This window comes from Mastigoproctus giganteus, chromosome 2 (assembly GCF_048544385.1).
Source record: "Mastigoproctus giganteus isolate SK-2022 chromosome 2, ASM4854438v1, whole genome shotgun sequence".
Classification (NCBI taxonomy): domain Eukaryota; kingdom Metazoa; phylum Arthropoda; class Arachnida; order Uropygi; family Thelyphonidae; genus Mastigoproctus; species Mastigoproctus giganteus.
The window spans coordinates 220683743-220797922 of record NC_143576.1 but is presented as its reverse complement, the minus strand read 5'-3'; the positions used below and the strand labels follow the sequence as shown (position 1 = coordinate 220797922).

Genomic DNA, 114180 nt, shown 5'->3' with positions numbered 1-114180 from the left:
GGATAACTCAGGAATTTTGATTGGTGCAGCATAAGCCTCAGGCTTCCTTGTTCCATAGAGATAATAATAATAATAATAATAATAATAATAATAATAATTATTATTATTATTATTATTATTATTATTATTATTATTATTATTATTATTATTATTATAACAATAACTTATATAGTCGCATACTTCCTTTGCTTCAACCCACAGAGAAGTAAGATATGTTACGACTCTGTGCTTCAACCCTGAGTGTTTTTGAATGATTTTCACAGTACATTGAATTCCTGATTTTTAGAATGGCATTCTTAAAGTTTCCTATATACTGTATTTATGTATTTTAATTGTCTCAATTTCTCGAGATTACATTTGATTATAAATAACTTCCACGTGAGGCACATTATCTGATGGAAAAGTTCTAACCAGAACCCGAATTTTTCTTTACTCAAGATGTGCAAAATTCCAGTTGCTTCTGAAATTGTCTTATCTGCGTTTGTTGTCGCTTGTAGCTCCTCCGTGCACTTTTTTAAGGATTCAAAATTTTCATAAACGCTGTTCACGGTGCATATATGGAAGTTCCATCTTGTAGGGGAAGGTCGGGCAACACGGCTGTCCATATGGTTTCTGAGAACAGAGAGACGTTGTGGTGATCTCGAGTAAAATGTTGGCATCGACATGAGGTTCGAAAAGAATATTCTTGAATATCGGGTTCTACTTGCTGCATTTCTCATCATCAGATTCAGTTGGTGTGCATAGCAGTGAACAAAATGTGCATTTTTGGACACTTCTTTTATTTTAGCCTGAACTCCCCCTTTCTTGTTTGTTTGTTTGTTATTTGGATTTTAGGAGCATTAGCAACTAAAATCCATAAGGCCATATTGCTCCGGGATATGCGGTGGTCATTCCCTGATCTTTTCGCATCCTCCGTATTTGGTGGTGACGGGCTCGAACCCCGGTCTAATCAAGAAGCGTGTGCTACGCACTGCTGCTCCTTCCCACCTGGCTACGGAGGCGCCCCCCTTTCTTGCCTTTCATCACAATTGAACCATCTGAGCAACCAGTTTTTCAGTATTTCCTTTGAATCTATGGTGTGTTGCAGCCTTCTTTTTTAATCGCATTTTTTTCTTGGAGAGATAATTGTGAAAAACTAAGTTGCTGAAAATTATTCACTGTGACGCGATTTACTTCATTTGATAGAATCAAATTTCACAAAATCGTGTGTCGCAGAAATAATGTTTTACTTATACATAAAATAAAAAAAATAATAATAATATAACTTCAACTTACCAAGTTCAAGCTCAATTCGCAATTAAGCTGTAATCACATAATTACACTGTTGAATATTGAGTATTGACTTAACATTGATTGATATTATTTACACTGATAAAGTTACTTAATGGGAATTCAGATGAATAATGTTAGATGAATAACGACCCACCTAACGAGGCAATGTTAGGTGGGTCGGAAAACTGCTAGATTGGGGGGATACAAGGACTAATAGATTAACAGTAGCCACTGGCAGAGGTGAAAGTGATTCTTGCACTGCTTCTATTGGAATGAGCCGCAGCCTGGAAAATAAGATGCAGGATATTTCAGAGACTGCTGGGAATCATTGGGGTACAAGTAAACACATGGGTTGTGTTAGGGTAGCTAAGAAAAAGAACAGGTGCATGTATACTTGTGTGTACACCAATGCTAGGAGTTTAGTAAATAAATTTGATGAATTTGAGGTATTGCTCAAAACATCAAAGGCAGATATTGTGGGGATTTCAGAGACGTGGTGTCACACAGATATAAGAAATGCAGAACTGGAATTTGGGGAGTACAATGTCTACAGAAAGGATAGACAGGATAGGAAGGGAGGAGGGGTTATGCTATTAGTTAAAAAACACATAAAATCCAAGGAAGTGAAGCCAGTCGACATCGCTGGACAGTGCAGTGTCGAGTCAGTTTGGTGTGACATAAGCATTGGGAGATCAAAATTGAGAGTAGGAGTGTGCTATAGGCCTAATGACTCTGATGAGTATAATAAGAAACTGTTCGGAGAAATAGAGTGGGCCAGTAAATCAGAGAGTCTTATAATGGGGGATTTTAATTTCCCAGATATTGACTGGAATTTGGGGGCTGGTCACTCACACAGTAGCAAGGCTTTTGTGGATTTATTGGATGATTGTTTTCTACATCAGCATGTTCGGGAGGCAAGTAGAGGGAGTAATACTCTTGATTTGATTATCAGTAGTGATTCTTCATGCATTAAGAATCTGCAGATAAATGAACCACTTGGTGGCAGTGATCACAGTGTGCTGAAGTGGGAGTTACTCAAAGAGGTAACTACCATTAGGGGTAAAGGGAAGGGGTATTGCTTTCGTAAAGGCGACTACAATGGACTGAGACAGTATTTAAATTCTATACAGTGGGATCAACTGATGATATTGCCAACAGCAAATTCAAAATGGGAAGCATTCAAAGAACTTATCGTGGAAGCTACTAGGCTTTACATACCAACTAAGAAATATTGTTCAAGGTTTAGGCCTAAATGGTTGTCAGATGAACTAATGAGGCATATGGCAGAGAAGAAAAATGCATGGGATACATACAAATTAACACGTGACACGGACGCCTATGATAGATACAAGTTGATCTGTAACCAAGTTACAAAGGAGGTTAGGCAGGCGAAGGCAGATTACGAGAGATCCTTGGCAAGGGATGCGAAGAAAAACAGCAAAGAGTTCTTTACTTATGTAAACTCTAGAAGGAAGGGGATGAATCAGATTGGTCCACTTGAGATCGATGGGTCAACTGTTGATGACCCTGCTCGGGTAGCTAACAAACTAAATGAATATTTTGCATCGACATTCACACATGAGGAGTTATTCAGCGAGGGGAATGCCAGAGGTGTATTCAACTCTAGCAGTAAGCTAGAGAATCTTGTAATAACTGAGAGCAAAGTGGAGGAGAAATTGGTGAAGATAAACACAAGAAAGGCACCTGGGGTGGATGGGATCTATCCAGTTATATTAAAGGAGACAGCAAAGGAGGTAAGCAAACCCTTAGCCATAATTATGAGAGCTTCCTTGGACTCAGGGGAGGTACCCATTGACTGGAGATGTGCAAATGTGACCCCAATTCACAAAGGAGGATCAAAGGCTGACACAAGTAATTATAGACCTGTGAGTTTAACTTCTGTTCCCGGAAAATTAATGGAGGCACTGGTGAAAGAAGCACTGCAGGATCATCTAGACAAGACTTCAGTTATAGCTAGGACACAGCATGGTTTTGTTAAGGGGAAGTCTTGCCTGACCAATTTGATTGGATACTATGATGCAGTCACAAAAGAACTGGATGCAGGGAATAACTTTGATATTATATACTTGGATCTTAGAAAAGCTTTTGATACTGTTGCACATGGAAGACTGCTGCACAAATTGGAGCAGTGTGACATTGGAGGCAAGTTGCTGCTATGGATAAAGGGGTGGTTGAGGGGGAGAAGACAGAGAGTGGTAATCAATGGACACTGCTCATCGTGGACTAATGTTATTAGTGGAGTCCCTCAGGGTTCAGTATTGGGGCCTTTATTGTTTTCTGTATTTATAAATGATATTGATGATGGTATATCAGGCTTAATGTCCAAGTTTGCAGACGATACGAACGTTGGCAGGGTTGTCAAGGACACTACTGACACTATGCTGCTGCAACAGGATTTGGAAAGGTTGAGCAGATGGGCTTCGAGGTGGCAAATGAAGTTTAACATTGACAAATGTAAAGTACTACATATGGGAAACAGCAACCCCAGAGCAATGTATCAACTCTGTGGTACTACACTGACAGTGGTAGAGAATGAAAGGGACCTGGAGGTGGTGGTGCAGGCAGATATGAAGTTCTCTGAGCAGTGCAGACGAGCTGCAAGAGTAGCTCATGGTGTATTGTCAATGATATATAGGAATTTTTCTAGCAGGGATAAGGAGGTGATTATTCCCTTGTATAAGGCAATGGTCAGGCCACACCTAGAGTACTGTATACAGGCCTGGAGGCCTCATTTCAGGAAGGATGTAGAGCTGCTGGAACGAGTACAGAGAAGGGCAACTAGATTGGTGAATGGGACAAAGGGGTTCTCTTACGAAGAAAGGCTTAAGTTTTGCAAATTACAGTGTCTGGAAACTAGGCACCAGCGGGGTGATCTGATAGAGGTGTACAAAGCCTTGAATGGTTTGAGCATGCTCAATGCTGATGGGATTCTTCCTCTAGCTCAGAAAAATCACCTGAGAGGGCATAAATTCAAATTGAGGAAAGACAGATGTAGGATAGATGTGCGGAAATTTGCCTTTAGCCAGCGGGTGGTTGGTGGGTGGAACAGACTTCCATCCCTTGTCGTGGAAGTTGATAGCCTAAATACGTTTAAGGCTCAGCTGGACAGGTATTTCGAACGAACAGAGGGGTGAAGTGGAAGTGGTTATTTTTATTTATTTATGTTACTTTTTTTTTTTTTTTTTTTTTTTTTTTTTTGGCTGATGCTGCATAAGCTTGCTTTCTTGCATCAAATGCCTCTACTAATGCTAATGCTAATAACAAAAAGACACTGACACTGTGGCTACACACCCATCATGTTCAAGGATGAAATCTGCACTGCACGCTTTACAGTGACTTTGACTCATTTCACATATAAAAAAATGTATATTGGCAAGTTGCCAATGGCAACCAGGTACCAAATATTCAAAGGAATGCACAATGTGTCAGTGCCTGGCACACAGTGAGACCTATGGTTAATTAAACTTCCAAGTTGGAAACGATTTCGTGTTTTTATTGAAATGATAAGAGGAAATAGAGATTGTGCATATTTTTTGTGGGTCCTGTTAATAAAAGTATCCATTGCATTGCATTGTTCATCACAAAATTTCATATAACTCTGTTCACTGTATATCTAGATTTAAATAGCTGGGGTGCCCCAGTGCCTATGGACGAGCCGCCCCTGGCCAAGGGTTTGTTAACTTCCTTTACTGCCTCCTTTAATATAACTGGATAGATCCCCTTCACCCCAGTTGCCTTTCTTATGTTTATCTTCAACAGTTTCTCCTCCACTTTCCTCTCAGTTATTACAAAATCATCTAGCTCACTGGCAGAGTTTAATACACCACTGGCATGCCCCTCCCTGAATAACTCCTCATGTGTGAATGTAGATGCAAAATGCTCATTTATTTTGTTAGCTACTGAGCAGGAACATCAATAGTTGAACCATCGATATCAAGTGGACCAATGTGATTCATCCCTTCCCTTCTAGTGTTTACATAAGTAAAGAACTCTTTGCTGTTTTTCTTTGCATCCTTTTCCAATGATTTCTCATAATCTGCCTTTGCCTGCCTAACCTCCTTTGTCACTTGATTATAGACCAGCTTATATCTATCAACATGCTTCCATACCACCCATTAATTTATATGTATCCCATGCATTTTTCTCCTCTGCCATGTCTCATTAGTTCATCTGACATCCATTTAGGACCAAAACTTGAAGAATATTTCTTAGTTGGTATGTAAAGCCTAGAAGCTTCCACGATAAATTCTTTGAATGCTTACCATTTTGAATTCGCCCCCTTCATATAACCCCTCCCCCCTTCTTATACTGTCTATCCTTCCTGTAAACATTGTACTCCCCAAATTCCAGTTCTGCATTCCTTATATCTGTGACACCACGTCTCTTATATTCCAAAAATATCTGTCTTTGATGTTTTGAGCAATACCTGAAATTTATTTGCGAACCTCCTAGCATTGATATATACGCAAGTATACATGAACCTGTTCTTATTCTCAGCTACCGTAACACAACTCATGTGTTTATTTGTACCGCAATGACCCTCAACAGTCTCTGAAATACCCTGCATCTGGTTTTCCAGGCTGCTGCTCATTCCAATAGAAGCAGTGCAAGAATCACTTATCACCTCTGCCAGTGGCTATTGTTAATCTATTAGTCCTTCTATCCCCTCAAGCTATCAGTTTTCCTACCCACATAACACTGATTCGATAACATCAGCAAATATTCTTGCACCCTTTCTATTTAAGTGTATCCCATCCATGTAGTTTCTCCTGTTAACAAGTACAGACCAGGCTGAAAAAAATTCTACCCCTTGCGCCTTGCACAATCCTTCCAGGGCAGAATTGATTGACAAAGCTCTCATCATATACTCCGTCATATCGTGTCTGGGCAGAATTGCAGACACTTTCAAATTCAACCCTAATTCATGGCTTTTTTAAAACAGTGACCTGTACTTGTTAAGTAATTCCACCGGTCTTCTACTCTTAATATCATTAGTGCCAATGTGTACAACAATATCACCTTTTATGCCCTTAAAAGATGGTATCTGCTCTACAACGTCATCAACCTTTGCCCCTGGCAGACATACCCTGGTCCGGTTCCACCTATCCTTTTTACATAGCATGTACCCCATTTCCCTGATAATAGAGCCACCAACAACTACTAGTTCCTGTGGGACCAGTGCATTCTGCCTTGGAGGTTGCCGCTCTGTTGCGTGACGATCAAGTGCAAGCTCTGGCGTTGATTAGGGTAGCTGAGAGCTTGATGGGCCCTCAATTTACATCCTTTGAGGGCATCCACCCTGTCCTTCAAGCTCTCATATAGGGCCATAATAACGCTGAGGTGTCGCCTCATTTCCCCACACTCCTTACATCGCGCACGCACAAAGAAATCAACCTTGGCAATATCATTTCCCATACCTGATGGCTCCACAAACATCAAGCAAGCAGTGCATTTTAAAAGGCTGTGATTCAGAGGGTAACTGCCCCTCAGTTCTCCCCTGAGCCACAGCACTCCCATTAGCTTGAGCCTTTTGCTTTTCTGCTGTGGTCTGAGTCATGATTTCGATTCAATTTCAATAAAATTTCAATTCCAGTACAAAATTATAACCCTAAACTTGTATTCCAACGCAGTTATAAAACTATACATCTGTTTTTTTTTTTTTTTCATTATCGAGTATTATCTACGAGTTCCGATATAGAACTTCCGTATCAAGTTATGTATTAATTAATTATGTTATGTTTGTGAATTCTAAGTTGTTATATTTATTTAGTTAATAAGTACAATTTAATTGACAATGAAGTTTAACAAGATTAATAAATTTTATTGATTTATTCATAATATTATATACTCTACTATACTAAGCTAACGCTACCTAGTTCTGGACATAGAGCAATAAGATACACTTCAATCAGATAAACTCTCAAATGGCTAGTTTCAAAACACTGTAATGTGCAAACTTAAGCCTTTCTTCGTAAGAGCAACCCTTTGTTCAATTCACTAATCTTGTTGCCCTTCTCTGTACTCTTTCCAGCTGCTTGACATCCTTCTAAAAATGAGGTCTCCAGACCTGTACATAGTACTCAAGGTGTGGTTTCACCATTGCCTTATTAGTATTAGTAGAGGCATATGATGCAAGAAAGCAAGCGTATGCAGCATCAGCCAAAAAAAAAAAAAAAAACCCACTTCCACTTCACCCCTCCGTTCGTTCGAAATACCTGTCCAGCTGAGCCTTAAATTTATTTAGGCTATCAACTTCCACGACAAGGGATGGAAATCTGTTCCACCAACCAACAACCGGCTGGCTAAAGGCAAATTTCCGCACGTCTATCCTAAATCTGTCTTTCCTCAATTTGAATTTATGCCTCTCAGGTGATCATTCTGAGCAAGAGGCAAAATCCCATCAGCATTGAGCATGCTCAAACCATTCTTTTTCACCCACTTTTCTTACTATTGAATACACAATGTCAAACTAATAGAGCAAACTTATCTGCGAAAAGATCTAAACCTCCCAAGCACTTTCTAATTCATTTCACAAATATACGTGGTCTCAATTCTAATCTCAACAATGTCCATTTTCACTTCCAGTCTCCTAAACCCTATGTACTTTTTCTGACAGAATCTCAGTTATCGGTTGGTTCAACTACTGCTCATCTCTGATGCCCAAATTATTTGCTGTATGATTCCTTTCGCCTCGAAGGGGATACTTGTGCATATGTGCATTCTGATATTCGCTGTCAGAGACTTGGCAATTTGGAATCTCCTCTCTTTGATTTTCTGTGGCTTAAAATCTCTCTACCTCATTGTGTCAAATTCATCTGTTGTCTCTACCGTTCTCCCAACTCCACTAATCACTTGGACCTCTTTGACTTCCTCTCTTTGCAACTTGTCTTTCTCAAGTCCAACTTTCCTAACAGTGCGGTAATATTCCTTGGTGATTTTGATGTTTACAACTCCAGCTGGCTTCTGTTTTCTAGTCACACCGACCCAGCTGGTTGAGATGCTGAGGCTTTTGCAATTACTAATGAACTTGCACAGATTATTCATTTACCTACAAGAAAACCGGACAATCCTAATTATACAGCCAATTCGCTTGATCTTTTTCTCACAAACAACCCTTCTAAGTACACGGTCGAAGTGAAAGGCCCTTTAGGCACCTCAGATCACAACTTGGTGATTGTCTCTTCTCCAATGGAGCTTTTATCTCATGGCTATTCCCAACCTCATGTTGTTTGGCATTAGAAGAATGCAAAATGGGATGACCTACGAGATTTCTTTTCTTCTTTTCCTTGTTCGGATTACTGTTTCAAAACTTCTGATGTCAACATTTGCTCAGATCGAGTCAGTGAAATTATACTTGTAGGAATGGAATCCTGTATCCCACACTCCACTTTAAAATCTCGTCCTTTATCTTAACCTTGGTGTTCCCATAAATGTACTAAGGCTGTTCAAGAGAAGAATGTTGCATATCGTAATTGGCTTGTTTCTAATTCTTCAGTTTCATTTTCTGCCTACACCAAAGCTCGCAACAATTGTAACGCAGTTATTAATCAGTCCAAACTAGAGTTTGAACAGGCCAAGGGTAGAAAACTTGCTTCTTGCCCTAATGGCAGTCGAGCATTCTGGTCTCTTTCCAAAGCTATTTGCCGCAACTTTTGCTCAACTCTGCTCCCACGTCTGTCCAAACCAGATGGTTCTCTTGTCACTTCAGCCAAGGATAAAGCTGACCTACTAGCATCCTATTTTTCTTCCAACTCATGTATTAATGATCTTGGTAAAACACCTTCCACCATTCCCAACACGCTCCATTGAATGCCTCCTGTGGTCTTCCATCAAAAGGATGTCAGAAGGATTTAGACAAATCTTGATGCTTAGAAAGCTCCAGGTTCCGATGGTATTTCTCCCCTTGTGCTCAAAACCTGTGCTCCTGATCTTACTCCTATTCTTTGCCACCTTTTTTCACTTTCTTGTTCCAAAGGTGTTTTTCCTTCTGCTTGGAAATTTGCTCATATCCAGCCAGTTCCTGAAAAGGGTGACAAATCCCTCTCATCGAATTATCGTCCCATTGCAATTACTTCTACTCTTTCTAAAGTAATGGAGATATCAACTGACCGCCAACTCTTTAACTACCTAGAAACCTCCGACTGTTCAACGATCGCCACTATGAATTCCATCAGTGTCGATCCACTGGTAATATTCTGGCTTATGTTACCCATTTATGGACTAATTCGATGGAAAGGTTCGGTAAAACACAAGTAGTTGCTCTTGACATCTCAAAGGTTTTCGATCGTGTTCGGCCTAAAGATCTACTAAACAATCTTCCATTTTATGGTTTGCCAACTGCTTTTAGTAATTGGTTATCAAGTTTTTTTTTTCTGATCGCTCACTGAGGGTGATGGTAGATGGCTCGCTGTCTTCTAACTTCTCCACTAATGCCAGTGTCCCCCATGGTTCAGTTCTTTCCTCCACTCTTTTCCTCTTGTATATTTATGACCTTCTATTGACTGGAAATCCTATCCACAGTTTTGCCGATGATAACACATTGCATTCTACTTTCCATTTTGAGAAACCTTGCCTTGCTCAATCAGCTTCAATTCTCGAAAATCTGCTACCAATTCCTTAAATGGTGGTCTTCAGGTAATGCTTCAATGGGGCAAAGACAACTTAGTTGATTTCAACCCTTCTAAAACTCAGTCTTGTCTTATATCTCACAAAAAGGATTCTTCTGCTCCTATGCTTATCTTTAGTGACACTCCGATTTCTCGGTAAATTGATATATCTCTTTCGGGGATTACCCTGACTTCTAATCTCTCTTGGTACAAGCACATTACAAATATTGCTTCCTCTGCATCTAAAAAACTTGGTTTTCTCTTTTGCTCTCGGCATTACTTTTCTTCCAAACAGTTGCTCACTCTGTATAAATCGCAAATCCGCCCTGCCATGCAATATTGTTCCCACATCTGGGGTGGTGACCCCAAAAACCTTTCTCAGGCTTCTAGATTCCATTTTCAAGAGGGCAATTAGATTAATTAATGACTCATTTCTAACAGAGTCTTCCCACTCACTGTCTCATAGACATACTGTTTCTACTGCATGCCTCTTCTACAGATATTTCCATGGGCACTGTTCTGTATTGGCTTCTATAATTTCCTCTCTCTCTTTCAAAACAGTCTGAACACGTGCCGCCACCAGCCAACATCCATTTTCTGTTCAACTTCAAACTCACAGAACCAACTTTTCATCTTCCTCATTTATTCATTCAACTGTCGTTTTCTGGAACAACCTTCCTTCGTACGTATTTCCTGAAAATTACAGTCTACAGAAGTTCAAGGCCAATGTCAAAAAGTATCTTCTTTCATCTTTTCAACCTCCAACCCAACCACGGTACCAAGTACTATAGGTTCTAATACCTCTCGTGTTTGGGGTTTACATAAAAAAAAAAAAAAACACTTAAGAATTTCTTCGTAAGAGCAACCCTTTGTTCCATTCACTAATCTTGTTGCCCTTCTCTGTACTCTTTCCAGCTGCTTTATATCCTTCTTAAAATGAGGCCTCCAGACCAGTATATAGCACTCAAGGTGTGGCTGGATCATTGCCTTATACAAGTTGATAATCACCTTCTTATCCCTATGACCTCCTGACACTATGATTATTTTACATGATTTTTTAATTTTAAAAAAATTTATTTTCCATATTTGACTAATTATAAGATTACACACACTTATCCTATGTTTCTAACAGTTTGTTTTTAAGTTAGTATTAGACAAGTGGCACAAAGAAGCCTAGGCTTTTGCTGCTTCAACTAGAAAAAAAACTACAGATGTGTTTCACTTCTCACTAGGTACAGATCCAACTGACTGAACTTTGACTTTCTCCAAGTAGTCACCTTTAACTACTAAAGCAGATAGCTTATTCCAGTAATTAATAACTCACTGGCTGAAAGAAAACACTTCCTGCTATTCACACTGTAGAGTACTATCTCTTTTGCCCACAATTTGAATTTAGAGACCTTAGTTTTAGTATCATTAATAATATTTCATTCATTCCTTCTTTTTACTATACCCTCTCAGAGCCTTATAGACCTCAATCAGATCCCTTCTAAGGTTAGGCAAAATTATAAGTTAGTTCTCTATAGTCCATATATTCAAAGTCTTTCTTCAGTAAAATGCCCACATTTTACTTATTAATTTGCAGACATTCCCCAGTGTCGAACCCTTATCCGAATGTAGCAGCTTTCATGGTAACAAATCCCCCTTGTCACTATTGTCTTAACTCGAGATAACAGTCGCTAACGAAGAGGTCGAGTTCACAGTCCAGGAAAATATGAGCTTCGCTCTCTCGGGGAGAAATTCTTCCACTTGTACCCAGCCCCGAGGCGGAGGGCAGTTACACCCTCCCCCTCCAAGACCAAGCTCCTTCTGACAAAAGTCCAGGTGATAAGGGGTAATATAGTCAATGGAGCAGGACAGAGAACAGACAGAGAATTTTAGGAAATTTTACGGACAGCACAAGACGATACGGAGAGTGAGAGAAGCAGAGTAACAGTTAGAGGCAAGACAACAGAGATAGAGTATTAGCAGAGCCTGGAAGAAGACAGAAAAACACAGAAGTTCCTCGCCAAGTTCCGCACCCCGGAGAACAATTCGTTCCTTTATTCGGTAAGTCACGATGACTCCCTTCTGTTATATATAAACATTACTCCTCAATAACATGATTATTATGCTAGTATTAGTAAGTTACAGAATATCTTAATGCTGCTATCTTAAATAGCGAGACCTTTAGTATTGTCACCCATTATGATTCTCTGACAGCAAATGTAACCAGTTTGTCACATGCCAGTTCGTGCTAGAGATGAGCTATCCACACGAAGAATACATACACTAAGAGCCCATCAATTACCATATTATAAACAATGTTAAAATTAAATCTATTTATATGTAATCGGTCTAAATTGGTATAGCTAGATGATGTATGATTTGCCTGTCACTGCCATTAGAGCTTTATTGTTTATTAATTTTAATTTTTCAATTTAACAATTCAACTTAAACATTAACCACGCTACCTAAGTAAACCATCGCAGATTAATTTCAAGGTGAGTACCGCTTTTTAAGCTTTCGCTATTCCTTTCTAATAATGTTTATTTAATATGATTCAGTATTAAACTATGTTTTGTTTAAAGATCTCTGCCTCAGACCTGTTCTCCATTGACACGATGATCAGAACATAGAATAAAAGAACTTGTATTGCGGCACTTCAAGATCTGACTATAATCGATAAGGCCTTGTAGTGAAAAACACAGCGCTTGTCGGAGCTGCAGGTTCTATTCCCTACGACGGCCAAATAGATCTTTTTGGGCTCGAGACCATTGTCCTACTATAAAAGCCACTAGTCAGTCATGTGAGTATACTGGTGTTACGCTCGGCAATGAGTACACAAGGAAGGAAAACCAGTCCCTCAATACAGCTAATATCATCCAAAGAAGCCCGAACGAACAAGAAACAAACGCCAGTATAACACTTCCTATGGTTACCCTTTCACCAATCCTGCCAAATGTATTACAAACCTTAGTAGTAGTAGTCGTAGCAAATGAGGCACTATTAATGTCTTTTTTTTAAGATGCAATCTTAATATTTGGAAACAGTATTCCAAGTGTGGTCATATAATTAACTCATACATTGAGAAGTTTCTCATACAGTGAGGATAAAAGTATTATCAGAGTGTAGAATTTCTCAATTTTTTTTTAAATTATCATCATTTGATGAATTTATAGGAAATTTCTCTCTCTTCTGTTTCCCCCCATTCCTAATTTACATCAATCTAGTTTTATGTATTTTCCAAGTAATGGGATAAAATTACATTCCACCATGAGTTGTTGGGAATAGCAATGACCTGGACTGGTTCTTGGGGGGAAGGGGAGAGCAGGGCCGTGGATTAAAAAGGGCCCCAGATCCTACAAAAGTGGAACCTTTGATCCAGGCAAGGAGAACTCTTTCTTGCCATATTTTCCCCATTAATTCTCACACCCACATCCCTTGAATTTCAGGACTGGCACTGGTAACAAGTAATTTTACCTTAGCTAAAATTATAGTATATATTAAGCACAATAAAAATCTTAAGCAGTTCATTTTGTACAAAAACATGTGGCAAAAGTTAAAGAAATTATGGAATTACAGTGTCAGTCTAATTTGTTTATTTTTATCCATTTATAATTTCATCTGTTACAAATTTAACATTTAAGAGGTATTCATGCATATTGTATTGATGTTAAGGTGGATATAATTGAACATTGCTCTTATGTTTCCTTTATAAAAACTAAAGAAAAAAAAATGACGTGTGAATTTAAAATACTAATTTTGGATTATCTGCACTTCCTCTTCCAACTAAGCCCATGTAATCAAAAATTTTTCTGTAACTGAATTAAAACTAAAACCAAGTTTGTATAGATTTCTGTACATGGTACAAATATCAGTTCAGCCAAAATAAATAAAGTATAATGATAAGCAATAAGTTTCAAGTATTTAATGCAGTATAAGATATATGACCTTAGAAATAAATTCAGTAAACAGAAGATTATCTTGTCCATCTATAAGCTGGATGGCAAGAAGACTTTCAATTGCCCTAAGCAAATGCTATGATCTTATACTCGCACTCAAACTCTGAATATTCATGGGCTGCCTTGAAGCAGTACTATTAAAGAAATTATACTACTGACAGGCTATTCAGCCAATTGTTTAAAATATGAGAAAAAAGCTATGATTACCTGTTTCAAGACCTACTGGGCCTCTCGTCATGTAGCAGGTGGTCTCATTTAGCAAATATTTCACACCTTCCAAATAATTAAGCCGTTATATGTGAGTTGCCACGTGGCCCTAGAAATAAATTTATTAAATTCATTTTTATATCCTTCTGTATTTGAATACTTGAAGCTTAAATTCATTACACTGCATGGCAATTCACATATAACTGCTTTATTATTTACAAGTCATACTGAGATCAGTAATTCTTGAAATAGGCTGATAGAGTAGCAACTTGTATATTAATATTTGTATATCTAACAAATATACAAAGGACTATCTTGGATTTCTATGTTTAATGGCCAGCAGACTTTTGACTGCCATAAGTATGAAATATGGTCTTATATCCACACAAACTTCATATACCCACACTTAACACAAACTTCATATATCCATGAATCACCTTGAAATGTCTACTTAAAAAAAACAAAAAAAAGAGGTAATTCTGCCATTTGTTTAAATGTTATAAACACAAAACTGCAAATCCCTATTACTCGTAGTTTCTTAAATATCATCTCCCCACTCAACCTTAAAAAAAGAGAAGCACAAGTAACTGTGAAATATAATTTTTAACTAACAGACCCATACAGTACATAAAAAAGTAGCAGATTCTCAAGCTGATAATTACTGGTGATGAAATATGACAAATAACTGTTACATTACAATGTTAAGGGCTCATATTAAATATGCATATAGGAATTCAAGATATATGTATAAAACAGTCTTTAAATGTAAAATATCTCATCAAGTTCAGGGTGATTAAAACAGATATGTCTTCATATAAAGACTTATTCTGTGAAGATTTATTTTCATATGAAAACTAGAAAAGCTTATAATGTTTTTCACATTTTGAATCTTAAAATAGTTTTACATATAAAATGCTTAGAGCACATATACACACAATTTTATTCATACAATCAGAAATCTAAATGAATTTTACAAACCATTATGGATTATAAATAATGGCATTATATAAAATTTATGTAAAAAGAGTGATGCAGATTATCAATCTGCCAAGCCTACAAAAGAAAGTCCAAATATTTTTTTACTTTTTGCAAAAAATATGCAAAGATGGTGAAATTCAAAAATTATATTAAAAAAATATTTTCAATAATTTTTATAGATGTTATATTAAACATTTATAAACAATATTCATATTATCTGTTTCAAGAGCGAGTTCCCAGAATGCATGTGAGCTCATGCAGGTGTACAGGCTTGTGGTGGCGAATTTTCTGAATGTACATGGGTTTAAGTTTCGGAGGTAGTGGACTCTGTGCAGTGGGTTTCTTTGTGAAATTTTGAAGTTTTGTAAAAATGAATGCGCTATACATAAAAATAAAATGGTTTCAATAATAACGTGTTCTTACTTTGATTGTCTAACAGTGCAAAGTGAAATTATCATCAAAAATCAAATCAGAATTAAAAAAAAATAATAAGCATTGTGCCAAAAAATCATGAAACAAATGTAATTACATTCTGATGTAATTCTAATTACATCAGAATGTAATTACATTAGAATTTAATGTTTTTTAATGTTTAGTATTCATAAAAACTCGACTGGAATTATTCAGTTTTGTCTTTTGTGGGCTGAAATTTGATAACCGCCACTAACAAGTGAATTTTTCTTGATTTTTAAAGTTATTTTCTTACTGCCACTATTATAAAGTGCCTTTAATTATATTTTAGGATTTCTAGACTACATACATAAATGAACACTATCTGAAATTCCTTGACATGTACTCTACAGAGCATTAAAAACATTTTATTATACATACATTTTTCATATACACTGTACATGAAAAATGTATATAAGACTTCAGACAGCCCATATATATATAAAATGTATATATACATACATACTCAAGAGAGGATTAAAAAGGTAAATACTTCACTGACAGTTAATTAACAAGATACTAATTATGCAGCACTTTTATTTCCATTTCACTAATAAAATTCTTGTCATTCAAAATTTTATAAGGTAAGAAGAGCAGCTGTTAAAACAGTACAGTATATCTCAAAATATATATATATATATGTTGTTGGCACACTGTTATTAACAAAGTCAGTGTGTTTCCAAAATTTCATCCCTTACTCCTTCATTGCATCTTTGAAATTTATAAATTTAGTAGCTAAAGGGATATGTTGGCAGTTAAGTTCTGGATTTTATTTACAAGAAAAATGAAAACCATAGATAATTATATTAATTATATAATTGTAAAAGACAATAACATTAAAATAATACAAAACTGTAAAAGCTATAGCTAGATACAGCTTTTAAAATGTATGATCAGTGATGGTATAATCAAATGATTAGTAGTTATTAACTATTAATCATTCATTTATATCATTCATTTATATCATTCAAAAGATATAATCAAGTGAAATAATCAAATGAATTTTCAAATGACTTGTCCCCATCACTAAGTATGATATTGGAATCATATGGCTACTTAAATCAAATAAATTTGTTCCTAATATTAGGAATTAATTTATAATATAATAACATTATATCTGTTCATTTTAGAGTACAAAAAAAAAATTTTGCAATCTAAAATGAATCTATTTACTCAGATATAATTTTCCATTTCTTTCAAGAAAAGTTTTTTCTTTGGCTTCACTATTAGAAATTCAAGGACAACTCTTCATTGAATAGGGTATGAATTATCCCTACAAATTTCTGAACTTCAGCTAGTGACTCTTTAATCTATGACATTAGTCTTAACTCACCATGATCAAACTATAGGCTTGAAAGCAGCGTACCACAAGACTGTTCTTTATGGTCTGCAAACACATGAAAGCCTTCGTAATATATATATGAAAATGAATATGACAAAATGATTAAAAATTAAATAAACGTGCTGAGTGAGCTGTTATCTCACTCAGCTTGTTTAAATCTAAATTTGATACACTTGGTACTTTAAATCTTGATACACTTGATACATTTCATTTATATTAAGTTGCACAGTACAGTCAATAGTCACACATGATTCTTAGTGATATGAACAGATGTCAACTTTAATATTTATTTTATTTTATTTATAAGTTAATTTTGAGGCTAGTTCAAGATAAGTTAAATTTCTTGTACTGATAATCAATTACTATATATTAATAAATGAAAAATGTTGATGGTCAAGGCAAACCATTTTTCTAATACTGTATTACCTTTTAAAGCTCTCTAATACATAAACATATTATTATTATTATTACTAGCCATATAGTGCAAGGAAGCCTGAGGCTTATACTGCACCAGCCAAAAAAAATTTCCGAGTTACCCTGGGAGAGAGAGAGAGAGAGAGAGAAGTAGAAGGGAATCACCAAGAAAGAGAAGAATAATGATATTCAGCTCAGGACCCTAGTATGTGACCTAACAGTTATATTCTGAGTAAATCTGTCACCCAAAACAAAACATTTTGAATATAGCATCATTAAATGAAAAATCAGTTTTGCAATTTTCTTCAAATGGACATGGCTGAATTATTCCAATACTTAAAAAAGGTAAAAAATGAAGTTTAAAAAATAATTATACATATATCAATCTCCCAGTTATCCACAATAATGGTGAAGAGTGGAAGTGGATATTATCCAAAATTATTTTAACTTTCACATGTCAGATTTATTTATTTTTTATGTAAGTGCTACGAGTATGCATAAATAACTGTTAAGTATTAAATTTTCAATAGATAAAATTATAAATGAATAAAGTTAGGCTAGTATTAGTAGTGGCAAATGATGAAAGGAAGCATCAGCCAAAAAATAAAGATAGATTAGCTTTGTAATGCCATTAATTCTGTGACTTCTGTCATGTTTTCTCCTAATACTAATTCATAATTCACTCAGAATAGAATTTCTCCATATAATTTGGAAGAAACTATAAAATTAAACCATTGTAAATGGGAAGGTTGGAAAAGCAATCACAAATAATTGTGACAATAAGTGGTTTCATAAACCTTCAATAAATTCCTCAAGTGATTAAAACGAATTGAGAAATTACATACTGACCACCCTCTTATTTTCCATTACTTGGATGGACCATAAAACTTAAAAATATACTGTTCGGAAACATGAAATTGGAATGAGTATGAGAGAGTAACCAAAGCTTAATTCATTTTATAGACAACATACTTTTAATACTTCAATAAATTAAAAAAGAAAATTAAATTTGAACAGTTATGCACAGATAATCTACCCATAGATAATTAGGAGTTTATTAAATATATATACACATTAAAGAATGACTGAAAATCAAAGTGATACTTTTCATTATCTTTATGATCTGAATACCTTTATAATCCCAGATCATAAAGATACTGAAACCTACTTTTGTTTGGGAACAGTATAAATATGATATGGTGAAAACAGTTAAATATGCAAAATATATAAATAAGAAAGGTGCAATGAAGAATTAAAAAAAAATAATCTTAACATAACAGCGCTTTTTTTTTTTTTTATAAAATAATACAACAATCTTGGTCTTCAATTTCAGGAACAGGAGGTAATAGTTCTGGGGGAGGTTCTGGATAATTTCCATTTAAATACACCCTAATAATGTATATCCAGTATTCATCCCTTTCAGAAACATTGAAAGTAAAACTTGCTTCAACACCTTGCTTTGCTTCTCCACCAGTAAAGAGTCGCATTGCTGCTGTTTCACAACTCACAACTTTTGCTCCTAGAAATTTAAAAGAAAAAAAAAAAAAGTTAAAAAAAATTCTGTATTGTTGTTGTCATATTATGGATATAACACACAAAACACTTGAGCATTATAGAAGTTATAAAATAGGAGTTAAAAGACAATGCCGATATTATAAAAGTCCAATAGTTCAGCATCTGATTTACAAGAAACTCTTAATAATCTGGTATCTAAACAGCCGGCAAGCAACATTATTTAGGTTACATGATATTATATATGAATATTTGGAGAATCCCAATAGCATTTCTGTATTCCAATGTTAATTCTGAGCACTGCTCTTAGAATAATAAGGACAGAAATTCAGTCAGCAAAATATTTTTTGAAATCACTTGGAAGAAAAGTTAGCATAAACATTAGTATTAGTAATGGCAAATGATGTAAATCAAACTACCCAGGTTCCACAACACTGAATACTATATTGAATTTATGGAGGTTTGTGCCAACAAACAATTACAATTACTCTTTGGATGAAGGCAAATTTTCACATCTCTACCCTGCAACCATCCTTTTTCAATTTCAATTTATATTTCTTTATGTGTGCCATCTGAGAAAGAGTAAGAATGCCGTCAGTGTTTAGTTTACTCAATCCATTTACAGCCTTAAATGCTTCAGCCAGGTCCCCTCACAGGTTCCCAGTTTCCAGATGCTGCAGTTTACAGGACTCAAGTCTTTCTTGATATGAGAACTCTTTTGTGCCCATGACTAATCTTGTTGCTCTTCTCTGTACCCATTCCAACAGATCTACATCCTTCCTAAAATGAGGCCTGACATTACCTTATATAACAAGATAATCACCTCCTTCTCACTGCCTACAAAATTCCTATATATCATTGACAGAACCCCATGAGCTATCCTGGCAGTCTCTCTGCACTGCTCAGAGATTTTCATGTTGGACTATATGGTTAGTTTGTTGCAGCCTGTCTGTCAAAAGAGGTGTGTAGAAAAGTGCAGCTGTCAATACAGGCCACAAGGGAATGGAAGTAGAATCATTTAAAATATCTTTTGCTGACATAAGACTAGAGCAACAACTTCAATGCAGATGAAACTGGATTTTATTTTTAAGTTGCTACCAGATTAGCATTAGCATTAGCATTAGTACAGGCATTTGATGCAAGAAAGCAAGCTTATGCAGCATCAGCCAAAAAAAAAAAAAAAAAAACCCACTTCCACTTCACCCCTCTGTTCGTTCAAAATACCTGTCCAGCTGAGCCTTAAACTTATTTAGGCTATCAACCTCCACCACAAGGGATGGCAGTCTGTTCCACCAACCAACCACCTGCTGGCTAAAGGCAAATTTCCGCACGTCTATCCTACATCTGTCTTTCCTCAATTTGAATTTATGCCCTCTCAGGTGATTTTTCTGAGCTAGAGGAAGAATCCCATCAGCATTGAGCATGCTTAAACCATTCAAGGCTTTATACACCTCTATCAGATCACCTCGCTGGTGCCTAGTCTCCAGACACTGTAATTTGCAAAATTTAAGCCTTTCTTCGTAAGAGCACCCCTTTGTTCCATTCACTAATCTTGTTGCCCTTCTCTGTACTCGTTCCAGCAGCTCTACATCCTTCTTGAAATGAGGCCTCCAGACCTGTATACAGTACTCTAGGTGTGGCCTGACCATTGCCTTATATAATGGAATAATCACCTCCTTATCCCTGCTGGAAAAATTCCTGTATATCATTGACAATACTCCATGAGCTACTCTTGCAGCCCGTCTGCACTGTTCAGAGAACTTCATATCTGCCTGCACAATCACCCCCAAGTCCCTTTCATTCTCTACCACTGTCAGTGTAGTACCACAGAGTTGATACGTTGCTCTGGGGTTGCTGTTTCCCATGTGTAGTACTTTACATTTGTCAATGTTAAACTTCATTTGCCACCTCTCAGCCCATCTGCTCAACCTTTCCAGATCCTGTTGCAGCAGCATAGTGTCAGTAGTGTCCTTGACAACCCTGCCAACCTTTGTATCATCTGCAAACTTGGACATTAAGCTTGATATACCATCATCAATATCATTTATAAATACAGAAAACAATAATGGACCCAACACTGAGCCCTGAGGGACTCCACTAATAACATTAGTCCACGATGAGCAGTGTCCATTGATTACCACTCTCTGTCTTCTCCCCCTCAACCACCCCTTTATCCATAGCAGCAATTTGCCTCCAATGTCACACTGCTCCAATTTGTGTAGCAGTCTTCCATGTGCAACAGAATCAAAAGCCTTTCTAAGATCCAAGTATATAATATCAAAGTTATTCCCTGCATCCAGTTCTTTTGTGACTGCATCATAGTATCCAATCAAGTTGGTCAGGCAAGACTTCCCCTTAACAAAACCATGCTGTGTCTGAGATATAACTGAAGTCTTGTCTAAATGATCCTGCAGTGCTTCTTTAACCAGTGCCTCCATTAATTTTCCTGGAACAGAAGTTAAGCTCACAGGTCTATAATTACTTGTGTCAGCCTTTGATCCTCCTTTGTGAATTGGGGTCACATTTGCACATTTCCAGTCTATGGGTACCTCCCCTGAGTCCAAGGAAGCTCTCATAATTATGGCTAAGGGTTTGCTTACTTCCTTTGCTGCCTCCTTTAATATAACTGGATAGATCCCATCCACCCCGGGTGCCTTTCTTGTGTTTGTCTTCAACAGTTTCTCCTCCACTTTACTCCCAGTTATTTCAAGATTCTGTAGCTTACTGCTAGAGTTGAATACACCTCTGGCATTCCCCTTGCTGAATAACTCCTCATGTGTGAATGTCGATGCAAAATATTCATTTAGTTTGTTAGCTACCTGAGCAGGATCATCAACAGTTGACCCATCAATATCAAGTGGACCAATCTGATTCATCCCCTTCCTTCTAGAGTTTACATAAGTAAAGAACTCTTTGCTGTTTTTCTTTGCATCCCTTGCCAAGGATTTCTCGTAATCTGCCTTCGCCTGCCTAACCTCCTTTGTAACTTGGTTGCATATCAACTTGTATCTATCATAGGCTTCTGTGTCATGTGTTAATTTGTAAGTATCCCATGCATTTTTCTTCTCTGCCATATGCCTCATTAGTTCATCTGACATCCATTTTGGCCTAAACCCTGAACAATATTTCTTAGTTGGTATGTAAAGCCTAGTAGCTTCCAAGATAAGTTCTTTGAATGCTTCCCATTTTGAATTTGCTGTTGGTAACATCATCAGTTGGTCCCACTGTATAGAATTTAAATACTGTCTCAGTCCATCGTAGTCGCCTTTACGGAAGCAATAACCCTTCCCTTTACCCCTAATGGTAGTTACCTCTTTCAGTAAATCCCACTTCAGCACACTGTGATCACTGCCACCTAGTGGTTCATTTATCTGCAGATTCTTAATGCATGAAGAATCACTGCTGATAATCAAATCAAGAGTATTACTCCCTCTAGTTGCCTCCCGAACATGCTGATGTAGAAAACAATCATCCAATAAATCCACAAAAGCCCTGCTAGTGTGTGAGTAACCAGCCCCTAAATTCCAGTCAATATCTGGGAAATTAAAATCTCCCATTATAAGACTCTCTGATTTACTGGCCCACTCTATTTCCCTGTACAGTTCCTTATTATACTCATCAGAGTCATTAGGCCTATAGCACACTCCTACTCTCAATTTTGATCTCCCAATGCTTATGTCACACCAAACTGACTCAACACTGCACTGTCCAGCGATGTTGACTGGCTTCACTTCCTTGGTTTTTATGTGTTTCTTAACTAATAGCATAACCCCTCCCCCCCCTTCCTATCCTGTCTATCCTTTCTGTAGACGTTGTACTCCCCAAATTCCAGTTCTGCATCCCTTATATCTGTGTGACACCACGTCTCTGATATCCCAACAATATCTGCCTTCGATGTTTTGAGCAATACCTCAAATTCATCAAATTTATTTACTAAACTCCTAGCATTGGTGTACACGCAAGTATACCTGCACCTGTTTCTATTCTTAGCTACCCTAACACAACCCATGTGTTTACTTGTACCGCAATGGCTCCCAGCAGTCTCTGAAATACCATGCATCTTGTTTTTCAGGCTTCTGCTCATTCTAATAGAAGCAGTGCAAGAATCTCTTTCACCTCTGCCAGTGGCTACTGTCAATCTATTGGTCTTTGTCTCCCCCCAAGCTAGCAGTTTTCCGACCCACCTAACACTGCCTCGATAGCATCAGCAAATATTCTTGCACCCTTTCTATTTAAGTGTATTTAAGATAAAATGCTTATATTTAAAGATGAGAAATGTAATTGCGGAAAAAAGGCAAAAGAATGGATTATCAATCCCCTAGTGCCAAACATGTCTGGCATAGAAAAATTTCCTCTCTTAATCATTGGAAAATCCTAGAAGCTCAGATGCTTTAAAGATGTGAAGACATTGCCAACTATGTATTGAGCAAACCAAAAAGTTTAGACATGTTATCAAAAATCTGTGAAGAATCAATCAGAAACTTAGATCAAAAGATGAGCAAGGAGAAAAAAAATTGGCTGTTTGTGGATAACTGTACCTCTCATTTCCAATTGAATACTTGCCTACAAGAAATTACTATTAGCAATAGCATTATCATTACCAGTGGCATATAATGCAAGAAAGCAAGCTTATACAACATCAGCAAAAAAAAAAAAAAACCCTTCTCATTTCACCTATCCATTTTCTCCAAAAGTCTCTCCAGTTCTTCCTTGAATCTATTTAAGCTATCAACTTCCATATGACAGATGGAAGTCTATTCCAGCAACCAACCACTCCCTGGCTAAAGACAAATTTCCTCACATTTATTCTGCAACTGTCTGTCCTAAATTTGAATCTATGCCCTCTCAAGTGCATAATCTCAGCAAGAGGAAGAATCCCATCAGCATCGAGCTTGCTCAAACCATTCAAGGCCTTATACACCTCAATCAGATCACCTCGCATGTGCCTGGTCTTCAGATGCTGCAATTTGTACCTTCCTTGGTAAGAGCACCCATCATTGCCCTTCTCCTGTACTCGTTCCAGCAGCTCTATATCCTTCGAGGCCTTGAGATCTGTATGCTGTACTCAAGGTGTGCCCTGACCATTGCCTTATACAAGGGGATGATCACCTCCTTATCCCTGCTAGCAAAATTCCTGTATATCATTGAATTGACACCATGAATTGCTCTGGCAGCCTGTCTGCACTACTCTGAAAACTTAGTATCTGACTGCACAATTATCCCCAGGTCTTTTTCATTCTCCACCACCCTGAGTGTAGTACTCACAGTTGGTATGTTACTCCGGGGTTACTTTTACCCATATGGAGTACTTTGCATTTGTTAATGTTAAACTTCAGTTGTCATCTCTCAATCCAGCTGCCCAACTTTTCTAGATCCTGTTGCAGCAGCGTACCATCATTACTCTCATTAACAACCCTGCCAACCTTTGTATCATCTGCAGACTTGGACATTAAGCCTTATATACCTTCATTACTATCATTGATAAATATAAAATAAATACCTATTAAATAATGTCTTCAGCCATTACATTTTAGGAAGGATGTAGAGTTGCTTGAGCAAGTACAGAGGGGGCAACAAGATTGGTGAGGGGAACAAAAGGGTGGTCTTACAATGAAAGGCTTAAGTTCTGCAAATTGCAGTGTCTGGAGACTAGGCACCTGCGAGGTGATCTGATTGAGGTGTATAAGGCCTTGTTCCAGCAATCAACTACTCACTGGCTAAAGGCAAATTTCCGCACATCTATTCTATAACTGCCTTTCCTCAATTTGAATTTATGCCCCCTCAGGTTCATAATATGATTGAGCAGGCTCAATTCTGATGGGATTTTTCCTCTTGCTCAATCATATTATGAACCTGAGGGGGCATAAATTCAAATTGAGGAAAGACAGTTATAGAATAGATGTGCGGAAATTTGCCTGTAGCCAGCAGTGAGTAGTTGATTGCTGGAACAAACTTCCATCTGTCATTGTGGAAGTTGATAGCTTAAATTAATTCAAGGAGGAACTGGACAAACTGAACTGATTTGAACGTTTAGAGGGAATGGATGTGTAAAAAGTTTTTTTTTTTGCCTGATGCTACATAAGCTTGCTTTCTTGCATCACATGCCTCCATTACTACTATTACCTACTACTACTACTACTACTACTACTACACTTTGAGTGCCTCTGTAGCCAGGTGGGCAGGAGCAGCAGTGCGTAGCACATGCTTCTTGATTAGACTGGGGTTCAAGCCTGTGAGCCACCAAATATGGAGGATGTGGAAAGGTCAGGGAATGACCACCGCATATCCCCGGAGCAATATGGCCTTAGTTGCTAATGCTCATAAAAAAAAAAAAAAAAAAAAAAAAAACCAAATAACAAATAACTACACTTTGATCATGGTGTAATACAGTGCTTTAAGAAAACTATTAAAGACTGTTATTACACAAAAGGTGTCTTAAAAGCAAAACACAATGAAAAATCAATATGCTGCAGGCAATCATACATGAAATTGGAGAGACAAGGAAATAAAGATTACTGGTTTTTTTTTTGGTTTTTTTTTATTGGCTTGATTTTAATGAAATTTGGGATGGCTTGACAAATTTTATTAAAAGAGCACCATATAAAATATTATGAAAATCTCTTCATTAGGAGTCAAATTATTAGCCAGGTTTTGCACCAACTAAGTATGCTGATGGACAGACATAATGAAAACAACAGGCACATCAGGCATGCCTAAAAGTGAAATTATCTACTTACTAATATTTTTAAAAATACATTAAATTATAAAATGTTATATTAATATTATGTTATAAATGTTATAAAATTTTAAATATTAAATTTAGAAAATGTTTACCGGTTATTTTAATCCAAGCCTCTATTCGTTTTTTTGTGTCTGATAGACTTTCAAAGTCTGGTATAAAGATTCCTGATGTTACCTGTACAGGAATGAATGACTTGCAGGTCAAATTCAGCTGAGGTGAAGATAGACCATTATCTATATTTTCCAAAGATTTCAGATATGCAACCCTTAAGACCCGTGCATAGTATGTACTCCTTCCTCCATGCTCAGTATAGTACATCTTCTGTGTATCCACAAGATAGCCTAGAAAAATGTAAAATATTTAGAGTATATATTTACCAATAAATTAACTTTAAAAAAATGTATCATCTGAAATCTAATAAAACTCTGTCTTAATACTATTTTCAGTAAAACAAAAGCATGAGAGTCTTTATAATGATTTATACATTCCATAAAGATTACCGAGAGCCATTATTATGAAACACTTAAAGCATGTTTTATTTCTAATAATTTTTTACACTGCACCATTTTTTAAAAAAATTCATACTGAAATAATTTTGGAAAGCACCAACAAAAGTCATTATACAGGGTGTTTCAAAAGTGATGGTCAATAATTTAAAGGTGAACTGTACAGACTACAATATGCAAAAAAAGCCTAGTAAACATGGGTCCTTAAGTGAATTGTTTTCGAGATATTGCACATTTCTAGTTGGGATCCACCATTGACAAGGTGAACTGTACAGAGTGGGATCCACCACTGACTTGTTTGTTTAGGTTAGGTTATGCTCATTCTCTCCCTTTCCCCTCTCTCAATGCTCTGAGACGTAGCAAGCATGCTAGTAGTTGTGAAAGGATAGTCAACATGGAAAGAGGTTACAGCAACGAAGAGTATTTACCATGCACTTCGTGTATGGTAAAGCCAACAGCAGTGCACTCGAAGCTGTACGTTTGTACCAAGAAGCATTTCCCCGCCGAAGGCAGCCCAACAAGCGCAATTCATCAGGGTACATCAATGCCTTAGAGAACATGGGCACTTCGAACATGGAGTATGAGCAGGTAGGCCCAGAAGCATAACACCTGATGTTGAGGAAAGGGTGTTAGAAAGAATAGAACAAAATCCAGGAATTTCAACAAGGAGGGTTGCTCTGCAAGAGCGTGTACTGAGTCATAGCAGTGTGTGGTGAATTTTACATTGCCAATTACTGTACCCCTACCATATCCAGCGTGTACAAGGTCTCAGCAATACAGACTACCCTCCCAGAGTGAACTTCTGCCAGTGGATGCAACATTAACAACTATGCCCTGAACCCTCAATTTTTAAACAACATTTTGTTCACTGACAAAGCTGGGTTTACTCGTGATGGTATTTTTAATTTTCATAACTTTCACGTTTGGTCCAACGAAAATCCTAATGCAATTCACAAGTCAAGACATCAGCAACGTTTCTCGTTGAATGTCTGGGCAGGACTACTAGGAGACCGTCTAATTGGACCACACTTTCTGCCAAACAAACTAACAGAGAGCTGTATACCTTCAGTTCCTGCAGAATGTTCTTCCAGACCTCCTTAATGATGATAATGTTTCACTTCAGCAATGCTAGAACATGTGGTTTATGCATGATGGTGCACTAGCACATTTTGCTTGAGTTGTGACTCAGTATCTAACTAGAAGGTATGGTCAATGGTGGATAGGTGGAGGTGGGCCTGTAATGTGGCCCACCTCTACCTATAATGGGCCTGTAATGTGCCTCCCAGATCACCAGACTTAAATCCTATGGATTTTTTATCTGGTGTCATGTAAAAAGCTTTGTGAATCCCTTAGCAAAGGATTCACAGCTTTTTGCTAAATTAGTGCTCCCATAGTCAGTGGAGGATCTTAACAGAAAATGTGCATTATCTCGAAAATGGTTCATTTGCACTCCGATGTTCACTGAGACTTTTTTGCTTATTTTAGTTTGTAATTTTCACCTTTAAATGATTGACCATCATTTTTGAAACACCCTGTATGCTTACTGAGACTGTCTTTGTCTTTTGTGCCAGTGTATGCACTGAAGAGTGTGGTAGATTTGTAAAATAAAGGGTTTGAAAATTTATAATTGGTTCACATTTAGTTTTTCACCATTGCACAAAGTTTCACATTTCATATCAAATTCCATACTTATCAAGTGTTTCCTAAGAAAGGAGCAAGGGAAATAGAAAATGTGTTGGTAGACTCAAAAAACCATTAGCATTTTTGTTTTTTTCAAACCTCATTCTTTTTAATGTACATAACTGAGAAGGGAGACAAGGTAGTCTTGGAAAGCATACAGAGACTTTTTGTTGATTCTTTCCCAAATACTTTCAAAACTAATTGGGGGGAAAAAAAACTAGTTGATGTATGCAGTGCAAAAAATTTCAGGCATATTTAATTTTTTTTTCTTAAATTAATTGAATTTATTTTATTTTCTGTGATTAACAGAAGTGAAAAGTAAATAATATAGTTATATTCTTATCAATTAATTACTAAAATTATAACTTTATAGAACATCTAATAAAACTGTCTTTATACATTCACTAAACATAGCCATTCAGTTTAAGTATAACTGTGTAACATTTATTACTCTTCTCCTGTATACTCTTTTTTTTTTAAACCTCTTTTCTTTTTACATCTATTTTATCATAAGTGATACCACATTCATGAGTTGTATAGAACAGTACATGTGAAGTGTGCATGGACTGTCTAAGGCTAACAATACTGCATTAAACTACATCTGTGAATTTCTATTTTTTTTTTTTGTATGGAAAAAAGGAAATGATAATTTCCAGATTTCTATTTGTGTGATTTTAATGAAATTTGGGATATCTCGACAAATATTTTTAAAATAACTAAATATGGAATTGTTATATGAGGATAGATGGATGGACAGACATCATGAAGACATAGATACTTATGCGTGTATATATATATATATACTGTGTGTGTGTGTGTGTGTGTGTGTGTGTGTGTGTGTGTGTGTGTGTGTGTGTGTGTGTGTGTGTGTGTGTGTGTGTGTGTGTGGACATGCCTAAAAACATGCAAACGACATTTTTCATTCAAAAATGTCAATTTTTCATTCAAATGGAGAGGTCTGTCTTCAAATTATTATTATTATTATTAGCCATATGGTGCAAGGAAGTCTGAGGCTTTTGCTGAACCAGCCAAAAAAAAAATTTCTGAATTACCCTGAGAGAGAGAGAGAGAGAGAGAGAAAACAACAATCAGAAGTAGAAGAATAATCAATAATCCCATTGGAGAATGGAGAAATTTTAGAATGCCTTTTCAATTAGAACTGCCAATTACAGGCTGAGGAATAGATTTCCCCTTGTGAATTATTTTAGGTTCCTTAGCCTGCACATATGAAAATTACTCTGCAAACACAGACCTGTACAGAATAATATGCTTACACAATATAGTCTAAGATGCTGGTGCACAGCACAAACAACATCAACAACCATGATTAATCAAAAGCAGAGCTGTGCCAAGGGTGAGGCAAACAAGGCCTCACCCTCACTTTCTGTCTTATTATTTTTCACTGCCTCAGGTTAAAAGCTGAAAGGGACAAAAAAAGAAATATTAAATAATTGCCAACATTTTCGATTTTGTTTTGATTATTCCAATCTGTTTATCATCCTGCTTTTACAAGACGAAAATCTTTGTCGTGCTACTGTACAGATACCAAGCTTTGCGCACCAGTGCTATCTAGCGCCAGCATGGTTGTCACTCCACTGGTCATTTTTATAACTTCAATTTTAATTTTTTATTAAAACGTGTACCAGAAATGTATTTTAAATAAGTAACTTTTTTAATTAAAATTTTATTTTTTAATATTTTAGGGGAGGGCGCAATTTTTCATTCTTGCCTCAGGTACTAAAATGACTCGGCACAGCCCTGATCAAAAGTTTGCTTCTTGTGAAAGTAGCAAATTTTAACATAAGCTGCTCCTGCTTATATGAAATTCCACTGTTGTTGATTATAATCCCCCCTCTAGTGTCTTATACACCTCTGAGAGATATCAATGTCAACTACCCCTTAGATCAGTGTTTCTCAACTTTTAGTTGATGGTGGAGCACCAGAACATATTCCTTAATTTAGCCAGAGCTCCAGAACAAACATATATATATATATATATATATATATATATATATATATATGTAATAAGTAAAAATAAATATGACAATTAATGTGAAAAATAAGTGTAAAAATAGTTTTTTCACATTAATTGTCATATTTATTTTTACTTATTATTTTATGCAACATATAATGGAATGTGCATATTTGCTGCCACTGATGTCTGCATTATGAATTTTACATTTATTTTTATTTTGAATTAATTAAACTTCGAATTATATTTGCATGGTGGTAGTGGGACGAATTTCCAACGCTGCATCCGTACTGCCCTTTATAGCTCAGTTTAGTTCTATATATATATTAGTTCAACCATTATTTTGTCAGTGATGTGATTTTGCCATGTGAGTACTTGGCTTTCTGTCTTATTATTTTTCACTGCATAAGGACCACCGTTATGCAAATCCACTGCATTGGCGGTTTGATCTTAGTATTGTTCTGTCATTGTGTGGATTTGTCTAATGTTCGAAATGCAGTGATTCCCTGACTATTATTGGCCTCGTGGTCCTCTATCGAGATGGGGCATAATGGTCAGTCTATTTTTTATTATTTTTAGTTTAATTGGTCTTGAATTTTTGGTAGTGCACATTTCCATTTTGGTGATATTTCACACAATTCAGACATTGGTGAGGTCAGGGGACACATTAAATTTCTTTGTAATTGGCTTTAAAGTTCTTTTTCAACTGACTTCCAAATTCTAAATTATATTAGGAGCGTTCCTTCCACAATACCCTTTCTTTATTATTTTGATCCCCCCAACCCCACTTTTTCTTTTCTTTTGGTATTATTTTATGGGTTTAGTAATTATTTTGCTCTACTGGTTCGCTATGCTACTGGAATACATTTTACTTCAGTTTCATAGTATATATATATATATATATTTTTTTTTTTTTTTTACATTTTATATATTAAATTAGCATAAAAAAATTCAGAAAATTAACTAAATAATACCTCTCACTCATATTTATGCAAATAGTTCTTGTAAATAAATGATGTAAATATTTATTCCTCAGCACGGAATCCCAAGCAATGAATATTTGCAGAGTACCAGTTTAGAAACACTGCCTTAGATGACTAGTTTCCAGATTGAAAACCACATCTTCATAGTCTCTTGTTATATAGACATCCCTTTTCTTTGCTCATCAGACAAGTCACCCATTTTTGACCCTCTCAAGAGGTTGAATGCCTTTCTTTAGATAGGTCTCCATTCCTGAATACAGTATTCCATATATGGTCTGAGCATTGACTTGTATAATAAGGTTCAAACTTCCTTTGCCCTAGAGGAGAAAGTATGGCAAATCACTGACACTGTGCATGATCCACGCCACCTGTTTACATTACATGCTAACCTTCATATCTGATTGTATAATCAGATATGAAGAATCAGATATAATACCCAAGTTTCTCTCAGTATTCCATGATAGGACAGGTCCAGATTTGTACTGTTACTGTTAGTAGCTGTTTAGAAGAAAAGAAACACCATGAACAAAAGAGAAAGGCACTAGGTTTTCTGATGCAGAGGAAGCAACATTTGTAGGCAGCAGAATCTTTTTTGCAAAAAATAACACTGGACTGAGTTTTTAAAAGATTGAATTTAACTAAGTTTTCTTCTCCCCACAGGAGAATTAATTGGAGATCAGTATTTAGTGATATGATGGTGGATATTCAAGAAGTTGTAAGCGTTTGTGCAGAGCATAGTTTCTGAAACTAACGGCAGTAAAAACAATCATTCTATAAAAAATATGGACAGAATTTCCAGTCAAAAATATATGGAAAGGAAACAGTGAGAGAAAGAAAGAAAGAAAAAAAAAATCAGCGGGAGAACTCCAGCATTCTTTTTCTGAGGCTCACTGTTATTAGAGCAAGCCTTGAGAAACTATGCTGAAGTTTGAGCCTCGAGAACTCACTATCTCTTAATGACAGTGAGCCATCACTCAGTGAATGTCAAAGAGAAAATTAACTACGCAATCATTCAAAACAAAAGTTAAATCATAACATAAGGTGGAAGTGTATTTATAACCTTTATGCCAAATATGATCAAAAGCTTTAGAGATGTCAAGAGTGACTTCTTGAGTTTCTCGAACCTTTCCATCAATGAGTAACATAAGCCCAGATATCACTAGAGGGTTGATTCTGAGGGAATCCATACTGGTGATGGTTAAATAGATAGGATGATTATGTCATAAGATTTGTAGTAAGAAACATAAGGAGTGTCTAATAAGTAATTCCATATATTAATTTTTTTTTTTTAGTTATAAAAAGTACAGTATACATAGGAATAGGATTTCTGGAATATTTAATGCCATTACATCCACTACAGACCAGATTTAAAATATGCTTGCAAACTGTCCAGGAACCTCTGCAACCCAAAATGGTACACAATCCAAAAATTTTCAAAAAAAGGTGACTGAAATATCACAAGGCACTGAATGAAACTTATGCAAGTAACATTTATCATTCATGGTGTCTGTAACAACTACAAAACAAATAAACTGTGTTGCAGTCATGTAAAACCTAACAGTGACTTTGATTTGGAAATTTCTCCACTCTCATTCCCGAATCATAATTTGGTGAATAATGAAGATTGACCAATCCTTCAACATAGAATACCACTTTATATTATTTATTTATTTTTTATGTAAACTCCAAACACGAGAGGTATTAGAATCTATAGTACTTAGTACCGTGCTTGGGTTGGAAGTTGAGAAGACGAAAGAAGATATTTGTTGACATTGGACTTGAACTTCTGTAGACTGTAATTTTCAGGAAATACGTATGAAGGTAGGTTGTTCCAGAAAACGGCTGTTGAATGAATAAACGAGGAAGATGAAAAGTTGGTTCTGTGAGTTTGAAGTTGGACAGTAAATGGATGTTGACTGGTGGCGGCATGTGTTCAGACTGTTTTGAAAGAGAGAGCTGAAATTATAGAAGCCAATTCAGAAGAACAGTGCCCATGGAAATATCTGTAGAAGAGGAATGCAGCAGAAACAGTAAGTCTATGAGACAGTGAGTGGAGAGACTCTGTTAGAGATAAATCATAAATTAACCTAACTGCCCTCTTCTGAACGGAATCAAGAAGCCTGAGAGAGGTTTTTGGGCACCGCCCCAGATGTGGAAAAAATATTCCATGGTAGGGTGGATTTATGATTTGTAAAGAGTGAACAACTGTTTGGAAGAAAAGTAACACTGAGAATGAAAGAGAAAACCAAGTTTTTTAGATGCAGAGGAAGCAATATTTGTAATGTGCTTGTGCCAAGAAAGATTAGAAGTCAGGGTAATCCCCAAAAGATATATCATTTTGCCTAGAAATCGGAGTGTCACCAAAGATAAGCACAGGAGCAGAAGAATCCTTTTTGCGAGATATAAGACAAGATTGAGTTTTAGAAGGATTGAAATCAACTAAGTTGTCTTTGCCCCACTGGAGAATTACCTGGAGATCGGCATTTAAGGAATTGGTAGCAGATTTTCGAGAAGTTGAAGCTCATTGAGCAGGACAAGGTTTCTCAAAATGGAAAGTGGAATGCAATGTTCTACCATCGGAAAATCAAATTTAGGATTTCCAGTCAATGGAAGAAGGTCATTAATATACAACAGGAAAAGAGTGGGGGAAAGAATTGAACCTTGGGGGACAGCGGCATTAGTGGAGAAGTTAGAAGACTGAGAGCCATCTACCATCACCCTCAGTGAGTGATCAAAGAGAAAACTAGATAACCAATTACAAAAAAACAGTTGGCAAACCATAAGATGGAAGCTTGTTTAGAAGACATTTATGCCAAACACGATCAAAAGCCTTTGAGATGTCAAGAGCAACTGCTTGGGTTTCACCGAACTTTTCCATTTAATTAGTCCATAAATGGGTAACATAAGGCAGAATATCCCAGTGGATTGACACTGACGGAATCCATACTGCTATAAGAGTTGGCGGTTAATTGATTTCTCCATTACTTTAGAAAGAGTAGAATTAATTGCAATGGGACGATAATTGGATGAGAGAGATTTGTCACCCTTTTTAGGAACTGGCTGGATATGAGCAAATTTCCAAGCAGAAGGAAAAACACCTTCAGAATAAGAAAGTGAAAAAAGGCGGCAAAGAACAGGAGTAAGTTCAGGAGCACAGGTTTTGAGAACAAGTGGAGAAATACCATCAGGACCTGCAGCTTTCTTAGCATCAAGATTCATCAAAATCCTTCTGACATCCTTTTGACGGAAGACCACAGGAGGCATTGAATGGAGCGTGTTGGGAATGGTGGTAGATGTGTTACCAAGATCTTTAATACATGAGTTGGAAGAAAAATGGGATGCTAGCAGGTCAGTTTTATCCTTGGCTGAAGGGACAACAGAACCACGTGGTTTTGACAGTGGTGGGAGCAGAGATGGGCAAAAGTTGCGGCCAATAGCTATGGCAAGAGACCAGAATGCTCTGCAACCCATTTTGGGTTGCAGAGCATTCATTGCTTGGCTATGCATGGCTACCATTAGGGTAAGAAGCAAATTTTCTACTCTTAGCCTGTTCAAACTCTAGTTTCGACTGATTGATAACTGCTTTACAATTGTTGCGAGTTTTGGTTTAGGCAGAAAATGAAACTGAAGAATTAGAACCAAGCCAATTACAATATGCAATGTTCTTCTTTTGAACAGCCTTAGCACATTTATTGGAAAACGAAGATTTAGATAAAGGACGAGATTTTAAAGTGGAGTGTGGGATAAACGATTCCATTCCTGTAAGAATAATTTCACTGGCACAATCTGAGCAAACATTGACATTAGAAGTTTGGAATCAGTAATCCGACCATGGAAAAGAAGAAAAGAAATCTCGTAGGTCATCCCATTTTGCATTCTTGTAATGCCAAACAATACGAGGTTGGGAATAGCCATTAGATAAAGGCTCCATTGGAGAAGAGACAATCACCAAGTTGTGATCTGGTGTGCCTAAAGGGCCTCTCACTTCGACCGTGTACTTAGAAGGGTTGTTTGTGAGAAAAAGATCAAGAGTGTTGGCTGTATGGTAAGGATTATCCAGTATTCTTGTAGGTAAATGAACAATCTGTGTATGGTTATTAGTAATTGCAAAAGCCTCAGCATCTCGACCAGCTGAGTCGGTGTGACAAGAAAATGGAAGCCAGCTGGAGTTGTGAACATTAAAATCACCAAGGAAAATTACCTCACTGTTAGGAAAGTTGGACTGGAGAAAGTCAAGTCACAGAGAGAGGAAGTCAAAGAGCTCCAAGTGATTAGTGGAGTTGGGAGAACGGTAGAGACAACAGATGAATTTGACACAATGAGGTAGAGAGATTCTAAGCCAGAGAGATTCCAAATTACCAAGTCTCTGACAGGGAATATTGGAACAGACATATGCACAAGTACCACCTTCGAGGTGAAAGGAATCATACAGTGAGTAATTTGGGCAACTGAGATGAGCAGTAGTTGAATCAACCAATAACTGAGATTCTGTCAGAAAAAGTACATGGGGTTTGGCAGACTGCAAGTGGAAATGGACGTCATTGAGATTAGAATTAAGACAATGTATATTTGTGAAATGAATTAGGAAGTGTGTTTAGATCTTTTCGCAGATAAGCTTCTCTACTGGTTTGACAATTCATGGTGTATTCAATAGTAAGAAAAGGTGGGTGGGACATGCTGTATGAAGTAATGAAATTTTTGGATATGGCGTACACATGGTAAGAATATACCCAGATCCTTGACATAACGTGGCCTCGACAATGCCCCACGCATACACACTACTCGGACTCCCTCCAGTCACTATCTGGCAGAGTAGAGGTAGCAAGATTATACATTAGCTGATCCAGAAGCCTCCTAGAGAGTTACCAATAGGTTTGATCCGATGCTCATCTCTAAGTTCGCAGCCGGCCTGCGAACTTAGAGCTGTACCCTCGAAATGTAAGGAAGATTGGATCTCGCCACGATGTTCATCATAACCTCAAAAGTCATCAATCATACTGCATGATGGAAGACTTCATACTGCATGATGGAAGAAGTCATCAATCACGCTGCATTATACTACAAGTACTAATACTATTGTTGTATGACCAGAGTCATATAAAGTAGTATCATTTTCAGATGATTCTTAGACATGAGTTTTCCTTTCTAGGTAATTTAGTTATTTTTTCAGTATAATATTGATTATGAAACGTATCATTTCACTTTCTCACTTTTATGACCTGTTGCAAATTTTTTTGGACTGCAGGTGAACATGATTTATTTACCTCCATCTCTACATGTACTCTTATGTTGTTGTTGTTATTTGGTTTTTAGGAGCATTAGCAACTAAGGCCATATTGCTCCGGGATATGCGGTGGTCATTCCCTGACCTTTCCGCATCCTCCGTATTTGGTGGTGACGGGCTCGAACCCCGGTCTAATCAAGAAGCGTGTGCTACGCACTGCTGCTCCTTCCCACCTGGCTACGGAGGCGCCTCATGTACTCTTAGGAATTTATACAAATATCAAGGAGTACATATAAACTGTTTGTTGTTGTTTATTTGGTTTTTAGGAGCATTAGCAGCTAAGGCCGTATTGCTCTGGGGATATGTGGTGATCATTCCCTGACCTTTCTGCATCCTCCGTATTTGGTGGTCATGGGCTCTAACCCCGGTCTAATCAAGAAGCGTGTGCTACGCACTGCTGCTCCTGCCCACCTGGCTATGCAGGCGCCACATATAAACTCAGATGTCAACCATTATTTATTTGAAAAGCAACAAAATGACAATTAGTAAGCTTCACCTCAGTGGCAATACTGTCATATCTTTTATCATACATTATATCAAAAAATTAAAAACAGGGAGCTGCTTATTGGACACCTTGTGGAGGTACAACTTTGAAGAAGCTTCTTTCAATGGAGATTTAATTTTACCAAAGAAAATAAAATCAAATTTATAACTGCAAAAATTAATCTTACCAGTTTTCATTTTGATTTCTAATGACTGAGCATTGCAAAATCTCACGGATTTTTGCTGGGAACACCATACAGAAGCCTGATGGACAACTTCAGAAAATGGTTCATATTTTGGAAAGGAGAATATTCCACCTTCATCAATAGCACTGGGTAAAAAATCTTCAATTCCTGAAAGAATATTTTGATAAATACATATATAAATTTATAAATTGGTTATTTTTTGTAATCTACTATAATAATGAAACTGCAAAATTATTTTAGTTACTGTAACTTTTGGTCCAAATTTCTCATTAAGAAGTATGCTTTCCATTTCATTAGAAAGTTATGTTCTCTTTAATGTAACACCATGTTTACAGGTTCCCTTTACTATATCCAGTAGTGTAGGAATGCCTTGGCATTGGGGCAGGTGCCAAGGGCACTGGTATCAGAAGGGCGCCACTGACAGGCCACATCAATTCCGTGTCAAGTTATTTGGACACCCGAGGCTAGCTGATGAAATGGTGCCCCTAGATGTTGCATCAGGATGACAGCAGATGGTGGGGTGAAAATAAATTTTTGCCAAACGTTTTCAGAGGGTGATTCAGGCCTGCTTGCATCCTTAAATCTGAGTACATACTGCATAGCAGCATAGATCTATTTTCCATTCAGAAAGCAACTTTTAAGGGACCAATCAGGCGACAGCTTCATCGGCACATGCTCAAATGCACAGCAGTTCGCAATTCACGCACTGTGTAAGTTCTGCAATACTGAATAAGTTATAAATGTGTGTATAGTGTTTTCGCGCTTGCTATATAAACAGGTAATCGTGAATATTGTGATTTATAATTCAAATAAAACAAAAAAGAGACCAATTAATTTTAGACATGCCACCAAAGAAAAGAAGTGGACAGCAATACGACATAGAAAGACTGCATAAATTTTATAAAGAGGAAATTTAAAAAAAATAAATAAATAAAAAAATAACATTCTTCTTGTTTACAAAACTGGCTTAAATTTGAATTTTATTATTATTATTTTTTGAAACTGTATGAAATGTTGGAGACACTCGGATATTCAATTAGTGTGACAATGTAAATAGAAATAGGGGAAATTTACAGCAAAGTGTGGCTGATTCACTTCAGCAAAAAACAAATGACCCCTTGTTGGGGTAAAGGAAATCCACTCCCTCCTAAATCTCTAACAGGTTGCTTACAGTAGACGGTTGACCAGAGCCTATTGTACGAATGTGGTCTGCCACTTGATCTGCCACTGGCTATGGATACATAAAAAGTAGTTGACCAACTTGAATTCTTAGCATGTAGTATACTGGTGTGCAAAACTTAAGGACCAACACTATTTCTAAAGGTTACAACCACAAAATCTTTACTTAAGGTACTCTTTACTGATGAGAGTAGATTCAGTCTCAGCAGCGATTCTGGATGTCAGCTAATCTGGCAAGAGGTTGGCACAAGGTCTCATCCCGCAAGCATCACTGAAAGGGATCGATATGACGGTCGAGGTGTTCTCGTCTGGGGAGGCATTATCTTGGATGGACGTACACAACTCCAGATACTGGAAGGCGGTATTGTAACTGGTGCATGCTACTGTACTGAGGTAATCCTTCCCCATGTGTGTCTGTTCAGAGGTGCCATCGGCCCTAAATTCGTATTTATGGATGATAACGGCACGCCTCATCGCACTGCAGCTGTTGATATGCTTTTGGAAAGTGAGGACATTGTTCATATGGATTGGCCAGCCTGTTCCACTGATCTAAATTCCATCAAAAACATATGGGATGCTCTGGGGAGATGCCTAGTGGCACGTCCACACCCACCAGAAAATGTTCACCAGCTGAAGATGGCGCTGACAGAGGAATGGACAATGTTACTGCAAGAACTTATCAACAACATTGTTCTAAGTATGGACAAGCAGTGCAAAGCCTGCATCGACGTTAGTGGTGGCCATATCTCCTACTGAGGACCACCTCTTCCCTTTGTTCCATCTTTGGCAGTGATGCATCTGTATCATGGCAGCCAGTGCTATGTTGCCATTTTTGAATAAAGTCCCTCTGTACTGTTTTGTTTCCGTTGTTGTGTTGGTGTTGTTTCCTTCATCATTTCTGTACCTCACGAGGTTCCTTTGGTATGCTTTTACCATATCCAGACCACTCCTATGAGAAGCTACATCTGAAAATCTGACTGGTCCTTAAATTTTGCACACCAGCATAGTACTAGAGGCATGTGATGCAAGAAAGCAAGCTTATGTAGCATCAGCCAAAAAAAAAAAAAAAAAACATTTCGCACATCCATTCCCTCTAAAAGTTTGTCCAGTTTCTCCTTGAATTTATTTAAGCTATCAACTTCCACAATGACAGATGGAAGTTTGTTCCAGCAATCAACTACCCACTGGCTAAATGCAAATTTCCACACATCTAATCTAATCTACAACTGTCTTTCCTTAATTTGAATTTATGACCCCTCAGGTTTGTAATCTGAGCAAGAGAAAGAATCCTATCAGCATGGAGCCTGCTCAAACCATTCAAGCCCTTATACACCTCAATCAGATCACTTTGAAGGTGCCTAGTCTCCAGACACTGCAATTTGCAGAACTTGAGCCTTTCGTGGTAAGAGAACCCCTTCGTTCCCCTCATCAATCTTGTTGCCCTTCTCTGTGCTCACTTATACAACTCTACATCCTTCCTAAAATGAGGCCTCCAGGCCTGTACGCAGTACTCAATGTGTGGCTTGACCATTGCCTCATAAAAAGGGATATATTTTCCATTTTAGCAAAATTCCTGTATATCATTGACAATACCATACCCCATGACCTACTCTGGCAGCCTGTGTGCACTGCTCAGAAAACTTCATATCTGACATTTTCTGAGCAGTGTTACAATTACACTGCTCAGAAAATGTTACTACCAGTTCTTTTTGATTTTATGTTATTATTTTATTATTATTATTTCTCCCTGATTGAGGGTTCCACCTCGTGATGGGTATTGCTACTAAGTACACAGGGTAAACTAAGTATACTAAGTACTCGACCAACAGTAACACCTGACATAACACATGTTGTTATGTCAGGTGTTACTGTTGGTCGAGGAACTCTCTGACTATCCTACAGGTGTTCAGGATTGTGACTTTCTGGAGTTCCTTGTAGGTGTTTGCTGGGAGACCTAATGCTGCTAGGCTGTTATGTAGGGTTATTATTATTATTATTATTATTATTATTGCTCTTATATTATTTCTCCTTGATTGGGGGATTCCACTCTGTGATGGGTAGTGCTACCAAGTACACAGGGTGGTTGTTATGTCTGTTGTTACTGTTGGTCGAAGAACTCTCTGACTATCCTATAGGCGTTCAGGATTGCGACTGACTGGAGTTCATTGTGGGTATTTCCTGGGAGACCTATTGCTGCTAGACTGTAATGTAGGGTCTTAGGCACCATACTTAACACCAATTCTGTAACACCATACAGAATTACTTAACCAGTACAGGTCACTGTTGAAAAAAAGCTGTGAATTAGGGTTGAATTTTAAAGTGTCTGCAATTCTGCCCAGACATGATAGGAGGGAGTATATGATGAGAGCCTTGTCGATCAATTCGGCCCTGGAAAGATTGTGCAAGGATCAAAGGGTAGACTTTTTTTCAGCCTGGACTGTACTTATTAACAGGAGAGACTGCTTCTACAGGGATGGGATACACTTAAATAGAAAGGGTGCAAGAATATTTGCTGATGCTATCGAGGCAGTGTTAGGCGGGTCGGAAAACTGCTAGTTTTGGGGGACACAAATACTAATAGATTAACAGCAGCCACTGGCAGAGGTGAAAGTGATTCTTGCACTGCTTCTATTGGAATGAGCAGAAGCCTGAAAAACAAGATGCAGGATAGTTCAGAGACTGCTGGGAGTCATTGCGGTACAAGTGAACACATAGGTTGTGTTAGGGTAGCTAAGAATAGAAACAGGTGCATGTAAACTTGCATGTACATTAATGCTGGGAGTTTAGTAAATAAATTTGATGAATTTGAGGTATTGCTCAAAACATTGAAGGCAGATATTGTTGGGATATCGGAGACGTGGTGTCACACAGATATAAGGAAGGCAGGACTGGAATTTGGGGAGTACAACGTCTATAGAAAGGATAGACAGGATAGGAAGGGAGGAGGGGTTATGCTATTAGTTAAGAAACACATAAAATCCAAGGAAGTGAAGCCAGTTGACATCACTGGACAGTGCAGTGTCGAGTGAGTTTGGTGTGACATAAGCATTGGGAGATCAAAATTGAGAGTAGGAGTGTGCTATAGGCCTAATGACTCTGATGAGTATAATAAGAAACTGTACAGGGAAATAGAGTGGGCCAGTACCTCAGAGAGTCTTATAATGGGGGATTTTAATTTCCCAGATATTGACTGGAATTTGTGGGCTGGTCACTCACACACTAAGGCTTTTGTGGATTTATTGGATGATTGTTTTCTACATCAGCATGTTCGGGAGGCAACTAGAGGGAGTAATACTCTTGATTTGATTATCAGTAGTGATTCTTCATGCATTAAGAATTTGCAGATAAAGGAACCACCAGGTGGCAGTGATCACAGTGTGCTGAAGTGGGATTTACTCAAAGAGGTAACTACCATTAGGGGTAAAGGGAAGGGTTATTGCTTTCGTAAAGGCGACTACGATGGTCTGAGACAGTATTTAAATTCTATACAGTGGGACCAACTGATGATGTTACCAACAGCAAATTCAAAATGGGAAGCATTCAAAGAACTTATCTTGGAAGCTACTAGGCTTTACATACCAACTAAGAAATATTGTTCAAGGTTTAGGCCTAAATGGATGTCAGATGAACTAATGAGACATATGGCAGAGAAGAAAAATGCATGGGATACATAAAAATTAACACATGACACAGAAGCCTATGATAGATACAAGTTGATCTGTAACCAAGTTACAAAGGAGGTTAGGCAGGCGAAGGCAGATTATGAGAAATCTTTGGCAAGGGATGCAAAGAAAAACAGCAAAGAGTTCTTTACTTATGTAAACTCTAGAAGGAAGGGGATGAATCAGATTGGTCCACTTGATATCGATAGGTAAACTGTTGATGATCCTGCTCACGTAGCTAACAAACTAAATGAATATTTTGCATCGACATTCACACATGAGGAGTTATTCAGCGAGGGGAATGCCAGAGGTGTATTCAACTCTGGCAGTAGGCTAGAGAATCTTGTAATAACTGAGAGTAAAGTGGAGGAGAAACTGTTGAAGATAAACACAAGAAAGGCACCTGGGGTGGATGGGATCTATCCAGTTATATTAAAGGAGGCAGCAAAGGAAGTAAGCCATAATTATGAGAGCTTCCTTGGACTCAGGGAAGGTACCCACAGACTGGAGATGTGCAAATGTGACCCCAACTCAAAAAGGAGGATCAAAGGCTGACACAAGTAATTATAGACCTGTTAGTTTAACTTCTGTTCCAGGAAAATTAATGGAGGCACTGGTTAAAGAAGCACTGCAGGATCATCTAGACAAGACTTCAGTTATAGCTCGGACACAGCATGGTTTTGTTAAGGGAAAGTCTTGCCTGACAAATTTGATTGGATACTATGATGTAGTCACAAAGGAAATGGATGCAGGAAATAAATTTGATATCATATATTTGGATCTTAGAAAGGCTTTTGATACTGTTGCACATGGAAGACTGCTGAAAAAATTGGAGCAGTGAGGCATTGGTGGCAAATTGCTGCTATGGATAAAGGGATGGTTGAGTGGGAGAAGACAGAGAGTGGCAATCAATGGACATCTGCTCATCGTGGACTAATCATAGTGGAGTCCCACAGGGTTCAGTGTTGGGTCCATTGTTGTTTTCTGTATTTATAAATGATATTCATGAGGGTATATCAAGCTTAATGTCCAAGTTTGCAGATGATACAAAGGTTGGTAGGGTTGTTAAGGACACTAATGACAGTATGCTGCTGCAACAGGATCTAGAAAAGTTGAGCAGATGGGCAGAGAGGTGGCAAATGAAGTTTAACATTGATAAATGTAAAGTACTACATATGGGAAGCAGTAACCCCAGAGTGACGTATCAACTCTGTGGTACTACACTGACAGTGGTAGAGAACGAAAAGGACCTGGGGTTAACTGTGCAGGCAGATATGAAGTTTTCTGAGCAGTGCAGACGGTCTGCAAGAGTAGCTCATAGTGTCTTGTCAATGATATACAGGAATTTTTCTAGCAGGGATAAGGAGGTGATTATCCCCTTATAAAAGGCAATAGTCAGGCCACACCTTGAGTACTGTATACAGGTCTGGAGGCCTCATTTCAAGAAGGAATTAGAGCTGTTGGAACTAGTACAGAGAAGGGCAACAAGATTAGTGAATGGAACAAAGGGTTGCTCTTACGAAGAAAGGCTTCAATTTTGCAAATTACACTGTCTGGAGACTAGCCACCTGCGAGGTGATCTGATTGAGGTGTATAAAGCCTTGAATGGTTTGAGCATGCTCAATGCTGATGGAATTCTTCCTCTTGCTCAGAATAATCATTTGAGAGGGCATAAATTCAAATTGAGGAAAGACAGATGTAGGATAGACGTACGGAAATTTGCCTTTAGCCAGCGGGTGGTTGGTTGGTGGAACAGACTTCCATCCTTTGTTGTGGAAGTTGATAGCCTAAATAAATTTAAGGCTGAGCTGGATAGGTACTTGGAACAAACGGAGGGGCGTGTTTTTTTTTTTTTTTTGGCTGATGCCGCATAAGTTTGCTTTCTTGCATCATATGCCTCTACTAATGCTAATGCTAATGCTATATATAGTAAGCAGATTTACTGCCATTACATGAAAACTTCTTTTAATTACTCTGTCGTCAACCAGATCCATACTGGGACATTTGTTATTTTTTATTTTATGAATTGCCATCTCCAATTCCTCTGTTTAAAATTGGGGCTCATTTTTCATGCCTAAGTAGTTCTTGTTAAGGATAATGGAGAAATTTTTTTTGGCAGGTTCAGCAAAAGCCCCTGGCTTCCTTGTACCATATGTCTAATAATAATTCGGTGGACTAACACCGAGCTGGAGAATATCATGAGAAGGACAAGGACAATGATGACCAAGAGCCGCCAACACTACCCAAAGTCAGCTGTGGAGAGACTGACAATTGCTTGGAAAGAAGGAGGAAGGGACCTGATAGACCTCGAGCAACAGAAAACAGTGATTGCTAATCTCAAGGATTACTTCCAAAAACACACAGCAGCACTCCACTAGGCCATAAGAAAGATAGACAAGTGGTATACCAAACTCGTCTATCTTGAGGAGTCCCCTCCCAACCAGGAGGCACAAATGAAGCTAGAAAGATGGGCAGAGAAGATACTCCAAGGCAGACTCTACAATGATCTCCATCAAGATCACACAGATAAAATTGCTTCCAATGCATGGCTCATGAGTGGGATGCTCTTATCCGAGACTGAAGGATTCATGCTTGCCATCCAAGACCAGGTAATCAACACCAGAAACTACAGAAAATACATAGCCAAGGAGCCCAGAGTGTCCAATGACACATGTCAACAATGCCACCTTGCCTCAGAAATGATCCAACACATCACCACAGGGTGCAAGGTAATCACCCAGACTGAGTACACTTGTAGACACAACCAGGTAGCCAGGATAATACATCAGAAGCTAGCAAGGAAATACCAGTTGATCGAAGAAAGTATACTGTACTACAAGTATGAACCCCAGGCAGTACTAGAGACCTCAACCCACAAGCTGTACTGGGACCACGCCATAATAACGGATAAGACAATCTTGCACAACAGACCGGACATAACCCTTGTGGGTAAGAAGGAAAAGGCTACCTATTGATGGACATAGCGGTATCCAACACTGGCAACCTGTAGAAAATCCATGAAAAAATCAGGAAGTACATGAACCTAAGACAGGAGATAAAAGAGATGTGGCATATGCAACAAGTTACGACCATCACAATCATCGTGTCAACCACCGGTATGGTGCCAAAGACCCTACATAACAGCCTAGCAGCAATAGATCTCCCAGAGAACACCTACAAGGAACTCCAGAAAGTTGCAATCCTGAAAACCTGTAGGATAGTCATAGAGTTTCTCGACCAACAGTAACACCAGACATAACAACAATCACCCTGTGTACATGGTAGCAATACCTGTCACGGAGAAATAATATAATAATGTAAATGAGTTGAAGAGAAATATTTTGGTTTACAAGGTTAGGTCAAAGTTAGTCAGGTTTACAAAGCACATGTTATATGCTTTGTAAACCTGACTACTAGTCTGGTGTCCTATTTTTCTTTAATTTATTATTTGTATTATGCATTTTATCCAATTTTGAGTTATAAAGGAGATTGCATATATTGCAGATTCTCATAACTTCCATGTTTGGGATAACAAAAAAATAAAATAAAAATTAAGTTATAAATGAATTAATGTGTTATTTTGGTTCTTAAAGTTTGTAAAGTCATGTGCCCATCAGACAAGGATTCTTTCATAAATGTTTCCCAAGTTTCATTTTTGAATACTAGCAGATTGAACTTTTTTTAAAATTAATTTCTTAGAAACAAATAGTAATAATTAAATTCCAATTAACTATTATTCAGGGTAATTTTTAAATTTTAATAACACATTACTTACCTATTTCTTCACTTGCTGATACTGAAAACTCAAAAAATACTCTGATGACAAAAAGAAAATGCCGTGAAACATCTCCTTGTTCTGACCAACATGAGTGATCTGGATCAAAATCTGAATAACCAATTTTCATTTGTTGACTCTCAACTGTAATAATTTTTCCTAAAAAAAAAAATAATTTTTACATTTTCTAGTAAAATTATAAATATTTGTAAATTTAAAGAAAGTAAAAAAGGAAAAATAATGTTATAAAAAATATTAGTCTATGTTTATGACTCACATAATAAGAATAAGAGATTATTATTTGTTTGTTTTTGTTTTTTGATAGTTTTGCTTTGAATTTAAAATACTGTATTTTCCAGGCTTAAGCATCCAAGTTTTAGGACAGTTTTTGGAAAAATATATTTCATTGCATATATTTTATATTTGAAACAAATTCACAAGTAAATAAATAAATAAATGTTGTTTATACTTGAGCATGACCACTGGATCAGAGGAATTGCATAATCACTGTGAGTTACAGAATTTTTTCTATTAATGTAATTTTTATAACAAAGTTTACATTTGTCATATGCGTCTGTAAATTACAATAATGTTTGCATTGTTTATATGGGAAAATGCTTCATAAGTTTTGAAAAGATGATTTTAACAAACTTTTGCCATTACCCTTCTTAAGTGGGGATCGGTATATACTGTACTTGAATTTTTTGATTTCTAGTTGATTTTTTTTTTGATTTTTTTTATTTGGAGTCTTGAAGTGTCCCAGTTAATCCGATCCCTGTTAATCGAGAGTCTGCTGTATATATATGAATTTTACAATTATGTGAGAAATAAGAACAATAAAACCTAATGACATGATAAATGCAGTTTTATTCATCAAAATATGATTTACAATGAAAATACAAGGTGTCCTATATATATGACGATAGGGAAATACCTTATAAAAACAAAGTGTTATTTAAGTGTTACTGAATATGGTAAGCCTTGAAGCATTTTATATGTAACCCTCTATTACATTTCTCGCATCTTGTTGTTTTCATGTAGAAATGCTCACATCATGTTTGATTTTCTTGGGGAACAACCCAATGTGCATACATGTCAAATCGACTTTCATTCAAGTTTTGCTGTGATCTTCCTCGCTGGCTATGTTGTGGTGTGTTGCAATATCGCTCTAAATAAAATTTAACTATAGTTTTACAAAAACCTAACAGGTCCATTGCATCTTTGCCTTTGCATATTCACAGCTACATCAATAAAATACGTAATAAGGCTAGAATACCATTTTTTTTCCCAAATAGCGTGAAGTGATGAATAGTGTGAAGCCTGAATAATCAGTTTAAACCCCACTGCATTTGAATAAAGGCTCACAATATTATTATCATTCGATCTACACACCAATACTTCATCATTTGCATCTGTTCTAAAATTAAACGAGCCACTGCCTTTTTTTTTTAAATCATTTTTCTTTTCTGCTTGGCAATTTTCGAATCTGTTATCATGAATGGTTAGTGCAGCTTTGACTGACATCTCTTTTAACTTTGCCATTAGCTTTTTACTAGTAAAAACATTGTCAAAGCATAAAAGAAAAGGTTTTGGATTGTGTTTCAATAGAATTTCAGAAAATTTGACAAAACTGCCCCCTAACCCAAAGCTAATTTCTTTTCCTGCTCCAGTTGTGGGTGTTCTTCCTTGATATGGTTCAAACCACACCAAATATCCAAGTGTTGTAGTGCCGCACCAAATCTTGTAACTAAAACAAATTAGTTTTCCACAAACGAATTGTTTACATCCACGTTTTCCAAAGTATTCACACATTGACTCTTCAAAGCTATAAAATTCTTCCAAAGGGGCATACTGAAGAAACTTTTCATTCAGTGGATAGATCAGATTTTAGTAAATTTATCAGAATCATCTAATTTAGTGTTGTCAGCAAAGTGTAAATTTGAAAAGACAGCATCGAATCTATCACATTTGCTTGCATTGGCAACAAGAGAATGATGAGTATTAGATGCATTCGCCCAAAACATCCTTCTTGATGATGAATAATAGCCATTCAACAAAATTATTCCTAAGAAGCACTTCATTTCTTTTTAAAATCATTTTTCTTTTCCGCTGGGCAATTTTCGAGTCTGTTATCATGAATGGTTCCTGCAACTTTGACTGACATCTCTTTTAACTTTGTACCTATCTAATATGCCTATTCATGTCTGTGGCAATTACACTTATTATATCATCATCAAAGAACAATTCGAAATATTGTGATGGTGACAGATTTTGGTTTTTGAGTTTTTATATGTGAACATCTTCTGCTGACCAAGCTGCAATTTTAGGCTAAGTGTTTCATTTTCCCCCATTTGTGCTTATGTAGATATTTCTTCCTTTTTTTCTTCGGAGGGGATTTATATTCCTCATCTTCAATTGAAGAATCATCCAAAGCAGCTTGAGTGTTAAACATGCTTCCAGGCAAATCATTTACCGTTTCTGGACCATCTTCTTCATTAGTAATATTCCCGGTTGCGCTCTCGGATGGTAATATAGTAATAAAAATTTTTTTCTTTATCCTTCATGGGTAGAGTGCCATCTTCAAGCTGAATCCAAAATGTCATTTAGTTTTAGGGAAATTTTGGATTTGCTGAAGAACTGTTTAGGGTTCATTCTGCTGCAAAAAAAAAAATGTATGTATGTGTGAATGTATGCATAAGTACGTACATATCTATTTATGTATACAGGTAAGAATGAATATATCTTGTATTGCATATATGTGTAAACCAAAAGAATCATACGGTTGTAATATCCTTGCCATCAGACATTTTTCTGTGCAAATGCCTTGCGTCCTAAATATAGGACACTGATTTGTAAATGCATATAACTCAAGCACATTTCTGTTGGCAAACTTAAAACTTATACTAGTTAAAATTTAATACTTTTTGATTAAAATAAACATAAAAAATTGATAATTTGAAAACTGACAAATACTGAAACACTTACCTGTGTGAATAGGGTATGTGTGAAAATCGAAACTCAAAAATTTAGCTTATTTGAAAAGTGTCAACAACAAACCTATCACTTAAAAGTCGTGAAGAACACGACTAAGTATATTTTCTCCAAAGACTCCTGGAACACATGGGCACAACAGTTTTCTGTTTTCTATGTAAGCATATTTTCTATGAATATTTTTTTAGGTAGACTATATAAAGGATGCTAGGCATAAATGGGTTAAAAGCACATAGCAAAAACTATTTTTTTGTTGTGTGATATTCAAGTAGTGTATTATATCTTTAAGAGTGCTGCAATTCAGTATAAGACTGGGCTAGAATGGTAAGGTTCTTGCCCTTACACTTTTCAGTTATAATGAACAAAATTAATCTCAACATATAATTTATTTAGTAACTCTGAAAACAAAGCAGTCACCAACGAGCTATAATCATCTTATCATATAAATTCATCTTTCTATTACCCATAATAATTTTCCAAATAACTTGTATTTCTCCTAAGCAGATAAAATTACATACCAGGTAATGGGTTTGTTCGAATCATATTGTTGAATCTTTCTAGAATATCCTTGAGTGATTCAAAAGTTGGAGATCCAAAAAAGCCCTTTGCTTCTTTTATTTTATTAGGGACAAGATTAACATAGCCTATTTGCTGTGCTGAACTGCTTTCACTACTTGGAATTATCCATAACCTTAAAATGAATAATTGTGATGTTAAACAATTGTTATATAAACAGATTATTATATAGAAATGGCTATGTTTAAGCACCTAATCTGGCACGACAAAAAGGGTGGTTGTATTATTGAACATTTTAAAATTACGTGATAAAGTATAATTATATTTTATGTATGTGTACATACACCCACTCACAAACATGCCTGTGTATGTATATATTATATATATACAAGGGTGGATCAATAAGTAATGCACAATTACTCACTCACATGTGTGCATAAGGAAGGGGGATTTATGATGTACACTTGTTGTACTACCAGTAACCCATTTATACCTAATATAATTTTTTCTGTTTTTAGATCTGAAGATATGGATGGACAAAGTGACAGCTATTTCTGGCAACAGTGCATGATGGAATTCCTGTTCAAATCAGGTGATCAGTCGGCCACATCTATCTATCAAAAACTCCTGGCAATCTACGGGGTCCAGACAATTGATTGAAGTAATGTTCAGAGGTGGTTTTGGCATCAAGGGCAAACCAAGAGCCAGAAGTTCAGTGTCCATCATAAACAGTGAAAATGAAGAACTCATTGATCAGCTGATTCGAAATGACAGGTGCATAACCACCAGCCAAGTGGACACTGCAAAAATGTTAAAGAGAAGTGTTTTGACTATTAACAGGCTGGGACACAGAAAAATCTGTTCTCAGTGGGTGCCTAAACTAAATTGCTCAGAATAATCACCTGAGAGGGCATATATTCAAATTGAGGAAAGACAGATGTGCGGAAATTTGCCTTTAGCCAGCGGGTAGTTAGTTGATGGAACAGACTTCCATCCCTTGTTGTGGAAGTTGATAGGCTAAATAAATTTAAGGCTCAGCTGGACAGGTATTTCAAACGAACGGAGGGGTGAAATGGGAGTGTTTTTTTTTGTTTTTGTTTTTTGGCTGATGCTGCATAAGCTTGCTTTCTTGCATCATATGCCTCTACTAATGCTAATGCTAAATGCACAAGAGATGATGGCTGTGAGGAAAGAGATCTGTGAATATCTTCTATATAGGTTTGGTGCTGGCAGTCCTGAGATGAAATATGGCTCTTCCATTATGACCCACAAACCAAATAACAATCCATGAAATGGGCACACCCAATATCACCTGTAAACAAAAAGCCAAAACTTTCCAAATCATCATTAAAAATTATGGCCACCCTCTTCCAGGATCAAAATGGCATCATTTTTATCAATTTCTTGGAGAGTGGAACAACCATCAACAAAGAAAGATACTGCCTGGAAAAACTTAATCAAGCTCTGAAAACCAAAAGATCTGAAACTGAATCAGCAGGACATCAAATTTCATCAGGGCAACGCAAAGCCACACACACAGCACAGATGACACTGTTAGGATTGCCCAGTTGGGATGGAGCATAATGCTTCACCCACCCTAGAGCCCTGACCTGGTCCCATCAGATTTTTTTTTTTGCTTGGTAGACTGAAGGCAACCTTGCATGGGTGAGTGTTTTAAGAGTGACATGGAACTCACTTCTGACATTAAATATTGGTGTAAACATCAGCCTCTGAAGTGCATTCACTGCCTGGAAAGAATGATGGAGAAAATGCAGCAAGTGTGATGGTTCTTGCATTGAGTGACATTTTCACAAAGTTGAAAGATTGTATTTTATGTATGCGAAGTATAATTATAATAACTCAGCTAATAAAGATATTACAGCTTATAGTGCATTACTTATTGACCCACTTTGTATATTGGCATCAAACCACAATGAATAAAAAAACCTAAATGAGAAAAAATATATATCTTTTGTCATAGCAGAACCAAACAAAACTTGTATATTTCACTCCTCCTTTTCACCTCATATAAAGTACAAATTATGTAAGCAAATGTTAAATTTTGTAACACTTGTTATGGCCATACTTAGCTGAAGTGGTTCTCCTCCTTTCCCTTTTTTTTTAATGAAGTGAAAAGAACTTCATTAAAAAAAGGGAAAAGGAGGAGAATTTGGGAAGAAAAAAAAACAATTACAATAAAAATGTACTTGCAGAAGCAATTAGATACACCAGAAACCTCTTTCTGTGATCTCCAAGTCATTGTGAAATGGGTTTTTTGGGACAGGATAGCATGATCAAAATTTTATTGGAAAAAAAATGTATGGTATACATATATTGAAAGATATTCTGTTAATTTATCATATTATGTCAACCATAATTTAATATAATTAACAGAATCATAATTTGATATTTAATTATATCAAATTATGGTTGCTTGGAATAATAATTATATTCTTTATATAGCAAGCATTTACGTTTTATGTATAAATTGTTTCATAATCAGTGAAAATATTTTAATTTATATAAAATTATTCTATGTTATATTATATCTATCAAGGTCACAGTGAAAATAATGCCTCACAATTTTTTTACAAAGCTTTATTTATTCTACAGCACTGCTACTTATTTTGTGACAGTATAATGGTTTTGACACTTTCACTTGTTACAGAGGTCTAGGTTTGAAGTATAGCTGAGAACAGAGGAATCCATAAAGGCCTTTCCAGTTGAGGCTGTAATTAGTTGATTCAGGTAGAAAGAGAGAGCGAGTAGGATTTTTTCCCCTAAGTTATTCCAGGGTTTCAGCCTGCACAAGATGTAAATTGACTTGTAAAACTTATATCATTCATACATTGGCACAATATGGGTCAGGATTTCAATGTGCCATAAAATGAACACACTGCATTGTTACTTGTACACTGTATAAGTATATATTTATTTACAGATGCAACACACTGTTGTAGCCTTAGTTGCTTTGGTGTTTAACATATACATACACAATGAGTAGTTTCTAATATCTTTCAATTTTTTGGCAATTACAAAAAATTTTAATACAAAACACAAAGCCACAGAAGTGTTCTACATATCATACTGAGGTAAATTTCTCTTATTCTTCTACAAATATTGAAATCAACGTAAAACATATTGAGCATCATAGCTCTGCCATATACTAATCAAATTCATATATTAATCTCTTGTTTGACTATTTCATTCACTTCCTTCCTCCCCAGGCATAACCTATCGATGCACACAATTATGGGAGATTTTTTGCCATACTCAGTAATTTCCATTCCTGTAATCACAACATATGGTCGAAAAGCTCTTTCAGCTCCAGGAAGGAAAATCGTTTTTCAAAATTTAAGTTAAACTTTTTAATTAATTTTTTAATTGTTTTCAGTTGATTTTTTTACTGTAATCATTTTGCATTGATCTTTTATTCGTTTAATTTCTGGAAAGTATCATACGGAAGGCTTGGCACACCCAGGGTCCTCAGCTGGATATCATCATTCTTCTTTTTCTTGGTGATTTCCTTCTACTTCTCTCTCTCTCTCTCTCTCTCTCTCACACACACACACACACACACAGGGTAACTCAGAAATTTTTTTTGGCTGGTGCAGCATAAGCCTCAGGCTTCCTTGCACCATATGGCTAATAATAATAATAATAATAATAAGTGTTATACGTATCATATTGAGGTAAATTTCTCTTATTCTCCTACAAATATAAAAAAAAAAATTAACACAGTTTACAATTGCTGAACTTCCACACTGTGGAAAAGGCCCATCTAAATGAAAGGAACCTTTTTCATTTTTCCTACACTGTGGCTGACTCTCAGTTGGTCTTGACAAGGGATGCTTGCCAGAAATTTGGATTTTTCAATCAGATAGTAGAATATGGAATACATGCAACTTATCATCATTTGAAGGGCCAAACCCTGTCGCCATAGAGATCTTTTTTCTCCACTCAACCCGAATTTGGGCTTTTTGTTTTGCTTCCCTGTAGTTCATTCTTGAAAGTTGGAGCACATCATCAAGTGGTATGAGTCTTGGGCGTCCTCTGCTTCTTTTCCCTTCAAGCTGTCCTTCTAGTATGTTTACTATCCAATCATTGTGTCTCCAGAGATGCCCTAGGAACTGAATCTTCCTCTTTATTTTAGTTTTCTTGATTGTTCTTTGTTCCTCAGCTACTCTGAGAACTTCTTCATTCGTCTTTTTGTCTCTCCAGTTGATTTTCATCAATGTATTCCAGCAAAACATCTCAAATGCTTCAATTCTCCTTCAATCTGTTGCTGTCATTGACCATGTTTCATATCTATACAGCAGTATACTCCATATATAGGTTTTCATGACTCTCTTCCTTTTTTTCTTTGTTTATCTTGCTTGCAAAAAAATTATTTCTTTTTCCTAAGTGCTTCTTTTACTATAGCAATTCTCCTTTTTATTTCTAAATGGCTTTTGCCATCCTCTTGAAAGTTGCTTCCAAGATATACTTGTTCAATTTTCTCATTATCTTCTATCTTGTCTGTTTTTCTTTGACTTTCTTTTCCAGCAACCATTATTTTTGTCTTTTTTGTGTTAATTTTGAACTCGTATTCTAATAAAACTTCTTCCATTACTTCTGTTGTGTTTTTCAACTCTTCTTCATTTTCTGCTAGTGCTGCTATATCATCTGCAAAACATACAAATTGCACCTGTACTCCTTCTATGCAACTTATAGCCACAATAAACTAACACCACATTGTCTTAGTTGTTTTGGCATAAATATTATAAGACAGCTAGGTGCAATTTTCGTCTTTATAATAGACATCTGCAGTTCCAGTCATGGAAAACTGTTTTACTGCCAGATTTGTTTGCTATGTCTTACAGCAGCTACCAATTAAAGATCTTACTTAGAAGCTGTCTCTTGATTCATGTGTGATTACTTATAATGCTTTCTCAGTCACAGATAGAATACTTATGGTGATACTTCTTCCAGCTTATGGGAAAAGTGAATGTGGCATTGTCTAAGATTGCCAAAGTTCATGGAGGTGCCAAAAATTGAAAGGGCAACAGAGAGAGCGAAAAAAAAAAAAACCAATATCACTATCAATCAACAAGAAACATCTTTCAAGAGGTTTCCTGAAATGCCTTCTAGGTGATGCAAAAAGTTGGCATTTGAACTGAACCTGAATTTCAGCAAAAAGAATTCACCCTGAAAAAGAATGTTTGATAATGAACACAAAGATAAAGTTGAAATGACAGACAAGAAAATCCTAGAATCCAGTTTTTTAAACATTTTTGACAGTCAATGAAAGATAGGTTTGAGTTGATTGTAAAACATACAGATAAATTCTAAATTTTATGCAGTTTGAATTATGCCACAGATATGAGAATTGACAAGCTGTGTGACAATTCTATGGATTTAGAAATTCTGCTCACAGAGGGTCACAAAAACAGCTCTGCCATTGATTTATATGAAGAATTAAAATATCTGCAGAACCATTTCGAAGACAATAATTCTCCACCAAAAATCTTTCAATTCATTAGCAAATCGTTTCATAGTGCTGATCTTTTCTTGGTTTGTTTGTTATTTGGTTTTTAGGAACATTAGCAACTAAGGCCATTTTGCTCCGGGAATATGCAGTGGTCATTCTCTGACCTTTCCACATCCTCCGTATTTGGTGATGATGGGCTCGAACCCCGGTCTAATCAAGAAGCGTGTGCTACGCACTGCTGCTCCTTCCCACCTGGCTATGGAGGTGCCCATTTTCTCGGTGCATTCTTGCAACATTGCCCATTTCAGTGGCATATTACAGAATGAAGCTTTTCAAAGATGAAGTTTATTATCTCCATTCCATAATGACCCCAGATCAGTTGAATGGATTAGCAACTTTATCAATTGAAACATGTCACTAGGATTTAATGAGTATGTAATAATTCTTGCTACTTGTTTATTTAAGTTAAATTAATAAATTATATTTTTTATTTTAAGATTTTAATAAAATGAACTGAATGTAATAAGGAGCAAAATTATATTGAAAAATTTATCATTTATTTTTGAACTGAAAATCATTTTTCAGATTTTATGAATGTATAGAGATGCAAGTGCCAAAGCATAATTGGCTCAGGTAGCCACAACCCTTTGAGCCAACTCTGCTCATGAGCTAACTGATGTTCCTCTTTTCCTATAGTGTACCTTTAGTGACTGTACTGAGGCAATATGTCTCTGGCCTCATGAATAATATAGTGGTCATGATTTGATTGTCATTCTTCTACACCATGTAAAAAAGGCCTGAGTTTGAATTTCATAAAGAAGAATTAAATTTGTATGGATTTTTTTTTCTTTACTTTTACAATATAACTAACTTAGTTTTGGGTAAGGGTAGCAAAGTTTTTTCTCACAAAAATTAGGGTTTTTCCATTCATCAAAACAGGCACAGACCGGCCACAGGATATACAAATTTACAAATACAGCAGCAGAAGCCTCATATCTGTAGAAGCGTTGGTGCAGCCATTGCCAAAAAAAAAAAAAAAAAAAAAAGAAAAAAAAAGCAGCTTTAATGGATCTTTTGTACTGCATGACTGGGCACATCACTGGCTATTTCACTTTGCCTATGACATTTTCAGATATCTGCACCATCTTATGCGGCTGAAAACTGAACTAATAAATTTTAAGGCAATCTATATCTGTGATGGTCTATATATGAATGAAAATTTTTTATTACTAGTTTTTTACAAACATAGTGCTGATAAGCAGCTACCATAACATCATTAGATGGAGAGTCAGCCATTAACTATAGTAGGCACTACAAATCGAGGTTAAACGGTGCTCAGCATCATGTCCAAAACGGAAATGCCAAGTTCTTCTTTGTGTAGCACACTCTTGTAAATTAAATTTTTTGTCAAATGAAATCCTGCAACATTGACAACATATTTCAATAAGTAGTACATGAGCAAGGGTCATATATAGTTTATATGAAATTTACATGTTTATTATGATAATTTTAATTGACAAAATTAATAAAATTATATATTATTAATTTAGCCATATATATTTAGTTTAAAATATATGCTTTGTATGAAAACAGGACAAAATATCACCACCAAATTGTTTTTGGGGACACCAGGACATTAAGCCCAAATTTGGGATAATCCTGGAAAAATGTGTCATCTAATCATCCTAGTAATGCATTGGTTTTCGACCTTTTTTTAATAATGGCACCCCTAAGTAATTTATTTTATTTTGTGGTATCCCTATTCAATTTTCTGCCTGTTTGATCCAATTCTGTGTGTGTGTGTGTGTGTAATATTAAAAAAATATGTTACATGATAGCTATTACAATAATATAACTATAAACAAAAAAATACAAATTATATATCTTTAATAATTTTATTCTTTATATAGATGTACTAAATAAACTTTTTTTTCACTTTTTTCAAGAAAAGAGTGAACATAAAGTAGACATGGAAGAGTCCAAATGGATTAACAACTAATGAAATTGACTTCATCCTCACTAACAGAAGATATATCATGAATGATGTTACAGTCCTGAATAAGGTAAATGTTGGAAGTGATCACAGAATGGTAAGATGCACACTTGATATAGATGTAGGAAAAGAAAGGAAAAAACTGACTCCAGTAAATAATACAAAGGTCTTTGAGATAATAGAAGAGGAGAAAAAACAGTATGTATTGGAATTTAAGAACAAGTTTGATCTTCTGCAGACTGATAAGGACCAAGATATTGACGAGGAATATTACAACTTTCTGAAAGTGATAAAGCCCAAGAAACCTATAGGTAAAAAGAAATTCAAAGAAGAAAAAATTAGTCAAGAAACACTTGTCATGATGAACCAAAGGCAACAAATAAAGAGCAAGATAAACACTGACAAGGATAAAATTGAGCAAACTGAGTTATGCAAAGCCATTAGAAAGAGACTCAGAGAGGACATAAGAAGATTTAACAGAAGAAAAGTAGAACAAGCATTAAGGGAAAACAAAGGACTTAAATCACCAGCCATGAGCAGTAATACAGAAAGACAAATGATACTGAAACTGAAGAATAGTGATAGTGTAGTTATAAATAGCAGAGAAGGAATAAATCAAATAGCAGAAGACTACTATAGAGAATTATACAAGGAGCGAGGGAATGATGCCAGCAGTAGGGAAGATGGATCACAAATTAGTAACACTTACGACATACCCGATATTCTTCCTAATGAGGTAGAACATGCATTGAAGAAAATGAAGAATCAGAAAGCCCCGGGGGAAGATGAAGTTACTGTAGAGTTGTTAAAATTGGGAGGAAGAGACAACACAAAAACTGGCAAGGCTCTTCACAAAATGCATTAGAAAAGGTGTGATGCCTAAGGAATGCAATAATGCAATCATAGTTTTGCTGCATAAGAAAGGAGATAAATCAGAAATTGGAAATTATAGACAAATTTGCTTGTTATTCCACTTTTACAAGTTGTTCACAAGGGTCATTGCTAACAGATTAGAAAGAATACTTGATGAGAATCAACCGAAAGAGCAAGCTGGCTTTAGGACAGGATTCTCAACTATGGATCATCTTTATGTAATATCACAGCTAATGGAGAAAGCAAATGAATATAAAACACCATCCGTAGCCGAGTGGTCAGGAGCGGGAGTGCAGTAGCACACGCTCTTTGAGTAGACCGGGGTTAAAGCCCCTGACTGCTGAATACGGTCGATCTGCCAACCTGCACTGGACCAGCGTGGCAGATTATGGTCCATTTCCCTCAGCATGAATTGTTGAGGAGGCTTCCATCCTGCAGTGGGTTGATAATGGCTGACTTTACTTTTTTTTTTTATGCCTAGCATTTGTGGATTATGAAAAGGCATTTGACTCCATACAGCATAAGGCAATGTTTCGGGCACTGGAAAGAAAAGACATTGATACCCCATATATTATGATTTTGAATAAAATATATGAGAACGCTACCTCCTTTATTAGACTAGACAAAGACAGTAGCAAATTTAAAATCGAAAAAGGAGTTCAACAAGGAGACACAATATCTCCGAAGCTGTTTACTGCTGCCCTTGAGGAAGCTTTCAGAAGATTAGACTGGTCGCAGAAAGGAGTCAATGTGAATGGAGAGTACCTAAACCATTTACGATTTGCAGTTGACATTGTGGTCATATGCCACGATCCCAAAGAATTAGAGGAAAATCTTAATCAGTTATGCACAGTTAGTAAGGATTTTGGACTAAAGATGAATATGGCTAAAACAAAAGTAATGATGAACAAGTATGCCACAGAAAGGGACATAAATGATTGAAGGAGCAATAATTGAAAAGGTGGAGTCACATACTTATCTGGGATAAGTTATTAGCTGTAATAATGATAAATTGCTGGAAGTCACGAGAAGAATAAATTTTGGATGGATAGTGTAAAGTGTAAAGTGTAAAGTGTGTTTGGGGTCAAACGGCACCAGGGGTTTCCCCCATCTCCGCGTAGTTTACATTGTCGTGTGATACAGTACACTGTAAAGGCCAGAGATTTAAAAGTGTATGGATATTGTAGATGAGTAGTGTTGTGTACCGTTGTTCTTCTGGCCATTTAGCCGCCAGGCCTCTGCTGAGGCCAGACGTTGCCCACACTTTGCCCCGTGGAGGCAGACCAGGTACACCAATATTTTAAATAAGTACTCTGGCAGGTCCTGCCACCTAGTTTCCTGAGATTTCAGTGGCTAGGACCTAAAAAAAAAAAAAAATAAATAAATAAATAAAATAATAAAAAAAAAAAAAAAAAAAAAAAAAAAAAAAATAAATAAATAAAATAATAAAAAAAATAAAAAAAATAAAAAAAAAAATAAATAAATAAATAAAAAATAAAAAAAATAAAAAATTTGAGAGGTTATCGCGTGGTGGTTGTGCTAGAATTGTGAGGCCGAAAATTGTGGGCGAATCAAATTTGGCTGTAACTAAGTTTGGATGTGTGGGGCTTTCGCTTGCGTGCAGGCAGAGTGGGAAGGAGACTGAAGGCTGGGGGGGGGGGCGACAGACAGAAGAATGGAGTCGATAGGGAGGGTGACTCCAAGATTTGGTGGGGCATGCCCATGCCCCACCAGAAGGGAAAGCGTGGGTGGCAAGGAGGGAAGGAGATAGAGGGACCATCACCTCCCCCCCGGCCAGGGAAAGGGAAGAAAAGTGGACCAGGCAAGGGCGCCAGGTCAGATCGCCAATAAGGCTAGTGTGCAGAGAGGCTCTGCAGTTTCTTCAGTCGGTGGAATGTCATTTTTGGGACATTGTCCCATCCGAGGTTTACAAAGTCCAGTTTATTTTGTAGCCATTCATTGGTTAAGATCCCATCCGAGGTTATTTAGTCCAGTCAGCTTGGATGTGCATTTGCGATTTCATTTTGTTTCTTCTGTTATGAAGTCGGATCCCTGGGGGTTTGATTTGTTCTGGTGGTCCTTAGTGGTGTCGAATTGTTTTTCTGATTATGGGCAGCTTTGATGGGTACTTGCATTCTCTTCATTGCAGTGGTTGCGGCTGGGGGAAGGTCCGTCTTCTGCTGAAGAGGCCCTGAGCGAATTTTGTTAGCGCTTTGTAGCTGTCTTCTTCTTCTAGGATGAGGTGTTCCTGGTTTTGCAGTGTGAATCGAATTTCAGTGATGAGGCGGCAGCGTAGATCTTGATACAGGTGACAGTGATACATGAGGTGTTCCCATGTTTCTGTTTGGCCACAGTGGCAGAGAGGAGTGTCACTGAGTCGGAAGCCTGATAACTTGTGTCTGAATGCACCGTGTCCGGTGAGTAGGTATGTGACGAGGAGTCCTGGAGACAGCCAGTGGGGATATTTTGGATATACCGTCTGAATTGTCGGCACGAATTTCCGAGTGATTTCACCTTTGATTGAATTTTCCCAGCGGGTTTGCCAGGTCTGTTGGAGATGCAGTGTGAGTCGCTTCTTTTCCATTTTAGGGTCATTGGCTAAGTCAATCGTGTAGTTCAGGCAGGTGGACGTTTTTCCTTTGCTGAGGTGGTGTAGCATTCCGCGACGAACGATCTCCAGGTCCAGGGGGAGGGCACCCATAAGGACCTGCAGCGCGTGAGTACTCACCGTCCTGCAGGCTCTGGAGATCGTTAGCAGGGTATATCTTTGTATTGTCTCGAGTTTTCTCCTGTTGACCGCGGTGGTCGCTTTGTGGTACCAGACTCCGGAGGCATATGAAATGGCTGGCAGGAATACTCTCGTATAGAAGAGGGCGAGGGTCCTTTTCCTCAAGCCCCAGTCCTTACGGGTGACTCTTGCAAAGAGTGCAGAATAGTTTCTGATTTTATTCCTGATGTATGTCAGATGTGGTGTGAAGGATAGATTCCTATCGAGCATGACTCCCAAATATTTTAATTCCGTTGCGAGTTTGACGGTTTTCCCCTGGACTTTGATTTGGGGAGGCCTCCTAATATCTAGGTTCCCCCTGAGTAGGACTGAACATGTCTTGGTTGGAGAAATTGTGAGTTTGTTGTTGTCAGCCCAGTCTTGCAGGATAGTGACTGCTCTATTTGCGGAGTTCTCTAATTGTGCTCTGGAGTCCTCAGCAAGCATCAGAATAAGATCGTCTGCATAAGCCTGGGATGTGACGTTTCCAAGGTTGAGATTTAGGAAGCCGTCTAGGACGACATTCCAAAGAAGAGGGCCCAGAACGGAACCCTGTGGGCATCCTCTGTGTATCAACCGTGATACGGAGCAATACGGAGTAGTGACTGTGACTGATCTGTCTGAGAGGTATGTACTGATGCATTTGTATAGATTTGCTGGCAGGTTAGCCTCCCGGAGCCTGCCGAGGACACTTGGCCACCAGAGAGTGTCAAACGCCCCAGCAAAATCTATTGCGATGACGAGGAAGTACTTTCGGTTGGTTGTGGTTGCGGCGTTAACAATATTTTCCAATGCATCTACGGTGGAGTATCCTTTTCTGAACCCGAACTGATTTCGGGATTGAAGGCCTGCGTTTGAGTAGTGAGTTTCTATCCGATTTCGTAGAAGGTGTTCCATCAGTTTGCTCAGTACAGACAGTAAGGCTATGGGTCTGTAGGACCCTGGGAGATCCTGCTGCTTTGTTGGATTTTTGAGGATGAGCCGAAGCGTTGCCGTTTTCCAGGTGTGTGGGAAATAGCCTTCTTTTAGGCACTGGTTAAATAAATTTAGTATTTTTTCTGGGATAGTCTCAACTGCCTTTTTTACGATTTCTGGCTCTAATAAGTCTGCACCTGGTGATTTCCTGTTTCTTAGTTTGGCGGCTGCAATGTCCAGTTCGATCCTAGTAAAGGGCTCCTCCTCTTCGATTATTGTGTAGGTACTATTTCTTAGGCAGAGCGATGTTTGTTCTGGGGTGGTTGGATCCAGGTGTTTCTGGAACATGGCATCTAGGATATTATTGATGGATTCCTGCCACGTTTTGGTGTACTCCCCTTGTGGCTTCTTGGTTGTGGGGATAACTTCGCCTCTGGGGAGTTTATTTGTGGTCACTCTGTAGACCACTCCCCAGGGGTTGTCGTTTCCAACTGTGGATACTAGGTGCTCCCAGGAGCGTTGTTTTCATTCACGGATCTTTGCTGTATATTGATTCCTGGCCGTTCGGTACTGTTGTCGTAGTGCTTCCACCTCTACTGCAGGCCAGCTACGCCTGGCACGTTGAAAATTTTTTCGGCAGGTGTTTGCCACACGTCTGAGTTGTTGTAATTCTGGGGACCACCAGGGAACAGCTCCCGGAGTAGGTTTTTTCCGCTTTATGGAATTGTTTGCTGCATCTGTGATAAGCTTGACAATTTTAGCTTGGTGTCTATCTGGGTCTAGTCCTTCTGTGTCAAGTGCTTGAGCAGCTGTACGTAATGACTCCTGGAAGAGAGGCCAGTCTGCCTTCTCAACAGCATATCTGTGTTGCATTTGTCTATGTACCATTTGTCTATTTAGTTTCCGGTTTAGTTGAAAGGTAATTGTTCGGTGATCAGATGAGGTCCAGTCTTCTCTGACAGTCCAGAATGCAATGTGGTCCGCTAGAGATCTGGTAGCCAAAGTAACATCAATCGTGGCCTCCCACATCGTGTTTGAAAATGTTGGTAGGTTGTTTGGTTTGTTAAGGATCATATAGCAACTGTTTGCCAGATACTCCTCCAGGTGTTGTCCATTTACCGCGCCACGTCGCTCCGGGGTTTCACTAAACCACGCCGGCGAACGGCAGTTTGCATCAGCGCCCACTACGATTTTAGCATTCGGGAATTCCTCCAGAACATTTTGCAGGTAAGTTATAGCTGGGAGGATATCTTCTCCTGGCCGACAGTAAAGCGATACTGCATAAAATTCGCCCAGTGCAGTGATGACGTGGGCACATACAGCCCACGAGAGACAGTAATTTGTGATTTTGGTGACTGTGTAGTCTGGATTTCTGATTAGAATGGCGGCCCATGGCGTTTCATCATCAGTTTGCACGATTTTATACTTCAGGGGATATCCCTTGACCTTCTTACTGTGCGTATATGGTTCCTGGATGAGCAAGATATCCAGGTTTTCCTCGTTTGCTGTCCTGGTCAGCTGCGCGGCAACTGCCTTGGACCTCTGGGCGTTTAATTGTGCAAATAGTACCCTGTTGTTATTATATGGTCTAAGATGTGTACCCATAATCGAGTCTCAATTGGTATGTACTCCTTGCTTTTTGGTATATAGGGCACTTATTGTCCCTGATAGAGTGATCCGCCTGCAGCTTTTGTGACTTGCAGTTTGCACACATAGGTGGTTTGTCCTTTTTTGGGCATGATTTAAATTCGTGGCCTCGTTCAGCGCAATGGCCACATGTAGGCTGGGTTTGGGCACAGGTATGTGTTGTGTGCCCAAAGCGGCCACATCTAAAGCATTTGGGTACAGACACATGCTCCCTGTAGCGGTGGCTGCCCCAGTTTATAAATACTCTGTTTTGCTGGCTGATGGTTTTCCACACAGCTGGCGATAGTTCCACGACCCAATTTGTGACCATGCCTGATCTGGATCTCGTTTGATGTTTTGGTGTTATTAGGCTTGTGGGTTCCATGTCTGGGTGATCTCGCTGGAGGTTTCTTGTATAGAGTTCATCCTGCAACATTTCTGGGGTCAGATCCTTGTCGGTGTCGTAGATTACAATACTCGGTCCTCTTCTTTTTGGTGGTGCTGCTTCCAGGCCAAGGGTTTGAATCTTTGGATTTGTAATTATCTTTTTAGCATCCTCTGCTGTCTGTGTCTCAATTATCACACCTATGTTACGCATTTTGCGGACTGACTTTATTTTAGTCGTTTTTAGATCGCCTGCGAGGTTTGTAATGACAGTGTTTTTTACCTCTTCGCTTGTGGGATGTTCCTCTGTGGAGGTTGGTCGGAGGATGACCAAATGTGGTGTTGGCAGGAGAGTCTTTCGTTTGGGTATGTTTTCTGCGGTTAACACTTGCGGTTCTTGTGTTTTGATCCTCAGCACGTCGGAGTAGGACGGGGCGCGCTGTGGCATTTCTTTCGCCCTTCCTTCCTGATAGACTTCCAGTTTGGCGTTTGCGATTTCATACTTTGATTGAGTGTCAAGAAGTATGGTCTCTAGTTTGCTCCATATGGTGACTATGTCGGCCCGAAGCACTGTTGTTATTCTATTTGTTTGTTCTTTAAAGAGTGTTTCGAGTGCCGTTCGGAGCACAAGTATTTGTTGGAGAACAGGGCCCTCAGGGATGTTAGGGTCCAGGACATGTTTGTCCTGTTTTTTACTATCACCTGCCAGGTCTATCTGTGGTATTGCAGGGTCTTGTTGCTCTTTTTGCTCTGTCTGGCTACGCGTCTCCCTCTTGTTCTTGCGTTTTGGTGCTGGGGTGTTCCTCACCTTGTCTGGGCTTTCCTGCAAGTCCACGCTGGCTGGGTCGATTCCCGGTCCCATTTGGGCATCTGCAGGTGTTTTTTCCATTTTTCCTTCTATAGTTCTCGGGTTTTACGGATAAGCGGAAAAACTTCGGATTAGCGGGTACTGGGTCAGCAGCTAGAAAGGACTGCCAAGTTGATGATGAATGGAAGTTGCCACAAGTCCGTAGCTATAATAGTAGCTGAGTTACAGCTGGCAGCAGATTTGGGCTATCCCCCACTGATACAGATGGGGGGGGGGAAACAGTCAAATTAAGAGATGTTCCCAGAACGGAGCAGATTTCTGTGGGGGTATTTCAGGGAGCTGGAGGCGTTAGCGACACTTATATTTGCATAATTTAAATACTTTACATTTGAAGACAAAAACCATGTAGAGTCTATGGTGGGGGGGGAGTCACTAAATACATGTTTTTAAGTTCATTTTACACAATTGAGGGTACAGTTCGTTGGAACAGTCTTCCAGCTCGGGTTTACACTGGTGGGGCACCCTTCCCAGTCAATTGCAGCGTACTAGCGTGGCCACCGCGTTATATCGGCGCCTTTCTATAGCCTTGCTGCCAGCCACATGGTGACCAGTGCAGTCTGGCAAACAAAGGATATAGATACTAACGCTAGTAATCTGCTAAATTCCCAATAGAATGTTCAAAATTTCTTACCAGGGGGATCCTCTAAACAGCATCTTTGAAGGAGACCACAATTTAAAACTTAAACTATGGTTTAACCACATATTTAAACAGAACTTTTACAGAGCGTTACGACAGACGTCCACGCTGGTTCGGCGGCCATATTTCCTTAACGTACGGTGTAACAACGTGGTCAAGCTGAAATTTATGAACGTCCGTAATTTAGCTTTGCCTTAGAAGTTTGTCACAAAAATAACATCAGTCAATTCGCCAACCCAATAGAAATCCAGTAGACTTGATATTTTAACAGAAATATCCAAATACACCACTAAATTTTAACATTTTGAAGAGCACTCTTTTTTTTTTTTTTTTTTTTTATTTTGGATGGATAGCATTCAGGAAATATAGTCACATACTGAAGAGCAATATCCCAGTTTGTCTGAAACGTAAAATAATGAACCAATATATACTCCCCGCCATGACTTATGGAAGTGCAACTTGGGCACTCACCAAAAGAATGGAAGAGAAGCTGAGAACTACACAGCGAAGAATGGAACAAATTATATTCGGAATCAGACTTTTAAATAAGAAGAAAAACACATGGATTAGGCAGCAAACTGAAGTAAAGGACATTCTTATCAAAACTAAAGAACTAAAATGGTCTTGGGCAGGACACATAGCTCGAAGACATAATGACAGATGGACTAAGAAAATAACAGAATGGTACCCAAGAGGAGCTAGAAGAAAACCTGGAAGACAACGGCGGAGATGGATAGATGAAATTCATGAGTTTGTGGGTAGTAAATGGATCGCCATTGCACAAAACAGAAGGAACTGGAAAGTTGCTGGAGAGGCCTTCATCCTGCAGTGGATTGAAAATGGCTGATGATGATGATGATGACTAAATAAACATCAATTATAGATCACCACAAAATTAAAAAGATACTGTACACCTTTTTATAATGAAATAAATATAATAAACATATAAATAAAAAAAAAAAAAAAAATATATATATATATATATATAAGATATTTGTATATATATATATATAAGTTTAAGTAACTTAAACCCAAATTACGAGGCACCCCTGGAATGTTGTTGCGGCACCCCAGTTGAAAACCACTGTAGTAATGTGTAGTCTTATTATTTGTTATGATTCTAAGATAAGTTGCTATACATTTAAAAGGAACTATTTAAGCAGATAAAAAGTTTAAGCAAATATAAACCTAATGAAAAGCGTTATTGCATACCTTAATGCCCGAACATACCAGGTACTTCTTTCTCCATATTCCAAGTAAGTCATTTTTTCAGGGTTCACATGTTCTCGACTTGCTTTAAATTCCACACTTTCGCAAGTTTTCACTCTCCATTGGGGATGGCTCTCTAACCACTGGTTGCCACGATCAATAAGTGTCCTAAAATAAAATACAATGAAATTAAGTCTTGTTTAGTTTTCAGATAACTGCCAAGGCAACTGAGGTCACTGTGTTTCCTGAAAACTGCATGTTTTCTGTAGTTGGTTAGTTGACTGGTAAGAAAAGCGCTATTGAACATAGCTTCTGCTTGAAAGACTTATTGGAAGTTTCTGTTCTGCTGTCACTAATAAATCACTCCCTAGTCTGGTGAAGCGGAATTGAACAAAAACGTTTCTGAACTAGAGTAAGTGAATAAGTATTACATTACCCTCCAAAAAGTAACCAGAAATGTGTCAGTTTTATATTGACATCATTGCCACTAATTCAATAGTGTGTCCTCTCCTTAGCTGATATGATACATTCCACTCTACTGGATAGGCTTCCATCAATCAAAAATAGACTGAATACTAACAAGTTGAGCTACTGATGTGAGATATGCTCACAGTAGCCTTTTATTTATTGATGGATAGCCTAGCTAGGATAGTGACCAGTTAAGCTACCAATGTGGGAAAAGTTTCTGTAGCCCACGCCCCACATTCCAGTTCATAAAACTGGTGTTCGGTAGGGTTCAAATCAGAACATATACCAGCCATTCTAACTTGAACATTCATGTTCATGAACGATCTTAAACAGCACCAGTAGTATACTGAGGGATTACCATGATGAAGCAAACTTGAGTCTATATCAAAGAACTACCACATCACAGGGAACATGTAGTGTCCAAAATGTTAAGGTAGGTGTAGGCATTCATGGTTCCCTGCACATTCACCAAACAAAGGTCATAGGCCATGCCACACCATACCATAAACCCACTTCCTCTGGACTTTATTGTTGACAAAATGCACTTCAACAGCAGACATTCTCAAGGCATCCTCCACACTCAGACCAATCCATGATTGGAATTGGATATAATGATATTCAACCCTAAATAGAATGGTTTCCACTCATTACAGACCAATTAGTGTTTGCTATGCCATGCAAGGCAAGACAACATGGATGGGATATCACAGATGATGATCAAAACAAGTTCCACTCCTGTCAGTAAAAAAAAGCAAAAAAGTACAGCTAGAGTGGGTTGAGTGACACCAGCACTGGATACTGGTGGATTGACCAGAATATGGCAAAAACAGATGGGTACAAATCCATGTACCCATCCTGCCAGGTGACAAAAATGCAGGCTGGTGATGGTAGTGTAATAGTGAGGAAGTGTTTTCATAGTGCACATTGAGCCTCTTCATATCATTTGGAAATATTTGGATGCCACAGTTTATCTGGAAATTGTTTCTAAACAGGAATGTTTTTTGTTGCTACAGCTGGAAGAATTCATCTGAGAATGGGTTCTTCCAACAAGATAATGAGAATGGGTTCTTCCAACAGAATAATGAATATCACTAGGTCATTATTGCATAGAAATAGTTCTAGGAAAGTAAAAGCAACTTCAGCCTACTGCAGAGACATCCCCAATCACCAGATCCCAATCAAACTAAGTACCTGTAGGATGAGCTCTTTGGAGTAAAACTCCACAACCATCTCCAATTTGCAACAATATGGAAAGCAATTGTGTTGACATGAATGAGCATTTCTGTGATGCACTTTCTATACCTTGTTGAGTCCATGTCACATGGTCTTTGTGACATGAACTGAACAAGGTATAAAAAGTACATTACAGGGATGCTGATTAAAGGCCTGGGGAATGCCACTGATCCTTAATTACCATATCAGGAGCAGGGAGCCAGGCAGGTAGTAGGATTAGATGCTCTTGTGGGGCGAACCCTGGCAATGCCTAAGCTCATCAGGAAGGGCCAAAAAATATAAATAAAGTTTTTGTTGCATTAGAGTGCAGGGGTAACAGTTTTTAAGTTTTGGATAATAGGTGAAGGCAAAGATTAGTATTAGCATTAGTAGAGGCATATGATGCAAGAAAGCAAGCTTATATAGTATCAGCCAAAAACAAAAAAAAAACACTTCCCATTTCATCCATCCATTCACTTCAAATGCTTGTCTAGTTCTGCCTTGAACTTATTTAAGTTGTCAACCTCCATTACGACACATGGAAATTTGTTCCAACCATCACCCACCCGCTGGCTAAAGGCAAATTTCCACACATCTATTCTACAACTGTCTTTCCTCAATTTGAATTTATGCCCCCTCAGGTGAGTAATCTTAGCAAGAGGAAAAATCCCATCAGCACTGAGCTTGCTCAAACCATTCAAGACCTTATACACCTCGATCAGATCACCTTGCAGATGCCCAGTCTCCAGACACTGCAATTTACAGAACTTAAGCCTTTCTTCGTAACAGCAACCCTTTGTTCCATCCACCAATCTCATTGCCCTTCTCTGTACTCATTTCAGCAGCTCTCCATCTTTCCTAAAATGAGGCCTCCTGACCTGAATGCAGTACTCAAGGTGTGGCCTGACCATTGCCTTATACAAGGGGATAGGGGCTCACATCTGGTGAGTATGGGCTTGGCATACCCAGGGTCCTGAGCTGGATATCATCATTCTTCTCTTTCTTGGTGATTACTTTTTACTTCTGACTCTCACTCTCTCTCTCTCTCTCTCTCTCTCTCTTTTGACTTGGCGCATCATAGCCTTAGATGCTAATGGCTATGATGTTTTAGAGTTTTAAAAAACTCTAAAACAAACAAACAAACAAACAAAATCTCTCTCTCTCAGGGTAACTTGGGAATTTTTTTTGGCTGGGGTGCAGCATAAGCCTCAGGCTTCCTTGCACCATATGGCTAATAATAATAATCACATCCTTATCCCTGCTAGAAAAATTCCTGTATATCATTGACAAGACACCATGAGCTACTCTTGCAGTCTGTCTGCACTGATCAGAAAACTTCAAATCTGACTGCACAATTATCCCCAGTTCCATTTCATGCTCCACTAAAATGAGTGTAGTACCACACAGTTGGTACATTACTCTGGAGTTACAGCTACCCATATGCAGTACTTTACATTTGTCAATGTTAAACTTCAGTTGCCACCTCTCAGCCCATCTGCTCAACTTTTATAGATCCTGTTGCAGAGTGTACTGTCATTAACAACCTTGCCAACCTTCATATCATCTGAAAACTTGGACATTAACCCTGATATGATTTATCTTTATCAATATCATTGATGAAGATAAATACAGAAAACAACAAGGGGCCCAAGATGGTGGATGAATGGAGACTACCACTAGGAATTGGAAGAAGAGGTGACAAAATCGGCACCCTCGCAGAGGCAACCCATCCTCCACTGAGGATGGACTGTTAAGGACAGCAGAAAGTGTTCAGGGTGGTAGGGCCTACAAAATGAAGTTTTGGGGAAGGAATGGGCAATGCCCTGGGTGTTTGGAGGGAAATAAAAGCATAGGATCAAAGTGCCCTATCTGGGGTATGGCAGTTGCTATCAGACAATCAGTTAGCTACAGCCAATGCCAGGATCCCATGCCATGCCACCCAGAGAGGTAAGCATGGCATCAGCACAGGCAGTGGGGGAATATCCAGATTGGGTGCATCTCCTAACTGCAGTCATGTCTGGAAGCATCTATCAACACGACATACACAACACACTAGTTGCATGCCTTACCATACATACATACATACAACTACACATAAAATGTCTTAAAAGTTTTTTTTCCCCTTTTTATTTTGACGTATATTCGGGGGTGCAAAACAGGAAAAAAAAGATACATTTGTTCTCATGTTTGCCCTGATACACTCACCAATCTTGCACACTGACAGATTTACAGCACCCTGAATAAAAACAAAACATACACATTTTATTATTATTATTATCTTTCTATACGTTAAAATAATTTTCCCCCTTATGATTCAGCCAATGGTAAAAGAGGGATGAGGGTTACCTGGTGATATATAACAAATACTAAAATATGTAACAGAAGCTTGTTTTTCTGTGGTAAAACAAGCTTCTGTTTAAGCATGGTCACGTGCTATGTTAATCTAACATGACCATGCGGTACCATTCTTGATTTCCATATGCAAAATACAGTATTTAAATAAACTAAATGCAACAAGGCATAATATTTTGCGATCTCACTGATTCTATATCTATATAATATCGGTGTATTACAAGACGAAATGCACAAGGCATAATTTCTTATGGGTTTAGGTAATTAACTATATAATATCGGTGCAGATACACCGCAGTTTACCCATAAATTTGAACAACGCATGTAGTGTAAAAGACATTGTTTTAACTGTATCCCATATTGTGGGTACCTTCACATGAGATAGCTGGTATTGCACTACTTCAAATAAATAATGCTTCTCTAGTAGAGAAGACTACTGTTATTTATTTTCAGTGGATACCACCACCCAGACGATCGTTTCGAAGCTAGTTGGCTTTGTCATCAGTGAGTGGGCTGGTACCCTGGTAATACATGTCATCACAGTTGTGAAGTTATTTCCACAATATGAGAGATGCAAAATGGTGTATAAATAATAATGTACTGTATTAGAAGACGAAATGCACAAAGCATAATTTCTTATGGGTTTAGGTTATGGGTCTAGTAGCCTTCTCTATTAGAGGTGTTATTTGTTTGAAGTAGTGCCAGTGACGGATTTAGCACTTGAGAGGCCCGAGGCGCAATTCAATTTTGAGGGCCCCCTCTAAATATTTTCGGTACCACCACAGTGGACATTCTATGCGCACGTTTTTACTATAGCACGCGCTCTAGATTTTGTGTTGCGATTTTAATCATTTTGGTTGGGCAATTCTTTCATACATATTTTAACTAATGTTTAAATGAAAAAATGACACAACTACCATCCCTCCCAAATCTAACATTAATACATAAAATTAATACATAAAATCTAACATTAATGATAATATGTATTCTACTTCAGATTCACTTAGTTCGCATAGATATTTCATATAATATGTGGGGATATTCGCATAAGAGTTTACTAACTTCTCATATTAAATTATAGTTTTATTCAGTAACGGTAATAAAGATGACTGTAAAAATTTAAAATGAAACAATTTTATTATTTTTTTGAGACCTGAGATTTGAGGCCCCTCGATTTAAGTGGCCCCAGGCGTGCGCCTGTGCGGAAATCCGCCACTGAGTAGTGCAATACCAGCTATCTCGTTGCGAAGGCACCCACAATATGAGATACAATGCAAACGATGCCTTTTATACTACATACGAAGTTCAAATTTATGGGTAAACCATGGTGTATCTACAACGATATTATATAGTTAATTACCTAAACCCAAAAGAAATTATGCCTTGTGCATTTCGTCTTCTAATACATTATTATTATTATTATTTTTTTTTTTTTTTTTTTTTATGTAAACCCCAAACACGACAGGTATTACAACTAATAGTACTTAGTACCGTGCTTGGGTTGAAGGTTGAGAAGACGAAAGATGATATTTGTTGACATTGGACTTGAACTTCTGTAGACTGTGATTTTCAGGAAATACGTATGAAGGAAGATTGTTCCAGAAAACGGCAGTTGAATGAATAAACAAGGAAGATGAAAAGTTGGTTCTGCGAATTTGAAGTTGGACAGTAAATGGATGTTGGCTGGTGGCGGCACGTGTTCGGACTGTTTTGAAAGAGAGAGCGGAAATTATAGCAGCCAATTCAGAAGAACAGTGCACATGGAAATAACTGTAGAAGAGGCATGCAGCAGAAACAGTATGTCTATGAGACAGTGAGTGGGGAGACTCAGTTAGAGACGAATTATTAATTAACCTAACTGCCCTCTTCTAAACGGAATCAAGAAGCCTGAGAGAGGTTTTCGGGGCACCACCCCAGATGTGAGAACAATATTCCCTGGTAGGGCGGATTTACGATTTATACAGAGTGAACAGCTGTTTGGAAGAAAAGTAACACCGAGAGCGAAAGAGAAAACCAAGTTTTTTAGATGCAGAGGAAGCAAAATTTGTAATGTGCTTGTGCCAAGAGAGATTAGTAGTCAGGGTAATCATTTTGCCTAGAAATCGGAGTGTCACCAAAGATAAGCACAGGAGCAGAAGAATCCTTTTTGCGAGATATAAGACAAGACTGAGTTTTAGAAGGATTGAAATCAACTAAGTTGTCTTTGCCCCACTGGAGAATTACCTGAAGATCAGCATTTAAGGAATTGGTAGCAGATTTTCGAGAAGTTGAAGCTGATTGAGCAGGACAAGGTTTCTCAAAATGGAAAGTGGAATGCAATGTTCTATCATCGGCAAAATTATGGATAGGATTTCCAGTCAATGGAAGAAGGTCATTAATACACAAGAGGAAAAGATTGGGGGAAAGAACTGAACCGTGGGGGACAGCGGCATTAGTGGAGAAGTTAGAAGACAGAGAGCCATCTACCATCACCCTCAGTGAGCGATCAGAGAGAAAACTAGATAATCAATTACAAAAAACCGGCTGGCAAACCATAAGATGGAAGCTTGTTTCGAAGACCTTTATGCCAAACACGATCGAAAGCCTTTGAGATGTCAAGGACAACTGCTTGTGTTTCACCGAACTTTTCTATTTAATTAGTCCATAAATGAGTAACATAAGGCAGAATATTACCAGTGGATCGACACTGACGGAATCCATACTGCCAATCGTTGATCAGGCGGAAGGTTTCTAGCTAGTTTAAGAGTTGGCGGTTAATTGATTTCTCCATTACTTTAGAAGTAATTGCAATGGGACGATAATTGGATGGGAGGGATTTGTAACCCTTTTTAGGAACTGGCTGGATATGAGCAAATTTCCAAGCAGAAGGAAAAACACCTTTGGAATAAGAAAGTGAAAAAAAGGCGGCAAAGAACAGGAGTAAGTTCAGGAGCACAGGTTTTGAGAACAAGTGGAGAAATACCATCGGGACCTGCAGCTTTCTTAGCATCAAGATTCATCAAAATCCTTCTGACATCCTTTTGACGGAAGACCACAGGAGACATTGAATGGAGTGTGTTGGGAATGATGGGAGGTGTTTTACCAAGATCATTAATACATGAGTTGGAACTAAAATGGGATGCTAGCAGGTCAGCTTTATCCTTGGCTGAAGTGACAACAGAACCATCTGGTTTGGACAGAGGTGGGAGCAGAGATGGGCAAAAGTTGCGGCCAATAGCTTTGGCAAGAGACCAGAATGCTCGGCTACCATTAGGGCAAGAAGCAAGTTTTCTACCCTTCGCCTGTTCAAACTCTAGTTTGGACTGATTAATAACTGCTTTACAATTGTTGCGAGCTTTCGTGTAGGCAGAAAATGAAACCGAAGAATTAGAAACAAGCCAATTGCGATATGCAACGTTCTTCTCTTGAACAGCCTTAGCACATTTATTGGAAAACGAAGGTTTAGAACTTTAGATAAAGGACGAGATTTTAAAGTGGAGTTTGGGATAAAGGATTCCATTCCTGCAAGAATAATTTCAGTGACACGATCTGAGCAAACGTTGACATCAGAAGTTTTGAAACAGTAATCCGATCAAAGAAAAAAAATCTCGCAGGCATCCCATTTTGAATTCTTGTAATGTCAAACAATACGAGGTTGGGAATAGCCATGAGATAGAGGCTCCATTGGAGAAGAGACAATCACCAAGTTGTGATCTGAGGTGCTTAAAGGACCTATCACTTCGACCGTGTACCTTAGAAGGGGTTGTTTGTGAAAAAAAGATCAAGCGTGTTGGCTGTATGGTTAGGATTGTCCAGTATTCTTGTAGGTAAATGAACAGTCTGTGCAATGTACAGTCTGATGTCATGGAAACATTTCCATGTGGTGCAGCTGCTGTTTTAGTTTATATCTCTTACCTAATTTCGTACATAACACAGCAGTTAGAATCGGATCTTTTCCACACAGAGTGGAAAAGGACCGTGTTTGAATTCTGTCAATGACGCGAGGAACTTTTATGGACTTTTTCCACTCTGCGGCTGAGTTAGTCCATCTCAAGCATAGATAACAAAGTTTCCCCCTCTGGAAACTCGTGTTTTTTCGTTCATTAAAGCAGGTAAATCGACCGCAATTTATGGACAAAATAGAAGTGGAAAGATCAAGTTAATTTACCATGCCATCGGCGGAAGCCCTGGCTTCAGTTAGGGCTGTTTTACCTGTTTTATTTTGACTAGACATGCCCTAGGCCCTAGGGTCCCAACTAAGTCAGCTGGGTTAGCCAATTCAGATCTTTGCGAATGTGGCGAGCTGGAGACCGGCTTCCATGTCGCGTTCCACTGCGCGCACTATACTGATCTGCAGGCTCAGCTGGAGCGAGATACCTTTGTTCTGTTTGAGGATACAGTCTGCGCGAGTAGGCACAGTGGTATCGTCACCGTCCTTCCCACACCGACTGGAAAAGGACCGGGTTCGAATCCCGTCGATGACGCGAGGAACTTTAATAGGCTTTTTTTTCACTCCATGGCTGAGTTAGTCGGTTTAAGGCGTAGATAGCAAGGCCCAGAAATTCGGGTTTTTCGTTCAGCAAAACAGGCAAATCGACCATAGAACACACGCAATTTACGGACATAATGCACGGCAAATGAATTTAATTATGCGGGTGGCCTAAAAATAAATTTGGTTGTATGAGGATACAGTCGGCGCGGGTAGGTTTTGTAGGGTTTTTAGGCGCATCAGTAACTTAAGCCATATTGCTCCGTATATAATATGTCTGTAAATTGCATGTTCTGTGATTTGCTGGTTTTCTTTTTTCTTTTCTTTTTTTTTTTTCGGACAAAAAACCTGATTTTCGGGAAGAAAAAACCATGCTTCCCTTGTATGAAACCAACTAACTCAGCCACGTTGTGAAAAAGAAGCTTAAAAATTCCTCGTGCCATCTAAGGGGATTCGTACTCAGGTCTTTCCATCCGGTGTGGGGAGGACGGTGATTATACCAACTGTGCTACTCATGAGGGTTCCGCGCAGGTAATAGTGCTTATAATTACCGTCTTCCCTACACCGGGTTCGAATCCCGTCAATGACGCGAACCTTTACGGAATTTTTTTCACTCCGTAGCTGAATTAGTCGATCTCAGGCATGGACATCAAGGGTCACCTCCCTTGATGTCCATTAAGGGTTTTTCGTCCAACAAAACAGGCAAATCAAGCAGCGAACACATGCAATTTATGAGCACATTACACGTAAGGAGATGATTTTGTTCTTTGGTGGTCTTAATATGACATGTTTTTATTTATTTATTATCATTATTTTTTTTTTTGTACGAAGACAAAAGACACATTGTGAATTATTTAGAAATCAGAGGACGTTTGGGTTCTTTAACAAGTAATAGGTAGTAGTGGCCTACCTCCTCAGTAAGGATGGAAACTCGTGCACCTTTAATTTAAAAAAAAAGGCTGAAGACGCACGATGACAAATTCAACATTTTGCACGACAGTGCAGGTACTTTAAAGGTGTTACAGCAGTGGCAATGGAAAATGATTGCGTGACTCCAAATCTCCGGACTCAAGCCATTCTGATTTTCATTTGTTTCTCAAGATGAAACTATTCAGACAGAATAGTTTCATTCTGACGCTTTCAGACAACTAAAGGCATGCTGTGAGTGGATCAAACTAGACGAACATATTGAGGAGTACTAAGAAAATCTTGTGACGTCTCTCGCAAAACATGAATACGAGTTACAGCGAGAAGTGCGATAAATCTACCATTCCTGTCAGCATATGATTACAAGATGATCACTCGACGTTAAACTGATCAGGAAACAACAGAAGGCTGTTCCGAAACATTTTGAAAAAAATATTTCCAACAGCCTTATACCCATAATACACTGACCTACCATTAATGGCCACGGAGCTATTGCTGTGCTTTCTTCTGCACAGTCTTTGCGTAAAGACAGAAACATGCAATAAAAGATTTAATAATAATTATTATAAATAAATAAATGAACTTGTACTAATAGCTTCTAGGAAGGGCTCTTTCGTCATGCCAGAAAACTACCTTTACAGGGATTACTGTGTTGCAGTTTCTTCGTTGAATTTTCTTAACTTTAAAAATTATGAGAAAATCCATAGGTATTTTATTATGTATTTTTAGGCGCGTTAGCATATATGTCTAATATGGCTGTCTTTACCATGTCCGATCGCCCGTATTTAACAACTGAATTCGCAGCGGACAGATTTTCACGAAATGTATGATATTTTGGCCTTTTAAAAGATTTGTTACATTCATTAAAATTGGATCTGACAATTATTATTTCTTTGTCCGTCCGTCCACATGTAATAACTAGATTCCCAGCGGATGGCTTTTCATAAAATTTAATATTTGGGACTTTTATAAAGATTTGTCAACCCTTCCCAATTTTCTTAAAATCGGACCAATAGAAACACGACACTTATTATTTATTTATTTTTCATGCATGTAATAAATACCATATAGGCTATCCATATACAGTGTACTATAGCTGAAGCACTGGATATTATGTTTGTTACCATGCGCTAACTGGAGGACTGAATAGGAAACGTGGCGGATGTACAAAAACTAAATTTTTTTGGTACGCGCATGAAGTCGTTGCTTTTTTGCTCCTTTTTGTTATACTGTACTCGTAAATCATTTACTAAAGTGCCTAAACTGTAATTCACTACGTACATTAAGTAGCTTGTTCATTTCCCAGGTGAATTTGGTTGTGTGGTCAAGTCTATTACTATCACTGCCATCCATCGCCCTTTCTAGTGGGCTGGTAGGAGTCAAAAGCTACATCCACCCATTTCCTTAAGGCAGAGGAAATTCAAAGAGCCTGCAAATATTCTTTTAATTAATAGCATTATTCAAATTATTTTTGTAAAAAATCTTACACTCTGATTGAGCACCAAGATGGCTAAAAGAATTTACATCTTCTTTGTAGCTGTTTATAGTAACCAGTATACTAGGTCACAGTTAACAATCGCTACACATTTTCTGTACGTGGAATTAGCAATATGCGTTGCTTATAGTCTCATACCTTACCTCAGGACCACATAAAGCCATTCTCCACATGATGGAAAATATCTTGCACAGAAGTAAGACTTTCGGTTTCTCCGATATTGTATTATTGTTTATTAGTAAAGACAAACCTAACAGAATCAAAGTTGCTGATAAACACACTCACGCATTTACCGCACAGGGGGGTGGACAAAATAATGGAAACATCAGATATGAAAGCGTAATTTTGTAATGGCTACATGATGTATTTATGAACACTCAATGATGATTTTTCTTTCTTGTAGACAGCGCTGTGAAGAAAAGACGATAAGAAGGAACATGAAGAATATGATCGATCTGTCTGATTTCCAAAGATCAAATTGTAAGTTCAGGTTTAGCAGAGCTATCAGTGACTAAAACTGCTGATTTGTTTTAATGTATCCAGAATAGTTGTATCACCAAGTATGGAAAAACAAAATCTGATATGATGAATTGTGGCAGAAAATCGAAGCTACCTGAAAGAGACCGCAGCACACTGAAAAGGATTTTAGCCCAGAAACATAAAACTACTGGCTCAAAAATAACTGCAGAACTTAATGCGAGTCCCAGCAGTCCAGTTTTTAGCAAAACAGTTTCACAGAGAACTTCATAAAGTTAAGATTTATGGCAGAGCTTTACCGCTATTGCCAAGCCACTCGTTACTGATGGCAGTGCTACAAAGAGGGTGCGATTGTGTAAGGAGAACAAAAACTGGACATTTGATGATTAGAAAAATGTCATATTTTCAGACGAATCATCAGTCACACTTTTTCCAACATCAGGAAGAGCTTACGTTTGGCGAATGCCAAGGACGTGCGTCATTCTGACTGTCTTGTGAAAAACCGTCAAATGTGGAGGGGGAGGAGGATCATAAATGGTTTGGGATTAAATATCTTGGTATTCTTTAGTTCCTATCATCACTGTGAACAGGCGAATTACTACCACTGATCATCTTGATGTTCCTCAGTTACATGCTCTTCATGTTTGAGGAGCAGGAAACTGAGGCTATGCATTTCCTATGGCCTGCAAAATCAATCACCAGACTTAACGTTATTGAGCTACTCTGGATATATTTAGAGATGAGAGTGAGAAGCAGATTTCCTCCACCTTCACCACTCAAGGAGCTTGAAACGTTCCTCCATGAAGAATGGTTTATTATCCCTCTTAAGGCAGTTCAAGATTTATTTTAAACAATATTCTATTCCAAATAAGAATACATTTGTATTCCAAATAAGAATACAAGCTGTTTTAAAAGCAAAGGTGGCTCAACATCATATTAATACATACCTATAACTCTTATCATATTTGTTTCCATTATTCCCCCCCCCGTATGTTCTGTAAATAAGTACGGTATTTATAGAAAGACAACTGAGTACTTTGTTTAATACAGTGTATACTAAAATCGCAGAAATATTTAAATAAAGATTATAAATAAATAAATGTTCTGTTTATACTCCGGGACGACCACACGGTTAGAGGAGTTAACAAAAAAGATGGAATTCACTGTATTCAGCAGTCACGGGCTTGAATCCAGGTCATTCAAGATACGTGTACTTATGCACCCTCGCGCATGACCACTCGGCTACAGCAGACGATATTGAGTATTTACATAACAAAAAAAATTATAGAGTATTTACATAAATAAGAGCCCAATATTTAACATATGAGTATGAGTATCTCGGAAATTACAGCTCCTGCAGGGATGCAGTTTCTGAGATACTAATACCGATGCATCTGGCATTGACTACTATGCCATGTTGTCACTTAAATCTTTTGTACTGTTGTCACACACACACACCATCCCTACATATCTGCCCACCTGCTTTATATCGCAACTGTTCGATTATGTGTATGGCAGGAGTTCTGGAATGCAACAAATAAAGGAGAAGTAACTAAGAAGTTCTTCCCCACAATCGCCCTTACCTATCCCAAGCCTCCTCCCTGGTATTCACCTGGACTGCAGGCAACCTTTCTGCTTACTGGGCACGGCCCATTCCAACAAAAGTTAACAGCGCTCGGTATCGAAAACAATCCTTACTGCCACTGTGGAGATGAGAAGTCCTGGGTCCACGTCATGTACGAGTGCCCCTCATATGATGATTACCACCTACGACTCTTCACCCAGATACAATCCAACCCCTGCCAACAGGAGCACATCCTCATAAACGATGAAACATCTTATGCAGCTTTCACACGGTATGCACAGGCAGTTATTAACCAGACGGGTTTATCAAACCAATGGCAGGCCTGACCGGAACATTCCACCACCATTGCAAACCTCAACAGGGGTAGAATAAATGCATTACCCACATCTTACTATAATTCGTAGTGTGCAGAAAATTATAGCAAACAAGCTATCATGCAAACCCCACTCCAGGGTAGGATCATGCTGGTACCCTCTTGTGGGTGCGGCATCTATGCTGCTGGCACTCTATTGAGTGCGGGATATCCCTTCAGAGCGCAAGGCCAATCGAGCTCATACGGGGGCACCTGCCCCTGTGACTTTAATTCCCTATACCCTCTCCCCCCACTTCGCCTTAAATTACCGGGCGGGCCCTTCACCTTGGTCCATCTCTGTTCCTTACCCTACATTCTGACCCACTCTACACTTATTCTAATTCCTAGTGTGCTCTCTTCAACAAAAAGTTTTATTTATTTTTTATTTTTATTTTATTTTATTTATTTATTTTTTATTTTTATTTTATTTATTTATTTTTATTTTTAACTTGGTCTCTGTCAGGAAGCTCAGGCGAACCTAGCAGAGACCAGCCAGAGTATAACGGGCAGCCTGGCTCACCTCCCAGTGGTGGTGGTGGCGGGAAACGTAGGATCCCACTAGGGGCCCTGCGGCCAAGCAACTAGAGACACAACAACAGAACAAAACACAGTACTTCATAAACCAGACACTACACTTTTTTCTGGCATTCGTAGTTGTTCTGCATTCCATCACAGAATACATATGGCGCAGACGTGGGAAACCACCGGTGGCGCCTGACCCAAAATACTATGCGACTATGTTCGATTATGTGATGCTGTTACTGAAAGATCGCTCCTGTCATGAAAAGGGTAGGTGCGTAATAAATAAAGTGCCCACTCCTCCCAGTCGCAGAAGAAAAAAGAAAGTTGAAATAAAAGAGATGTCATTATTAAGTGTGTATTTATTTTAGGCAACACAAAGTGGTTCAAAATATTTTAGGCAACACCGAGTGGTTAAAAATGTTTCGCCTTCCCCGCCCCCTCAGGAATCCTCATATAAAGAGAGCGCAGCACATAGGCAAAAATAAAAAAAAAAAAAGTGCTTTATGTCAATATTTACTAAACCGGCTTCCATGATCTTGTATGCCATAGTACGTGCTGGCACTGAATTTTCGAGGTTCACGCAATAACGCAGCAGCTTCTTTCAGAGAAGCATACTTCCTAAATCGATTAATCGAGAAAACTTTTCAGCTCCATTAATATTCTGGGGAACAACTACGGAAAAGTAGAACAAACCTTATTACGGTTTATTCTAGTAGATATTCTGAAAAGTGGGTAACATCTTTTTTCTCGACGTACTTAAGTATAGTACATCGAAAAAAAAATGTTGCCCACTTTTCAGAATATCAGCGACTTTGACCATACTGCGCCGTCTATTGTCTGCCAAATAACGACAACAGAACCAGTGTGTTCTATATTACAAACCCGTTCATAATACAGAACCCGTGTGTTCTATACTACATACCCGTTCATAATAAAGAACAAGTGTGTCCTATATTATACCTGGCAGCAAATCAACAACAGAACCTCATTTGAGACCGGCTAACTCAGTCACGATGTGAAAGAGGCACATAAAAATTGCTTGCGTCATTTTCGGGATTCGAACTCTGGTCGTTTCCACCTGGTTTGGGGAGGACGATGATTACATCAACTGTGTTACCCGCGAGGGCAAGGACTTTGGAATCTAATGGTTCACTACATAAACATATCTGCAACGTTACCAACTCAGCACACAGAATAACAGGTTTTATTGGAATGAATGGATCCAAATTTACACAAGATGAGGCGCTTGAAGTGCTCTATTCATCATTGGTAATACCCATTCCAGATTATTCATCGATCAACTGGAGTTCAAATCTATTCATACTAGTGCAAGATGTCGAAAAGTCTCAAAGAAAATTCATCAAATACTTTTGTTAGAGGATGCCACGCACAAAATTATGTATGCATATGCAGTCTTCAAACTGTAAGGTATATTGCGGTTAATAAAACAGGTGGGAAGCATTAATTAAATTAATAAAATAGTAGGGGCAGGAAAAGAATCAAAATTCGAAAACCTGTGAAGGATTTAGAGGGAGTGAGGGGCCCGTAAAGTTCCTTGAGAGTAAACAACGGAAGGAACACTTAAAAGTTTCTTGAAGAAATCTCTGTTATAAGATTGAATAAGAATCAGTGCATTTAAGGAAACGGAAAGTACATGCGATTTAGGAATCGCAAATCTGAATTTTCTAACAGGGATAAGGAAGTGATTATCCTCTTGTATAAGGCAATAGTCAGTCCACACATTGAGTACTGTATACAGGTCTGGAGGCCTCATTTCAAGAAGGATGTAGAGCTGCTGGAACGAGTACAGAGAAGGGCAACAAGATTAGTGAATGGAACAAAGGGTTGCTCTTACGAAGAAAGGCTTAAGTTTTGCAAATTACAGTGTCTGGAGACTAGGCACCGGCAAGGTGATCTTATAGAGGTGTATAAAGCCTTGAATGGTTTGAGCATGCTCAATGCCGATGGGATTGTGCCTCTAGCTCAGAATAATCACCTGAGAGGGCATAAATTCAAATTGAGGAAAGACAGTTGTAGAATAGATGTGCGGAAGTTTGCCTTTAGCCAGCGGGTGGTTGGTTGGTGGAACAGAATTCCATCTTTTGTTGTGGAAGTTGATAGCCTAAATAAATTTAAGGCTCAGCTGGACAGGTATTTCGAACGAACGGAGGAATGAAATGGGAGCGGTTTTTTTTTTGGCTGATGCTGCATAAGCTTGCTTTCTTGCATCATATGCCTCCTCCGTAGCCGAGTGGGCAGGAGCGGGAGTGCAGTAGCACACGCTCTTTGAGTAGACCGGGGTTCAAGCCCCTGACTGCTGAATACGGTCGATCTGCCAACCCGCACTGGACCAGCGTGGCAGATTATGGTCCATTTCCCTCAGCATGAATTGTTGAGGAGGCTTCCACCCTGCAGTGGGTTGATAATGGCTGCACTTTACTTTTATGCCTCTACTAATGCTAATCTAACCATGTTGCCATTAGATCAAAAAGGGATGTCGTTAAGGGAACTCACAAAAAGTGATGGTAATGGATTGTGGTATATATTCAAAGGGGTGGTTAGCCGATCTCTTTTAACTCTTTATTTAGCTCTTTGTAATTTTAAAGTAAAAGCAAGAAAAGACTTCAATTGTAGATGAATATATAAAAGTTAGAAGGGCAGAGGGGAGTCCTCAGGGTTAAAACTAATCTTTACCCTTCAGACGTGACCGATTACAGGGCATCTACTGTAACTACCGAAAGGTAATTGCCTAATTAAGCATGGCAGGTGGGAGCAATTAAGTAAACACGAAAACGATGTTTTTGAAGAAAAGAGAGCGGAGTGATTTGACATAGAGCACAGGCAAACAGGAAGAAAGCTTTAGAAATAAGATAGTGCTATTGGATAAAAATGGAAAATAGGAAGGCGGAAACATGGAAATTTGAATGAGAACAAATTTAGCTTTCCCGCCAATTTCAGAAATGGCGGGAAATGTTGGTGTTAGGAGAGGGGTGGGAGGAGAGTTGCGAAAATGTTGGCGTGAGGAGAGTTTTTATGTGGTGCTTCTGGGGTACCGCATTGAAGTTGTTGTTGTGAAGTAGAGACTAGTCGCCAACGCTGGAAATAGTGAGGGATGGCGCTGTTAAATACAGTACGGCTCTGTGCACCACTACAAACTGTAAAGTAGCCTTAGAATGAAATCTGAGAGCTGGCAAGAAGAGCACCAGAAAAGTGAAACAGCGGTGATAAAGAGAAAGACATTCCTAGAAATGGAGACCGCCCTACAACGAATCGACTTCAAACAATCCGCCGTGGAGATTGTCTAGTAGAGGAACCCCCTGATTTCGTGTAACAGAGAAACCCTACTGCGAAAAGGAAGTTAAGTCCTCTAAAAGTTGTTTATTTTCGCTGAACTGCATTAGAGTGATTGGCTAGGACTGGTAATCCAGAGCAAATGTAAGGGGCGGAAATAGTGCCAGTAGTAATTATGTCAAGAAGTAAATTATGGATAATTGTAAGGGACGAGATTTATAATTCTGATTTCGACAGTATAGATAAGAGATCATAAGAAGAGGGGGTGAAATATTGTATTATTCGGGATGAGAATAAAATTATATGTTGCAGCATGATATTAGACTGGGAGTGGGAATATGTGTTAGGTTGTTTCCCTACTGAAATGGAATAAGGTCTAAAGGTTATTGACCTAAGTGGGTTCAGAAAGGGCAACGTTAGGTTGTACAAAACAATACTGTTAGTTGTAAAAAGGGATAACAAGAAGAAGGGATTATGAATTTTAATGTGTGATGAAAGTAGGAAGATAGTTGTAATCAATTAATTAACTGCAGCAAGTATACATGAATATATATGAACGAGTATAAATGTTCAGCAACGAGTGTAAGGGATGTAGTCATCTTATATTAAGATGGGATTATTAATAAATTGAGTGTATTGTTAGTTGATGTTGTGGTAGCTCAAATGAGGAAATTAGCGGAATGTCCTTTAAGGTGCTTGTATATAATATGTAATTAATGTGTAGTTGTCAAAGTTTTTGTCTTTATTCAAGAGAAAAACACTGCCATTTTAAAGGATTGTATTTAAGTAAAATCGGGGGAAAGACCCGCTGTAGCTGGAATTATTCTGAAGTATTATGCAGTTAGATAGCGACGTGGGCCTTAGGGAACTGAGGGGTCTATTGTTCCATATATGAACTACAGAAATTGAAGTCCTAAGGTAATAGGTATATAGAAATAAAATTAACAAGAGAAGGTTAAAATAAAATATAGGATTTCCCACAATTGGCGATCCAGCCAATTAATCAATTTAAAGAAAAAAAAATATATATATACTCTCCCACAAAACTCAACTCCAGAATGACAGAAGAAAATATATCGACTTATATTTTCTTATAAACTTAATAACGCCAGTGTGAATTATCCCAGTAACGAAACGACAAATTTATATATATAATCTTTACTGTATACAAAAGTGGTATATACAATACACCCTTTCACAGCAGCGATGCCAGGGGTTTTACATTGGCTGGTGCACAATATTTGGGACAATTTGGGCCTTGGAGGGACGGGGCCCACGTCGAGGTTCAGGCTTATCCCCCAGAGCCAACAATAGAATCAGTGTCAGATTATATTATGCTTTTGACAGTATTTACAATGTATTAATAAAGATATTCATAAATATATTCAGATTTATATCTATATCTATATTTATATTATATTTATATTAATATTTATATTCATAAATATGATTTAAAGATTTAAATCATGCCGATGATTTAAAGTTATTTATAATCTCCAAAGCCAGTGATGATATTCGCAAAGTTATCAATGATACGAATTCACAGATTTGTGAAATCATCAAGTACCTGAAAGATCTCAATCTGAATATAAATTCAAGCAAATCTGCTCAAATTACTTATTCCCTTTAGAAACAACCCAACCACATAGAAATAAAAATTGCAGATGTCCCAATCCCAAATGTATATGCCCACAAAGACCTTGGAGTTTTTGATAAGAATCTCTCCTTTAATGCCCACTATTTATATGTTGCTCAAAATATTCAAAAAGCAAAATGGTTAATCAAACAAGAAGCAGCAGCGATTCAAGACAGAAAAACAGTCATTAAGCATGTTCAAAGATGCATCTTTCCCATTCTGTCATATGTTATCGAAATCTGGTCTGGTGCTCCTCAAGTAACCGTCAAGAAATTCCTTGCCCTAGAATATTGGGTTCTTAGATGGCTCAATAGTAAGCTTCGTTTTCCCCATACAATATCCAGGCAACAGCTTTATGAAAACCTAAAAACAAAGCCTCTGCAACAGATGATCAGCGAGTCTGGAGTCATGCTTCTTACAAAGTTAATCACTTCTGCATGCGACGCACCAAACTTAGCCAATATAATAGCTGCCCCCAACAGGGAAAATTCAAGAAACCAGCGATTCAAATCCAACCTCTCCAGGCTCAAACAGAATGTTCCACAATGCATTCCTTCACCTCATAAATCATCACAACATTGACTGCAACAGGTTAATCGACTCTGAAGCCTACAGGAGTCAGATCTCCGATAAAATGAAGAAAAATAATCCAACCTAGTAATTGCAACTGAAAGCCAAATGTCCTGTTCTGAAAATTCTTTTTTAACTCATAACTATAATTCCTAGTCATTGTTAATGTCTGTATGAAATCTGCTATGTACATATATTCGATTATTTTATGTCATTCCCTTTGTATTATTACCTGCCCCTAGCCATGTGCTGTGATGGGCTTGCTGTATTTGCAATAAATGAATATTTATTTATTTATATGCTTTGGTTAAATCTATAAATAAAATCATTATGAAATTATTGTTGTTTGAATGTAAGTTAAAAGAATCCACTAAGTTCTCTAATTGTTTAAACTAAGTTTAAACTATTTTTACCCTTCTGATGTGAGAATAGAGAGCTGTTTAGCAGTCCATATTGATGTAAGTATTTGCTAATATGAGAAAAAATATAAGCAGTTCAGATATTTTATCTCCAATTCTCATGAAGTTTCAGTTTCACTCACACTAATTCATCTCAAACATTGACGCTATCATGGCCATTAAATAAACTCGTACATTAAATAAAGGATGTTTGTATATTTATTTAATATTAAAAGAATAAGAACTCTCACGATTATGAAGTTCTTTTCAGACGTATCTCTTTAATCACGTTCTTCAAACACTTTTCTGATAATTCTATCTCGTGCAAAAGATCCCCTAAGAGTAGTATTTAACTAGCCACATGATAATTAGTTGAAAACTTACTTCGTTTACTTAGCCCGTCTTTTACAAGCATTCTGTTCATTAAACAAACCTTTCCTCGATGTCAGTCGGCCATAAGTTCCCCTACAGCAATTGGTGACACTTTACAAATTGAGATATACTGCTATGTGTTTGCATTGGATACGCACATAGCAAAAGTAATCCTGCGTGAACCGATCGTTAAACTCTCTCAGCGCACGCTATTGTTTTTCTTCGGGAATTTTGAAAATGACACGGCAATTGGGTGGATTCTCTAATCCATATTACTACGATGGGTGGCACGGAGCTGCTTAGAATCACAGAGGCAGTTAAAGCCATGAGGCGTAAGTGTATTTTTCTTTTTCTGTAAACTGCGTGTATTCTATAGTATATCGATTTGTCAACTTTTCGGAATGAAAACCCGAGTTTCCAGCAGAAAAATCAAAAATCTTCGCCCTAGACAGACTTTCTAAGCCAAGACACGAAGAAAAAGCCCATGAAGTAACTTACCCCGTCATGACAGAAAGTATTTCTCAACCATGGCTGACGAAGGGAATCGAATTCAAGTATTTTTTGTTAACATTTATATAATGTATTAAGGCCATATAGCGCTATTTGTATTATGTATGTATTCCTTGGCCGATTTACATGTTGTGCGGAATGAAAAACTCGGGACAACTCACTGGGGTAACTCTACTTCCTTCGCCTTAGATCAACTAACCACAGCCCAGACTGAAGGGGGCCTTTAAAAATTCCTCTCATCTCCGATAAGATTCGAATCCAGTTCGAATTCGAGTCCTCTTCAATTGATTGTTGTAGGGTTTTAGGCGCACCAGGAACTTCGGCCATATTGCGTCGTATATAATACTCGTAGGTATGTAAATTGTGTTTACTCTATATTCTCACTGAATACTAGATTTTAGACCTTTTTCCACACGATTCGACAGAACAGCGTTGATGTCCACTATGCTACCTCCGTAGTCGAGTGGTCAGGGGCGGGAGTGCAGTAGCACACGCTCCTTGAGTAGACTGGGGTTCAAGCACCTGACTGCTGAATACGGTCGATCTGCCAACCCGCACTGGACCAGCGTGGCAAATTATGGTCCATGTCCCTCAGCATGAATTGTTGAGGAGGCTTCCATCCTGCAGTGGGTTGATAATGGCTGCACTTGATGCTCCCTGCGAGGGCCGGTGGATGGAAGGGACAAGGTTATAGGACTATTGTCCTACCAAGGACCTATTTCTCATTTTCTTTCTCAAGTTTTTTCACTAAGAATTAAAAAAAATAGTAATAAAATAGAACAACTTCGACTTATATTTTCAGTACATCGTCTAACCCTTATCGTATGAATGAACTGTGAACATACTGTGAATCTCAGTAATCCACAACCCCTACGATAAAAAAAAAAAAAGGTATCATAGCCTAATAATTAAATTAGCACATTATTTAAATATTAACAACACTAAGTGATCTCATTTGTGTGAACCAGCTTAATGGCAGTTGTAATATTTCCAGATTCAAACTTTTCAACATTATCATATGCTCAAACTATTTTTAATAAGCACGCGGTGTCTTCTACATCTTCTCATAGTTTAAGCAGTTAAACCAGAAAGTTGGAAAATTAAGTAAAACAAAGAGAAAAAAATGGCAACCATGTAAAACAACTATACCGTCTAACTTAAGGGACCCCGAGGTAGTTGTAATTTAGTATTTAGGAGCATTAGCAACTAAGGCCATATTCCCTGACCTTTCCGCACCCATAAACGAAACTGTTATACAAGAATGCCGATTCTTTTCTTAGACGAAAATTCTACAGACACCTGTGAATGAGTTAACCGAATGCAGCTTTTACGAAATGTGTATTCCCACTATTCACAAACGATTCTACGAAAATTTCACCTTTACATATAACGTGAAGTCTTGTTGTTACAAAGTATTTCAAACACTTTATGGTTTTTAGAAATGGGAATTTTGCCAACAACAGCATTAGCTTTACCTTCTTCGCTCACAATAAGATAATGAAACCTGCAGTTATTTCTATATGAAATATTTATTTATACCAGGAACAAGAAGAAAATTCCCTGTCTATGATGGGAGCACCACGTTTGATAGTGCCACACCAAAAACAATTAACAAGATTACTCGCTTCGAAAAAAAAAAAAAAGCCTGAAGGGAACTAAATAATATCGGACGGGTGGGTCAGCTAATAAATGTAATTTATTCCGTACTGCGTTAAAAAATACCTACGACATTCTATACTTTATCAGCTGCTAATTTAAATGACTTGATGTTCAGAGAGACCAGAATTCAATCCGGAATACAATCCATAAATGATCCTCTAATTTACGAATGCTTCCTTCAATTATTTACAAAACAAAAGTTCGAATATTTCTCCCTCGTTGTGTTACGAATCAGCACATGTGACTGCAACCCTTTAACTGAGGGGCACCCAAGACAATTCAATTGAGTGTATTTATTAACTGGATGAAAAGCCAGTTTTTTCAAAAAACTAGTTACAGTAATAGTACTTAGTGCGTTATATTTCAGGAGTGTTCGATTTTATTAAGCGGAGAACTTAATAAAATCGAATTTAACAGTAAGAACTTAATAAAATCGAAAATAATAAAATTTTGAACTTAATAAAATCGAATAGTTTTACATTACCTAAATTTAACCTATATATATTTCTAACATTTTATATATATATATATATATATATATATATATATATATATATATATATATATATATATATATATATATATATATATATACCAGTGGAGTGAAAGCAAAAGTAAACCATACATAATGAAACAAAACAAAAAGGGGAAGGGAAGGTAATCAAGATAAAGGGTATTGCAAAAGGGACGCCCTAAAGTAATTTAGAAAGGCCAAAATACGAAACCAAATAACAAATACAGTATTTTAGAATAAGTCAATAAAATTTAGCGGCGCCCCCTTAATGGTACCAGGTCCAAATTATGTGAAATATCACAAAATAATGGAGACGAAAACTAACTACAACACTGGACCAACAAAACTAAAAATAAAAATAAAATAGACTGACCATTATGCCTCATCTCGACAGAGGATTACAAGGCCAATAATAGTCAGGGAATCACTGCATTTCGAACATTAGACAAATATGCTAAAGGGCCTAGAAAACAAAAGTTCCTAAAGCACCTGACATTCTGCAGCCTTTCTAAATGTCTTCCAGTTACACACTGGGAGACATTTAGAAAGGCTCCAGAATAGAAGAAAAGAAAACGCTAAACACGAAAGGTATTATAATCTACAGTACTTAGTACCACGCGGTGGTTAAAGGTTGAGAAGACAGAAGATACACGTTGACATCAGACTTCCTATTTAATAAAGCAGCCTTTAGAAAAATTACATTAAATATTCTTTCGAGAGATAGAGTATCCTGATGTTGCACAGTGATCAGTGTTAGAGCGCGCGATTCCTGGTACTTGTCACTATGTATGATATCGGTTTTTTGTTGAATCACCCAGCAACTAAACGTTGACGCAAAAGCATAATTTGCATGGAAAATCGTTCATTTTGTGGTTTCAGAGCACTAAGTTTTATTTTTGTTTTATTCCTAATATTGGAGCACAGCGGTTCTTCGGTTAATTATACGTCTTCATATTTACATTAATACATTATTACGTTAGAGATTTATTTACTTAACACATTAAAAAGGAGTACGCTTTCAATAACATCATATTAAATAAATACTTTTCAGTGTTTTATATAATATCGTCTCATAACCTTTAAACGAGATAGATATTAAATTACGGGTGATCCATTCTTGTTAGCTACGCTAGCGCTCTCAGGTGGGCAAACTACTACTGTATTGGACTTCACATCTGAATGGGAACTGCAATTTTAATGTCAGCTTTCATTCGCTATGAAATTATTTACATGGTTATCGAAAAAGCTTTCATTATTTATCCTTTCGTTGATAGTATGGTGTCCGACATACGCCACTTTTTTTTAATCTGTAAATGAAATCAAATCCTCTTATCTACCCTTAACCACCAATATTCTCAATTGGTTAAACAGCATTTTCAGTTTTGATTTCAGTATACTATTAATTACGAGACATTGTTTTGTTTAGTGTTTAACAGCCTAATGAGCAAACGTATCTACCTTTCTTCAAGGCAACCCTCATTCCCATGTGGCGTCTGTGAGACGCAAGCGACAGGTATCTAGTAGAGATTTTGATTTCGCCAGCTAAACAGGAACAGATGACAAAAATAGAGGTACGCGTTGAGTCTTCCAGACGTCACAAGAACGTCTGAGTTTCATTTTGGAGAAAAGTGGCCTTGAAAAATTCTAAAAATATGATTAAAACTTTATTAGTTTGGCTCATTTATTTTCGTTCGATTTTTTTAACTGGGTTTAGCAAATAGCAAAAAAAAAATAATTTTTTATAATTAAAACAAAAAAGGGATCACACAGACGCCACTCGGGTGACTTTGTTAAAGTTGAGGACGCGGGTGATGGAATGTTAACTCATTGTTAACCCTCACGTGCAGCACTATCCTCAAAACTCATCCATGGATGACTATTAAAGGTAATACAATACTGAATTTGTAAATTTTTTTATAATAAAAACATGGAATCTGTCTACTAAAAAAAGCCATAGTAAGACAAAATCTTGAAATAATTACAAAGTTTTATTTATGGAACCCCACACATGAAAGCCTTAGAACCTATAGCACTTAGTAACAAGCGTGGGTTGAAGGTTGAGAAGATAGAAGGTACATGGTTACATTAGAATTGAATTGCTATAGATTGTAAATTTTCAGGAAATATATATGAAGGATGGTTGTTCTAGGAAGCAACAGTTGAAGGGATAAATGACAAAGAAAAGTTTGTTCTTTGAGTATGAAGCTGGACTAAATGCATGCTGAGTGGTTGCAGAACGTGTTCGGACTGGTCTGGAACAGAGAGGGGAATTATAGATGCCAATTTAGAAGAAGAGTGTCCATGGAAGTATCTGTAGAAAACGCATGAACATGCAGCAGAAACAGAACGTCTAACAGACAGAGTAGAGAAATTTGTAAGAGAGAGGACCATTAATTATTCTGACTGCCATCTTCTGAATAGATGCCAGAAGTATTTGAGGGAGAGAGGTTTCGGGTGCACCACCCCAGTTATGGAAATAATTTATTATACACCAGGAGATTAGACATCAGAGTAATCCTTCACATAGACATGTGATCTTGTCTAGAGATTTGAGTGTCATAGCCAATGAGCACAGGAGCAGTAGAGTCCTTTTTGCGAAATATAACACAGGAACGAGCTTTAGAAGGATGGAAATTAATTATCTTTACTCCATTGGAAAATTACCTGAGATCAGAAAAAGGTGCAGTTTGTGCAGGGCACAAACTGTATAATTTTCTGCATCATTACCAAACCTATGGATAGGATTTACAGTCAGTGTAAAGTCATTAATATACAAGGGAAAAAGAGTGGGAGAAAGGATACCCAATCGCAAAAAACAGTCAGCAATCCATAAGACCGAGGCTTGTTTAGAAGACCTTTATACCGATCATGATCATAAGCCTTAGAAATGTCAAGAGCAAGTGCTTGAGTTTCATCAAACTTTTCCAATGAATATGTTCATGAATTGCAAGCATTAGTCAATATATGATCAGTGAATCAACACTGATGGAATCCATATTGGAAATTATTATTATTATTATTATTATCTGTTTATTTCTCTTTCGAGACACCCATAAACAGCATGTAGCTAGAGAGTGGTTACATTATTTCAGTATTTACAAGCATATTTACATGAACTTATTTACAAAATTTTGAGATGAAAAAACACAGAGCATGTGGTTAATGAATTAATTATTAAGTTGGTTTAATTAATTACTAAATAATTGTTAAAAGCTAAATATTATTATATAAATTATTGTTAGTCTTCTTATTATATTTGTACCTGCCGGTACACATTACCAAAGATTTCTGTCCTATACATTTTGTCTGTACATAGTTTCTCTGGATCTATATTTAAATTATTAAAATAATTCACAGTATTTGCTGGGAAGAATCACCCCAGAGAGTTCAACTGAGTCAATTCGCACTTGAGACTTGGTTCTTCCCTGTTTATTCTCAGTCGTATCATCCGAGGGCGAGTGATCACAGTTCTCACTTTCAGCGCATCTATTCTCTCCGTTAGTAGCTTTGCCAGAGTTAAGATGTTTCTGGTTATGATGATATACTTCCAGGATGTGATGTCCAGATTGGCAAACAAGACCGCTCTTGAAATGGTAAACGGTTTCCCGGCCATCTTATTTAGCCATCTCAGTATTCTACTACTAAGAAGGCCTTGATGTTGTTCTCGGGGGCCGATGACCAGATAGTCGATGCGTACAACGGAATCGGTGTAACGCATTTAAGGATGTATTGAATCATAAGATGAGGGCTTCGGAGACCGGTGAGTTCTTGTCTAGTGCTCCAGAGTGCTGCGTATGTCTTTTTCCTAATGTGTTCGAAGTGAGGTATGAAGTTTAATTCTTCATCCCACTTACGGCCAAGGTCAACATGTGCGGGGGATTTTTGGACTCTGGTATTGTTCACAAAAATCGTAATTTCATTTTTCTTCTTTCATTTGGGCAGTTTTCTTTTCATTAAGTTTCAGGTCAATGTAGTGCAGATATTCTTCTAGCTTCCTGATTGTCTTGTTTGCTTCCTCTGATAGATGGGGTGCAGTTTCTTGTTCTTTAGAGGTTACAAAAAATTTCGAATCGTCAGCACATGTAATAAACTGTTCACAGCTTTGAGCTAAAAATGGGGCTAGTGCTATTGCGAAGAAAGTGGCGGACAATAAGCCCCTTGAGGTACTCCCGTGGCGATACAGTAAGTTACTGTTTGTTTCCCGTTTATTGCGATAATTTGTCTTTCTTGAAGGGTGTTAGTCAGAATGCTTAAAGTGCTTCCTGAAATGAGAAAATACTCCTTGAGGATTACTGTTATAGCTGGGATTGAGACGTTGTCGAAGGCTGAGGCTACATCCAGGAAAACGATGTCCAACTGTTGTTTATTATTTAATGCTAGCTGTATCCATAGTAGAGTCTCCATTAAATTTGTTATAGTTGACCTTCGAGGAAGCACAGAATGCAAGTATTCTGGCCTGTCCCCAAAGCAGTGCTGATTGACGGTGTTTAGGATTGCTTTTTCAAATATTTTTTGCAGAGAGCATCCGATTGCGATTGGCCTGAAATCTTTACTGGTTTTAGGATTGTTTATTTTTGGAACTGGTTTTACGTAATATCTCTTCCATGTTTTTGGGATAACCCTCTCACTTAATATTCGTTGGAAGAGGTGGTGGAACGGGTCGATTATGTAAACACTACATATTTTTATCATGACTAGCGGGAACTGGTCCGGCCCGATCGTTGCTTTATTGGGGAGCGAGTTAATAGCTTCCTTTAAGTTTTCCCTGGTCATATTAATTTCACGTAATACTTTTCTAGCTCTAGTTTGGTTTGTGCCAGTGGGATCCGTCAGTTTTTCAATCATTTTCTGCATCTCGCTGATGTTTTCCTCACAATTTTTCTGCTTTTCATTCAAAGGCTTTCCGAATGTGACTTCTGTCCACTCTCGAAAAAGCTGGTCCGTCATTTCTTTTTTGTTGTTTTTCTTGCTTACTATTCTCTTTCCTTTTTTTAGTTGTTCCTTCATTTAGAAGGGTTCGAGATAGTTTGGGAGTTGGCGATTGATGGATTCGTTCATTACTTTGAAAAATAAATAGAGGCAGTGTAATGGGATTATAACCAGAAGGAATAAATTTTTCACCATTTTTTAAGGAACTGGCTGGATCTGAGCAAGCAGAAGGAAAAACATCAGTGGAATAAGAAAGTGTAAAAGGACACAGAACAGGAGCACAGGTTTTGAGAACAAGTGGAGAAACCACCTCCTATTATCCCGTAGTGTACCGGGATAATAGGAGGTTTACGAGATCGTCAATACAAGAGTTAGAATAAAAATAGAATGTTAGTAAGTCGGTTTATCTTTAGCTGAGGAGGCAGTAGAACCATCAGGTTTTAAGAGATGAGAATATAGATGGGCAAAAGTTGTAACCCATGGCTTTAGCAAGAGGCCAGAATGCCCGACTATCGTTTGGACAAGGGGCAAGTTTTCTACTTTTAATCTGTTCGAAATTTAGTTTGATTAATAACTGCTTTGGGAGCTTTGGTATATGAAGAAAATGAACCTGGAGGCTTGGGTACAAGCAAATTGCGATATGCAACATTCTTATCTTGAACAGTCTTAGCAAATTCATATGAAAACCGAGGTTTAGATAAAGGATGAAATTTTAAGGTGGAGTGAAGAATAAAGGATTTTATCCCTACAATAAAAATTTCAGAAAGATCAGAGCAAATATTGACATCAGAAGATTTAAAACAGTAATCTAACCAAGTTAAAGAAGAACAGGTCTCGCAGATGCCATTTAATATGCTTGTAATGCCAAAAAACACGAAGCTGAGAATGAACATGAGAGAGACCATTACCAAATTGTGATCTGAGGTGCCTAGAGGACCACTAACGTTGACTGTGTGTTTTGAAGGATTTTTTTGTGCAAAAAAGATCAAGGATGTTGGATGTATTGTTAGGATCGCCTGGTGTTCTAGTAGGTAAATGAACAATTTGTGTGAGATCTTTAGTTGTTGCAAAAGTCTCAGCATCTCGCCCAGCTTGGTCTGTGTGAGACTAGATTTAGCTGGAGTTGTGAAGGTTAAACTCGCCGGGTAAAATTTCCTCACTTTTAGGAAAGTTGGACTGGAAAATGTTAAGTCCAAGTGATTATTGGAGTTGGGAGAACGATAAAGTGAACAGATGAATTTGACAGAATGGGATAGAGAGATTTTAAGCTAAGGATCGAAATGATTCCAAAGCTAAGATTCCAAATTAGCAAGTCTTTGACAAAGAATATCAGAGTGAACATATCACAAGTGTCACCTTTGAAGCGAATAGTCACAACTGATATGAGCAGTAATTGAAGCAACCGATAACTGGGATTCTGTCATAAAGGATGAGTGGGACTGGCAGGCTCCAAGTGGAAATGGACATAATTTAGATTGGAACTGAGACCAAGTGTATTCGTGAAATGAATGAGGACGTGTTGGGGAATGTTAGATATTTTCAAAGATTAGTTTGTTTTGTTACTTTGACTATTCATTATGTAGTCAGTAGTACGCTACGTTGTACAAGTAAAGAAATGTTTGGATATGGCTTAAGCCAGTGGGTCTCAAACTGGCGGCCCGCGGGCCGCATCCGGCCCCCGAAGCAATTTTACACGGCCCGCGAATACATTTCAATTATGTATTTGTTGTAAATACGGTGCTTATAATTTTAGAGACATAGAGATATGGCCTTGGCTTATGTGCGCGACTGCTATTGAAGGAAAAAGAGATAGAATGAATAGGTTGGGGCTTTGTCTTAGTATTAGTATTAGTATTAGTAACGGCCGCATGGTGCAAGAAAGCCTATGGCTTATGCTGCACCAGCCAAAAAAAAAAAAAAATTAAAAAAAATAAATCCGAACAAAACAATGATAAAAACAAAAAAATAAAAATAAATAACTAAATAATAATAATTAATAAAATAAAAAATAAATAAAAAGGAAATTAAACCTATCATCCTATGTGCTTCCCTTACCCGAAAGTACTATCCAGATGACCTTTGAATTTCCCCAAACTGTCGGCCTCTACCACCCATGAAGGCAACTTATTCCAGTAATTTATAACTCGCTGGCTAAAATAGAACTTCCTGCAGTCCAATCTAAACATTTCCCCCCGTAACTTGAATTTATGTCCCCTAGTTCTAGCATCATTTATAATCTTGAAAATTTTGTCCTCATTCATTTTACTGATGCCTCTCAGAGCCTTAAACACCTCAATCAAATCTCCTCTAAGGTGTCACTGTATGCTTGTATGCCAGGCCACGTGACTGAGGTAAGGTGGGAGAACTTCCCACGTCGGTACAATCAATAAATTTAGTTCGCCAGCCGACAGTTGGTGGCGCTTCAGTATTGTGGTGTTTCCGATTTTTTCTATTGAGTTGGTACTTCTGATATATATTTTCCTTGAGTCAGTCACTAGTTGGTTAGCTGGATGCACAGCTGCGCAGTTCATATTGCTATATAGATGGAGACAAACTAACGTACGGCCCGTCAGCTGCTTTCAGATCGTGCATTCGGCCCGCATGCAATTTGAGTTTGAGACCACTGGCTTAAGCAATCCAAGAATTTACTCCTTGCCATAATAATGTGACCTCAACAATGTCCGCCACCGCATACACACTACTCGGACTACCTCTAGTCACTCTCTGGTAGAGCAGAGGCAGCGAGATTATATAATACAGTACTGGTTGGGATGCCTTCTAGAATTATCAATAGGTTCGGTCTGGTGGATTGTCTAGCAACCGACTTATGAACACCTTTTTAAGAGATGTAACCTCAAAATGTAAGGAAGATTGGATCCCGCCATGATGCCCAACATAACCTCAAAACACATTATACTGTATGACAGAAGAGATGGGGATTGCCGGAGCTTGCTGTGTAGACTAAACATGGGTTTCACTATTTCAAGTCTCCAATAAGCAAAGTGATGGTATTGCACCAGTTAATGAGAGTCACTACCACCTAGTAAACTAGAAATAATTAAAAAAAAAAAAACTAATGCTAATTACTGTCTTTTCACATAGGGCTGCGTCCGGAGCCAACACCCATCATGCATAAATAATAAGCTTTTAGTTTAATCACTATCTTTTCCAATTACTGTTTCAATTAACTTCGGAGGTAATAACTGATGAACAGCGTTAAATATTCCCAGAAGTGGGCTAAAAATATATTAATTTAAACATGAATTTAATTAATGAATTATCTAAGTTAAAACCGTTATTTATTTTGTTGTAGTGTTTCAGACGATAGATTTAGGGAATAGTCTATGGTCCATTTGCTATGCTGGACGACAAATGAAGTGTTTATTGGAGAAAAACCATGTTCGCCTCGTCTGAGACTAACTAACTCAGCCAAGTTGGGAAAAGTCCCATAAATATTCCTGACATAATTTCTTTCTTCTCAATACCCTCCAAGCGTTGGGAGGAAGGGATTCTACCAGCTGTGCTACCGCGAGGGTATATGTTAAAATACAATATGAAATAGTTTATTCCACAAAGAGAAGTCAACATACAAAGTTCGCGAGTATGCAAACCTCAAAATTGAACTTTTAACACCTCTAGATAAAGGAGACAATTATTAAACTAATTTTAAAGCTTTTTTTATATTATTATTATTATGAAAACCCGAATGGTATTAGAACTCACAGTGCCTACAACGTGTACAGGTTGAAGGCTGAGAAGGCAAAAGATATTTATTTATATTAGACAGCAATTTCTGTAGATTTCAGTTATCTGGAAATACATGGGAAGGAAGCTGTTCCAGAAAAGGGAAAAATGAGGAATAGAAAAAGTTGATTTTCCAGTTTAGAGTTGAAAAGTGAATAGATGTTAACTGGTGATGCATTACAGATACCATTCGGAAGAACAGTGTCAGTGGAAGTATCTATGAAAAAGACATGCAGCAGAAACAGAACTTCTATGAGACAGAGAGTGGAAAGACTTTGAACTTCCCTTTTTTGAACGGAGTCGAGAGGTTTCGAGGCGTCACCCTTAATGTAGGAGCAATATTTCATGTTAGGACGAGTTTTATAAGAAAACGTCTCGAGCGAAAGAGAAAACCCAGTTTATCGACACAGAGATGGCAATATTTGTGAAGTGCATATGCCAAACAAGATTAGAAGTCAGGATAATCCCTAATCGATATACGTGATTTTGTCTGGAAATCTGATTGTCGTCGAAGATGACCATAAGAGCAATACACATTTTTGTGAGAAATATGAAAGCACTCAGTTTTAAAAGGAGAGTTTTCTTTTCACCATTGGAGAATTACCTTCTACCAGCAAAACTCTGCATAAGATTTCTAGCCAGTAGAAGGTAATTAATGTAAAATAGGAAAATAGTGGGAAAAAGAACTGAACTTTGTAACATACTAACATTAGTGGAGAAATTAGAAGACAGAGAGCCAACTAGCTACCATCACCTGCAGTGAGCGTTCAGAAAGAATAATGGCTACCCATTTGCAAAAAAAGAGTGGACGGGTCATATGATGGAAGCATATTTAGAAGTCCATTATGCCAAACACGACAAAAAGCCTCAGAAATGCCAAAAGCAACTCTCTGAGTTCATCAAATGTTTCATGGAATTTATTCAAAGATGAATATATCGCCAGTTATTCGACACTGATGGAATCCATATTGATTAGAGGAAAAATTCGAGATAGTTTAACATGAATTTCCCCATTACTTTAGAAAGAATAAAGGTAAGTGCAATGAGGCGAAAATTTGAAGGAAGGGAAGGTATTTGTTTAGCGCCAAAGTAACAAAGGTTATGACGAATCTTATATTTGGGGCTGTAAATTAACTCAGCCAAGTTGTAAAAAAGTTCATAAAAATTCCTCACGTCATTGATGAGATTGAAATCCAAACCTTTTGCACCCGGTGTGGGAAGGACGGTGTTATATTCACAGTGCTACCCACGAGGGCAAAATGAGATATTTGTCCCCCTTCTTACGAACTTCTGGATATGAACAAATTTCCAACCAGAAAGAAAAACACCAGTGGAACAAGATAGCGAAGATAAAGCAATATGGAAAGGAGCAAACTGAGGAGTTCAGCTTTTGAGAACAAGAGGAGAAATACTATCAGGACCTGGAGCTTACTTGACATCAAAATTGTTTAGAATTCTTCTAACATCCTTCTGATGGACGATCACGGGAGACATTGAGTGGAATGTGCAGGGTACGATAGGTGTTTTACCAAGATCGTCGCCCTCGTGGGTAGCACAGTTGGTAGAATCGCCGTCCTCCCCATACCGGGTGGAAAAGGCCAGAGTTCGAATCTCGTCGATGACAGGAAGAATTTTTATGGGTATTTTTCACAACGTGACTGAGTTACCGTTTTTTCTCTCGGAAACTCGAAGTTTTCGTCCAGAAAACAGAAAATCAAACTCAGAACACCGGCTTTGTAAATCGGCTTTGTCTTTAGCTTACGGTGATTGGAATCATCAGATTAAAACAGAGGTAGGGATAAAATAAAAATGTCACACCCAACAGGAATATTCATTTATCTGTCCAAACGTATTATGTTCATTAACTACGTGTAATCTCTGGTCGATTTGCTTGTTTGTTGGACGAAAAACTCGAATTTCTGGGGAAGGGGAACCTCGTTATAAACACCTGAGACCGACTAACTCAGCCACCACAGAGTGAAAAAAGCCCATAAAAGTTTCTCTAGTCATTGACGGGATTCGAACCCGGGCCCTTTTCACCCGGTATGGGAAGGACGGTGACAATGTCACTGTGCTACTCGCGCACACACACACAGAGGTAGGGATAGATGTAGATGCAGAGAATTTGCGACCGATATCTAAGAGACCAGAATACTCAACTATTGTTTGAACAAGAAACAAGTTTTCCACTTTTAGTCTGGTCAAAATCGAGTTTGGACTGATTAATAGATATTGGCTGCAAATTCTCTGACGATTGATGGATCAATCGCCAGAGAATTTGGGATTGATGAATTTGCGAATCGTATAGGCAGAAAATAAAGTTGCAGATTTAGATACAAGTCAATTGCAATATGCAACATTCTTATCTTGAACAGCCTTAGTACAGTTATTGGAAAACCGAGGTTTAGATAAAGAATAAGACTTTAGGGTAGAATAAAAAAATAGAGAATTTCATCCCAACATAAATACTTTCATGACACGATCTGCGCACTGAGATCAGAAGATTTAAAACAGTAATCCAACCAAGGAAAGAATAGAAATATCGCAGATGCCATTTCATATTCTTGTAATGCCAAAAAACACAAGGGTAAGAATGGCCATGAAGTGAAGCTCCATTGGAGAAGAGATCATCACGAAATTGTGATCCGAGTGCTCAGAGGACCACTAACATTGACCGTGTACTTTGAAGGATTGTATGTGAGGAAAAAAAATCAAGACTGTTGGGCGTGTGATTAATATCGTTGTATTCTGGTAGGTAAATAAACAAGGTAAGTAAATTAGCAATTGCTAATTGCATTAGCAATTGCAAAAGCCTCAGCATCTCGATCGGTTGGGTCCATGTAAATAGAAAACAGAAGCCAACTGGAGTTGCAAACATTAAAATCAGCAAAGAAAATTCTTCACTGTCCGGAAAGTTATACAGGAGAAAGTCGAGTTTCAAAGAAAAGAAGTCAAACAATTCAGTGATACGTGGAGAATGATAGACGCAACAGATGGATTTCACAGAATAGGGCAGAGAGATTTTAAGCCAGAGGAGATTCCTTACTGGGAAGTCTCTGACAAGGAATGTCAGAGAGAACATATGTACAAGTATCGCCTTTGAAGCGAAAGGAATAATAAAGCAAATACAGTAATTAGAGAAAATGATATGAGTAATGAGTGAAAACATCGATATTGATTCTGTAGGAAAAAGTAAGCTAACTGACCACATATATTTATGAAATGAATGAGGAGGTTTAGATCTTTTAACAGAAAAATTAGTTCTACACTGCTCGACAAAATTTACAGAAAAAATGTTTTTCATAAATATTTTATTCTGAACAGTGTCGCAGAAGGCGAAAAGTTCATATAATAGGCATCCTGGCATGCAAATTGCAAATTTCGATCTACCGCCTTACAAAGCCGCACATTATGCAAATTATTCATGCCTATAAAAACACAGATTGCGACCACATCACTTAATTCCCGTTTTTTAGCTTGCTTAGTGGGATAGTCACACCTCCATTACTCAAAATGGCAGGTCCTCGTTTAGATGGCGGGCCGTTGGACGACTTGACTTCTATCAAAAGCATAAAGAGGGGTCTCTTTATGCTTTTGCTTATGCTGGAGGCAGCGTTTTGGAACTGTGCCCTTGAAAAATATGGAATAATAGATCTTGAAAAATATGGAATAATAAGACACCACTCCATATAGATGCTGGGCATTGCGATAATCAGTAAAATACTTGTATTAACGGTCCCATATAAGATTTTTCTTCTTTTATTTTCCCCCCCTTCTTGTCTCGAGATTCTTTTGGCGAGGGCTGTGTTCGCATCTCACCAGAGATCGAAGGCATTCTTAGATGCTTCTTCAATAGCAGTTGTAGTTAGCTAGCCGATCTCAAGCGGATGAAGTCAGGGCCGTGCAAATGAGGGTTCACTGGCTGCCCCGCATCAGGGCCCCCGATCAAGTGGAGTCCCAACCGAGGGAGCCATCAAAGTCTCAACATAAATAAACGAGGTCTCTTAACCCCTTTTGCATCCGGGCCCCCAAAGTACCTTTGCACGAGCTGTATGAAGTAGTTCCGCATACACGCTTCTTGTAAATTAGGCGCCACGTTACAAGCGCAACATATAAATCAGCCCATAAACAGGCGCACGTGTACAGACACAATAGGCGATAAACACAATACGCGATAGAGGTCAATGTGAACTGGCACACTATGACCAAAGTAACAGATACGCCAAGGTCCCTTCTCCTCAACAGCCCCTATTCATGAGATAATGAAGAGCGCCTGTATTTTTGGCAATAAAATGAATTTGCTGTTTATTTAATATAACAGCGATGCAATTGAAGGAAAGTCAACAACAGAGCTACAAATACATAATACATAATACAATAATGAATTCACAGGATTAGTGGAGTACCCAATATTTTTTGGATAATAAAATATGAAATTTTAATCCCCATAATCTGAATTTATTAAACATATCACCATTCGAGGAGGAAACTCTCAATCATGATTATACAAGCGATGACAAACAAACAAAAACTAGAACTATAAATTCCGATACTAAAATTCCCCCAAATACATAAAATTAAGCTATTGACAATAAACAGGGAAGGGAATAGCATTGAGAACGAATTCGCTATTTGAATTAACAATAAAATTACCTCTTCGTAGTTTAATCTAATGGTGTACAATCTAGAGTAGAAACCCATTCAAGGCAATGCAGAAAGGGGTCGATACAAACACACGTGCCCCGCTACACAAGAAGAACCAAAAACGTTTTTTAAATGGTTATAGAAAAGCTATAAGGAAAAAAAAATAAAGTAGGTGCCAAAACAAACGATTCATCCTGGTCTGAGGATAACGCCGCAAAGTCCTGTAATAATCCTGACTATTTTCGAGGAACCCATAGAGAAAGGTTAGCTTGTTTGAATTTATGTTAGTCTATTCTAATAGTTAGCGATCTGCGGATTTTAATATATTTATTTTAAATGTTATTATTAAACAATAATTTCACCCGGCTTCTTGTTTACTTGTCTTCTTCTTATACATCTATAGAAATTTCATTTTCGTTTAAAATATTTACACCAAAAAATAAAAATTTCCGCCCTGAAGTGTGAACGCAAGTTTAACTACTCAGATTCATTTTGTTTTACACGACAATTTTATAAATAAACATGTATGTAGGTGATTTGCTGAACATTCGGTGAAATATGCGAAAAATGCATTAAGTGTAACGATAAAATTAATAGGATTGTTTAATGCCATACAAAATAATACTTAATATACCAAATACACATGCTTGTTGATAAAATTCTAAGAGAGCTGCATTTACCTGAATGTTTCGAACTGTGGTTTACCAAATAAACCACCGGGTTCGCGGCAGCCCGGAAGAAAATCTACGAAAGTCAAATCGCCGCCCAAAGTGTTCGGTGTTTCCGTTGCTTCATAATACGAAGGTGGAACAAAACCAGAACCTGAAGTCCACGTAGATGTCATTATTATTAAGACCTATTTCAAAAATAAATCATATATGAAAGCACTATTTAAATAAAATCGCGAAGCACAGTAAACTATAAACTTAAACAGCACACATCAACGCAAAACCAATTTTATCTGTCACTACCATAAGACTGATTCTCTCCTGACAACTGTTATCGTCTGCTACAAGCGCCAGTGACGAAATCACTCGATGTCCAATAGTAGACTTACATAGTGCAGTATCTTTCGCGCTTGGCACCTCAATGAATGGAGTTATTAAAGCAGGTAAGAATAAAAGAATTTTATTATTATTTTTAGAGCTATTTTGCACTATATAAACAAAATGACGTTTAGGGATTTTTCCCTTTTTCTAACAAAAGAACCTAAAGGTTATTTTGAGTAACTGATACTGTTCTAACAACTTTTAACAACTACTGATAACCAGATCATACTCTTTATCTGGTTGATCATTCGTGTATTAAGAATTTTCAGATAAAGGAACCACTAGGTGGCAATGATCACAGTGTACTGACGTGGGATTTACTTAACGATTTAATTACCATCAGGAGTAAAGGAAAGGATTTTTGCTTCAGAAAAGGTGAGTACAGTGGTCTCAGACAGTTTTTAAATTCTGTGCAGTAGGATCAACTGGCGATGTTACCAACAGTAAATTCTAAGTGGGAAGCATTCAAGGAATTAATCGTGGATGCTACTAAAAGTTTCATACCTATTAAGAAATATTGTTCAAGGTTTAGGCCTAAATGGTTATCAAATGAACTAATGAAACCCGTAACAGAGAAAAAAAATGCATGGGATGCATATAAATTATCAAGCGACTCAAAAGCCTATGGCAGATATAAGCTAGTCTGTAATCAGGTCACAAAGGAGGTTAGGCAAGCGAAGGCAGATTACAAAAAATCTTTGGCAAAGGATGCTAAGAGAAAACAGCAAGGATTTCTTTACTCTAAAAGGAAGGGGATGAATCTGATTGGTCCACTTCACATCGATGGTTCGACTGTTGATGATCTTGCTCAGATAGCAAACACTCTGAATGAGTATTTTGCATCTACATTCACACATGAGGAGTTATTAAGGTTTGAAAATGGCAGAAGGTTATCAAATTGTAGCAGGATACTTAATGAATTTGTAATAACTGAGAGCAAAGTGGAGGAGAAATTGTTGAAGTTAAGCATAAGAAAGGCACTTGGGGTGGATGGGATCTATCAAGTTATATTAAAGGAGGCGGCAAAGCAACTAAGCAAACCCTTAGCCATAATTATGAGAGCATCCTTGGACTCAGGGGAGGTTCCCACGGACTGGAGATGTGCAAATGTATCCCCAATTCACAAAGGGGGATCGAAGAGTGACACGAGTAATTACAGACCAGTTAGTTTAACTTCTGTTCCGGGTAAAATAATGGAGTCACCGGTTAAAGATGCATTGCAGGATCATCTAGACGAGACTGCAGCAATAATTCAGACACAGCATGGGTTTGTTAAGGGAAAGTCTTGTCTGACAAATTTGATAGGATATTATGATGTGGTTACAAAGGAACTGGATGCAAAAAATAATTTTGATATCACATATTTGGATTTCAGGAAAGCTTTTGACACTGTTGCGCATGGAAGACTATTGTACAAATTGGAGCAGAATGGCATTAAGGGTAAGTTGCTACTATGGATAAAAGGATGGTTAAGTGGGAGAAGACAGAGGGTGGTAATCAATGGGTGCTGTTCTTCGTGGACTAATGTTATTAGTGGAGTCCCACAGGGTTCGGTGTTAGGTCCACTGTTGTTTTGTATATTTATCAATGATATTGATGAAGGTATATTAGGCTTAGTGTCGAAGTTTTCAGATGATACAAAGGTTGGCAGGGTTTTTAATGACAGTAATGGCAGTGTGCTACTGCAACAGGATCTAGATAATTTGGGCAGATGGGCTAAGAAGTGGCAACTGAAGTTTAACCTTGACAAATGCAAAGTACTGCATATGGGTAGAAGTAACCCCAGAGAAACGTACCAACTGTGTGGTACTACACTTAAGGTGGTAGAAAATGAAAAAGACGTGGGAGTAATTGTGCAGTCAGATATGAAGTTTTCTGAGCAATGCAGACAGGCTGTCAGGGCAGGTCATGAGGTTTTGTCAATGATATATTGGAATTTTGCTAGCAGGGAAAAGGAGGTGATTGTCCCTCTGTATAAGGCAATGGTCAGGCCATGCCTTGAGTACTGCGTACAGGTCTGGAAGCCTCATTTTAGGAAGGATGTAGATTTGCTTGAGCGTGCACAGAGAAGGGCAACAAGATTGGTGAGGGGAATGAAGGGATCCTCTTATCAAGAGAGGCTTAAGTTCTCCAAATTGCAGCAGCTGGAGACTGAGCAACTGCGCGGTTATCTGATTGAGGTGTATAAGGCCCTGAATGGGTTGAGCACGCTGAATTCTGATGGGATTCTTCCACTTGTTCCGATTACGAACCTATGGGGGCATAAATTCAAATTGAGGAAAGACCGATATAGAATAAATGTGCGGAAATTTGGCTTTACCCAGCGAGTGGTTAATTGCTGGGACAAACTTCCATCTGTCGTTGTGGAAGTTGATAGCTTAAATAAATTCAAGGAGGAAGTGGACAAACATTTAGAGGGAATGGTTGTGTGATTTTTTTTTTATTTTTTTTTTGGCTGAGGCTGCATAAGCTCATACACTTGCTTTCTTGCATCACATACCACTACTACTACTACTTTCTTCCATTGAACTAAAATTAAATCTCGATGGCAGATAGTTTTCCATTAAAATTTCTCAGCTTGGAATAATAAACTTAAAAATATATATATATTAATAAATGATTACTGTATTTCTTTAATATAAAGCAATAATTATTACTTACTGTAATCATTAATTACTGCTATAGTTCTGGATGTCTCACTAAGACATTTTTAAAAAATATATAATGCTGAGAATACATAAATAAACTTTGGCGAGGTTTCGTGTTCGACAGGACTGCCGTTGGCAGTCACGCAACCTCGCCAAAGTTTATTTCAAAAAAAGTCAGTAAGAAAGACAGGTTGTAGTTCTTTATTTATTTAATTCATTCAGTGAAATTTAAATAAAAATAAACAGGCAAACAGGAATACACATCTCTTTAGATGTGTATTCATATACACCAAAATTACCTGAGTAATGTAATCGTATTGAATTGAAATTATCGTATTCTTAAATTACACCAACAAAATTGTAGAGGTGCTTGTACCTACCAAAGCAAGAAAATATAAAAAATAAATTTAAAAAATCGTATAAATATGCGTCCGATTCTAAACAGTTACAGAGTTATGGCTATATTAAAAATGGCTATGGGATTTTGAATACAAAAATAGCAAAAACATCAATAAATAAATAAATTAATTAATTAATAATAATAACGGATAAGACAATCCGCACAACAAACCGGACATAACCCTTGTGGACAAAAAGGAAAAGGCTAATCTGATTGACATAGCGGTACCCAACACTGGCAACCGCCAGAAAACCCATGAAGAAAAAATCAGGAAGTACACAAACCTAAGGCAGGAGATCGAAGAGATGCGGCACACGCAACAAGTAACGACCATCCCGATCATCGTGTCAACCACTGATAGGGTGCCAAAGACCCTAGATAACAGCCTAGCAGCAATAGGTCTCCCAAGAACTCCAGAAAGTCGCAATCCTGAACACCTGTAAGATAGTCAGAGAGTTCCTCGACCAACAATAACACCAGACATAACAACAACCCTGTGCACATGGTAGCAATACCCCTCACGTGGTGGCACCCCCAATCAGAGAGAAATAATAATAATAACTAGGGGACTCCGCCCCTGCTCACTACGCTCGCCCACCCCCGTGGATGTATGACGGAGTAAGTCAAATCTTTTCCACGTAAAAATACACCTGTCGAAACGCACTGATCGATATCTAATCAGAAAATGACCTATGTAATGATTTACCTATGCATTTGTAGTGAGGTAATTGTCCTCCCACTTGTACAACGTGACCCGCCTCCCTCTTCTCCCATTGGCTATCCCATCCTCACCATGTAGCATTATCAAGGTCGAATAAATATCACTATCTAATTATTTACCTGCTTTTACATAGGTCGCTTAGGAAAAGGTCTTTTGCTTCGGGTTCCATAATGCACGAGGAATATTGTTGCATCCAAAGAGCAGGACTAAAATATTTAAATGAAATATTTACAAACCATACAAATATTTAAAATATTTACAAAATACTAAACTATTTACAAATACTGTATACAATAATCATTAATATACAAAAAACGTTACAATGGAACATCAAATGTTAGACAGTGAAGAACGTGCACGAGGTTGAACGTTATGGAGGAAGTTGTCAATAATTAATTGCATTTGTAATTGCCTTGCCCTCTTCTCCCATTGGCTCAAATAAATATCACTAGGAGGAAAACCTTTTTAATGTATAGAGAGATAATAATAATAATAATAATAATAATAATAATAATAATAATAATAATAATAATAATTAAAAAAATATGAAGTTCTCATATTTACTAGTTACCATAAAATTATATAAAGTTATTTATTTACATGCAAGACTTTAATATATTCACTGGTCTATGTACGCTCAGTGGCAAATTACATCGCTCTACATGGTTTCGACGTTTGTGTACTGATAGCTGCGTTTCTAAATCTGTATTATGCTTATTTTGAAGTGAAACTCGGAAACTAAGATAAACAATAGACTCCACATAAAAGTTTGCCAAACCTGCATTGAGATTGTGGAAAAATTGTAAAAAGAAGGGTATGCCATTTGCAATTCCTATGATTTGGTGGGCGCCTACAAATCACTGTGATGACTATTATTTTTGATTAGTTAATGTAGAGGGATACAATACAAAGGATAAGAAAGTCATTGTGTATCCTAATGTTCCATCTGCCATTAGACCAGTCCCACATAGAGATAACCTGCCAATTCCATGTCCTCCATTTATTTGGAGAATGTAACAGCAGATAGTGCTGAAAATGAAGCTTCTGTAGATGAAACTAAAGTCTACACGGTTGGAGACATTGCGTCCAGCCCGCAATTGTGTTCACAGCATGAACTCAGTGATCTGGTAAGAGATTTAAATTTTACAAAGGAATCTGCAGAACTCGGTTCTAGACTTAAGTCAAAAAATCTTCTAGCACATGGGACGTTTTTCGCATGGTACTGACAGAGAACGAGAACTAGTCCCCTACTTTCTGAGGACGATTCTATGGTTTTTTACAGTAATATAAATGACTTAATGAACTATTTAGGAATTAGTCAAAGAAGAGGAATTAGTAAAATTATTAGTCAAAGAAGAGGAATTAGTCAAATTGTTAGTCAAAGTAGAGGAATTAGTCAAATTATTAGTCAAAGAAGAAGAATTAGTCAAATTATTAGTCAAAGAAGAAGAATTAGTCAAATTATTAGTCAAAGAAGAGCAATTAGTCAAATTATTAGTCAAAGAAGAGTCAGCAAAAAGGTGTGTTGCTCCAAAATGGAAATAAATATGAGTCAATTCCAGTATTTCACTCTGTGCATTTAAAAGAAACATACTAGGACTTGAAGAAGTTGTTGACAAATTAAATAAGAAGGACATGGTTGGTTGGTCTGTGCTGACGTTAAAGTGGTAGGCATGTTACTTGGATAGCAATTTGGCTACATAGAAATGCCTTGCTTTTAGTGTGAATGGGACAGACTGGCAAGGAGTAAGCACTGGAATGTCAAGGTCTGGCCAAAGGGCGACAGTTCGCTGCGTGGATCAAAGAACTACACGAGGTTCATAAACCACGTGTAGACCCCAAAACAGTCCTACTTTCGCCCTTGCACATCAAACTGGGTTTGATGAAACAATTTGTGAAAGCTTTACCTCGGGAAGGTCTCTGCTTCAACTGCCTTTTTTACGAAATTTCCATCGATCACCCAAGAGAAGCTAAACCAAAGTATTTTTGTTGGACCTCAAATTTGCAAGCTGATGAGGGACGGAAATTTTGAGGAAACTATGAATAAAAAAGAAAAACAACATGGACTGCAAAATGAGTGTCAAGATACATTTTTGTTGTTGTTGTTGCTTTTGGAGTTTCTTTACAATTATGGCAAAATATTTCTAAGTTTGTGGAATTAATTGCTTTCTGGTTGTAACAATTTTGATATAATGATATAGCTCTGATTTGCTTTAGAGAGAGAGAGAGAGAGAGAGAGAGAGAGAGAGAGAGAACTTTCGTGGTCAGATGCGTTTAATACACATAAATACTGTAGGAAACGTTCGTATTTTTACATTATAACTTCAGTTTTCTTATGCAAGCAAAGTTTCTAAACATCTATTACAACATTACAACAGCAGAAAACTAACTTGGAAACTCCATATATTTGCATAAATTGATGGTATTTATTCTCGATCAATAAAAAATAACAACGATTTCAATTACATTAATGCATTCTCTCTGTTAAAAATAGTCTTGGGAGAAAAGCATTATCCTGAATGAGTACTTTTCTCCGACTATTTACGATAATGATGATAACGTTGTCGTAAAATGGCATGGTCGTTTTAATGCTCTTTTGAAACCTTGAACTAGCTTGACAAAGAAACCTTCTGCTAAAAGTATCACTCGCTCTCGCTCTTTCCTTTCCTCTCTCTCTCTCTCTCTCTCTCTCTCTCTCTCTCTTTCTCTCTCTGACTGACACACAAGCACACATTTACACACACACACACACATACGGAAACTTTAGTGTTGAATATACTTTTGTTTAAAAATGAATACACAAACATAACCATGAATTTAAAGTGTAGTTATCGCCAGTTGTTGATATTGTCGATGTTGAAGGCTAATATATTGAAAGTTTAGGCACAAGGGCTGCAGGGGCCATATTGTGCCTTTTAAGTTATTAATATAAATTAATATTAATTCATCTTAAGTGAGGGCCTTCGCTTCTGGCAGTGTTATATGAGAGTGTCCAATGCATGCTCTTGCAAGAACCACTTCTTCCTTTCTGACTTTCCTGGTACTGAAAGTCCAGAAGTATGGCCTGGTCTTAATTTACATAATTTTATTGTTGCTATTTTCTTGCCATTGTGAGAAATAGGCTTTTTGTGTAATATTTTTATAGTCTTGAAGATGGCTTTTCATATCAAACACATTCGAATTTATTGATTGTTTTGCTGACTGATCTGTGTTTTCATTTACAAGTGTTTCAGAATCCAGCAGAATACCACAGTATATTGTTTGTCTTATAGCTGGATCAGTCTAGATCTGATTTGTGGTAATTATATATTTCATCTACACTGAGTTGATAGAGCTTAAAGAATGGGTATAGATGATACGCTGTGTGCTGGTTTGAGAATCTACGTGCTTAAGCTAAGTGCTACGTAGATGGCAAAAAAATCTGCAAAGAAATTGCTAAACTCTGTTGGTAGAGAAGCAGAAACGGTGAATGCAGGTAAAATTGCCGCAGCACCTACTGTTTTATCTGATTTCTTGCCATCAGTGTATATTTGATTGTTTTGAGTATAACTTTAGGTGTGGAGAGTATGAAGGTGTCTTATATTTAAACTTGCCAAAGAATGTCTATCTCACTGACTGAAACAACTACAGCATTTAACAATAATAGTGTAGCCCATGGAAGGATCCACATCTTTTTAAATTTTCGATCTGTAAATTCCTACCTGAAAAAAAAAGTTTATTTCTATATTGCTCAGTTCATTGATGCTGGAAGAGTTATTGGCCAAATAGGATGAGTTAGCGGACTCCAAACTTTGGATGCAAGTTTACTAATAAAATTTTCATTCTGAGATGTAATGGTAACTCGTAAGCGTCTACATATTAAGGTTTGAGCTGGGAAAGTTCTAAAGGCTTCTAACGCCATTCTGAGAGTATTGTGCTGGATAGGTTCAAGCCGTGTTATTGCACTCTTCCTGGAAGAGTCATAGACTGGAGAGCCATAGTTCAGACGCGATCTGATTAAAGCTCGATGGAGATTAAGAGTTGCTGTGGGCAGTTTAAAGCCTTATAAAACAATATTTTATCTAATGTTTAATACCTGGACAATATATTGTCCAATATTAAATATTGAGATTTTCCAGTATAAACTTCAATATTTATATAGTATTTGAAGTTTTGAAGTATAAAATTATAATGTAATATAATGTATACTCTAGCCTAAAATATTGTGCTGAAGTTTCCGGAGGGGGGGGGGGTGATTCATGTAGCTCTGCTCGATACTTACTAAATTGGCAGCAGTGTAAAAAAAGAAAAAGAAAAGAAAACGATAAAATTTGTTGTAGTAGTAGGATTTTAGGCGCATCAGCAACTTAACTTATTGAGGCCATGTTGCGCGTATATAATATATGTCTGTAAATTGCATGTGTTCTGTGATCGCTTTACTGTTTGCTGGACGAAAACCCGATTAGAAGAAAATCTTTATTGTACAGTAAAGATACAGATACAATTACCCGGAGAAAAAACCATGTTACCGTCGCCTGAGACCAACAAACTCAGCCACGTTATGAAAAGACCCTTAAAAATAACAACAATTACTGTAGTTCCTTCAGCGGTGAGCTATAAATCTTTTATTGCATACAACTAGATACATCAAGCAATAAATAGCCATCGCAACCTAGGCTAGGCTTTGGTGCCACGAACAGATTTAGTACGATGAGTAACCATATTATCATCCCGAAATGGCCTTTTCCTTCGAAGTAAAAAAAAAGAACCCTACAATGGTTCACATTGTAGGGTTCTTTTTTTACATTGCCATGAGGTCTTCTGCGACAGCATAGTGGTTTCACCACTGGTCACTGATTTTAAAGGATTGGGTTCGAATAGCGACAGAGATTGTAGGGATTCTTAAAGGACTCTTCAGTTGGGCTGTAATTAAGCCGACCATAGGCGAAGTAGGGTTTTTCCCTTCAGTTATTTTGGATTTTTGAGTTCGCGCAACATGAAAATTGTTTTATGAACAAGCATTTCTATGCATAATACAAACAGCGCGTTATAGTCTTATATGCCAATGGGCTATATTAGTGATAAATTTAACATATCAGAAAAAGTATACCATTAAATTTTGCAGATATTTCTTTTGAATGTATTCTCTAGTATGTTACACCAGATCCCCCCCCAAAAATAAAAAATGATTAAATACTGAAATTTTATACAGTATTATAAAAATTGCAGTCTAGATGGCCAGTCTCTTCCAAATTATTTACAATTACATCTTTTATCTCTAACGTCTCATTTACTTCTGCCAAGAATATACAAAAGAAGTTTTTCTCTGGATTTTACTCATCTTACCTTTAAATAGGCCATCGTTCACTAAACAAACTTCACTTGTGTCTGTGGTTCTATGGGGGGACTGGAGCCATGTTTTGTTTCACTGTAACCTCTACCAAGATTAAGAAATTTGAACGATACCTCTTGAAAAAGTGGTCACTGTGGTTCACCTAAACTTTCTTTAATTTTTTTATGTTTTACTTCTTTAGTGGGTGTCGCATTCGCCATTGGGTTAAGCAGTAAGGAGTTTCCTAGCTTGTTTCTGGCAGAAGTTGTTCCATACTTTGAGTAGGAGTTGTGCCGCCGTGCTTCCCTGGGTGAGTGAAGACTTCTGCTTATTTATTTATTAAATTTTCTATTTTATTTTAATTTTTGCTCGTATGCAGGTGGCACCTCGTCAGCATTACTGGCTACAGTTTGCGACAATCTCTTCAATGTTGTATAATAGTGTTTTAATTTCCCAATTATTGTATTGTATATTTTTCCATCTGGAGATCGTGCCAAGTGTTATTTATATAAGACATATTTTAGGATCCTATTCTAGAAGTGCATTTGTTCTGCCAGTTTTCTGCTGTCGAATGAGAAATCATATAGAGTTAAATCACATTTGAGTAATGATTCACAGGTCGATTTGTACAGGGTCGCTTTTAACTTTACCACTAGCACAGACTATTCACTGGAACCGTTTACAGTGGAATATATGAGTAGTTTTCTATTTACCCGATTCATATCGTTTTCCCATTTCGTACTGTAATCCAATATCATATTTCGATATTTTACTGCGTCCGCCTATGAAATTTGTGGATAATCGCACCTGGAGTGCTCTTATATCAGATGCTACTATTCGTCGATACAGTCTACTTGATGGAGAGCGCGTGAAATATGATGACTGAAGAGGATTTTCAGGTTTCGGATTAGCGCATCATGGCCTAAGATGATAATACGCCATAAAAGAACAACAACAATAACATCAGATTTTGAAACGTGATAAAATTAGTTTGCAAATACTTGATTTTTCGAATAGTAACACAGTGTCGTATGAGAGATACTGAAAAATCAATTTAGGCGAGAATTCCGGGCCTAGAGTCTCATCGGGCAGTATTCAATATCTTCGCAAAATTAACCGATTAGAAAGAGTAAGATTTGAATGTTCTATCATTTTATTAGGCGCATTATCATACATGCGTAAAGTGCCTGTTGTCTTCATCTTTTGGATCATCATGTAGTCCGTCTGTCTGTCCGTCCGTCAACCTGCAGTAACTAGACTCCCAGTTGATGGATGTTCATGAAATTTATATTTGGCTCTTTTAGAAGAATGTGTCGAGCCAACCCAAATTTCATTAAAATCGGACCAATAGAAATTTGACAATTATTGTTTTTTATTTTTTCGCAAAAATAACATGGGCTATCCATATCTCGTATATATTATAGCTGAAGTACTGGATAGTATGTTTGTTTGCCGTCCTCTGATTGGAATGAATAGTCAATATGGAGAAATGTTCTCTGTTCGTGCATAAAAGTCGAGTTTACGAATACCAAAAAACCAATTTTTTTATATCAATTTACTAAACACATAAATCATGAATCATTACTATTTTCTTATTATATTAATCAGTGTTTTAATTTCACAATTATTGTATCATCTTAAAAAGCATAGTTTTCCACCTGGAGATTGTGCCAAGCAGAAATATTAAATACACGCTGTTATTGATATCCAGGATGAAATAAGTAAACTGCATTACGAAAGCGCTGACGCGTACTACATTAAACATTAAATTTGTAATTTGGGAATCACAAGATCACAAGTGCGCATGCCAAAATCACGAGATATTCATTAGATATCCTTCTGAACCTTCTAAAAAGATTTTAATGGATAATTTCAAGCACGTACAAATGTATCAAAAAATCTGGGTGCCTAAAAAATAACTCATCCTTTGCAAAACATTACAGGCCAATAGCAATCTGCTGCTCACTGCTAAAGGCATTTGAAAAAGCAATCCAGCCCGAAGTAATAAATTAGTGCTTTTCACATCAATCTTATCACCTTCATAATATCATTCAACAAATATCGACATTAACAAATCTTCTCGTCATGCTGTTCAGGGTACAACAGGTATTGCACAGACAAGTGATATTAGACGTGATATTTTACTATATCAAACCTGCCTTTGATAATATCACAATGAACTCCTTGAAGACAATTCTTGAGAAATACTTCAACTCCCCCCCCCCCCCTCCCAAGATGTCGCTCTCCTGATAATCCATAAGATGACGTATTTAATGGTGAAGTGTAAAGGGCAGTTCGGCTTCGCAGTTCTCTACCGACCACAATACAGCAAATGGCAAATATCCTGATGGAAGAATGGCCAAATCTGGAGCTAGACTCCCTCAGACACGTAAAGGAATCTATGCCAATAAAGTATCCACTTTATTGGCCAGTGAGTCTAGATTCTAATGATCAAGAAC

The 114180-nt window shown here is 37.6% G+C and overlaps 1 protein-coding gene across 1 annotated transcript; it reads right to left on the bottom strand.

Moving 5' to 3' along the window:
- Positions 1-18529: 18529 nt before the first annotated feature.
- Positions 18530-111750, bottom strand: LOC150090150 (uncharacterized). The gene is made up of 8 exons (XM_090390178.1): positions 111736-111750; positions 102273-102448; positions 65471-65635; positions 48728-48900; positions 45219-45377; positions 36585-36749; positions 25581-25829; positions 18530-18753 (listed from the first exon to the last, which is right to left on the bottom strand). The coding sequence occupies exons 1-8, from the start codon at positions 111748-111750 to the stop codon at positions 18530-18532; spliced, it is 1326 nt and encodes a 441-aa protein (XP_090246304.1).
- Between the last annotated feature and the right edge of the window lie 2430 nt (positions 111751-114180).

Bases quoted from the DNA above. Each gene is read 5' to 3' on its own strand.
- LOC150090150 (XM_090390178.1), bottom strand. The intron at 48,901-65,470 runs GTATGCAATAAC...ATTCATTTTAAG, and splicing joins TGGTATGTTCGGGCATTAAG to GTTATGGATAATTCCAAGTA. The intron at 45,378-48,727 runs GTATGTAATTTT...TTTTTTTTTTAG, and splicing joins TCGAACAAACCCATTACCTG to GAAAAATTATTACAGTTGAG.